Source organism: Neolamprologus brichardi, chromosome 18, assembly GCF_056152115.1.
Source record: "Neolamprologus brichardi isolate AB-2024 chromosome 18, ASM5615211v1, whole genome shotgun sequence".
NCBI lineage: Eukaryota > Metazoa > Chordata > Actinopteri > Cichliformes > Cichlidae > Neolamprologus > Neolamprologus brichardi.
In genome coordinates, this window is record NC_142121.1 from 32,213,115 (window position 1) to 32,320,793 (window position 107,679).

Genomic DNA, 107,679 nt, shown 5'->3' on the forward strand with positions numbered 1-107,679 from the left:
GATGTGGGGAGTTTTGCATGGCTTGGGTTGGGATGACTGAACAAACTCTTTTTAAAAAGTATATATATAATATACAAATAAACTGGTCTGCATTTCATATAGCTGTTTATATGTCTTTAAAAAAAATTGTGTGTGTGTTACAGCATGCACTGTATGTGTGGATCATATTTGTCATGGTCCTGGGTCATTTTGACCCAGCGTTTTGTGTTTCCTGAAGTTTGGTGTGTATTCAGCCCTACCTGTGTCTGTCCTCGGTGCTCTGTTCATGTCCCTGTGTTGTTATGTAAAACAGTCTGTGTGTTTCCCGTTTTACTTTGTAGGGTTGTGTCTCGTTATGTCCATTAGTTCCAGCTGTGTCCCCGCCTGTCTGCCATTACCCGATTACCGTGTGTGTGTGTATATATAGTGGGTGTCGGTCTGTGTTCGTTGTCAGCTCGTCTGTGTTTCATGGTGTCCTGTTCCTCGTCTGCGTCTCTCTGCCTCCCACCCCATTCGTATGATCTCAGGTTTGTTACTTAGCTCACCCAGTTTAGGTTTATGTTCTGTCCTGCCCTCAGTTATGTTATTTGTGCACTGTAAATAAAACCCACTTGCACCTCCGCCACTGCCTGCATTTTGGGTCGTCCTCTTCCTCCACACCACACGGCTCACCCCGCCAGCCGTGACAATATTTGGACGATTTTACCTTTTTTGCCAATGCAGTTATACTTTGTTTAACATTTTTTCACATGGGGAAGGTGCTAATGAGAAGAGCTTATGGTGGTGCATATTTACAAGAAGAAAGCAGTTTTTTATTTCAAATGACAGGGTTTCAACTTCATGTAGAAATCTATCTATTTACTCAACCTTAAAAGCTATAACAAAAATGTATGATTATATCGTTGTCATCCTGGAGCAGATGTTACATTTGTTTAATGTGAGATTCTAAATGAGACTTTAAATGGACTTTGCTCTTCATATGTGCTGAGAGAAAACTGCTGACATCCCTAAAAGGCACTTTTAGTTGACAAAGATTTTAGTAGCAACACCTGTATGGCTAAATGCTCATTGTTGCGGTTATCAATTATCAGTAGAGTGTATTTGAACACTTACATAAACACATTCTGCTCTGTTCCAGCATCTTAAGGTTCAGTCTCTCATAGCCAAAATAATGTCTTTGAGCACCACCTTGATTAACTGATTGGCACCTTTTGCTGGCTTGTGGGCTCAGTCAATAGGCTGATCCCTTAATTAACACTGTGTCTTTCAATCATGCTGCACCAGCACATGTGGTTTACCCTGAATGTGCTTTCATTTAATTATTTCCATAACTTTGTTCAGCATTTTGTGGTTATGCCTCTGCAGAGATCCTTAAACGGAAAGTTTCTAGTCAAGATCAGTGAAGCTTAAGATCTTTTTAATCGGTCAAGTCGCGGTGCAGGGCTGACCAACGGATCAACTCAAGGTGATCACACTAGTCATTATTTGCAAAGGGTCACCAGATAGTCTGTGTACTCGTCTAATGCTGTTAGTTCCAGAGTGGAGTGAGTGCAGTGAAAAATCACTCTTTTCCTAAAACTTAAATCTGTATTATGAGCATATCAGTACTACATAGTAATCCTTTGTGAATTACATGCATTATTTTCCCTAAAACTCCTAGAAATAGCATCATCATTGATTATATCATTACATCATCTTTTCTTTTAAGTCTATTCATTTAAAAATGTAATTAAAGTTTTATATAAAGGCTTTCATATAAATCATTTTGGCTGTCTGTGAGTGTGGTGACACGGTAACTTTTTTTGACCCAATTATGGTTATATAGGTCCAGGTTCTGGACTCTTTCCCTTCCACCAGTGAAACTTACATTAGATATTAAGTAAGGAAAATAATACGTTTGTGTTATCCATCCTTTGGGTAGCATTAATTCTAAGGCAATAGTTGAAATAGTTGTTAAAACCTTTAGCCTTGATTCACATCAGTTGACTGAGACATGCTGGCTCTCATGAGCCAACCTATTAATGTGGCTGGAAATTACTGTACTCTAAACAGTAAGGTTAGCACAGCAAGCGGTCATATTAATTGATATAAGGTCGCCTCTTTTTATGTTTTTCTTGTCTTGTTTTTCTCATGAAGTGATTCCCCTAACTAAAAGCAGTCCCTTTCATTTAAAGTCAAGCTTACATCTCAACAAACCTACAGCATGTCTCTAATGAGCGCTGAAGTTATGCTTTGCTGCACAAAATTCATTTGCTGCTTTAACTCCAACACAAAACCTCCCACTTGGGTTTCTTTAGGTTCATGTAGATATCGCTTCATTTGGCACTAAACTTGCCACACCGTGGACTCACACAGAGTGTGCGTAGTCATGCATACAGTATATGTTTGTGTTTTTGGGGAGGGGGCAAGGAACATATGGCGCCACCGTCACTGAGTGTAGCGGTCCAGATCACCACAGCCCCTACCTCCCCCACAGCGGCACACTGTTGTTTATGCTCACTCACACACACAGGGACACACTCTCATGAAATGATAGCTAGAGGCTCCTTTTTGAGTGTGTGACAGTGAGTTGAGTGTGTGACAGTTAGATGATGAGAGGTATGGGCAGGTAGATGGGATGATGATGATTGGTGGAGATGATAAGAATAAAATGGTGAGCTGGATGAGGGAGAAAAGGGTGGCTCGGGGCAACAACGATCGAAGCTGTAGCTGAGCTGAAGAAAAGACAAGTAAAAACTTGGATTTACTCCTGTGAAGACTTATGATATATGTCTGCAACATGAGCTGCTGTGCACTAGCCCAAAAATGTATTAATTAATTAATAATTAAAAAATAAATCTTTTTGCATTGCTTGGAATAGTGATAAAGATCCTAAAAGGTGGTCAGATTAAAACATATTTTTTTATGTTTTCAAGCTAATATTGATACATATAGATACATAAACAACCTTACCTACAGACATGTATTCTACAGACTTTGTTTCTTTAACTTACTTTTATTCATCCACATAATACATCACCAAACAAAGAGCAAAATATACAAATGAACATGTAAATCCCAAAACACAAAATTCCAAATCTCAGTTACAAACATCCATTAACCCTTTAAGACCTACCATAGAACCAAGTCCGCCAGAGCTTATATTATATTTTTACATGGTGTAGTGCCATTTTTGGGAGCATTTCAAGTTGCTATACATCAATACAACCATTACAGCCTAGATTTTAATAATATGTATGAATTAAGTGCATAGTGATTACATAAATTGCAAAAATGTGCAATAAACTACAAAAAAATTGAAAATCATTTTTGTTTTTTTTAACATATATTTCTAGTTAGAGAAATTTAAGAGGCTTATCCCTCAAAACTGTAAATACAAAAAAGGTGCACAAAATAGTTTCCCACCACAAGAAATTTATTTTGAGTGCCTTCATAGTTTTATTTTTGAAATACACCAATTTTTATACACTGCAGGAAAAACGAAAATAAACATTATAGTGCAAATTTGCAAAAAAGCAGCATGTGCATCAAAATAAACTATTTCCAGCAGTGCAATATGAGTCCTAAGCATCAGAAACGACACAGAAAGTCATAAAGTCAAACATAACTTTTAAAAACACCAGTATAGGCTCATTGAGGCCCGGACAGTAAAAAACTACATTTCTGCGAAAATGACGTCACTTCCGGTTTCGGGCAGGTCATGGCGGACATGCGATAGTTCGCGCTGACGTCTAATCCAATGTAGGAAGTGTTATGAACAGCTGATCGGATCGGCAAAGCCTGTTTCTGGAATATTATGTTTTTGTTTCTGCAAGTACTTTTTATGCAGTTTTTGCAAAGCTATATGTGGAAGGAAACTGTGACCTAGCACAAGCTGATGGCATAAGATGTAAGTACAACTCCTCCGGTTTCATATGCAAAAAAAATTATTGCGCTAGCTCACGTGGTTGCAGAGCTACCGGGATTTAAAAATAGTTAAGCAAAACAGAGCGTGCCCGCTCCGACCGGTTTTAAAGGGTTAAACCTTCTTTTTAAATAAATGTATATATAAATTAATGATTCTCCTCATTTGTGTTGTTAATAACTTTTTTTTATGAATACCAGTGTTGGTCAAGTTACTTGAAACTAGTAATTAGTTACTAATTACTTCTCCAAGTAAGTAATCCCATTACTTTACTGATTACTTATTTTTCAAAGTAACTTTATTACTTAGTTACTTTTTAAAAACATGATACACAACCTGAATACATTATAAAGCAATAGACCTTTCAGCCCAATTCTATTTCTTCTGCATAATCCATCATACAAAATTGAAACAAATGAAAAAGTCTTTTTAAAAATTGTTTTATTAGCTTTAATCTTTTAACTTTATGCACATTGCATCAAGCAAAAATTTAATTATATGCAACAGTCTTTGACTTGAAGAAATTTGCTTAACATTTAAACCTATTTTCTGCATATTCCAGCGTATAAAATAAAATAATGTTTTGTGTTTACACTCACTCCTTCAAATAGATGCAAGTAAAACACAGCAGAAATAAATAAAATCAAAAATTCAGCAGCACTAAGTCCTGTCTCTTAAATCTATTTTCACCTGTTTAGCAGGAGTGGGGCTGGTGGAGGTTTGCCTGTGGCAGCGTGCTTGGTACTTGCTCAGATTTGAAGTTTAGTTTTTTGCTGTAGAAAGAAATTTTCTTCCCACACAGAGTGTACTGTGGTCTCTAATGTTTTTGTCAATTTTTATAGAATCAAACTCAAAGTAATGTCAGTACTTCCAAGCTTTAAACGCTGCATGGTCGTACTCTCTCCCGCACTCCATATTATCTATTGTTGATCTGCACACATCTCTTGCTGCCATGGACGTCGCACGCTCGCACATCTTTGTCAGACACTCTCACAAACAAAATCATGGTTTAGTAATGCAGTAATGCAACATGCTTATGGGAAAGTAACAGTAGTGTAGTTACTTTTTTTGCAGTAGTAATCTCTTACTTTACTCGTTACTTGAAAAAAGTAATCGGAAGTAACGTGTTACCGCCCATCTCTAACGAGTACTAGCACCAGGGGAAAAGGAGAAAGAAAAAAGTAAACAAAAAAAAAAAAAAAAAAGGGAAAAAGGCAAAATAAGAAAAACCCTCTTAGAGCCATTACTGTATATATTGGGTAAATGCCTGGATAATATAATAAATGAGAAACTATTGAGAATTATACTATTGATTGCAAAAAAAAAAAAAAAAAAAAAAAACCAAACCCAATAACAGCTTTGTGGATGAAATCAGAATCACCCAGTATAGTGTTGTGGGAAAAACAGTTTAGGTGCTGCAATTCCAAAAGCGTGATCGGCTAGGAGACCTTGATCAGATGATCTGACAAGTGGTTTGCAGTGTTTTTCAGCAGTGCTGATATATAAACAACATAGTGTAGTAGTGCTTTATATAGATTTTAAAGTGTATCTTACTGGGAGCCATTGAAGGCAACCAAGTATAGGTTTGGTATATTTTTTGTTTTTGTCAGCAGACTTGCTGCTATATTCTGCACCAATGGAGACAGACTATAGAAAATGACTCGCAATGATGGAGGCAGGAGAAAATGAAAGTGTGTACTAAAGGTTGCAGATGTCTAAGGAGCTTGGAAAGAAAAGCGTCTGGACTTCTTTAAGTTGCTTGAAGACGACCCTAAAGACGGGGAAGGCCTTAGTATAGACAGCAGAATGTGCATGCAGGGCAGTAAAAACTGTGGCTTCTATTATAATCATTAATTCACAGCAGGGCTCAATGACAAAGAGACAATGTCTCATGTGAGCTGAAGATATAAACAATGTAAATGTACACACACCAGTTTGTGTGTCCTCTTACGCAAGCAGAAGCAGCTACGCATGTGAAGCATGCACACACACACACACACAAACAATTTCACTGCCTGTCAGATGACATTTGCCAGATGACCAAACAGAGAAAATAAATTTCACACTTCTGATTGGTAAATTAGCCTGTGTTTATATGTGTTCATTTCTCTGTCTTTAGAAACCCATGATGCCTTGTGGCAGACTAGCTTCCTGAGTCCCCAGCTTCATTGTTATGGCTAGATGTAAATTAAAGTGAAATGAGGGCAATCAACTGATTGTACACGCAACGTTGAGTTCATCTGAGTTGATCTGTGAAAACAGCAGGGAGTTTTTCCAAAGTTTTGACAGAGTAACCCTGATGATGCCATCAAGGCAGATTAAACCTAGAGCCTATGTAGAGCATCGTATATTTCCCTGAGAGCTGCTATGAAAAATTCCCTGTTCAAATTTCACAAGGACTATACAGTGGGATGCAAAAGTTTGGGCAACCTTGTTAATAGTCATTATTTTCCTGTATAAATCGTTGGTTGTTACAATAAAAAAAAAAAAAGTCAGTTAAATATATCATATAGGAGACACAAAGTGATATTTGAGAAGTGAAATGAAGTTTAGTGAAGTTAAGTGTGCAATAATTGTTTAAACAAAATCAAGCAGGTGCATAAATTGGGCACTGTTATCATTTTATTGATTCCAAAACCTTTAGAACTTATTATTGGAACTCAAATTGGCTTAGTAAGCTCAGTGACCCCTGACCTACATACACAGGTGAATCCAATAATGAGAAAGAGTATTTAAGGGGGTCAGTTGTAAGTTTCCCTCCTCTTTTAATTTTCTCTGAAGAGTAGCAACATGGGGGTCTCAAAACAACTCAAATGACCTGAAGACAGAGATTGTTCACCATCATGGTTTAGGGGAAGGATACAGAAAGCTGTCTCAGAGATTTAAGCTGTCTGTTTCCACAGTTAGGAACATATTGAGAAAATGATAGACCACAGGCTCAGTTCAAATTAAGGCTCGAAGTGGCAGACCAAGAAAAATCTCGGATAGACAGAAGCGACGAATGGTGAGAACAGTCAGTCAACCCACAGACCAGCACCAAAGACCTACAACATCATCTTGCAGCAGATGGAGTCACTGTGCATCGTTCTACTATTTGGCGCACTTTACACAAGGAGATGCTGTATGCGAGAGTGATGCAGAGGAAGCCTTTTCTCCGCCCACAGCACAAACAGAGCCGCTTGAGGTTTGCTAAAGCACATTTGGACAAGCCAGCTTCATTCTGGAATAAGGTGCTGTGGACTGATGAAACTAAAGTTGAGTTATTTGGTAGGGGTGCAACGATACTCGTATCGATATTGAACCGTTCGATACAGTGCTTTCAGTTCGGTATGCATATGTATCGAACAATACAAATTTTTTAATTTATTTTATCAACTTTCCTTCTGACGATGCTGTCTCTGTTGAGCGCTCAGTGGATCTGCGCTAGACACTGCAGCCTAGGCAGAGTAGTCGAATGCAGATTCACTGAGCGCAGGGCAAGCTAGCGAGACAGAAGTTAAGCTCGTTGCAACATGGCAAATTGAACCTCCCCCACCCTCATTCAGATGTGGCGTTTGGAACTATTTTGGTTTTCATGTGACGTGTGACCCTGAAGGTAAGCGTGTCATGGACAAAAGTAAAACAGTATGTTGGATGTGCCATGCAATGCTCAATTACACTGGTGGGAACTAGTGTGTTAGCAGGTTAGCTCGTTAACGTGTTGGCCGTCCAGCCCCACGCACAGAGCGATCTGCGGTAGCTCGTTAACAGAGATTTGCCGTGTTGTGGCGTTAACGTCATTTCAGATTAACGCTGACAGCACTAGTGGGAACACAACGAATATGACTGCACATTTACTCTGACATCATCCTAGTGCAAAGACAAGTGGAAGCAGACAAAAACAACAAGCACGCATGCTACAAACTTTACCTGAGTCAGTTAGACAGCTGTTAGCACATGATTCTCCTTATGGGGGCCTGATATGTTTAACCACTTAAGCCCCACGCCCCCGGTAACGGGAAAAAAGGAGGAGATCACGTTTAACCGGTCCAGACGTGTGGTATCCACAGAAACCTCTGAATCTCAGCTAAAATGTCATATAAACCATTTCTACAACCACCAAACACACCGAAAACAAGCCGTGATTAAACGAGCAGTTATGTAAATGCGCAGAAGTCCGCTAAACAAACAAAACCAAACCAGAAATTCTTCAGACTTTGTGTAACCGGCTAAAGATGGGCTGGTTAGCTTCCAGAGCTATCACTGACTCCACACACCAAGTTTCACCACGATCAGACCAAAATTCACTGAATGAGCCACAAAAGAAGACCACAAAAAACACACAGCCGCGCAAATGCGCTAAGACAGAAATTGGCTTACTGTCCTGATTTCCTCCGTTATTTAGCCACGTGATTAACAGTAGTTGCCATGCCTACCTAGCGCATCAGAGCAGTTTTCCGTCAACAACCTCCATTTTAGACCCACCTACAGACACGTGACTGAACAGACGCCACATGAAGTAAATTTGGGCCCACGTGGGTTTTGGCATCACAACGTCTGATTGGTTGAAATGACGTGAACGTGGCATTGTCACTGTGAATCTATTGGCTCAAACGATTAAAAAGAGGTGTCAATCACGCAAATTGACCAAAAGAAACCAAAGTTGCAGCCCCTCGGAGTTTAAAGGGCCAGAGGCCAATCAAACGCTCTATGCACGCTGCAGAAAAGGGCCGTTGCCATGTAAATGTGTGGTTAATTCTTCAAAAATATATTTAAAAAAAAAAAAAAAGCATGTTTAGGCCTGTTAATAAAATTTATTAATTTCTGCTCTTTAATACCTAAAAAAAAATCAACTGGCATGGTGTCCAATTGTGTGCCAAAATTGGACATTTTTGTACAACGTCTGGATATTCATGTATTGACAGCGCTGTAATTTTTCCACTGTTTCACTTTAGAAACATAAATGATGATGTTTATATGTTGGTTACTGGATTTCTGGAACCAAATGTGATCTGAGGCTTATTTTTCAAAGGGTTATATGCTAAAAATTAAAAAAAAAAAAAAAAAAAAAAAAAATTAGGCGAGGATAAAATCTACTTTTTCTGTGTTCCAGTCTCAGTAACTTTGACACAGTAATATCTGATTCAATATTTACACCTCTGATGAAATTTCCCAAGTGTTAGCTTTATTTTGATACCAAGACTGTAAGGACAGAGTTTGTAATTGCAGAGAAATAATCAATTACATTTGGGCATTACATTTTCGAGCAGGAAGCTCAGAAACCCCCTTGGGGCTTAAGAGGTTAATATGCTGCTGAGAATATACCCCAGAAGAAGTGTATAGTATAGCTTTTATTTTGGAAAGAGCCATTTCTCTGTAATAAACTCTCTTTTCCAAAGATGAGTGATTCCTCAATTAGATTTTTTTTTTTTTTTTATTACTTTGTTGCTTCAGCAACATTAAATTTAAAAACTGTACTTTTGAGTTAAAATATATAATTTTAATAAATGACAAATTAAAAAGGCATGAACATTTTTCTTGTATCGAAAAAATATTGAACTGTGACACCAAAGTATCGAACCGAACCGTGAATTTTGTGTATCGTTGCACTCCTATTATTTGGGCATAACAAGGGGCGTTATGCATGGAGGAAGAACACAGCACTCCAAGAAAAACAGCTGCTACCTACAATGAAATATGGTGGTGATTCCATCATGCCATGGGGCTATGTGGCCAGTGCAGGGACTGGGAATCTTGTCAAAGTTGAGGGACACATGGATTCCACTATGTATCAGCAGATTCTGGAGACCAATGTCCAGGAATCAGTGACAAAGCTGAAGCTGCGCCGGGGCTGGATCTTTCAACAAGACAAGGACCCAAAACACTGCTCAAAATCCACGAAGGCATTCATGCAGAGGAACAAGTACAACGTTCTGGAATGGCCATCTCAGTCCCCAGATCTGAATATTATTGAAAATCTGTGGTGTGAGTTAAAGAGCTGTCCATGCTCGGAAGCCATCAAACCTGAATGAACTAGAGATGTTTTGTGAAGAGGAATGTCCAAAATACCTTCAACCACAATCCAGACTCTCATTGGAACCTACAGGAAGCGTTTAGAGGCTGTAATTTCTGCAAAAGGTGAATCCACTAAATATTGATTTCATTTCTTTTTTGTGGTGCCCAAATTTATGCACCTGCCTGATTTTGTTTAAACAATTATTGCACAGTTTCTGTAAATCCAATAAACTTCATTTCACTTCTCAAATATTGCTGTGTGTGTCTCCTATATGATATATTTAACTGACACTTTTTTATTGTAACAACCAACGATTTATATAGGAAAATAATGACTATTAAGAAGGTTGCCCAAACTTTCGCATCCCACTCTAGTTCCAGCCAGTAAGTGACAAAAATCACAGTCACACGTGAGGAAGGTATGCACATCACAATTCAAAGCAGTGCAAATGCTGGTAGTAAATCAAAATTATTTTGGAGTCTTTTTCATTGTTAGATGCATAAATGTCTTAAATAGGTATGTTGTAAAAAGTGCATTAGATCTATGTCCACTGTGAGCGACCATCTTTGAACAGAGGCGGTGGTTTACGACACCAACTCTCTGCCATCTATAATCCAGTTTTGAGATCCCTTCCCAGACGCCTTAACGCCCACTCACATCCTGGGCCATCTGACCTCAGGAATTCGCATGATAAGGTGGGGCCAGGTTTCACAATGAACTCACCCGAAACTCTGGCTGATTGGGACCCACACTCAGTGGCTCAGGCGATTAGAGGATCATCAGGGGGTCCTTTTGTCCCTCTGTGGGGGGACACTCCCACCAGGTTTATATCTGGGACTCTCCACCATTTGACCTTAGAACTGAAGAAGCCTCTCGGATGAGAGGTGAAACGTCTTCAAGTAACTTAAAGAAGTCCAGACGCTTTTCTTTGCAAGCTCCTTTGACTGCATTAGATAGTGGCATGACTAAAAAGCCCAAAAATGCAATTTTCTCAGTCGTTCTTGCTCCATCCGGTTTCTTCTGCTTATCTGATTCAGGGTCATGGGAGCCTAGCCCAGCTACCATTGGGCAAAGGGCAGGGTATGCTCTGGAGAGGTCTCCATTCTTTTTGCAGGGCTACTGCGGAGAGACAGACAATCATTCACACTTATTTGAATCACCAATTACTCTAACCCCACTAACTGCATGTCTTTGCACTGTGGGAGGAACCCAGAGTACACGAAGAGAACCCACGCACACAGACACGAGGAGAATATGCAAACAGTGGTAACACTTGTGTTGAAATCAAATATATTGTCTTGTGTAGTCATATCTTAAGAAAAATAATAAGTAATCAAAAATAATTTGTAGTTCTAGTACTGTGATTCTTTATCTATATACAACAAATGTCTTCTAAATATGAAATCTAGTGAAAATGTCCCAGGGAATAATGTTTGGGTGCTGTGGGAAAGCCATGTGGACTGGTGCCGTCTGTGCCTGGCTGGGTGATTGCTTTGCAGGCACAATGTCTCATTAAGCATCTTAGACCTCAAAGATCTGTTCTTGATGTTGAAGTTTCAGCTTTCACATCCATAGGCCTTTCCATCCACCAAGCGATAATAGGCATCACATTTAGGGGTCAGAGCAAGTGAGTGACTCTCCTTATACATAAAAAAGTCACAACTGGCATTTTCCACGGCTCTGCTGGTGACATGCTTCCCATCAGTGTGGCAACAAGACACTGTGAGAAGTTCCCCTTTCTCTAGAAATCCTGTGCAATTTCTCTCCTCTGTTGCTCACAACAGGAGGTAAGCTCCTTCGAGACAGTGCAACTTGGCAGTCAGCACCTTGCAACTCCAACAACCTGAAGCTAAACAATATTACTGGTAACCTTTCTGGCACCAGCTTGCTATGTTCTCTTGTGTTTGACACATTTAAAAACAGTGTGGGTCAGAAGATCAAGTTTGACAGGCAACATCCTAAAATAAAAAGGTGCTTCTAGATCACAGATCTTCAGTTTTGCTTTTTGCTAGTGTGCCTACAACCCGTTCAAGTTAAACTGGTAGTCCAGGATGACACATTACGTGTGTAAAGGATTCTGACCCAATACAACGTGTTTCATTTTTGTTTTGATTTTATTGCACACAGTTTTATTTTCTCCTGGCTCTGCACTTCCCAGCCAGGAGAAAAAGATTCACCTGGCTTTCCAACTTTCGAGTCAACTGCGCCATCTCCTTCCCCCTGGTCTCCAACGTCACTGAAAAAGGGAAATCCTCATCAGCACAATCACATCCACCTGTCCCTCCAGCCTCCCTGGCACTGCCCCTTGAGCTCACTGCACCACCCCTCCCGTGCAGCTGAGCCAGGAATCACACCTCTGCCACAACGCACCATCACAAGATAGTTTGCTGCGGCTCTCATGTGTGTGGAAGAGCTACCAGGAGATGGACCATTACAGGAGGAGAGCTATGCAGGGAAATTTAAGGGTGCCAACCCAAATCTGCTCCTTTGTTCAAGATGGAACAGGAAGAGTACTGACAGAGCCCTACAAAATAATCTCCAGTACGTTATTGATGGGCATGTTTCTGATCAGTCTGTCAAAAATACACCATGAAGGGAGCATGAGGACCACCCTTTGTTTTAGTGGGGCTTGTGCTCATAGCTCAGCACCCTGCAACACAAAAAGTGGCAGGACAGCCACTGGTACCCTGCTCTCTTCACATATAAATGGTTGTTCACACTGAGCACATGTGACGAATGTGAAAGAGAACATCATTCAGCATGAGTTTGGCAGTAGATCATTGATGTTCTGGGGAGGCATATCCTTAGAGGGTCAAACAGACCTCCACATGCTATCCAACAGCACCATGATTACTCATAAGTTCGTGGAAATCCTCAGACCCTATGCTGGTGCAGTGGGTCCCGATTTCCTCCTGCAGGACAATGCTCCTAGAGTTTAATCGACATAAGCAATGATGTCATTGAGCGACCCTTGTGTTTCCCTGACCTGAATCCAACAGAGAACTACTGGATTACTGTGTCAGTGAATCCAAAACCAACAAATACTGCCACAGAATGTTCAGAAGCTCACTGAGAGAGAATACCAGCACATGGGGACATATACACATATACACTGAGCCAGCCTATGATTTAGCTTTTAACTTAGATTTTTGGTGTAATTTTGAATCCAGCCCTCAAAAGCTTGATGGCTTTAGTTTCCACTGATCGTTCTGATCTTGTTTTGATCTCAGTCAGTTACACACTGTCGACCAGTGACGATTTGCAACATGAATATTTCATTCATCCAGATCTTATGTGACGGCTGTGTGCAGGCAGGAAAAGGACCCAAAGTGCAGACAGTCTGAGACAAAAGGTGAACTTAAATACAGCTTTAATGCTAAACTCCAAAAAAGTAACAAAACTGAGACTACAAAATAAGCTTACGCAGACAGAACACACAGCATGGAGGGTAGATCGCGACACGGACACAGAAACACAGGGCTTAAATACACAGAGGGAGCAATCAGGGAATGGGAAACACAGCTGGGGCAACTCAGGCCTAACGAGACAAAGGAAGCAAAACCAGGCACATTAAAATAAGACATGCACCTCCAAAGTAAAACAGGAAACATAACAGACTAAACTTAAAGACACAGACTCACAGGCAGGCACTGCAACAGAGGGAACAGAGACTGACAGGCCCCTCGGACCCTTCAGCGGAGGCAGGTTGCTGAACATGCCCCTCGGACCCTCCAGCAAAGGCAGAGGACTGGACAGATGAGCGAACAGGTGAAAACAAATGGCCAAAAAACACTAACCTTTGCTTGATCCATAAGCTCTGCAAAGCCAAGTCCCAGTTCTTTAACCAACTTAGTTATGGCAGGTGGCACTCTGTTGCAAGTTACATTTGCCCACTGAGGCATGGAAAAAGTCATAGGCTGAGAATCTGCCAGAGAAACAAAAGGAGTCCCAGTCATAACGGCAGCCACAGGGGCTGGCCGCGGTGGCGTGTCTAGAAAATTTTTGTTGGGGGGGACTAACATTTGAATAAAACCTGAAAGCAAGCAAATACTTTCTATGCTGCCTTACAACACTGGCTGATGATGAAATGCAGTCAGCAGGCATGGTGACACTGCCAGTATTAACCTGCAGGGCTGGACTGGGACAGAAAATTGGGCATTTTCACTACAGACCGGCCCACCAGGTATTAAAGCCATAAAGCCTTTGAATGAAAACAAATGCTGTTGTGACAGTGATGTACACTTGTTGTCTTTTTGGTATATGTATGATTTCTATACATTTAACATCAGATAAAAACTTTGTTCACAAGATTCAGATAATTATTTAATAAAAGCTAGATATTTTAAATGAGAATAAGAAAGAAAAGCATTTCTTTCTGGCCCCCTCTCGCTGTTAATGCCCTACCTGGCCCCCTGACAGCAGTTTGTTAGATCCGCCCCTGCACAGCTATCAGCTACATAAAAAAAGGATCCTGGTGTTATTTGTCTCTCAGAAACAGTTCATAACTTCCCTTCAACTCATTCATGTCACCTAAAAGGTAAACCTGTTTCTCCATCACCTGTTCAGCTCTGATGATTCAGTAAAGACATCTCCTGGTTTCATCTTCATGTTTCCCTCTCACCACATATCCAAACCGACATCATGACCAGCAGCTTTACAGCTGTGGCTCCAGCAAACATCAGCTGATACTAGAAATTAATATTAAATAAATTCTAACAACAGCTGATCAAGCTTAAACGTGCTGCTGTTGTTTAGCATGACATCAGCTGGTTTCCTGTTTCTGGCACAAAGTGGGGATAAATAAACGAGAGAAAAGCCGATCAGCTGATCATTGATCAGTTTCATGATTGAAGTAGAAACAGGAGAGGGAGGGGGGTGAGAGAAGAGGCAGCTGTGCAGCGTAAAGACAGAATAACTCCAGCTTTGTGTCTTTTTCCATTCTAGCTAAAGTACGGGACAAACTCAGCTCAATACAAAACACCTAATATTTTCTCTGAATGAGGGACCATTCCATTTTTAAGGAGCCGTTGGCAACTCTAACCTTATAAATAAAATAAAGTTCAACATCAGTAACATCATAGCAACCGAACAGCTGTATAGAAAGTCCGTCATGCTAGCTCGCAGTACAAGTTATTGTAACTGACTGTAAAAAGTCAGCACAATGAAAATAAACTCCACCTAAACTCTGTTTATATCTAACCCAGATGGACTGCAGGTCATAACTTCTTACCTGAAGTTCAGTTCACCTGACACTCAGACCGGCGGCCGCCTCGGGGCTCTCCTCCTGCCTCCCCTTCCCTCATCCACCTGTTGCCTCTGTGGAAGCTCCGCCATAGCCACCACCAAACAACTGAGTTATTTTTACACATCGGCCAGCATCTGGCCAATCCACCACCTCTCATTGTTCATACCGTTACAAAAAATAAAAAAATTTTTAAAAAAGTCATTAGCCCACTGTGCAAATGTCCGATGGCTAGTCCAGCTATGTTAACTTGTTAATCTTTCGCTGAAAAAAATGTTTTCTGCAGTGCCGTCTTTCGTGCTTGGCTCTCCTACCTTTGCTAACATGATGCTCATAGTGCAGAAGCCAGTGCTGCATTCACTTACCCTCGGATATCTGAGCGTCACTGTGAAACCATAATCGTACATTTAATATTTCATTAAATTTTGTTCTAGCTTCGGGGTGGCCAGTGCCCCCCCAGGCCACCCCGCTGGACACGCCATTGGCTGGCCGGAACACTAAACAGTCATTTTCTCCCAAAAATGGGGTGTGCTCAGTCGTTCTGGAGTGGCAGTGGCGTGAACGCTGTTTACTCCAGGAAGGGGGAGGAAACGAGCCGGACCACGAACCCTCCAGCTGACCGGGCTGCAACACCTCCAGCAGAAACGGCGTCCTGCTGTGGCGAACGCAGCTGCTATACAGCGAGCGCCATCTGCTGCTGCTGCGTTGGTGTGGAGAGAGAGATAGCAAGCTCGCTGGTTCTGACTTGCTCCCTCCACGCGGCTATGGTGTGGCCCAGATAAGTGTCCATGGAGAATTGGTGAAGCCGGGGGTTGGTCGTAATTATTGCCTCCACCGCGCTCAGTCCCACAGCCATAGCCTGTAAGTTATCGGCCTGAGTGATGCGTTCCAGCAAATTAACCAACCCCTTCAGCTCAGCCTCAAAGTCCGAGGTGGAACAGTCTGCGGGGTCCATGTTTTGTTCGCGATCTTCTGTTATGTGACGGCTGTGTGCAGGCAGAAAAGGACCCAAAGTGCAGACAGTCTGAGACAAAAGGTGAACTTAAATACAGCTTTAATGCTGAACTCCAAAAAAGTAACAAAACTGAGACTACAAAATAAGCTTATGCAGACAGAACACACAGCAAGAAGAGGGTAGATCACAACACGGACACAGAGAAACACAGGGCCTAAATACACAGAGGGAGCAATCAGGGAATGGGAAACAGGAGGGAAACACAGCTGGGGCAACTCAGGCCTAACGAGACAAAGGAAGCAAAACCAGGCACATTAACATAAGACATGCACCTCCAAAGTAAAACAGGAAACATAACACAGACTAAACTTAAAGACACAGACTCACAGGCAGGCACTGCAACAGAGGGAACAGAGACGTAAACCATAAGACAGAACTCTAACAAAGAAACCAAAGACTAGAAAGGATAAATAATATAATAAACTCAAAACTCCGGGTCAACGACCCAGGCATCCTAACAGATCTAATGTACGATCAACAGGTACATCTGGACCTGTTGTCCCCCAATAATGTGTGCCCATGGTTGTCACCCTGGGCCCCATCTTTAGCCATCCCTCTGCAGGTGTGGCCATATAAAGGTTTTTTAGTTTCGGTGCAGTCAGGAAGCAGACCTAAAGACCCAGTTTGAGAAGACCGTAACCTGACTTTTCTCAACACAGTTCAAATGGCTTTCACACATCAGCTTCATTTATCTGAACAGCTTAAAGTAACAACACCTTAACATGCGTGTGAGAAGAAAAAAGGCTCCCGTCTCAGCCACATCTGATATGCAATGCTATTCTGCCTTATTTGTCTTCTGTCAGTGAATTGTTTATTACTGATTTTCTCAATGCTCATTTTGTTTGATCATGAAATTAACTGAGCAAGGAACCATACATACATGCACACAACTAGAACACAAAAAGGCCACAAACACACCCAACAGAAGGATGCATTTAAGCAAGCACCTCTATCATGAACGTGAGCACCAAACTACACACACACGTGTGCAAACAACATTTTCAACTCAAGCAAGCCATTCAGCTAATGTGGTGGCTGACGAGACAGTATGGCAGCTGGATGTGAAATAATGTCCTAACACACAACACGCACACACACTTCAAATCATGCCCTATCACCATTATATGATATCACATCATAGAAATACACACACACACACACACTTCAATCAGGGCCCAATGAGCCCATACAGCGAAAGAAATGGGCAGAATAGAGAGTTGGGGGTTGGGGGACAGAAAGACGGGATAGTTGACGGAGTGATTTCAGCAGCTTTGAAGTAATGTCCGTAATTTCAAATATAACTGTCTCATTTGGTGGAAGTCCATTTTGTCGGAGTGCAAAAGATCTGAGTGTGAGGCTAAAATCACACACAAAAACACCATGCTTGGTTTTATGTGGCATCAGCTCTAACCCGTGGTTCCACTTTTCCCTTTATCAATCAACTGACTTATCATAATAATGACATTAGTGTTTCCATGACCAGGGTAGTGGCTTTTCCTCTCATCGCAGAGCCTTACTGTGGAACAGACTGATCTATAATGTTATTCACTAAATGATGAGATTGCAGTCACAGAATTGTACCCTAAATGAAAATGAAACTCTGCCCTTTGGCCCTTTGACTGAGTCAGCTAACAGGCATCAACAGCCCAACTGTGACATAAGCAAATGCATAAGTGTTCTTTTTTGCCACATAGTGGTCATTCATTCTCATTTTAATTTGACACATGACTCATCATGTGAGTCATGTGTTGTGCTCATTCTAAGCCATTTTCACCTGTTTGGTTTTTCCCTCTCATTTAAAATCAAAGATGTTGACTTTTCTATTTTAGTTTGTATTATTTTATTTTTGGCCATGTTTGCGTAGCACATCTGTCACTGTATAAAAGTGATGTACAAGGTAATGAATGCGATAGAGAGAGTTCTAAGAATTTCAATTAAAGTCTTTGAAGAATCAATTTTTCATTCTGTTTCATGCAGTTAACAGACCCACTTGAACTTACAATGACTACTACTCACCCTGACAATGCTTTTTTCTCCTTCCTATAAATCAAATTCAAAATCCCCTTTTAGCATATTGACACTTTAAGTTTGAGCTTCTATAGAACACTATGAAAATTCCCAGTTTGTCTTAAAGTAACAAATAAAAGATTAAAACATTCTAGCCACAATGTTACAATCTCTGACAGTCTGACCAGTTAGAAATTAAACAGTGAAAAGGAAAGTCAGAATCCTACTGTGGTTAAAAAAGTGAAACAGCATTCCAGTGCAACACTGTATAATAACAGCAGTCTCTCTTTTAGCAGTATTAATTCATACAGTGTTGGATATGGTGAGCTTTTTTCAAAGACACTAACTACACATTCTGGGGGCAGGGAGGCAGATTAAAGGAGCATTTCCACAAATTTATTGATTCTTAACCAGCAAAGGATTTTTTTTGGCACTCTTTCTCTGCAACCCAAGCCATGGGTTTTATTTTCTGTGTTTTTATCAATGAGTGTCTCGGGAGATGGAGCTGGTTGTCTACTAACTAGAAGGCCGGTGGTTTGACTGTGGGAAAGATGCTGTACCTAAATTGGCCCCTGATGGATTCATTGGTTAGTGGGTGTGTGAGTGGTAAAAAGAATAAATAAAAAATGAATGTGGCTTGTAGTCAGAAATAGTAAAAAAAAAAAAAGTGCTATATAAATACTAGGCATGTTCCTGGTGACTCATTCCTTATAAGAAACACTCATATAAGTTAAATATGATGACCACTTAATGGACAATGGGGCAGCACACGGTGTGAACATAGGTGTGAATGTGAGCGTCTCGCCCGCCTCTCGCCCTGTGGCAGCTGGGATAGGCTCCAGCCCCCTCGCGACCGTGGTGAAGATAAGTGGAAGAGAATGGATGGATTAATGCAGCGGTCCCCAACCCCCGGGCCACGGACCGGTACTGGTCCGTGAGTCATTTGGTACCGGGCCGCGAGAGTTGAGGCTCGGGTGTGAAATGTATGGTTTTCAGGGTTTTTATCGGTTTTTAGCGTTATTTTGTTATCGTTTTTATCGTTAACTCGGTTTTCCTGGGTCTTTTCCCGTGTGTTATGAATAAATCTTTTTTTTTCGGTACCGGTACTAGCTTTATTTTGTTGTATTTATCCGCGACACCTTAAAGGCCAGTCCGTGAAAATATTGTCAGGTATAAACCGGTCTGTGGCGCAAGAAAGGTTGGGGACCGCTGGATTAATGGACAATGTGAAAAACACTCTAAACAAAGACATTTGAAACTGTTCGTCACATTCTTCAGTAATGAATCATATTTTAAATGCTGCTTCAAATGATAGCCCACTATCAGTTATAAACAATGCACATTATACTCCAAACAAGCAATGAAGAAGGAAAAAAAGACTTTAAATAAAGTGATGTTAAATGTGATGTGAAAACAAGTCATCTAAAATGATAGCAAATCAATGATTCATCCATTTATTCTGCCAGGTCATGGTGACAGCAGCCTATGCTGGAAATCCCAGACCTCCCTCTTGCCAGCCAGCTCCTATAGCTTATCCAGGGGAAAACCAAGGCGTTCCCAGGCCAGTCGAGAGAGGTCATCTCCTGAGTGTGATGTGGATTTACACCAGAGCCTCCTCCAGGTAGGTCATGCCCAGTGTTGGGGAGTAACGGAATACATGTATCGCCGTTACGTATTTAAAATACAAAATATGAGTAACTGTATTCCGTTACAGTTACCGTTTAAAAAGGTGGTATTTAGAATACAGTTACTTTGTTGAAATAAATGGATTACACGGCGGTACTTCTCTGTTTCATATTGTGGCGGGTCAGGACTGTTTGGGTTTTGTTTGACAGCTACGTTCTGTTGTTCCAGGCGGCAGTGTTACGGTTGCCATGGTTACAGGGTGACGCTCTCTCTCTGCGTGTTTCCTGGGTGAGAGAGGCCTTTTTGTTGTTGTTGTGCTAAGCTAATAGGCAGAATGCTACAGGCATAGCTCTAAAGAATGTAGCATCATAGGCAGTGTAGTCCGTGCTGCAGGGAGAATGGACTGCCATACACGTTATGTGTCTGTGAGCGAGGGAGGGAGAAAAAGGAAAAGTACGAGCTGTCATCGAGCAAAAACGGGAGCTGGAAGCATGTAAATATAATAATAACCACTGCAGCCAAGAAGAGTGCCTGACGAGCCCAGTTGTAAGTAAGCTATTAAGACTCGACTGTACACCGTGTTCGTGTTTTCCTCTGAAACAATAAGTTCCGTTGGAGCAGCCTTTCAACGCCTCTCTCTGTCTCTCGCTAGCAAAGTTGACCGAGAAAACAAAGTAAAGCTATTTTTCGGCTACGAGCCCGACACAGAACCCGACGTATTAGTCAGAGGTCCCTTTACTACGGTTCGGAGCCGCAGACCTTCAGTAACAGTAATAAATCACAGCAATAGTACATTCATGTAGTTGTAAACAGCATGATAGTATATTAGGTAATCCAAAGTATTAAGAATACGTTATTCTCATTGAGTAACGTAACGGAATACGTTACAGAATACATTTTGGGGCATGTATTCTGTATTCTGTAATGAAATACATTTTAAAAGTAACCTTCCCAACACTGGTCATGCCTGGAAAGCCTCATTCAGGTGGCGAATGCCTCACCTGCCTCCTTTTTATGTGGAGGAATAGCCAGGAGGGGCCAGAGTGCCAGATCCTGTCACTGCTGATGGCAACTAACAAACTAGCAGAGGGGCAGCGGCTCACAAAATGGGCTTCCTGGCAAAATACTTGAATTCCTAGATGGCTAGTTTTTTAATTCTTCTTTTAACACTATTGGAGCAAACTAAGCCAATAAACAAGAGGTTACTGGAAACTAAGCAAGCTTATAAAGAAGGCCAATTATGAAGCAGCAAGAGCGAGAAGCTTTTGAAATGTTCAAAATGTTTTTTAAAATTATATTTCAGATTAAATTGAGCCCTGAAGTCATTCAAAGTTGTATATATTTTTAAGAAAATCCTCATTGCTTAATTTAATTAGCCAGCAATCTACATGGGCATTTGGTCTCCTTTATAGAGACTTTTGCAAGCACCCTTTTTTCTATCCTTTTCTCCTTTTCAGCCCTTTGCTACTTTTCACCTCCCTCCTTTCTCGGCCCCGCAGTTTGTTTTTCAGGCCTTTCTCCCACTGGATGTCCCACTGGGTACTGAGCTTCCACAAAGCGCTGACACCAAGAGTGAAGGAGAAAAGGGCTGCGAAAAGAGAAAAGGGAAAAGTGAACGGCAAAGGGAAAATAGAGGGTGAGAGGTCACAGAGGAGAAAAGAGGAGGAGAGCATGCACAGAGAGAGAGGAGGGCTGTAAAGAGAGCAGAGAATAAGAGACAGAGAGACAGAGCGAGGGGAAGACTTAAGAAGACTGAGGATACTGAAAAAAGAAGGCAAATAAAAGGGGGAGCGAAAGAGATGGTCAGGAGTGAAAGAGATAGAACAAGAGGAGGAGGAAGGAGGTGAGGAAGAGAGAGCATAATTGAAAGAGGACAAAGATGTGAAGAAGAGCAGAGAGAGAGAGGCAGAGGCTGGGAGGGAAACAGGGATTAGATTTGGCACAAAAGAGCATCCAGCAGAGAAAGGTGGAGATGAGAAAGAGGGAAGAGACAGACTTGATGAAAAGAAATCAAGCTTTGAATAAAGAGGGAGGCAGAGGGCTGGTTGGTGAGCCTGTGTGTGAGTGTGTATTATAGGGGGTGGAGGGTCATAAGTAGCTGCTAAAAGGCTTGTGCCACCTCTGCTGGAGGAGGAGTCCTTCAGAAAAAACAGCTCATCAGCTGAATGTGAGTGCGTGTCAGCGTGCAATTTGGAGAGGAAGTGTTTTCAGGCACAAACGGTGCGCTCGCGGTTTCACCACAGGATAGGTGATTGCACACTTCCCCATCCCCCGTGACACAGACCCACAAACACACACACATACACTGTCTGGACAGTCCCCAGCCTGTTAACACCCTGGTCTTAATCATCACCTCAGTGTCGTGGCTGGATAAAAAGAAATGCACCACTCACTGCCTTTCTCAAACTCTGCGTTTTCTTTGCTGCTGCAGGGCTTGTGATGTGTTACCTTTCTCTATAAAAGAATCCCTAAAGTGATCTGTGGGATTCAAGTTGCGCAACAATCTTGTTCAGGCTAGTTTTACCCTTTTTCTTCTTTAGAAACTCTCGTGAGGTTTTCGATTTGCATCCGTGTGGAATATTTCCCTTCTTCCTGGCTTCTGCTGACTGGGAGTCTACTGTATTTTGGAATGTCCACAGTACTTAATGATTGCATCCATGAATATGACCTCCCAACACATTTTCCATTCTAGCAGCCCCATATCATTACCTCCGAGATTAAATTTTGCAACACTTAGGTACGCGTAAACATGATGCTGTCTGGTCTCATCTAACCAAAGAGTGCATGCTTAGTAGTCATCTGAATAATGTTTACATTCTTTAGAACTGTCTACTAAAGCTCATGAAAGCTATCTATGTGATGTCCTCCAAATGGTCTGAGCTGTCACAGAAACTCACATTTCTTTCGATAGTCACGTTGCCACGTCTGAGGCGCTGTCTCAGTTGTGCTAGCGGTGTACTGTCCGTGGCAGCATTTTTACGCCATTCTAAATAGCCACACTGTGGTTCATTCTATACCTCCTGATTACTTGCTTGAAGCGATCCGCTGATTTTTAGTTTGTTCCCACTGTATCCTTTTCCATCATTGTGAAGTCTCACAGTCAGATCTGTCAGTTCCTCTTAGGACTATTTTTTACATATCTGTGGGGTCTGTGGGTTTTCAAGTAGAAACCTGAAAAATTAAGAAATGTCTCTTCAACTTTCACAACCAGGCAATTAGACTGATTAAAAACCACAGGTGTATTTAATTCTCATTTAATGATCACAGTGTTTCTAGTTTTTATGCATATTTCCAATATGAGCTCTCTAAAGTAATGGTTTCTAAGAGGAAATGCTGGATTTGTCAAGTTAAAAGTGTTGCAGTTATTGAGAGGTGATGCATTTTAATCCATTTTACATTTAAGTGATGTTGTGCAGATGTGCACTCCTGCTTTATAGTTCACATGCATATTTCATATTTGCAAATGTGCAAGGTGAGGTTCAGAGTCTGGCTTTGATTAAATAATTCAATTCAATTCAATTTTATTTTATTTATATAGCGCCAAATCACAACAAAAGTCGCCTCAAGGCGCTTCATAGATACAGAGAAAAACCCAACAATCATATGACCCCCTATGAGCAAGCACTTTGGCGACAGTGGGAAGGAAAAACTCCCTTTTAACAGGAAGAAACCTCCGGCAGAACCAGGCTCAGGGAGGGGCGGCCATCTGCTGCGACCGGTTGGGGTGAGAGAAGGAAGACAGGATAAAAGACATGCTGTGGAAATACTAATTAATACATCATTTACTGATTGAAATAAAGCAGACATTAGCACATATTTGAATACCAGCACCAAGATCTAAAGTAATGCACCAATAAAAATGCCTTATTTGTTTTGCTTATGTGGAAATGTGGATTGGAGTAATGCACCATGTGACAGGAGAGCATGAGTGGGCCCTTGTCATCTGCCACCAAGTGTAGGGACAAGCAGGTGTCCATCAGGCACTATCCCAGATAGTGTCAAAGCCGCACATTAAATTAACTGTCTTACAGAACAGAACTATTTCCCCAAACTGAGAATATTTTGCAATTCTACTTATATGTATTTACAGATTTTGGGCATAACTTGGGTCTTTATTAACAAGATGGCATGTGGTGGCAGGAAAAGAGGCCTTCAAGAGAGGGGAGCTGAAAAGAACTGAGCCAAACTGAAACATGGGCAATTATGATTCACTTTTATTTACTTATTCAATAAGCTACTGCTCATAAGTAGTAACAGTCCCAATATTTACGAAGAAGATTAAGACATGGCCTCAATTTGCCATTTTTATTATGCAGTAGCCCAAGGCAATTCAGCGTAATCGTGCCCAGGTGTACTGGGAAGCTGCATCATGTCATTATTTTGAAATCACAATGAACAAAATGACAACAATAACAATCCCATTAAAACTCTCTCAATAGACTGCTCTCATGGAGAGATTATTGTTAATGTTGATTTGTTGGGTGGGATTTGACAAACAATGAGACTGAAAAGCGAGAATTTTTATTGTGTCTGGTCTGGTCACATGGGGGGTAATGTACACTGTATGAGGAGGTAAAGATCATTATTGTTTTACTGTTTCTCTCAAGGTTTTGGCTGATTCCAGAGTCCAGAAGCATCCATTTGTAGTTCATTTCCTGTGAGAGTTCTACTAGAAGATCAAAAATGAGCAGGCTTTGGTAGCACGGTAGCATCCAAACAAGTGGCTATTGTCTGATACAAATTTAACCTATTAACTAGATGGAACAGGAAGTTTTTACCTCTGTTATATTAAAAAGACAAACAAAAAAAAAATATCACTGTAGTTTGCTGGGTCTGAAATCTGAAGACACGACACGAAAACACAAGCAAACCATCTTGTTTTAGCCCTATGCCGATTCTACCGCTAAAAACTTGCTCTCTAACTCACTTTGTTGCTGCAAATAATCTGCATATTCTGCACATTTAGTGCACCCACTAGATCTGGGAAGACTAATCCAAATAGGGATTTCCCAGTCTCCTATCAGTACCAGCATAATGGGATTGATATTCAGTTTTTCTACTCTGTGTTCAGTAGGCTGAACCGAATGTATGAAAAAGAAGATGCTAATTTAAACACTGCTACTCTCAAATCTGGCACAGAGACTTTGTGCCTCCCTTTCCCATGCTCTGCTGTGTTTTAGTTGTTGTGCCATCATGTGATTCAGCAACACTGAGCTTGCACGTGAGTCGAAGCGTTACGGCACAAAAAACGAGGAGCATCCTGTGGAGAAATTTACCTCTGCCAAGGAGGTCATGTTTCTGGTAGCATTTGCATGTATGCAGTGCTGGGAAGGTTACTTTTAAAATGTATTCCATTACAGAATACAGAATACATGCCCCAAAATGTATTCTGTAACGTATTCCGTTACGTTACTCAATGAGAGTAACGTATTCTGAATACTTTGGATTACTTAATATATTATCATGCTGTTTACAACTACGTGAATGTACTATTGCTGTGATTTATTACTGTTACTGAAGGTCCGCGGCTCCGAACCGTAGTAAAGGGACCTCTGGCTAATACGGTGGGTTCTGTGTCGGTTCGTAGCCGAAAACTAGCTTTACTTTGTTGTCTGGGTCAACTTTGCTAGCGAGAGACAGAGAGAGGCGTTGAAAGGCTGCTCCAACGGGACTTATTGTTTTTGGAGGAAAACACGAACACGGCGTACAGTCGAGTCTTAATAGCTTACTTATAGCTGGGCTCGTCAGGCTCTCTTCTTGGCTGCAGTGGTTATTATTATATTTACATGCTTCCAGCTCCCGTTTTTGCTCGATGACAGCTCGTACTTTTCCTTTTTCTCCCTCCCTCGCTCACAGACACATAACGTGTATGGCAGTCCATTCTCCCTGCAGCACGGACTACACTGCCTATGATGCTACATTCTTTAGAGCTATACCTGTAGCATTCTGCCTATTAGCTTAGCACAACAACAACAAAAAGGCCTCTCTCACCCAGGAAACACGCAGAGAGAGAGCGTCACCCTGTAACCATGGCAACCGTAACGCTGCCGCCTGGAACAACAGAACGTAGCTGTCAAACAAAACCCAAACAGTCCTGACCCGCCACAATATGAAACAGGGAAGTACCGCCGTGTAATCCGTTTATTTCAACAAAGTAACTGTATTCTAAATACCACCTTTTTAAGCGGTAACTGTAACGGAATACAGTTACTCATATTTTGTATTTTAAATACGTAACGGCGGTACATGTATTCCGTTACTCCCCAGCACTGCATGTATGTCATAGATCTTTCTTTAAACACCATGGCTCTGAAAGTTTTTAATGAATTCTGATATAATGTTGTAGGGGTGTAGAGCAAGGTCATGCTAATAATCCATTTAAATTTGGCGTACATCTACCAAGATCTTCAAGTTCAACTTAACGATTTATTGGTTGAAAACTGACAAAAAGCCTTAAAACTGCGATTCTTACAAGTGTAATGTGTGTTGTCAGCATATACAATATACAGTGTTGGGGAGTAACGGAATACATGTACCGCCGTTACGTATTTAAAATACAAAATATGAGTAACTGAATTCCGTTACAGTTACCGTTTAAAAATGTGGTATTTAGAATACAGTTACTTTGTTAAAATAAATGGATTACACGACGGTACTTCCCTGTTTCATATTGTGGCGGGTCAGGACTGTTTGGGTTTTGTTTGACGGCTACATTCTGTTGTTCCAGGCGGTAGCGTTACGGTTGCCATGGTTACAGGGTGACGTCTCTCTCTCTGTCTGCGTGTTTCCTGGGTGATAGAGGCCTTTTTGTTGTTGTTGTACTAAGCTAATAGGCAGAATGCTACAGGTATAGCTCTAAAGAATGTAGCATCATAGGCAGTGTAGTCCGTGCTGCAGGGAGAATGGACTGCCATACACGTTATGTGTCTGTGAGCGAGGGAGGGAGAAAAAGGAAAAGTACGAGTTGTCATCGAGCAAAAACGGGAGCTGGAAGCATGTAAATATAATAATAACCACTGCAGCCAAGAAGAGTGCCTGACGAGCCCAGTTGTAAGTAAGCTATTAAGACTCGACTGTACACCGCGTTCGTGTTTTCCTCCGAAACAATGGAGCAGCCTTTCAACGCCTCTCTCTGTCTCTAGCTAGCAAAGTTGACCCAGACAACAAAGTAAAGTTATTTTTCGGCTAAGAGCCCGACACAGAACCCACCGTATTAGCCAGAGGTCCCTTTACTACGGTTCGGAGCCGCGGACCTTCAGTAACAGTAATAAATCACAGCAATAGTACATTCATGTAGTTGTAAACAGCATGATAATATATTAAGTAATCCAAAGTATTCAGAATACATTACTCTCATTGAGTAACGTAACGGAATACGTTACAGAATACATTTTGGGGCATGTATTCTGTATTCTGTAATGAAATACATTTTAAAAGTAACCTTCCCAACACTGACAATATACCATATAAAGATTTTAAATATCATGTCTTATTTGTCACTGCTGACTGTAACACCTTTCATTAGCAGCTAGCATGCCTCATGCAGGTGAACCATGTAAGCTGGTTTAAGATCTTGCTGGGAGGGAGTCATAGACACTTGAGAACATGGATATTGTATCAAAGTGAAAACCAGGGTAGTAAATGTGGATCTGGTGGCTACATCAAAGCTGTCACGGTCCTGGGTCAGTGACCAAGTGTTTTGATTCTTGCATTATTATTGAGCTTTGATTTCATCGTGGTTTATCATTATTAGTCTTTTGATTTATGGTTCTGTATTTCTAGCTCTAGTAGTTCTTTGTTCTGTGATTTCTAGTCCTTAGGTTTTGTTTCTGTGTTCCCTTTGTTCAGCCCAAGCCTCTACCTGTGGCATGTTTCCTGTTTTATTTTTGATAGTCCCTGTCTTGTGTACCATGTGTATGGTTTTGATTCCCTTGTCTCGTTTGGTCTGATTTGTCCCAGTCGTGTTTCCCACCTGTCTCCCATTCCCTGATTGCTCCAGCGTGTATTTAAGGCCTGTGTTTTCCTTGCACTGTGTTGTGTCGTACCCTCATGTCTGCCTGCTTAACCGCCCGCCCGCCCGCCCTGACTTTGTGTTCTGACTTTATTTTGCTGTCTTGAGGCTTCTGAATTTGTTATCCTGTCATGTAGTTTGCCAGTACAATGTCAACAGTCATTCTCTTGTCCTATTCAGCTGTGCCATCTTTGTAGACAACACAATAAAGAAATAAAATTAAAAATAAAAATTTACTGTAAAACCCTTAATATGGGCCTGATTCTAAATGTTGGATTCTAAATGCCGTTTTCATTAAACAATATATGTAAAATGATCATTCTGGAAAAAAGATTTAATGCTGCAAACTGAAAAGTAATTACCTACTCAGCAAACGAATATCAGAATGGCAAAATGCTTCATTAGAGACTGAGTGGGTTGTTATGACTGCTTAGATGAATCCATGTGGTTATTACATTGCAAGGACATTAATTGCACCTGCTTCTGTTGTGCAGAAAAGAAAGCAGAAAACTATAAAAACAACTGCTCATCTGTGGTGTAGCAGGATAAATATGTGTCCACATGTGAGTGCAATCAAAGTACAAGTCAGCTAGAGAAGGAAGTTCAGGCCGATCACTGCTTAGTGTGTGTGTGTGTGTGTGTGTGTGTGTGTGTGTGTGTGTGTGCGCCCCAGACTGCCAGTTTCTGCAAAGCTGAACAAAGCTGAAAGGAATCACCACAGCAAATGAAAATGTGTAGTTCTGTTGGTAGGTTCCGTCATCCAAACAGATCGGTTAGGTTTAGGGAAAGATCAAAGGGGTGCACTATGAGACAGAGATTAAAGGTTTAGTGAGCTGTCGAGTTTAAAGTCAGTTTTCCGTATCACAAAAGTGGTTCTCTTTTTAACTGGCAATATCACCAGGGTAACTTATGCTAAAGTTTTGCTGGTAAAGGGTAGGTAATTTTCCTAATTTTAGTTGGCTGGAATTGCCAATTTTTACTGATTCTTTTATTTGCAGCATGTTTTAAGTGCAGTATAGATTCTCTACTGGGACAAGCCATCTCTTACTGAAACCACTGAATGAACATAATCTGTGCAGGGCAATGAGCATGTCTTAATTTGGTGATAAAAAAAAAAGTTCAAATGTTTTATACTTGATACTAATGTGATGCAAAGCTACTAGAACACAGACCAAACACCAAGAATAACTATTCAATCAATAAAATAAATTTCATTTTGTTCTTTCGATAATCTAAAGTGAGTTCCACATCTCTTTTAAAATGAACCTTAACATTTATTGTATATATATAAGTATGTTTAAGTGTATTACTTCTTATACGTTTCAGAGCTCTAATGTAAACCATCCACATTAGAATTTAACAGCTGCAGCAAGCGTATACTCAGCCATGAAATAATTTGCTTAAATTAAAATTTTGAGTTTACTGCCCCATGCGCTAAATACCAAGTTTGAGGATTTTCTCCAGCATTAATCTGGGATAGATAGATTTGTATCATCATTATATTGTTACATTACATTTGATGAGGTGTCACATCGTTTTGTGCTGAAGCTGAGCCTGAGACAGAAATTCCTGCTCAACTGGGAAAGTTGATGGCCACCGCCGTATACCAGTTATCCCCAACAGGGTTTTAGGTTTCGCTAAGCCAGCTAACACAAAGACAGCCTGACTGCCTTGAACTTTATTCGTAGTTTATCCTTCAGCATTTGACATAGAGATCATTTGTGATTATCATAGTGTAGTGGTTTATCCATTCCCCTCATAGGCAAACGATCCTTAGATCAGTCCTAGGGCAGGATACAAATATCTGGGGGATTCTGCTGTAAATTTTCAGCAAAATCAAATTCGTGGAGTTATCTGTTTGATGACTCCGTGTGAATAAGGGAGCAATCAAAAAATGCTCAGTTTGGAATAATGATAGTTTGAAAAAAGAATGAAAAATGAGCAGCAGTTTCCATCATCCATCTTTTCAGGCCATTTGGTGACCCATCCATTCACCCTTACCTGGACTTTGTGGCTTCATAACTCTGTGACTCATTTCTTCTTCTTCTCCCGTCACAACTACCAGCATTGAAGCTGTGGTGGAAATGAAAGGTAACTATGGGTTTTAACAACCTGCTTGTTCGAGCAACGAATGGGGTTGTCTTAAGAGTCTCAAAGTTTCAGAGCCTGTTTCATGATCAAACAGCCCCCTAAACCCTGTTAAACACACGGCAGTTTCAAACGGTTCCTGATACTTTAGCGGTTGAATGAATTTTGACTTGCAAATGAGTGTTTGGTATCAAAAACTGACTCATTGTTATTTAAACAATGGCATTAGTGTCTTTATTATTTGGAAAGTAGTTTTGACCACACCACAGAAAAACGCTGGATTTGAAATCAACATTTAACATCTTTGGTTTGACCACACTTTCATTAGTGACATTTCATGGGTGGCGTGGTCATGCAGTAACTAGTACTGTCACCTCACAGCTGCTGCTGAAGGTCCTGGGATGGAATTTGCTGGGTTTTCCTGGCTGCCCTTCCTCCCAAAGACATTAGGTGAAGTTAATTAGGGGTTCGATTGTTTTGACGCTCTGTGTCCAGCCTGAACCCAGACATTCACCTAATGTCAACTGGGATAGGCTCCAGCATATCCATAACATTGTTTGCATAAGCGGTTAAGAGGGTCGATGGATAGATGTTTCACATTTAACATTGAAATCAGCCTTAGCTAGAGGTCCTTATCTATCAGTGCAGTAATAGAGAGCCCTGTTCTTTCTATACAGACAGACAAAGGACACAGACATGAAGTGAGAGATAGAAAGGTGGATATTTTTTGCTCTATTGTCCCCCACTGATGAACCACTCAAGTGGAGTGTTTATGGCGGGGAAACATTTCCCGACCTGTCAGCCCCTTGGTAAGCCAGATTCTGGGAGACAAAAGGCATGTGTGCATGTGTCAAGGCCAGCTGCACACACACATATTATCTGCTGAATGTCTTCACACTGGTGAAGCTGTGTTCCCCCCCACCTCCTGCTTTCCCTGGCTACACTGATCTATTTCTATCTATTTTTCCCTCACTCTTCAGAACATGACTATTCTACCTGAGAGAGTGCATATGTTAGTGTGTAGGCCGATTGTAAGCTACACAGCATTGGTGTCAAAGCAGCGTATGCCTGCTGGGATTGTATATGAAATCAAAGGAATATCTAGATGATATATGAGAAAATGTACACATATGTATGTGTGAGCAGTTTAAATTGGAAACATGTATGTATTTATGTATTGTGTTTGGATGTAGTTGAGATGTTGGGCCTTTTTTGTGGAAAACTCTGTGGCAAAGCTGGCATTACTAAAATTCTGTATTTTAATAGCTAAAGAATGGCCAAATGAGGCTTTCTCTGAAAGTGAGACAATCTGCTTCGATTCTGTAGACAGTATGAAATGTGGACATACAAACTTTATTTGTCACATACACAATCATACAGAGTACAACATGTGATGAAATACTTGTGTCCAAGCTGCAGACATAGCTAGGGCTTGGTTTCAGCATGGGGGGGTCTGGTCGGGACCCTTACTGGATACCTTGGGGGAATCGAACTTGCGACTCCTGCTCCAAAAGCCTGTAGTCTTACTACTACACTATGCAGCTGCCTAAACTGAAGCTTGCAGGTCATAAAAAATGAAGACAGTGCAGAAGTGTCTTAACCCTGCATTCTCTGGAAGGCCATCAGACAGCAATAGCTGTGATTGCAAATAGATTTTTGGACCCCAAAAGTAGAATACCTTTTTGCCCTGACCTCTGTAATGTCATTCATTTGCAAGGACATTAATTGCACCTGCTTCTGTTGTGCGGAAAAGAAAGCAGAAAACTATAAAAACAACTGCTCATCTGTGGTGTAGCAGGATAAATATGTGTCCACATGTGAGTGCAATCAAAGTACAAGTCAGCTAGAGAAGGAAGTTCAGGCCAATCACTGCTTAGTGTGTGTGTGTGTGTGTGTGCGCGCGCACACACACACACACACACACACATAGATAGATAGATAGATAGATAGATAGATAGATAGATAGATAGATGGATCTCGTAAATCTTGGCTATACTATGTTTCAAAATGGAGGATTAGCTGTGAAACCACAGACTCACTGGCTAATGAATTTTCAATCACGAGTCATTAGCCAATGAGTGTGTGATTTCACAGTCAGATCCACCCCACCACCCCCACCCTTGATACATAATTTTTTTTGTGGATGGCAACAGCAGAGACACTCGTCTTCAGGCTTCAAACAAATGATAATGCTATGGTGGCTCCTTCTCTCTTTTATGTACAGTCTTAGTGCGCATGGTGAGTCAGAAACACAAAGTTCACTGCCTTGCTCACGGGTAGGTTGAAAGCATGTTTGTTTGGTTTTTTTGTTTTTTTAATCATTTTAAGATGAGAATTGACCTTCCAGTCATAAACCAGCCTCTCAAACCTCGAGCGAGGCTCCTCCACAATAACTGCAAACCTGTCATTACAGACACTCTGCGCCTTTACATTCCCTGGACGCTGCCTGCATCTGTACATGTGATGTCTCAAACCCTTTACAGCACTTTCCCGAACCGAGCGATATTGAGAATGATACACAATGGATCCACTTTTCTCTTTGGAGTCAGGAGGGAGAAATAGTGAGAAGAGCAGACAGACAGAAAACAGAATACTGGGGGGAAAGAAGGGCTAATACAAGGGGAAGAAAGAGAGGAGTGGGAGTGACTGCAAGAGCAAAAAAGAATGATTGCCTATTGACTTGATGAGAGCGGAAGCATCATTATATAATTGTAAATCCCAGAAAGATAGGGTGTAATAGGACTTTCTCTCCTCCCACTGCTGCTTTGGTAATTTATCCTTCTCTCTTTCTCTCTTTCCATCCCTTTCTATCTCTCTGTTTCACCCTGTCACCCATCAATCTTTTTCCAATTACCTGTTCTGTCTATCTACAAATCCATCATCATCATTTCCATGGTAACGGGCCGCATCCTCCATTGGCTTCGGCCTATTGTTCAATATAATTGCACGCCAAAAAGCAGTCTTTAAAAGAGGGAAGGGGATACACAGAGAGGCACAGATCTGGATATTGTCTCCGTGCTCAGTGACTAATGTCTCTCCCACATCTCCAAAGAGTCAACTTCAGAGCAGATCATCTGCTTAATTTTGACCATGGCATCCATTCATCAGGCATTTTAGCAGCCATTATGTGTGGATTGGCTTCATCCCAGGCTGATGAAACATTTTCTCTGCCTGTGCAATTGTCAGTTATTGTGAAAATGAGGAAGTATAACTACCCGTGCAAGGTCAGTGAGGAACAATAGTTATATGTATTTGGTAGAAATAAATGGGAGACACGGCTATCCAAAAATCTATTAAGGTGGTTTTGTTTCATTTAGCGACTTGTAATTATAAGTTAATGGACACGGTTATTCTGAGTGCCTGAGGCTTGTCTTCTTATTTTTCCCCATAATTACAAAATAACCACTTTTTCCACCCAAAGAGCACTAAATTCCTCCCAGCCTCTGAGGTAATACAATCAGTCTACTGACATCAGCACCAAAACTATCCATGTGTGCCGAGTTCTCTTTGCTTTCTAATATAAGGTACTTTGTCAGGAGTGAAAATGAATCTAATTAAAATGACACGAGGTGGTTTTTGTTTTTCAATCTTTCATTTATTGGATCCATGCATATTATGATGCTTGTGAAGAAACAAAATTGATGGCAAGTCTTCATTTGAGGATTGAAATTCTGTTCTTGCTTTAGTTTCTGTGGTGTGAGTAAACGCCACTTTTGAACAGCAGATATTGGTGCGTGTTCAACCGGTTTTCAAGCCATTCATGCCGGACTGCTGGGAACTGGTAGTTTGCATAAGATGTGGATCCAGCCTGAGTACTCTACAGCCTTCCTGTATTGTGAAACTAATCCATCTGCCAATCCATTTTCTACAGCTTATCCAGGTTTGGGTTGTGGGGGGGGCGCATTAAAAACAGAGGTGCCCAGACCTCCCTTTCCCTCAGCTCCGGTTGTTCTGAGATGCTTTGTCTCATCCCTGGCATCTCCTCGTGGTTGAATCTGTCGAAAAACACCTCATCTAGGAGTCATCGAGGATACAGATGCCCACACTACATCACCTCAACTCCTCACTCTCTCCCTAAAGATGAGCCAAGACGGCCTTCAGGGAAACATTTATGACTGCTTATTCTTTCAGTCACTCCAGCTTATGGCCACAGGTGTTGGTGGTAACGGGGATCTACCAGTACACCAACAGCTTTGAATTAACACTCGGCTCTCTTTACCTCAAAGGGCTCCTTAAGCATCGATTTCACTAGAGATGTTGCACTAAACCATCTGCTAATAAGGAAGAGTTCCACTCTTCTCGCCCCTCCACTTGCGGACAAGATCCCAAGTTACCTCCACTTCTCCACCTGGGGAATGAAAAGCTGATGGCATCAATACTTGATGATGTGTCTCCTTTGTAAGGAGCAGCAATACCTGGTAGGTATTTTCTTATACAAGTACATTATGAAACATTTCAGCAACTCAGGAAGTAAACGTCTGTGTCTGATCTTGAACGTTTAAAAAAAAAAGGCAGCCACACCTAACCTGAAAGGGTTTTTCTACACTCCAAGTTCACAGAGCTTGATGAAATTCAGCTTTGTCTGTTTTGTGCAATTATCCAAAACTCAAATCAAAGCATCCCTCAAGCATTGAAACAGAATTGGCTTCAAATCTAAGCATTTATGCACTCATGTACCCCCAATCATGGAAAAAATCAACCTGCATCAGACCCACATTGATCATGAGGACCACTGCAGAATCTGAAAGGGTTATCTAATGTGTCATTTTTTTGTATTTTCATTGTAATTCTGCAGGGCTTGTTATTCACTGGGGAAGCTGATTGAACTACATCTCTGTGTGCATCTTTGTTGAGTAACTCTGGCACGTTCTCTCTTCCGTAAAGCATTCTGCATTTCAGTCACAATAACTCATGAGAGACATGTATGCATTCAATGAGAAACGTCCCAAATCTCATCCTTCTCAAACTATACATGTTGTATAGCTATTGGCATAAAGAGATCGGTCAGAGGAAGAATGACTAAAGACTCAACAACATGAAAGCGAGAATGTTCTTACAGTGATCATAGTAAAAGTGAATAAAAGCATGTGTCTGCCAAAGGTTACGAGAAAATGGCTTCATTTGGTGCTGTTGTGCTGTTGGCTAGACAAGATAAACCAACCTATTGTTGATCTTTGTCACAAGAATATAAATATGTCACATGAAAGGAAAGCTGAAACAAAGAAATAAAAAAAATACAAAGAAAAAAGTCTATTTTAGCCTGTATCTTGTGCCTGTCTTTGCTTTTACTCATTAAAAACTCTATAAGAGCGACTTTCAAAAGTGGTTTTATCAATACAGCTGCTTCCCAGGATGGCCAGCCTGCGTCACTTACCGAGCTGATAATCTCGCAGGACATATGCACATACTTTTAGTGTGATTCACAGACGTGCAAAACACTCTTAAACAAACAAGGGAGATGTCAGAGGTCAAAAACTGACTGCATCCAACTGTTGCTTTTTCTTGTCTCATATCAGACATTCAGAATTCAGAAAAATGTAGCTAATTTTGGCTGATCCTTTATTCACAACAGCAGGTAGCCGAGCATATTTTATTTGGCAGATTTTTTTAAGAAACTCTCAAGGGATTCATGTCTCCCACAGGGGAGTGCTTTGCTTGTGGGGTATAGACCACGAGACTATAAAGCTCAAGTTAAATATAAATAATATTCACAACGGTGTAAGGCAAAGAGTGGTTTTGTCTAAAGTCATACTCATATTTAGCATCAGCCATCTGCTACGATCTCACAAGGAACTCCATACACAAAAACAATAACTGCACGAACAGACCCACAAGTTCTGCTTAAGGCACAGACAGAAAAATGACAAGCATTCATTCCTGTTATTGTTCTCAAAAATGATGCCGCGATGAAGATATAAGCCCCACTGCGTGCCTTTTAAAGTCCTTAACATCCAGGTATAGCCTCAGGTAAATGAGCAGCAGGCTCCATTGTGATGTGAAATGAGCATTAGCCAGAGTATTAGTTTAAACCCTTTGTGTCCTGCTGTGGGAGGCACACTCGCAACTGCATGCTGGACCCATTCAAATGAATGTGTATTTGCTGATCGGCGGTAATTGATATTTATGGGACACATAACACTGTGACTTTAATTAGCAAAACGGCAACTTTGTTATTCATGTGGAGAAGCTGAAATCGCTTTCTCCACTGGTGGAAAATGCTCACATCAAGGAGCGTGCTGTGGTTTGAAAAGAAAGAGGGAAGGAAGAGACTGAACAGTTAATAGTCATGTATTTTCACAGTTATAAGAAATATCAAAGCCAAACTTCAGTGAGTATTGCATGTATGTAAGTCATCCATATGACTTATTACTGTTGTTTTATTCTCTTCCTCCGTGTGTGTATTTGCAGTCATTTGTATAATTACTGTCTGAAAGCAAGACAGCAGGTTTGGGACATGAGTCTAAGCTGTTTTCTTGTCATTGTGCTGATTAATGATGCGCAGCATTCTCTACCTGTAATCAATCCTTCTCTCTCTCTCCAGGCTCTGTTGCCCTCTGTGCCAGCTAAACTGGATCAAGTCACACAAACTTACCAGGAAAATGACAGGAAATCCAGAGTTTTGAGTTTTAAAATAAAAGACCAAAAGACACTGCATTTTCAAATTCAGAGGCAATGTCAGCATTGACTTCTTAACTGAGAATAGGACGAATATTTACCTCTGCAAGCCTTTATACATCCTACGGGAGCTTTATCTGAGAGGAGAGAAATGAAAGGCAGCTAAGCAAAGTTTCTACAACTCTGGAACACATGCAGAGACAAAAGGGAATGAGGCGCAACTACCAACATATCAGTAGGATGGAATAAAATAACACCAGCAGTGGAGAGTTCAAGGACCTTGAAAGAACTACAGCTTAAAAAGTTTAAAAGAGGCCAGAGAAGCTGAGGAACTAGAAGCACCTAAATAAGGTATCATTACTGACTGTCAGACTGCTACCTCCAAAGCAATCTTCTAATTCTTAAGCATGTGGAAAATGTTTCTATGTTATGAATCAGAAAGAAATAACAAAAGCTTTTGAGGAAAGGCCGCTAGCTAAGTTAAATATTAATGATAAAAGGTAAAAAAGCTGTCATTGTTTAGTGGTTATATTACATCAATAAATGTGTTATTTAACTTAGTTTTGATAATATACTATAATAACTGATACTAAGGGTAAATTTATGACACCAGTCTTTGGAACTGATGTGTCAGAATAAGACCTAGATAATTAATACTTGAATGAATGGCGTGTGTGCAACGAACTTTCAGGTCTTGACCTGATGTCACTTTGGGAAATCAGAATGACAAACATGAGTTAAGCTAAACAAAGCTGAATTTGCCAAAATTGCTTTTACAGCCGCTATCCGATGGGTAGACAGATCCAGGCATCCCCTCACCGTTTGTGACGTTTTAATCTAAATATGAGCTCATTGTGGTATTTTTCAGCTGGAAAGTAGGCGTAAGAGACCTTGAGAAATGTCTCATTGATATCAGATCACAAGAGCCTAATTTTGATGGAAATTCACAGCGTCAGGTCCGTGTTATGACTTAAAAGGGCAGCTTCTCTCGTTCGCATACGTGTTTTATTTTGACAGCTGTGACCGGAAGCTCTGCCTGAAATACTTGCTAGTTTGACACGAGCCCCTATTTAGAGTGCTCTGGGAGCACAGAGAGCTTAGTGTGTGTATGTGTGTGTGAGAGTTGTTGGCTTCCTGCTGCTGCTCGGTGTCCGCACACCGTCCGTCTCGTCAGTGTTGATCGGCTCACCATGGCGGAAGGACGCAGAGAACAGTCGCCTCATCCTCTTCTTTCGGTACCACCGGCCAGCAAGCGACCCTGCCTTCGCCCAGCACCCCGAGGTCCCGGGCCGGGGCCCGGCCACGGCAGCGGGTTGCCCAGCTCCCGGTATCGTTCTCCCGAGTCTCTTCTGGACTGCGCTGCTAAAGCAGTAGCGGAAAAGTGGGCCTTCGAGAGAGTAGAGGAGCGCTTCGAACGGATCCCGGAGCCCGTCCAGCGCCGCATCGTCTACTGGTCTTTCCCCCGCAACGAAAAGGAGATATGCATGTACTCTTCGTTTCAGTGCCGAGTCGCCGGGGAGGAAGGTCCGTCGGCGACTCCCGGTGGGGCTGGGGGTGCTGGTTCCGGAGCTACAACCGCCGGTGGCGGTGGAGGATCTGCCGCCGGTACAACAGCTACCGTTGGGGCAGCCGGGGCAGTGGGGACGGGAGACGGACTGCCTTTCCGTCGGGGTATCAGACTGCTAGAAACCGGTTGTGTGGAAAACGTTTTACAAGTCGGTAAGTGGAATATTTCTGTCTAACCGAAGCAAAAGCTGCCTGGCATAAACACACTGGACTGTTTTGTTTTTTTTTCGAGTCTCCGCTGCGGCTGCTCTTGGACCTTTTACGGCGGATGATTGATGGAAGTTTTTGCTGCTGTCGCGGAAAGTATGCAAAGCGCCTCTTTTCAGCGCACATAAAACTACACACGGTTCTCTTCGTGTTTTTTACTTCGTTTCAATCGTACTGAGGCATTTGTTGTCGAATTTAACGCTTTTTTGGTTTGTGGGACCCAAATGAAAAAGGGAAGCGTAGGAAAAGGGGCGCTTGCTAGGTTAGCCGACCAGCTGCTGTTTAAAAATTAAAGGGCTTCCTATTGCGTTACTCTGTAGCTGTACCGCTGGCTACTGCCACTTTACCCAGCGTTGTTTAGCTTAAAGCTTCAACTTGCCTCTTTTCTTTTCAAAAGAAAAAAAGCGGAAGCCATGTCTTGCCAACTATGAGCACTTTTCTGCCTCTGCGAGGGTCAGCGTCGACGGCCGGAGGTGGCTGGAGTCGTGAGACAGGCGGAGGAGGAGGGCTTGACAGACGCGGATACAAAAGGACCCAACGTTATAGCGTCTGGGCTTTATCATTTTCCCCCCTCATTCCCCATTGCAGAAGTTTTTTTTTCTTTTGTTTTTCCTACTCAACGCAACACTGGTTGAGGGTGGCTTAAATAAGGAACAAAGACGGTTATTGGGTCTCTTACTATGATTAATCCAGCGTTAATCCGGGGAAAAATCCCCCTACTGCTTTTTGTTTATTTGCGGCTGCTGCTCGGACCGGACAAAGAGCTCCGACGCCACCAGCGTGGAATAATAAAAATCCACGTTGGGAGTATTTTTGTAGTTTCTCTAATTAAAGAGAACCTTAATAGCAGACGCAGTACGGCATTAATTTTCGTTATTACCGATGCCGTTTGCCCGCAGCCTCGCAGTCGCGCGCAACACAAAAGGTTTCCAGTTGATATGATCGATAAGCGTCTCGCATTGCCAGCGCTGCAGAGAAGGCTGTTTCCAAACAAAGGGCCATTCCGCAAAGCATCCATCTCCACTCAGATTTTTCATAGGTTCTCGTGCACGGCCACGAATTTGAGCTTGAACATTGGGGAAATTGATCCGATGAAGCCGATGGATAATGTTGAAAAAAGTCGTTTATGGTAACTGCAAGGATTTTTCTTAGGCCATATGGTGTGAGAGCCACTGAAGCTTGTCTGGGTTTCATGTTGCTCCAAGGTATGGGGGTAGGGGGGGTGAAAGCTACAAACTGTTTGGCTGCTTCTTTTCTTGCTGACTGCTGTATCTAATTGCATTTCATAAATGCTCATTGAACTAAATGAAATCTGAAGCTGGATGCAGTCTGCTTTGATAAGTTTCTTTTTTTTCTTCCAAAGAGAGTTGAGGACCCAGAGGCTGGTCTCACCTCAGGGATTCGAAGTGTGCGCTTTTGCAAAGATTGTCAGCAAACCGCAGTCTTGAGTTAAAGGTGTAAGTTCTGAGTGATGACCTATTTTATCACTTCCTGCCATTATAAACACAACCACTGAGGTGAAAGTCTGGGTAGAAGGGAGTGAAGGGGATCCTGTCAGGTCTACCGTCTGCAACTACAGAGTACAATTACAGTAACTGTGAATTTTGTTGGTATAAACTTGAGTTTTGAAAGTTCAACAGTCAAAACAAAGAGTACATTCCCATAACACAACACCTTACTAAGTCTTACCTGGCTCCATGGCGAATCGTTTCCATCCTCCTCCTCCTCTTACCCAGCCTCCCCCTCCCAAGGTCAGTCAAGGCAGGCAGGCACATGGTTTTGTCTTTCTGTCAACAAAACACAAGACTGGGGCCAAATAGCTGCGTGACATCAAGATAAGACTCGGCTTGCTCGTCACTGTGTGGAGCATGGGAACCGGTAACTGTGGAAGTTTTTTTTTTGTTTTTTTGTTGGGTTTTTTTGCTGACTGACTTAACAGGAGTACAATTGTCTTCGGGTTGTTTTTCACAGCTAGGTTTGGATAGGTTGGGCTGGCTCACACACAATAGTTAAGGATCACGTTGCACAGCCGCAAAAAATGTGCAAGTTTCAAGAGCTTGCTTTGGCCCGATGCGTGGCGTGTTTCTAAATGCCACTTATAGTGGTCGTACTTGTTTTTGTGTTTTATAGGAAAGGGAGATGGACGTGGCTCATGTATTCTGTAATAGCAACTTGCTGGTGAGTGATTAGGAGCTGCGTGCTGACACATGCATGTTGATGTTGCATGGCTTGGAGGGGAAAAGGGGGGGGAGGAAAGGTGTATCGGGGAATTGCAGTCTGGAACTGCTATTCAGTTTCTGAACCGCGTGGTTTGCATATTAATGGTTCAGAACATACCCTGAGCTACTATTTGTACACCAAAACAAAGTAATTCAGTTGGGTGTTTTTTATGTGAAGGGTGAGGCTGTGCTGCAGCCGTGCAGCCTCGTGTCTGCGTTTGACTTTTCTAGAGCTGAGTCAGCTGTTTGCCTGGGTCACCAGATTTGGGCTCTTTTATGGAAATTAAGTGCATTTAAAGTGTAATCTATTTTATTTTCTTTTGTTTTTGTTTTTTGAAGCACAGATGTGATGAGCCCACAAGCTAAACCATCACGAGATATGCAGTTTTATTTGTATTTATTATATTTGTTGTTCCTCACAGCTATTACAAGCACAGCAGGAGCTCCTATTCCTTTAATCTCCTGCTCATCTTTTGACTTTTTTGCCCCATGTTTCTCAGAATTGGTGCGCCTAGAGCGATCTCTCAAGTGGTTCTTGTGTTCTCAGGTAATAATTATTGGGACACGGCAATATTCAGCGGACATGGTGTTTTGCTGCTCCCTTGCCTCTAGCTGCTGGGCTTTTATTGCTTTATCAGCTTGCGTAATGTAACGGCCCCTCGACTGATGAGCGCAATAATGAAATGAGGAGAGAAGGGGAGGGAAAAAAGGATCTCTTCAGTTGAAAGTGATAACCTTTATTGCCAAAGACACCCATTGATTGATGCATTGACCATTTAGAAATGAAATGGCTGGTATTGTTCCCTAGTAGCCCCCCCCCCCCCCAAAAGTACACTACGAGTAAAGGGCTTTTGTGGAAGAGCCTCATTTAATAGTAATAGTGATGGATTGAAGGGACGTGAGCTCATCAACATCTCATTGGCCCATGTGTTTATAATAATGTATTCCTTGCTCCAAGTCATAATTTCAATAATCAAAGCAAAGCATGCTTGTTTTTGTAACCCCCCCTTTCGTACACTGCACAGTCGCCCTGAAGCCCCCATGCCACAGCCTTTATAAAGTCCTCAGAGAGCGGGAGGAAGGGATATAAGTGGAGGGAGGGGAACGCGTGTGTGTGTGTGTGTGTTTGGGAGGGAGGGGGCTTCTTTAGCTTTGAGTCAAGCTTTGGGATTATTGGGTCATGCTTTGTTACCCAGCTGTAGAAAAACTCCTTGTTCACAGAAAGGGGGTGTTTGTGTGGTGTGTATGTGGAAGGGGGGGTGCTTAGTAGTATGTGTGTGCACATCGCTGTCTCCGTGACGTTACATAAAGCTGTAATGGGTCTCCGACGCCTTTTCAAGCACCGGTGACTCTGACAAAGCTCGGCAGCAAAGTTGAACAGGATTAAAGTGTAGGGACTGACAGCCAGTGGACTGAAAACCGTTATTGAAGAACCAAAAGTCGATACTTGACGGAAAAGTTGGCTCTGTTTTGTGTTCCTTTACTTGTTCTGTGGTCAGGAAGATGATATTTGTCCGTCACTGTTTAGGCAGCATTTAACCCTTAATATGTCTGCACTCGACATGTCTGCAGTGGCCAAAAATTTTCACTTGCTTTTTGTTCATGTAGGTCCCAAATGTTTGGTTCTAGTATTTCTATAGAAATGAAAATGTTAAAAAAAATTCTATATTTATGTTGTACTTGTCATTGTACAGTTCGTGCTCTTCATTTTGGAGAGCGTGTGTGTCCTGCCAGTATTTCCACAGATGTCATTTCCTGGCAGAATGGCTGTGGGGTTCGTTGTTGTAGAAGAGCTTGCGAACCTCTGGTGTAAACCTGCTCTTGGATTTCTCAAGAACACGTTGCGATAAAAGACTGGGGTTGGTGAGCTCATCCTTCGCTTGCCTCATCTCCCATCTTTCTTCCAGATTCGAGTCTCAGGCCCCGAGTCCGCTCACACCTCTCGCTTTTCATCTCTCCTTCCAGATCTCCATGAGCACTCTGTCTTTACTGTTCTTTTGTTTTTCATAAAACTCCATGTGTTTTCCATTTATCAGGCTCTTTAATCTCTTTTGCAACCCCCCCCCCTCCCCCCCAATACACACACACACACAGTTTTCTGCAACTTTTGGGACAAGCTGGAAAGAGTCAGTTATGACTGAGTAAGAAAGAGGTCATACATTTGATGATGATGATGATGATGATCTGGGGTTGCGACTCAGCGGTGTTTCTTTCTGCTGTGTCGGGATGTTGACTCATGTTTTGGCTAATCATGAGTAAACCATAGACCCCAGTACATGGAATGGTGTGGGATCTGCTAATAGTCTGTCCCAGTGATGATGACTCTATGTATATTTTCAGTGATTGTGTCCAAATCTAAAACTTCAAATGCTTGCTATAATGTCCTTCACATACTGCTTCCCAGCACTTTTGAGTCTTGTTCTAAGGACATTTCACATTTGTTTTATGCACACTACTGGTTTGACGATTTTAAACTGTTATAAACTTGAAGTTGTTGCTGAAATTCTTTGTATTATTGTAGCTTGAAAGGATGACTCATTCATCAGCCGTACAGGCTTGTGGCATTCTTCCTGCTATGGAAGTTTAAATAAAGTTTTCTCTGCAGACTTTCCCACGGTTGTTTCACTTTTCTTTTCCTTTTCATTCCCACTTTCTGTCCTGTTCTGACCCCAGTTTGATGGGATTTATGTCTGGCTATGGTGCTGGTCAGCCAGCATTTAAAGCCTTTAGTTAAACTGTTTTGGGTCATTATCTTGCTGTAACATGAAACCCTGACCAACCAGTCTGTCCTCATTTCTTCTTTTTTGCCCTTTTCTCACCCCTCTCATATCACAGAACATCACCAAAGAAGAAAAAGGGTAGTACTGGTCAGTTGATTGCGGAAAGAATGAATGCGAAATTCCTGCTCTTACTGTCATTGTCTGCCATTTGGAATGAGCAAGACTTGCGATAAACATTGTCTAGGGCTCTAGTTTAACAAAAAACACAAGCTTTTCCTTAACATTAGTAATGAGGGTTTCAATGGGAAGGGCACTTAAAAAGTGGAAAAAAAGTTGTCTAAATCCGATGTCGGTACTTCCACCATGGTGACCCCATTTAATTAACCAAAGGAAGGTTCAATGAAACTGCTAATGAAAACAAAACTGCATGAAAAAGGGAACTCATCAAATGATTAAAAAAAAATAAAAATACTGGACCCACAGGGGCTCAAACCCTCATCTCCCAGGCGAAAGTCTTTTTTGTTTTTTAAATATCCCAAAGTTCTTATTTAAATGCTCATCATCCCTCTCATGTGAAGTGCTTTGGCCTGCACTGCAGTGGTGACTGTAGAAAAAGAAGGATTTTCTTTCCCGTCATATGCGTTTTGTTGTAGATTTATTTGACTGAGCCCAAACTTTAGCCAGTTGGCTATTTGCTACTCAATGCATTGGGGAAGAGCTAAAAATCAGACGGACAATATTTAATCAGTGTAATTAATTCCACGCCTGCCACACTTGAAAAGGGAAAATCGGTAAGACAAATCGTCCCCGCACTCTTATTAGCTCTTGGAGAGACTCGTGAAAGATGAGGCCATTAGGAGGACTCTCTGTTGTTGTACTCATCAAAGGGCCAGCCACCTGTACGTGTGTGTGTGTGTGTGTGTCTGTGTGAGACAGAGAGAGCATGTCCTGATTACATAAAATCATTAATCAAAGCTTGTTGTTCTTTGAGAGCTTCCTCCACTATTTGTACATTACATTTAAGGCACGAAAGGAATGATGGAAGCAGAATAGAGGGAAGTATTAACCCACCCCTTCTTTTGTCTCACTGTTGTTGCCAAGTGCTCTACACTTTTCACTTAAACAGCTGATCCAGTGCTACTTTCTTTTCTTGATTTAGCACATGGTTTTGAAATGTTAGTGTCGAGCCGTTCATGCTGTTCACATGCAATGTGTTGTCAAGGCACCACATGAAAACCAGCAAGAATGAGGAGAAAATGACTGGAAGTTAGAGCAGTTCTTTACGTGAGGGATTGTCTAACAATAGCAATTATAGCACATGCAGCAATTAAAAAGATGTTGCAACTATTATACCTGCGTAAGGGTTCAACATGATCTCCATGGCTTTGTGTTCATTGTCAGCAACTGTTAATGTGTACATGCATTCGTGCTCAGCCCTTACTAAAGATGTAGTGGACACCCGGTTTACATCTGACACACAGGAAGGGTGCTCTTGCAGTCAGAGAAGACATTGAAAGCTCCTTGACATCTCAGTGTCCTTGCACTTGTACTTGTTATTTTTGTTTTTGTTTATTTTATTTTTTTCTTCCTGTGGGGCGGGGCATGTTTCATGTGTTATACACAATTACTTAGTTAATTTTTTTTTTTGTGCAATATCATGAATTCTTTTGAGAAAACAGAGGGGTTGGCTGTGTTCTTGTGGTGGTGCTGGTTCCCAGGTTTGCTTTTATACATAAATTAAAAGCGTATTGCACAAACTAGTGTGTTTCAGACATGCGTGAGTCAAAAGTTTGCCCAGGAGACATGTTTCTCTGTAAGGATCAGAGCAATGAACAGTTAATGGAAACACTTTAATGAGAGAATGGCTACAACCAGCTTTGTTACACTGTAACCAGAATAAATGGGCCTCACTTTAAACACAAAGAACCACTAAAAATGCCACTTGAACTTTTTTTGTTTTTTTTAACTGTGATTTCTTACTTTGCTGTTTCCACTCAGGACATGTTTGCAGTAGGTAGCAAAAAAGATTGGCATTCTTTGCCGTTGGTATTGTTTGCTCTGCTCTGTCCCTCAACAACGGCTCCTTTCTTACCTTTTTGTCACAGTACCAACATGTGTGTGTGTGTGTGTGTGTGTGTGTGTGTGTGTGTGTGTGTTTGTGTAAAATAAAATGCAGTGCAAACACATTTTTACTGCTTCTGTCCTGTTCTCATGCTTCCCTATCCTGTGTGTTTTTCTCCTACCTAGCTTTTAGTGCTTTTACCTTAGATGGGTGTGCAATTATCAGCAGAGATCAATGGTGGCCTTGTCCTGTTTTTGTTTTGTTTTTTTAGCTCTTGAAGCTGGCGGCTTGCTGTATTCAGTTATTGCACTGTTCCACACCTGTCCTTTATTGGCTTTTTGTATGTGCACAAGCGTATGTTTACTATGGTTGTTTGTGCACATTTGGCCTCTGTCCCTGTCTCTGAGAGAGGCTGAACTTGAAAAGGAAGATTAATGCTTGCAGGCCGGACTTATGTCTTAGTTTGGTTGTAATTGCCTAACAAATTTTGGGGAGAAAGGAGAGAAATGGGCTGACAGCGAGTAAAGGGTCATTTGAAATGCAAAGGAGACCCGAAATGAATGCACTCCTACAAACAGGTTGTTACACCCATGCAACAGAAATTCTCTCTCTCTCTCTCTCTCTCTCTCTCTCTCTCTCTCTCTCCCCCCCCCCCCCCCCCCCCCCCCCCCCAAATAAGCTCATAACCTTCCCACATAAGATTAAGTTACACATTTCCATTAAAAATACAAGTAATGCCCGTGGAGTGGAAATCCTGGATGTCTGTGTGGAACCAATGCTTTGACAGGTAGCATTGTTTAAAGGGGGAATGAGATAAATCTCCTGAGTTTAGACCCGTCTGAAGAGGATGGGATTCCTTTTTGAGTTTTCTTTTTGGGATGCACACCAACCCAAGTTTAGGCATTGCGAACAGAGTAATGTTACCCCAGATTAAAAGATGTTCTCATCATATTGACCTCAAACCCATTATCCTTCCTCCTGTCTTTAACTTTGTGGGAAACGGGCAGAATTCCTCTCTTCATCTCTGCCCTCCTATTGATTACTTGATGGTTGGATAGAAGTCAACCAAGCAGAACTCTCATTTAAGGTGCCCCCCCCCCCCCCCTTTTTTTTTTTTTTTTTTTTTTTAAACGAATGTTGTTGCCTTCAAAGCTTAAAGGGATAGTTCAAACTATTTCACATGAGTCAAAATGACTTTAGGTCGTGTCAGTGTGAGTTGTAGCGTAACAATATGAGTCATCGTTCTTCCAGTTTGCTTTAAAAACTGTTTTAATTGCCCACTTTAGCCACTTTTTGTTTCTCTTCGATACTGTTTTGGCTTTTTTTTTTTTTTTTGTCTTCTTTCTCTACGTAGTGAACCACATGTTCAGCCATTGAGGGTTCGACCTATGCACACAGTTTTCTCCATTGGCTCTTTGGAAGTCTAAAGCAACTGCCTCTCCTTAGCTTCTCCATCAACGGAAGACCTACACTATGTGGAATTATGACTCCCATATTAGTCATGGCTTTGAGAATGCTGTGGTGATGACTAAGGAGGTTTATAATCATAAGAAAACAATGTGTTTGTATTAGCAAATTGGCCATAAATTGGTCTTTTTCCCTCTTGAGTTGTTTTTTCCTTCATCCTTTTTTCCTTTTACCCCCATACAGTTGGTTTGGTTGTTGATAGAAAGACTGATGTGGTATAGTTTTCTACCATCATACTCCATATCATACATATGTGTATTCTGTTTGCAAGATCTGGGATCCTTTGAGCCAATTAAATTAGGGTTTGTTTGTTATTTTTGTGTGTTTTGTTTTTAACACTGACAGGTTTCTGTAGCTGTGGCCACTTCTGGGTTTGCACAGTCCACAATGCAAACTTGCACTGCACGTATATAAAATGCAACAGCTGGAAAGGAATCCCCTTTAAAGTAATATGATTTATGTTTTTGAGCTCCACATCTGTAGCGATCTGAGCACAGCGCTCTGCTGGCTTTGAGTGTGAAAGAAAATTCCTTCTTTCTGCTCCCATTACGCCTCACTTTGTGTTAGCCAGGACTGACTGTTTCTTGATCTCTATGCTAATGCTCCAATCTTTCTTTTCAACGCAGTGTATTTGGCCCTTTGTTGTGCTGCCCGTCTCCACTTGGAATGGCCATTCGTAGATCATAGATTTCAGGCACAGATAATAATCGCCCTCTTTTTCGTTTTTTTTACCCACCCTCCTTTTGAATACACACAGCTGTGTATTGCAGCGAGTGCCTCTATCCTATGTGCATTTCCAGTCTCAGAGGCACTGAAAGCCCTTCACAACAGCGCTATAACTGCCAGCAAGACAGAAAGGGGCCCATAGGAGGCTGTTGTGAGACACAGCCATTAGAGCTGGATTCTAAACTATTTCCATACATTTTCAGACTTTGATCTCGGGAAATGGAAGTCAACAAGCATGCCGGATCTCTTTCTTCTTGCACCGCTTGGCGTTCTTGTGGCCTGCAGATGTCCTCCTCCTCACCATAGTTCTTTTCTGTTCCCTTCACATGAAAACATTTTCTGGCCTTCTGTTAACCGTTGATATGTAATTCATCAGTGCTGACCTCTTAACATGATTTGAGGCTTTGAAGACTGGTCATGGTTTTTCTTTTTCTTATTTCATCCTGCCATATGTGTCAACAAGGTTTTAAAAGGAAGCACTTAGTTCTAAAACTACAAATAATTGTATCACTCAGGGACCAAGCTGCCTATTATGGTGATTCAGACTGTCAGAGTGCATTAGTAAATGGGCCTGGCTGACTCCCCCCCCCCTGCGCTCGGTGTGACCAGAACACCAAACTACTGCCAAGACTTATCCCCCCCAAAAAATTGTCTTGCCCAATTGCAAGCTTTCCTTTGTAAAACTTTCTGCGTTGTCAAACGCAGCAAACTGAAACAAACTAACAGCAAACTGAGTACACAAAAGTAACAAAATGGCCAGTTGTGACACTGTCATAAATTAAAAATAAAAAATGAATGTGTTTGTTTTAACGAGAAATCACAGGTAAATCTCAGTTAATAAAGAAATTATTATCTGAAGCAGAACAGTGGTGCTTGGAATAGCACTGCTACATCACAGATGATCATGGGTTTTAATTTATTTTTTTCATTTATTTATGTAGAGTCTACATGTTCTGGCCCTGTGTGGGTCTACATGTGCTCTGGCTTCCTCCTACAGTCCAAAGCCATGCATGTTAAGTAGTGACTGTAAATTGTCTATCGGTACAAATGTGTGTTGTTGCTATTTGTCTCTGTGTAGCCCATAGTTTATCCTCTCAAAATAAAATGCTTTTATGGAAACGTGCATAGCCCAATGTCGTTAATGCAGATGTTTTTTCAAATTTAATTCTGTGTGTTAATGCTGCACTGAAACCGTTGCTGTGGCTGTGTACCTGGGGCAGAAGCAGAGGCTTTGAACGCTCACTGCATGTCTGTCAGTGTGCCGCGTAAATGCTGTTGGGTCATATTGCTCCACTATTTGGCCTCTGCTCCTCTAAACAAGCCAGTCAGTTAACTGCCAGAGCGCACAGACACAGTCAAATGAGGCCAGAGAGCAGAAGATGCCTCCTCAGCACTTGTTAATTGAACAGCACATTAAAATGAATCACCCCAGTTACCCCACCACCACCTTTTTTTTCTTCCTCTCCTGTTCACAGTTCTGCTGTGTTTCCCCCTCCCCTCTTTTCTACGCCTGTCCATTTGCCTCCCTCCTCTTTCTCTCTCTATCTGCTAATAACAGCACTCTGTGTGGGTTTCTTTTGTGGAAGGCCTGCTATGGCCCATTAGGCCGCAGTCTCACCGACAAATGAATGGTAAGACGACTGCAGAGAGTGGAGGAGGAGAAGGGGGAGGAGGACGGGGGTCTGGGCAGAGATGGGATGGATGAGATGAATGTGGAGGGGATGGGGAGGGTAGAAGGGGATGTAATGAAGGGAGAAATGGAAGGAAAGGGGGTGAGGGGAGGTGTGAAGCAAGGAAGAAGCGACAGGAGGGAGGAAGAGGAGAGCTGAAAGGCAAATGTACAAAGTACATAACCAACCTGTCACCTCTGGCTCCCTGCCCCCCCCCCCCCCCCCCCCTTCACACACACTCCTGTCACAAAAAAGCCAAAGGGGAGGGAGGGACCTCATTAGACTCTCAGCAGTCCATCACACACAGAGAGGGAGACTACAGGCTTCACAGACTGGTGGTGGTGGGGTGGGGGCTGCTTGGAGAGGCAGGGAGGGAGGGGAGAAATGAAATTGAATTGATAGGAGCAGTCAAGTGCAGCAACACACAGGGACAGGAGGGACAATCGCACGCACACATCCTCTATATGCAACATGATTAATGTGGTCAATAGCTGTGAGGATCAGTGTAGCTGAGACCTCTCACCCTCTTTCTCTCTCTCACTCACACACACACCTCCTATTCACACACCCTGCTCACCCCAACCAGCCGTCTCAATCCCCTTCTCACCCAAACAAAGATGGAGGAGACGAGCCAGACACAGTGTGTGTTTTTGTTTTGTCCCTCTAACTTAAATGCATTTGATTCATTAGCTTTTGTTCAGTGTAACTGGATGCTATGAAGGCACTGCAGTTGTCTACACTGTAAACCCAAAGACGTTCTGCTGTTGGTTGCCTTAATTTTTTTTTAAGTTTATGAACTTAAAAGTTTATGCTTATCAGAACTCCAATATTTTGATTATATTTGACGTGTACCTTTTGACTAAAATAAAAGCAAAATGTGTAATAAATTCAAAAAGTAACTACAAACTTTTCATTTGTCTCCCATACTCCCGTACATAGACCGATGTCCTGGTTCTGTTATTTATTTTTTTTCAATACCTGCTTGGTTAACATTCATATTCAAAACAATGACTATCAGAAATCTCTTGTAGTCCAAAAACAACAACAAACAAGACTTCACAGACTGGTGGTGAACTGGGTCGTTGTCATGGATTATTTTAACCAGGGCCACTGCATCATCTCAGATCTGGCTCATCAGACATGAATGAATAAAAGCATAAACACACATTAATCCACTAATTCACAAGATCATTTTATAGCAAATCACCTCTCCCAATTCATTATCGTAATCATACAATACAGCCAAACTACTTAGGTAAATTAATTTTAAACTGACTATGATGAAATGGTAGTTATTGGCTCTTCTCCATACAGTGATATTTGTTCAAGTGTAGGAGTTACTCCAAGTTTTGACCTGCTGCTTTTTCATCAGTTCTGAAATCTTCATTAACTTCATCCCCTTAAATTTGAAAGACTTCATCATAATGTCTGTATATTACAGAGAGCATTGCATCAAAAAAGGGGAGAAAAAAAACCTCAGAATAACATATTGTCCGTAATTTAAAAACTTCTGTCTTGGCTACCTCTGCTGAGCTGTGAACTCGCTCAGCTAATTTAGTAAAGTGGCTGTGTTAGCTTATTAACTTTTAGCTAACAGTGCCACTGAATGAGCATGCTTTAATGTAACACATTTTCACAGTCAGCAGTGATGAAGACAGCCGCATTAAGACTGATGTCTCTAGCTTTTCAGTGAATCTTCAATCCCGCCTGCTCACATTTCAAAAACGAACAACTGCAACCGAGTGGACGGACCTCCATATTTGACAGGAAATAACCTCACTAGTGAAGTGTTAGAAAAAAATAAAAATAAAAAAATCTAAATGAAAAGCTCACTTGACTGTTTTTAAAGTTTGCTATTAGTGCTTTTTTAATGCCCAATGGATAAATTACAGCAAATTCATAACTTTGAAATCACATTTATAAATGTTTATGTAATGTTTCAGTAAGAAATAAAACAACTAAAAAAAACAAGCTGTTAAACTTTGTGCATAATGTTAAGACAAAGACATTTGACTTTTACTCCATTGTCCTCTTCAGAATTGAAATCATTCCAGTTGTTATATCAGACTGAAGACTAATATCTTTTATGTTTGGTGTCAAATTCACCTCAGGAATCAAAACATTCCAAACATGTCTGTCATGTAATTTAAATAAATTAGTAAAATGAAATTATGTTATTATAAGTAGCAGGTACTTGATATCCAAATAGTAGAAGTTGATCAAAAATAATAAGTCAAGCTAACTCAATTGGAAGAGAACCTTTAAAACTTTACGTTACTTAATTTCTTTAGGTACTTTCAGGGTACTTTTACAGTGTGTCATTTGTAGATTTGTAAGAAGAAAATCTGAAGGTTTTAGGGTATACTTGATTATTATAAAACTGAAATAAATTTGAATTGCTGCATGGTTGAAGAGGTTCACTTGTCTGTTTTAACAGATGAACTTGTATTTGTGTGTGTGTGTGTGTGTGTGTGTGTTTTAATGTAGCTAACGAACCTTACTAATGCTAGTTCATATCTTAACACTACACTCTTCATCTATATAAGGTAACCTGTTGTTCGAAAATCTGCCATGGCCACAGCAAAATGCTAATATTGTGGTTTTTAGCATGTAAAGTCCAGAAGCTAATGAGTTACTGTGGCAGTTTCCATCTTTTATGTACAGTCTATACACAAAATCTTCATTATTCCTCAGTAAATAAACAGAAATACTGGTGTTTTGCCTGTGGCTGCAATCTTTTTGGGAATCACCAAAAAAAAAAATTTTCTAAGCAAAAACAAGAAATGCTGAAATTGTAACGGTCAGTCGTTTACAGAAAAGAACTGGGTGACAACATGGGCAGCACTAGACTACTGTGAGTTACCTCTTGGCCTTACACTTCTACACACAGGCCTGAGTGCTAGTAAATGGGCAGCATCAGAGTCTTTAGCAGCTGTAAACAAATTTCTACAGCTAACGTAATGAGGAAATGGATTCTGGGTTTTTACCCAGAATCCATTTGCTGTTTGAAGCATTACCTTTGTATGATCGCCTCAAGATGTTTGAACCCAGGCCACTTAAACTGTCAGCTCACATCAGCACAGTAAACTGTCCAGCACAGGGGCATACAAAGGATACTAAATGTCCACTCTCTCTGCGCGTGTGTGTGTGTGTGTGTGTGTGTGTGTGTGTGTGTGTGTGTGTGTGTGCGTGCGTGTGTGCACACACACACAAATGTGGGCATTTGTCAGTAAATGCAGGGTTTCTAGTAGTTGTCATGGTGTAATAGGATTGGGTGCCTTCTCCGCTGCCTTACCCCACAGTGGTGATGTGGTGTAACTGTGTGCACACAGGGTCCACTGGTAGTGTGTTGTCTGTGGGTAGTCTTGGAGTCCTGTAAACTCAGGTCGTGTGTTTGGTTTTGTTTTTTGTTGTTGTTGTTTTTTTGTTGTTGTTTAGCGTGTGCCTTTTTTAGTTTTTGCTTACTTCCTGTTGTTTATTTGGTTTTACTTTGTCTTGACCTTGATGGGAATAGTGTTGAATCCAAGAAAAGATCCACCGTATCTGAAACCCTCCATTCGTTTTACTCTCTGTTCCTCTCGACACACACAAAGCCTGATCTGTATACTTTTTTTTATTATTATTTTAAAGTCTAATTTTCACCTAGTTAAAGTTTGCCCCCCACAAAAAAGAGAGTGTGTGGCATGCTAAGCACTTTTTCTGCTACAGCAGCAGAAAGGACATCTTTGTGTGTGTATATATGCATATATATATTGTGTGTGTGTGTGTGTGTGTGTGTGTGTGTGTGTGTGTGTGTGTGTGTGTGTGTGTGTGTGTGTGTGTGTGTGTGTGTGTGTGTGTGTGTGTGTGTGTGTGTGTGTGTGTGTGTGTGTGTGTGTGTGTAAATGAGTGTCTTAAAGTGTTGTGTGTTATCAGAAGGATGAAACACCAGCACGGTAACAATGGGATTAAAGCTGAGCTTATGAAAGAAGCAATTAAATGGTATCTTATCTCATCTGCTTCTAACACCAAAAAGCTAGTTCATATTTTTCAAGTTTTCTCCTCTTCCTTGTGTCTGTTAGTGTATGGAGCTTCCAGGAAGACACTGCTGCTGATTGGTTGACAACATAACTGCCCTTTGGTCTGATTTTTCCAGCTGCACACACTTTGCAAACATGTAATTTTTATTTATTCTGTTGATCAGTTATTCTACAAAGTTGTGTCCCCAAAAACAGTTTTGTTTAAACTGGAACTTGTCAACATTGAGCGTGCTGATGTAATCCAGAGTCTAACACCTAGAACTACCATTACCATAGTCTGGCATTAATTTTGTTTCTAATTATTTTTTCTGACTCTCATGTAGCCGTTTGACTGACACTTGCAGCTCCTGTGTCAGTTATTGCTACTAGAGAGACCTGCTGGCTTCTGGATCTGTAAAATTAGAAGATACAGTAATGCAAATATTAAGTGTCTGCATGCGGACTGCTTTAGTTTTTGCTTGTTTTACATGGTTCCAATCAGCCTAACAAAGGCTGTGATGGTAAAATTCACCAGTGTTGGAGTAATTATAAAGAGAACTTTTCTACAGCTCCAGCTTTATTGAGCCAGTGGTGACGAACTATCACCCCTTTACCCATAAACATTGGGTTTGGGCTTACAGTAATGTGAATATCTGTTGTTGCTGACATATCTTTCACTTCACCAGAACAATGGTTGTGTTTTTACTAAAGGAAATCTAAAATGGATGTAGATTTGCCAAAACGGAGGCTGCACTGAAAATGCCCATACATACATTTTTTTGGTACATTTTTAAAATGCTATATTTAGTTTTTTGAAGAAAATTGATTGATTAGATGTTTTCTGATGCTCTCCTTTTTTTCTTTTTTTTTTCTTTTTTTTTTTGGTGGTGGAGGGGGGGGTCGGGGGTGTAACAGGGTGTACTCACAGCTATTACCTTTAATCATCTTTCACCTCTTCATTCTGAGTAGTAGGATGGATGAGAGGAAAGCAAAGAGGGGTAGCAGTGGGGGTAGTTGGATGGCTGATTGAAGAGGGTTTGTCAGGGTAATTCTCTCTGATGGCGGATTGGCCGCAGTGAGCGTCTGAGCTGCTACTTAGATTGAAGTTGGTCTTTTTGTCCTCTGTGTTGGTCTTCGTTCTTTCTCTTCTACTCCTCTGTCCTTGAAGCCTGAGTCAAACATAAAAGTGGCTTTCAGGGAAGGTATGTCCTCCATATATTTATGTAATTGATTTATTTTTATTCTTCGTAGTTGGTTTTAAGTTCAAATAGATCAACAGATAAGCTTGGGTAAGACAACAAGTCATTTTTTTATCTGAATTTTCAGTCAAACTGAAAGTGAGAACTAAGATCACTGGAGGCAGTGTGGTTGCCTGCAAACAGCAGGTTAGTGCAGTGGAACCCAGGAACCCTGGAGATCGAACTGCGGGGACGTCTGCGCTCTAAATCGCTCCCTTTCTGATCTCCAGCCGACGGTGAAAGAAGTTATTCAGTCAAGTCTGAGTTCAGCTGTTTTGCCTTTCGGATCAGGAGTTGGTTTGTTTTTGTTTTGTTTTTTTGCTCGCAAATTTGGCAATTATCATGAACAAGTGTAATTCGGGTTACTGACAGTTCTGTTCATTGCTTCCTGTGTGCATGTCTGAGCTGGTTAAGGACAGGAACGTTAAGGATTTTCAACACTCTGCTTTCCAACTGAAGTAGTGGCTCACCTCTTTAAATACATTTTTGTTATCTTTGTTGTTCATCTATTTATCTATTTATCTATTTATCCATGTATTGCATATTTTTAGTGAATGACGTTTACAAAAAGGTCAGAAGTTGGAACCCTCTGAACTTTGTCACAAATCTAAAATTCTGGGCAAAACCAGAACGATAAGTAAAGTTCCAGAACTACACAATTGGGTCTGAATTGGTGCACAAAGTCAACAGATGTTAATGTGAGTTTGTAGATTGCTGTTTCTATTGACATACACACATAAAGCCAACACCATTCATGTGTGTCCACAAAAAACAAAAGGCAAAATCATTCAGTGCTGTATGTGAACAGTGACATTGTCAGAATCAGAATAGTTTGTTAATCTTTAAGGGAGTTATGTTGTTACATTTGCTCCAATAAGAACAGTAACAGACTGAACTAAATAAGAAATAGCTCTAATATATACAATAACTCCGTTATAAATATTCGGGATATATATGATTGACATTGTACTCTAAACTGTATAACTTTGCTGTTTATGTTCACTGTAGAGGATGTGCAAAACGGTGTAACTATTGTGTCCTGTGTAATGGATGTAATAGATCGTCTCTCTGTCATTCGTCTTTCCTCTTCTGTGCAGAGCTGCACGTATGCAGCTCCACCGGTCAGTCTATGACACTGCAAGATTGGCATTTTAGTGGGTTGACAGCTCAACGTTTACTAAATCAATGTGATAATTCTCTGTGGATTTAATATTTTCTGGCCCTTGGACAGTACACTTAGCCAGCTGATCTTTTTGCAAATACATAAAAATAAGTAGTGCAGAAGTACTAGAAAGTGATGGATGCTGAAGGAAAAACTACAAATGTAACCAAACTGTGAAACTGGAGACTTTAAGGCATCTTTCCTAACCATGCCATATGCAGTAGCTGTAGAGGGTGCAGCAGGCAGGCGTTCCCTTGGTTTTCAGGGCCATGAGACAGATAACAGCAAAGGCCCCACAGTAACAGATGCCTGTTCACATTCATGACTATTAGCTGCTTCCCCTGTGGCTGCCACGCAATCCATATATCATACAACACACACACACACAATAACTACATTGGTAGTTTGATACAGACTCCGTTTTGTTCCTATTGCACGCTAAACTGATGGTACTTAAAAACACACACTGTCACACATTGTGCATACACTAAGTGACCCTGGCCTACACCCCTAGGGGGGGTTCCCATGCTATTTAACCGCTGCTTTTGTTGGACCGATCTATAGCCTAGCTTGGCACACCTTTTACTTACAAAGACCATTTCATTGGAAGGCAGTGGTTACTGAGGCCTGGGGGCGCACTGTGTGTGTGTGTGTGTGTGTGTGTGTGTGTGTGTGTGTGTGTGTGTGTGTGTGTGTGTGTGTGTGTGTGTGTGTGTGTGTGTGCCATGGTGGGAAAGCCAAAGCACTGTGATCAGAACCTTGTCAATTTTCCAGTTCTTGCTCTTTTTATTGTTTGTTTTTTTTCTCTCCAACCTCCGACTATATTGTGTTCAAACTAAAGCTGAAGATGTACTGTTCCCTAAAGAACTTTGCATTTTTATTTGTTCACTCACAAACAGCCCACTGTGGCTTTAGTTTTATTGATGGGTTTGCTGTGCATGCTAGTTAGGAGAAGCTTTGGTAGTCTGACTTAAATTAAGAGCTGAGGGGAGACCGGGCACTAGTTTTTACTGTGTTGCCAGGTGACTGATTCACCAAGCCCAACAGCAGTAGCTGACTGGTGAGCAGAAGACTGAAGAATGCTTTTGATATCAAATACCACGAAGAAGGGGGAAAGTCTTCTTTTTTCCTTCTTCTTCTTCTTTTTTTTTCTCCCTTATCATTTCTTTTCCCAAATGCAGAGAAAAGCCACTCAGGGTTTGCTTGGAACCAGCTCTAACTGCTGCACTCAGTGAGTACCAGTTACTTTGTAGTAGAGAGCTACATTCCCCATGACAACAAGATGCAGAGACGAATCCCAGAAATGATGTGCAACCTTATAAACCCCAGAGGTGTGGCCCTGCTGGCCATGTCGGCTAGAGACCAAAGGCTGACAGAGTCTGAGTGCAGAGCAGACAAACTCTGATCTAATTTATTCTGAGACAAACTGCTCATTTTGTTTAAAAAATGAGTACATTTAACAAGGATGTCAGAAATTACACCACAATCAGATTAAGGCAACACTGGCTGTTGTGCAGAGGTGTTTGTTGGATTAGTTTAACTGCATTAAGCTCATGATCTTCTTTAACATAACCCAATTAACACAGCTAGATTCTTTTTCCTCCCTCTGTAGCACTCACATATTCTTCTGATTGATTGTGAATTGTGCCTAAATAAGTTGATCGGTCTGTCTTCTGATGTAAAGTGAAATGACAACAAATTTGCTAATAAACATTTTTATCCTTGAGCTTAGTAAAATCCAATTTATTGGGTTTTTTTTCTTAAACAGCAATATTGAATGAAATAACAAGGCCATGTGATTGTAACAGAGGTTTCTTAAAGTTAAAAACCAGGATCACCCCGTCAGCTCTACATAGCTCTCATTTTTCTGTTAGTCAGTTTGGTTGCAGAATTGCAATGTTCCTGTTTTAGTTTAGCCAAGTGCTCCTGCCAGCCTAGTTTCCTGGTGCAGCAGGAAGCTGTATTCACTGACAAAGCTCTGATAAAGCATTTATAACTACAGACAGACAACTGGCTGAACAGCTTCCAGCTAATGAGTGTGTGGGGGAGGGGATTTGTTTATTTTTTCTTTCCAGCAGTTGGCGGTGACCAAAATGGAGTTTTTAAAAAAAAAGGTGGCTATCGATATCACAGACTTGGCTCAAGTGGCGTCTCTGGTAGGAATGAAGATTAGTGAGTAAAAACTTAGTGTAACCTGTGAAATGCATCTTTCAGATGTGCAAAAAAATGACAACATAGTTACAGTAAAGATGATTAAGGGTGACTATTACCTTGATGTGGTGAGTTAATGTTGACATAATGTTAAAGTGCATACGTGCAAGTTTCCTCCAGTATGATAAATGTGGTGTAATAGATCCGTTATGCTCTCTCTGTCTGTCGGCCCCTCTGTGTCATCATAGTTGAATCTCTCTCTGCTCCTTACAGCAGTGTATCATTGGTGTCTGCTAACTTCAGGGGGAGTTTCCCCATTGGTCTGTTTCTTCTCCCTCAGGTCCACTTTGAAAGGATCTCTTCCATTGTCGTGTAAGTGTGTGTGTGTGTGTGTGTGTGTGTGTGTCTGCAGTGACACTTTTCTGCTGGTTCAAAGCAGAGAGAGGAGGTGTTTGACTGAAGAATGCAACTATAAGATCTCAGTGTGTTAATATGTCACTCTATACACAAACACACACACACACGCACATGCTAACACTTTGGAACCTGCCTCTCCCTGAAGCTTGAAATCTTAGAGCTTGTCTTGTGCCACTGCATTGTATGATATTTCATGCCTAGCTAATGATCCTCACATTGACTTTTCATTGTAGAAATGCAGTATGCAATACAATGGAAGATATTCGAGCTGCGAACGGGGCTACATTTACTTACACACAGACACACACAAAATATGTATTCACAGCACTGATCGTACGTTTTTTCCCCCTGTGGCTTTAAAGTGAGACCGGGCTGGTTTTGTGTCATAAGAAAGGCATTTTCATTCATACTCTGGCAGGTTTGGAACGTTATGTGCACAGCAGCTGTGCATGAACACACACTGAAGTCTAGTCTGTCACTATGTGTGTTTGCAAGCATGTGTGCGCTTCCCCTTTTGATGATGGCACCAAAAAGAGAAAATCCACACCATCATCAAATCCTTCTTTTAATGTCTGTACTGCCAGCCAAGGGCTTCCATTCACTACCCTTATCTTTTTGCTTGCTTTGATTCTTCTTAACAATTAATATGCTTAAAAGTCCTGTAGGGCAGTTACTCAGGTCAGTCCATCTGTAGTGTATGTGACAAACTGACTCTCAGTCTAAATCTCTCTCTCTTACTCTGTTAAAACTGTAAATAAGTAAAGGTATACACTTGAAGGTGTCTGAATCTGAATGTTGGATTGTGTTGCGTGCAAAAATCACAAGATCTTGTCTGTCCCTTCTCAGGCACTGATTGAAAACTTAATCTTCCCTTTTATAATAGACACAGCACACATTAGACCTTCATGTGAAAACAAAATAGGCTTCCGTGGTCAAAGGATGGAATATACAGCAGTGAGTTGAGGATTTGCACACTTGGTTTTCTTTTTAAGACTGTAGGAGAATCTGTTGTCGTGTCAATGCCATCTGCATTTTAAAGCACAGTACTAAAGTTGGCCAACACACAGCCAGATTGAAGTAAAAGACTGGTTACATAAGTCTTGATCTGACTAAATTCTCGAGAAATGAGCAAAGCGTTCCTGTGTTCCTAGAACCGGCCTGCAACCACATCTGAACATGAAACTAAACCGGAATCCTGAACTGAATACCCAAATTATACAAAGAACTGTGAGCTTTAAAAGTCTAGTTCTCAGCAAAGTTTGCGTTTGTACAAGCTCCCCATAATCTCCAGTGGGAGTGCGATAAGATGAAACTTTAATAGCCCCTGTGGGGAAAGTGGATATGATCACAAATTTACCCGACGCATCATTCTACATTATATTAAATTTAGCATTTACCAGAGGCTTTCATCCAGGGAGACCTGTACCAGCGTTACTAGGTTTTCATAAGCATATAAAGTACTTTTTTTTTCTTCCCCCCCTCTAAGAAACTATGTTGCCTTCACATCTGTTTGAACTGATCAGGGGAGAAAATGTTTAAGTATGCTTGGAGAATCCTCCCAGTGCTTTTTGCTAATTTAAGCATGTGCATGCAGAGACCTGTGAGCTCACTGGCCTCCATGCAGGGCCATCACCAAGCTCTCTGCACTGTCTTTCCAAGCTCTATTCATTAATTCATTTCTTATTGGGACGGAGATAACAGGATTAGTGCTCCAAGCATCCAGGAGTCAGCAGGGAGGGAGGGGGACCCTTTAACCCTCTTCCCTGCTGCAGACAATGGCTGTGTGTGTGTGTGTCCTTGCCAGATGGGACCAGTGCCTCTTTCAACTAAGAAAATCAGAAACACACACACTGCATTCTCTAGCCCTCATCTTTCTCTTGGTTGGTGTCCAATCATCCACTCTTCTCTATTGTCTGCTGGCTTCCAGCTGGGCTCTGTTGACACAACCAAGCATCAGTCATTTTGGCCAAGTATTGCTTTTATACTAGAGATGATTGATTTGGATGCAGAAAATTAGTAACATCTTGATGATATGACATATTTAATAGAATTACAGCAGGTTCACTTACAAGAAAACCTGTTATTTAGTTGTTATGTAGTTTTCAGAGGTGGAACTTTTAGCTTTGAGTCATATATCAGTGTTATATGCGTTACTTGGGTAGGCCTCCCAGATATATTAATAGTATTTTTTTAAACTTCAGTGTTGCGGCGTTTTGCAGTATCATTCTGCTGGTCTGCTCTCTTCTCCTGCCATACTGCAGACCTCAGTGAGGCAGTCATAGGTTACAATTTTCAGCTGTCCACGGTAGTCCTTATTCTGTTCTCGAGATGTGTTGCAAGCTGGAAGGGTTCTCAAAGCAGGGGCTGAAGCAGATTCACGACTGCTTCGTGCACCTCTGCACTGAGCTTGCAAGCGCTCCTAGGCCTGTCCACGGGATCTCTTGGATGCTGGGGATTATTGTAATGTGCCATTATTTATTTGTCCCATTGATGTCGGTCATTTAAAAACAAAAAACAAAACAAAAAACAAGTCATAATTGGCATTGTTTAGTGTTTGTGTGGCTTCCAAGTGTGTTCGAAACATAGATTGGAATTAGTATTGAAATTATTATTCAATAGTTCCTTAGAGTCACTTCGTTACATAAATTACACAATTTAATGAAGGTCGCGACTCACTGTGCAGACTCTCCATGTAGCATAAACAGAACTCTTTGGACATCAGTGGCTGGTTTGGGGTTTATGTGGCTCTCAACAGTTTTTAATGTATCTTGAAAACAGCTGTTCTCTCTCTACCTGACAAGCTGACATAACAATGGTATGTAATGTGTATGTAATGGTGTGATGCCCAGTGTGGTACCTCTTACAATTCTGCAAAAACTATGAGTTAAAGATTGTTTGCTGGTTTGCGCTTTTGTTTTTTCTTTCTTTTCTCTCTCTGCAACAGCGCTTTACCCTTTCTTACACATTCCCAGTCCCTTCCCACCCCTTCTTTCCTGCTGCTGAGACAGACTCCTCTCCCTGTTACTGTGGAGAATCTAGCAGCATGCATCCCAGGAATGCAAGCATACACCACATTCCTACGCACACACACTCACAACCACCCGGTGCCCTGCCAGCTTTGCGGGGTCATTGTATTTGGCACGTGGGCGCGCTCTCACTCGCTCTCTGTCTCTCTCATATGTACACAATTTTACACACTTACACACACACACGCACACACACACACACACACAGTCGCCCCCTGCCTGACTCCTGCCTTGGCAGACAGCTCCTGCTGAGTAAGGAGGCCCTTGCACTCTCTCTCTCTTTCTCTCTCTCTCTCTCTCTCTCTCTCTCCCTCTCTCTCGCTCTCGCTCTCTTTCTCTCTCTCTTTCTCGATGCTTCCCTTTAGGTCCGTACAGTTCCCTCATCTCTTCCTACAAATTTAACATGTCCTCAACCACACGCAGATTGAATGAATGAGTAAACCCAGGGCACTCCCGTCCTCACCCGTTATTTCCTGATGCCGGCTTCTAGCTTATCAAACCCTTGAAAGGGTTTTACCGTCAGCCATTTTCCAGCACCGCTAAGCCCCGCCGCATCCTTTTGAATTTACACATCGTAACTGGATGTGAAGACTAAACTCTGGCCATTAGTCACGTCTTTATTCTCCTGCTGGCAGTAATGTCTCAACAAACAAGAATTAGAGGTGGGGCGTCTGGGATTCAGGCAGCTACATTTAACCTTAAGCTACAGGCAGTGTTTCACAATGGTAGCTACTGTATAGCCGGGCTTGCCCGGTCCCCTCATTGTGACTCATATGAGTTATCAATGGAAGCTGTTGCTGCAAAAAAGAGAGTTAGCTTAAAATGGACAACGTCTATATGTTGGTACAGTTGTGTTAGCATCGCTAGGGGGAACACACTGAGCATGCACGCTGACTCTTGATTACAGGATTTGTGCTCTGAATGGCATCTGAGTCACTGGAAGAACTGTTAAGCTGCTTTCCATACAATCACTACTGTCCTGTAAGCCATATAGATAATAACAGTATTTAGGGCTAGTGAAAAGAGGGCACAGTGTGTTTTCTTTAAACCGTGGCACTGTCTCCTATGCACTAACTACACTAACACTATATGAAAGCATAGCTGTGGTGTGAGAGGAATGGGCAGAACTCCTCTCAGTTCATTCTATGGTAAGTTTTGCAGGGATCGAGGAGAAGGCGCGTGAAGGCATGAAGTGTTATTCCCCCACATAGCAAACAGGTTGATTTGTCGGTTTCTATCACTACTTTAATGTTTTTGGCTTTTCATTTTGATTTCTACTCCAGCGCTGATTTTGAGGTTTTGTCTGAGAGACGACACCTATGATTCAGGAGAGTACTGCAGCAAGTACTTGCACCATTAGCGCTAGTATGAACGGTACAGAGCTTTGACGTCACCCTTTGCACATAACACGACCAATGTGAAGAGTATAATGGGCCCCTAAGAGGTAGCCATTCACTGAGTCATCACCAACTGAGTCATTCTTTCAGCTCTAACATGTCTTTTTTTTTTCTTGTAGTCTATACATTTACGCTCAGTTTCCAGGCAATTGCATTTTCACCTAAAGCACGCCCTTACATGCCTCCCCATTTCTCACAGTGAGAAAAGCACATTTCAAGTTGGAGGAAAAGAACAAAAACAACAAACCTATAAAGAGGGGGGAAGTGGCCAAACATATCGAGAACGTCACCCCTCTAATAACCAATAACTGGAACCTGTTTGTTCTCCTCTGTATTGCTGTGATTTGCTTTGATAATCAAGGCTGTTTTCAGTGTTGGCTCCACCAGTCATTCCATTTCTTCTTGGAACAACTGTGCGATTGACCAGCTGTACAGACCTTTACAAACTGGCTACTTTTATATCAGGTATGAATTCAGAGTTGGATCCAAGCCTTACTGAACATGGTGGTCAAACACAGCTGTACAATGTTCTACACTTGATTATGGTTTGGGTCTTGATATTGATTAGTTTGATACTAGCACTGTTTAATGCTGCATAATTGGAGCTGGTGCCGCTTCAGAGGCATTGTAATCTGCAGTAAAACTGAGCTTCTAATCTATGACTCAGCTGCTGGTCATGTTCCAAATGTTGCTTTCCTCTTCTCAAAGGTATCAGTTTGTTTTTCCGTTATGAACTCATGTTAAAATGTATGCCACTAAAGTGACTAAAACTGATGCATCAGTAATTGGTTGACTTCCGTTGCTAAGGATGGAAGACAAAGGTTTGTCGGATAATTGAAATTGTTTTGATTGAGGTGTGTTTGCCCTTCGTGAGGTTAGAACTTGCCAGGCCTTGACTCAAAAACTTGAAATGTGTTTTGAACCCATCCACTTACTTCCCAGCACTGCAAGTGAGGTTTAAAAACAAAACACACAAAAATAAGCCTATCCCAAATATCAGTCTAGCTCTCTCCACAGCAGCCAGCTGAGTCTTGTTCAAGTTCCTCTGTGTTTCTTATCCCACTCTTATTTCTGAGATGAAAAGCGGATTCTGTTGCTTCTGTTTTGTAGCCCGGCACTGGCTCTCTTCACTGGAATCTGACGATCACAACTCTTTAAGTGTCAGGCGTCTTTGTAGCACCACTTTTCTTTATACCTGAGAAGAGAGGGAGAAATTGTGTGTGTCTTTTTATGTGTGTGTGTGTGTTTGTGCATTTCATTGTCATGCCAAGGACAAGCGGGCTTGTCCCGTGCCAAGTGGTGCCAAGCCAGCTGGCTGTCGCTCATGCTTTTGTTTTGTGCTATGCTCAGTATTCAGCCCACAACACGCATTGTTGTGAGGAGTCTTTCACTCACTCTCCCTCCCTCGTCGTCCTCTTTCGCGTGTGCGTTTCTGCATGTGTGTCCTTTATGGCCGTGACCTTGATGTGGCGTGAACTAGAAACACAAGTGAGCCCAAAAGAATTAGAAATCAAACACTGCTGCATGTAATTGCCAGCTTAGTTTCCACTGGTGTTTAACTTCGGACATACAGTACCTCTGATTTCTGCTCGTGCTACACCAAAGAGGTGAAAGGTCATGCGTGACTTAAATTGTGTAAAGAGTATTAACACGAGAAGCTCTGAAATGACACATGCTTCTTCAGTGGCAGTGCTGGAGCACTACAGTAAACTTCTCTCAGTTCTTGACTGTAAGCAAAGTAAAAGAGTGAATCCACACTTCATGTCACCGTATTTAAAGTTAATAAAAGAAAAGAGATTTGTAACCTGAAATGTATACATGTGTTAGCTCTTCTACAAAGAGTCAAATGTGGTCAAAAACATCCAGTTTAAACACATCAGAGTCTAAACTCCAACCATGCGACACAGTGAGGGTCTCCTATTCACACTAGGAGAAAACGTTGATTGGAGATTGCAGCACGACCAAAGTTACTGTGACCGTGTGCAAAGTACATACGATCTGGTTGCCTTCGAAGACCAGGACCAGGTCTGGGACCATTCTTATTAACTCATCAGCTTCGAGCTCAAGTTTAGAGTTCTGCGGGAAATCTACGTTCTAACTTGTGGAGCAACCGGAAACTCTTTGTATCCCTACACTGCAGAGATAAAAGGCAGTGTAGTTCCGTAGGTTGTTACAACGTAGGGTTAAAATGAGGTTCCAGTTATTGCGCATGTATCGACTAAGATCTGATGCAGAAGTATAATTCAGGGGTCAGTTGTCAGGGGATTGTTTGATTGCTGGGATTTTCTCTCTATTATTGCCCCTTTCCACTAATACCTACTCTGCTTTTCTCAAAGTTATTTTTTAGTACCTGGCCAGCTTGGGTTCCAAGCGAGCTCGTTCATTCTAAATATGTGATGTATATAGACTGCATGCAAGTCGATGAGTCATGGAAGCGGCTCCTTCACAAAAGCCAAACCTGCCATTTTTGAGTAGAGGGAGATGGCTACACAAAAAATGCAGTGGTCCCCGAGTCTGACAAAAAGCCACAGACTGAGCAGCAAGTATACCATCACATCACCGTCCTCCATTGTTGTGTTGTTTGTGTTGCATACAAATGACGTCACAGGACTTTCAGCCATGTTGCTATAACAACCCCGAGCATGTTTGGTGGTACTCAATTATTATGGGTAAAATGTATGGAGCCGAGCCAAGCAGGTAACAGTAGAAAAGAGACTTTATCTCAGGGTCTTTACCTTACACTAAAGAGCTCCTGCAACTGTTGTGATTTGGTGCTATATAGATAAAACTGAACTGAATTGAACTACTTACATTCATAAGAATCACAACCGGTTTTCCCACTCACGAGAAGGTTCTGTTTTTTCTCTAGTGCCATTACAGAGTATGTGGTTTTAGAATGGGAGCTACATTGGGACTACTGTTAACACTATTTCCTTTCTCATCAGCAGCCTTTATTTGTACTAGAGTGTTTATTTCCCTGTCATGTTTTGGGTTTTACAAAGCATTATTCATACAAAAAAAAAAATTAGGGGAAGAAACACTCTCCAAGCCAGCTAACTGGGAGCCTGATTGTAAACAGGAGATGTGTGCATGTTATTGAAAAGATGCATTTATATTGTTGACTGAAGCCTTTCAAAATAAGTTGCATATCACGTTCTTTTGTGCATGGCAGTTTTAGTTATGAAAACACATCGGTCTCAGGCTTTTGTTTGATAGACAAGAAGATTTTTTTTCTTTTTAAATGTTATGCAACAGTCCTATTTTAAGTCCTTTTTATTGAACAGCATTTAAATGCTCTGGCACTGCCGTTTCCACATTGATGCCAAAAAAAACAACAAAAAAAAAATACAGACTGGCTTGACAGATTTAAACTGGGGTGGTAGAAAGAGAATGTCTCAAAAGAAGTTGATTGGCTGGTTCTCCCCATGTGGTGAACCATGAGAGGATATGTTTAAAGTGTCTGTTCATTAATATTCATGAGTGAGAGTGCAATCCTGCAACCCCCTTCGCCCTCCCACCTCCTGCCGCCTCATGTGTCCAAAGCTGTTTTTAAATCTACATAATTTGGGTTGAAGTGCCTTTCAGATGGCCTTCCCTGTTCCAACACTTTGAAAACAAGGGAGAGACACACTTATTAATCAGCCTCTTATTGTATACGTCTGTGTGTGTCTGTGTCAGCAGGGAGCAAGGATAGGTGGCTGCAGAGAAGGAGTTAGTAAGAAAGGAAAAGCAAGTTGCACAGAAGTAGAGTGAGACAGAGTTACATGTCAAATGAGATGAAGAAGACTCGTGCTGAAGTTACATTATGGCTTAAAAAGGCAAAACCCGCTGACATGGTGAGATGTTGGTCAACCACAAGAGCAAACTGCCACAGTGGTTTTAGAAAACAAGATGTTGAACCTTTCCATGCACATCCATGCAATTAGTTATTCTCTGGTGTGTCTGATCGATTTAAGAGAGAGCACATGGGTAATGTATCTCAACTTTAAGAGTTTTTGATTGGTTGAGCTTTTTATTTGAATGGAAAAAAAACCCTGTTGTACCAGTAGCCCACATGCTCACGCCTACTCTGTCTATGCAGTATCCTGTAGCCCCAAACTCTGAGAGTGGACAGACCTTCTCCATGGTCTTTTTGGCCATGTCAAGTTTCCATCTGTGATTGGTTACCATTAACCACACAAATGCAACTCCAGATATTGATTGGCTAGAATGAAGAACCATGGTCAGTCCCTCTTCTCTCCTTTCCTTGACCATCACCAATAAGGCTACTTTACAAGTCAGCTTGTAAGCCTTAACTAAACCAAATCTGCATTCACACCTGAATTCTTTTTATTCTCATTTCTATTTATTTATCTATCTTTGGCCTCACAATCAGTTGCAAGACGTTGCATGACATCTCCAATCTAATGTCTACTATGCTTTGCCCAAGTGGAAACCCAACATCATTCCTGTTACTGAAGTCCTTTTGAAGTGTGCGGCTTGGATCACATGCATAGAGCAGCTCGGTGACACCAAGAAATGCCACAGCAGCAACCTGTGAACAAATGTGATACAGGAATGGCAGTTGCTAGGTGATTAGCAGCTGATGAACTTGAGGGTAAGGGAGGGATCTAATGGGAGGGGATGTGAAATGTTTGGATGGCTTCACTCAAAAACAGTTTGTTAGAAACACTGAGTTATTCTTTTCTTTTTGAGATTTGCTCACCATGATGCAGTCCATCTACTCTGTGCACTCTATTTAAAAAGATAAACATGTCAATTACACTCAAACAGGCAGCATGTACATTACATTTTAAACAGCACAGGATCCAGAATGGAGCCCTGGGGGGTTCCATATTATAAAAATATGTACAAGTGATTAAAGGTCTATGCCTTCATCAAGTACTAAAGGGAACATACAGCCATTTGTACATTCCCTTTTTGCAGAGTACAGTCACAGGTTAAATTAAGCTAGGCCTGCAGTTTTTCAACAGTTTTTCTGAAAGCATTTCTTTCAGAAAACTCGCTGAAGCGTAAAAGAATGTAGGTCCAGGTTGTTTAAGACATTTCACAATAGCAGTTTTCATTGCCAGAGGGAAATAGCAGAGGGTAGAGGACGGCTGACAAATACCTGCTCTTGATTTTTTTGACAACTGAACACTCTTAAAAAGCTTGCTGCAGGTCTGGGCCCAGAGAAGAAGGATTTGAGCTGAGATTTATTTTTTAGCCACTGGGAAACGTAGATCTGTCCTTTCACGTTGCAGGGAGTTTTTTTTTCTCCCAATATTACATTTATAATTATATGTAATTTATATAAGCTTTGTTTGAATGAAAACCTTGTATACTAGCAGCCCACATGCTCACATGCATTCTGTCAATACGTTGTTATTCTCAGCCCCGTGTTGTCTGTATGGAGCCAATTGGAAGGTTTGCATCACTGTTGGTTCAGTCTTAACCCATCCGTGCACTGTGTGAATCCGAGTGATGGGTTGGTGTATATGTGTGTGTGTGGTGCCATACTGAGTGTGGCCAGCAGGCGTGCTCCCGATCTCTCCTATCTGCCCTATATTACCAGCTTGGAGGAAAATGAATGAGACCCTCATAGTGAAGAAAGCAGAGCAAAGAGAAGTGTAATCTGGGAAACAGTTTATTTCAGAGCACGCTGATGGGGAAAGGGGGGACAAGACGAAAAAGAGCAATTGAATGACTGAATGGAGGAAGTGAGAGAATGGTCTGCCCGGCATTGTGTGTCCCTCAGTGTGTATCATAAAGGTCTGTGTCCCTTTCTCGCACCCCAGTTCTGTGTGTCTGTGTGTGTGAGTGTGAATGAATGTCTAGTGATTGGAAACCTTTTTCTTTTGTAAACTCAAGTCCCTGCCAGAGAGCATTGTGGCGCATTGTTTACCAGCCTCCACTTCTTTGTTCTGCCTCTCTTTCTGCATGTGTGTCTGCGCGCGTGTGCACGCACTTTGTGTATTCTTGTGACAGTTGACATTATCAGATGATTGCTCCCACGGCTCAGCTGTGTGTGTTCACGCACAAGCATGCCTGTGGTTGTGTATATGACGGCAGACATTATTGGATTGCTGTGTGTGTGTGTGTGTGTGTGTGTGTGTGTGTGTGTGTGTGTGTGTGTGTGTGTGTGTCCATGAACAGCTGCATGCTTTTATGTGTCATGGTCGACATTACTGCACGACTGCCGGTGTAAATGTGTGCTTGTTTTCCATTCGATGGTGGCTTGTGGTTCAACACTGAAATGAAGAGTAAGAGTTACCTGGTGTGTCACACATGGTACTGCTGGAGCTGAAACTCTAGTGTGTTGTCGTGCTGCAGGTCAAATGGTTCTAGTTTGTGTTGCAAACTCGGTGGTGGCTGTTGTCTGGTGCCCACTGGCTTTTTTTGCTCTTTTAATCCATGTAAATCTCTAATGCTTTTTTCATTCAAAGCTTGTGCTCTGCAGCCAAACCTGAGTCAAAGCAATAGACCTGTTTTTAGATTGTAGGGTAGAGCCTAAAGATGTGTCGCAGCTGAAAGGACTTGAACACAAGGATAAGGAAAGAACTGCATTTCAAGACATTTGTAACAATTGTACATTGTGTTTGTAGAGCTGTCTCTCTGACATGAGCATATCCATGGAATCCCCTCTCTGTTACATCATATGCTGATCCTGTCTTCCTCCTCTCACCCCCAGCTGGTTGTGGCAGATGGCTGCCCCTCCCAGAGGCTGGTTCTGCTGGTGATTTCTTCCTGTTGAGCGTTTTTCCTTCCTACTGTCACCAAAGCACTTGCTCATTGGGGGTTGTCTGTATCTTTGTTGTGTCTTTAATACAAAGCACCTTCAGGTGACTGTTGTTATGACTTGCCTCTGTATAAGTATAACTGAACTGAATGCATAGCACAGAGCAGAAGGAAAAAACAGCTGCATGAAGCAGAATGTTTAAAGCAGTCTGAAGCTTGAAAATGTCTTGTACTTGAGCAAAGCTCATTATTTCAAACCTTGGTTTCACCACTGTAACAGTATGTAGCTCCATAACTATTTGGACAGTTTTTGTCATTTTTGGCTCAGACTTTCAGCTTTTATATAAGGAGTTTAATAAAAGTACTGCATTAACTGTTTCACAGCGATCTTTTAATGTATAATCCACCATGTCTAGAAGTTCAAAATAATTGTACAAACCCATGGACATAATAACACTGAACAACATAATAAGAAGTACTTTATAACTATAAATGGTCTGTAAAGTTTTGCGGCTCTTGAAAGTTTGGTTGATCTCGGCCCTGCCACATGAAACTTCAGCAAAGGTTGCTGTGTTGCTGAAATAGCAGACAGTATTTTTATTTTTTAAATTTTCTTAAACAGTGCTGCTGTCTGTGTGAACACTGTAAACCTCAGAGACGCAGCCCGGCTGCACTGACAGATGCTCCTATTTGAAATAAATAAATGAACCTCCACTGGAGGATAAAGCTCACTTTGTTAAGCTTGATCCCAGCTTTAGATGGCGGATTCAATAGAGTACACAGCCTGTGTCCAGTATGATGCTATAGTGGCTTTGTGAACAGAGCTTGCATCATTCACACATCCTTTTTGAGGTGGTTAAGCTGCTCCCCCTCTTCTGTTAGATATTGTTTTTCTGATATGATGTTTATGGTACTTAGTTTCCACTTTTCATTTTCTTTTCATCTCTCGCTCATCTGAGAAATTGGGTTTAAATTGCAAAGTAAGAAGCCCATCTTTCGCCATCCTCCTCCCTTTTAGTAACTGCTTGCCTCACACTCTCCCCAGCTTCCTCCACAAGGCCTCCTGGCTGTTGCCTGCCTGCCAGCCGCCTCTCACCTATTGTGGGCTAACAATGGCAGGCGAGGCCCCAGCCTCGAGGCCTGCAATGTGGACCTTTTTTTAGAGGGGGTTGTCGAGGTAGACGGTGCTTGGGGAGAAGGGGTGTGCGCTTGCCTGTGAAAGGCTGACTCTTTGGGGGCAGCCAGTAGGGGAGGGAAGCCAAGAAAAAGCAGGTCACGCCCAGATTAAGATTCAATGTATGTGAATGTCTGCCTACGTCAGCAAGCAGGCCCCGGGTACGTGGTGGTGGGTGTGGGCAGGAGAAGACAGATAAGGGGCGCTGGGAGCTGGGATTCTCAGGATGTTCGGGGTGCCATGCTGGCTTGCTGGATACAAGGAGAGAGAAAACAGGGAGGGACATGAGACTAAAACTTAAAGGAGCAGAAATGGAGACATAACAGTGGAATTAGGAGAAGTGCATGTGTATGCTTTTGTGGAAATGGAAATATGGAAAGGGGAGGAGGAGGTAGCAATCAGTGTGTCTGGACCTCCTTGTTTGTCTTGTTTCAGCTGTTGTAGCTCAACACACCTTCAGGGTGTCCGTGTGTTTGTGTCCGCGCTAGGGGGAGTCTTAATGGGGCAGCAGTAGCGTCATAATTCATGCAAGACAAACCTGATTTGGTGATGCATGCTTCCTTTGTGTTGTATTTGGGGATGAGTGCAGGGGTGGGTGGCTGGGGGGTCTCTGCAATACACACGCACACACACACAATCAAATTCCCCTCTGTTTTGGGCCCCATCCCCATATGGTGGCTTGGCTTGATGAGAGCTTGATGAAGTCAACCAGAAGTCCCCCCCACCCGTGTGTGTGTGTGTGTGTGTGTGTGTGTGTGTGTGTGTGTGAGAGAGAGAGAGAGATGAAGAGAAGAAGGACGTGTGTGAGTCCTCAGCTTGTATACTGGCTTGCAAGCTGTTTTTCTTTTCTTTTTTTTTTGTTTTTTAATTATTATATTTCATTATTCATGTTTCATGCATGGCTGTGCATGGCGAGCAGTGATCAGCTCCACGGGGGTGGAGGCTAATCAGGGGGGTGGAAAGGTTTCTAAACTCAGATGTGGAGATGGTCCAACAAAACCACAAATGTCATGACCTTTTGTGTGAGACAAAATCGTTCGTTTTTTCCAACACAACCGAAGAAAATCTTCTCGCAGAAGTTGAAGCCAAACATAACTGCAGAGACTATATATTTTCAGATTTGCGAAAACCTACAGCGCCAGCAGGGATTGAACCGAGTCCATGTCTGAATTTCTTTTGTTAGGATAGGAGCCTCAGTGGGACTAGCTTGTTACTATGGTAAATGGGCAACCGAATTAACCAGTAAACCAGCAGCACTCACTTTTATTTCCCCTTGGCTTGCTCAGATCCAAATTCAGATTTTTTGAATCTTAACATCTAAAATTATCTGACACGACTGGCTTCAAAGTCGGAGCGATTTTGCACCGTTTTTGTCAGAATTAAAGCTGAAACACAGCAGCGTTTGCCCTGAATGCTGTTGACGTGCTGTACTGTACTATGCAAAGCATCAAAAACGTATTTAATTATTCATACTGTGTGTGTTTAGTTTTTGCTTTTGGGGGTTTTTTTTGCTAATTTTGTGCACTTGTGTATCCAGCACACTTTGCTTCAGAAGCACCATGAGAGCGTGACATGTGTTTGACAAGCCTGGGTCAACACTCACCACTTCTAAAAGTTACTTTTGCTCAGCCTTCAGACGCCGATCTGGCAGCTCCCGTCACACTTTTGGCTTTTTAACTGTACAGTAAACAAAACGCACAGATTAATAAAGCTGGATTTGTATTTGAAATGTTCCGCTTTGTGCTCAATTGTGTTTGTGCGCTAGCTACAAATGCTCGGCTTTGTGCCTCTGTTCCTTCTGTGTGTGCATACACAAATGGCATCACAGCAAGCTTTTTCTTTCCCTTTCTGTTTTTTTTTTTCTTTTGCCACCCCACCGTTCCTTGTGTTGTGTTCGCCAACTCAGAATGGAGCCATTTTGTCTCCTTCAGTTCCTGAAATGAAATATAAGCCTCTTAAATGCATACTTATCTTGCCCTGCAGACTGTGCATGAAGAACAAATACACACACACACACAACCACACACACAAGCTAAAGAGGCATTGTGATGCCAGCCCTTGTTGTTCCTAAGACAGCCGCTGCATGCATATGGCAGATGGTTGTTCCTTTGCTTTGCATGCCGCCATAATAAACAAAAACCGTGGCTAAGGCCACAGCAGGTTTAGGAAAAGGGCAAAGTGCGCAGGGAGACTGAGAAAGAAGAGACAAAAGGGCAACAGAGGGAGAGACGCAGAGAACGGCCTCTGCATACGTAAACACGAGCAGGAAACCCGTGCTTGTTTAAATGTGCACGCGTGTGCATTAATACTACGTGCGTAGCTTACGTAGATGCACACATTTTTATGAATTTACCTAAAAGTATGACACGGGTATTCACAAATTTTGCTACAGGCGAAGGTTGACTATACGCCTGTAGCCCGTATATGTCATCCAAATCATAAGTCCAACATACCTGTGCTGCATGTGTACACGAGTATACAGAATGTGTATACGTCAATGGTAACTAAAGGGTGAATCCAGTGCAGTAACAGTTAACGTGTGTGTGTGTGTGTGTGTGTGTGTGTGTGTGTGTGTGTGTGTGTCCCATTGTGCATGGCTTTGTTTTGAAAAGCAAGTAGAAAAGGGAGCAGACCGTTGTAGTTATGTCTGTGAAGGTTCTCAGTCATCCAGGTCATCGTAGTCAAAGGAGCTTGCAAAGAAAAGCGTCTGGACTTCTTTAAGTTGCTTGAAGACGTTTCACCTCTCATCCGAGAAGCTTCTTCAGTTCTAAGGTCAAATGGTGGAGAGTCCCAGATTTAAATCTATAGGTTTAAATCTATAGGTTTAAATCTCGGTTTAAAGGGGAAAATCGTTCAATTTCAATTCAGACACATGGTAAAGTGTGTGTGTGTGTGTGTGTGTGTTAGAAGTAGGTGGAATTAATTGAATTTCTGTACAATGGGTTTCACAGGAAGTGGCTACTAGCAGAACAGATATGAAGGAGGCTGTTTGACTGATTTTTTTTTGTAGCCTTTAGGCACGTCTCCACTTTAGATTGCACTGAGCAGCTCATTTACATATTCAGTTCTGAGTGGCTGATGTGACACTTGGGTGCTTTAGTTTCTGTGGGAATCAACGCAAGTCTTAGACATGAGATGACGCCCAGTGCGCTGTGGGACGCTTGTGTAAGGGGAAAATTTGCTTTGCATCCTTGCAACGCCGATGCTTCGTGTTGCAGGTTAGTCCCTCTACGGAGTCTGTAGCTCTTCTCGGTGCATGCACATCGATCAGTCATAGTATTAAGACCACTTCATTATGGCACCTGTTAGTGGGTGGGATGTATTAGGGAGCAAGTGAACATTTTGTTATCAAAGTTGATGTTAGAAGCAGGAAAATGCAAGGCAAGTGTAAGGATTTGAGCGAGTTTGACAAGAAGACATATTGTAAGGGTAAGACGACTGGGTCAGAGCATCTCCACTTGTGGGGTGCTCCCGGTCTGCAGTGGTCAGTGTCTATCAAAAGTGGTCCAAAGAAGGAACAGATATACCAGCTACCTAAGCATTGTTCCAGACCATGTACACCCTTTCATGGAAACGGTACTCCCTGATGGCTGTGGCCTCTTTCAGCAGGCTAATGCGCCTGCCACAAAGCAGAAATGGTTCGACAATGGTTTGAGAAGCACAACAATGAGTTTGAGGTGCTGACTTGACCTCCGAATTCCCCAAGTCTCAATCCAATCAGGCATCTGTGGGATATGCTGAACAAACGAGTCCGATCCTGAGTTGGGAGGTGCAGGCCCCACCCCCCAACTTACAGGACTTGAAGGATCTGTTGCTTCTTCTAACCCAGATTTGTAGGCTTCACCACATGCAAGCAAGTGACTTGACTCTCTAAGTGTTTGCAGCGTGATAAATTGCTTTTGCTCAGCCCTTTGTAAGACAAGGCCACGGCACAGTAATGCCTCTATGCTGAAACAGTGCAAACAACAGGCCACAACAAAAAAATGTGCCCTCCTTATTGTTAATGTAGCCTTGAGTGAACTGGGAATGCTGCAGCGTATGACACTGTACTAAAGCCCTTTAACTCTGCTTCACCTCCACACAGCTTCAGCTTTGTCTTCCCCACAATGGTTGTGTGTGCGTGTGTGTACATGTGTGCATTTCTGCTCTCAGGTTTCTGGTCCTGTATCCTCCTGAAAAGCTGAAAGCACCATTTATAGCGTTTCTCCTCGCCAAGTAACCTTCGTTCTAGTGTCGCTCACAATGCTATGAATCAACCAAATGACTCTCCATTAAAAAGCGGAATGTGTTAGAGTCTTGAAATGGACCGCTTCAGCTTGCTTTCAAAGTAGACAAATCGAGTCCTTGATTGAATTTCACGCACGTCAAGCAAAGGATGTCAGCCATCCATCCACACAAGCTTTTATCTCAGTCAAGATGGCTCTAAAATAGCACGTGCAAGCTCTGCCTTATGTGTTCTTGCTCATTCTGATGGTTGTGACCGGTCTTTGTCTGCCCTTATCTCTTTTCGGCAAGTATTTTGCAGAACACGCTCGTCCCTTCAGAGCAATCCAAGTGCTACCTCTCCTTCCCCTGAATTTCTTCTCTTCACTTCCTCAATTTTTTTTCCTCCGTCTGTCTTTGTTGCCCTATGCTCAGTCGGGTTGAGGACTCGTCAGCTGATTTCCACCCTCATCTGTTCTGTCAGATCTGCAGGTTTTTTTTCTGTTTTTTTTTTCTGTTTGTTTTCACAGTGACACATCAGCTGAAAAGGACTTGATTAAACCTTTCTCTCCCACTTCTTTTTCTTTCTTCCTCTTTCTCTCTTCCCCCCACAAGTTGCAACAGAATGGAGCAAATCAGGGAATCAATTCAATGTAATCATGACAAATGAGTCCCGGCGGTTCGTGCGTGTTTGTGCGTGTGCACGCTTGTATCTGTGTGTGCGTGTGTGTGTTTGGGACAGAGCTGCTGGGAAATCACAAATGAATCAATCAGCTGTTATCACATCAGCAAACACTGCAGGAGGGAGGGATGGAAGGATGCATGCGTGAATGATGGATGGATGGTTTGATAGGCAGAGGGGAAGATCGTGTACTCACTGTGTGTGTGTGTGTGTTGCGCAAAGATAGATGGCAGGTTGAAAAGATCTTCGTGTGTGTGTGTGTGTGTGCACGAGCAGGAGGGGGGAGCTGTGTTAACCTTGGAGCTGTCAGAACAGATGGGAAATGGGGAGGGCCACAGGCTGAGAGGGATGTGTTGTCTGGTGGAGGAGGACGAATCCTGGCTACTTTAGGAAAAGGGGAAGTAAGATGGCACAGGGGGTGAAAGGTGGCACCAACATGCATTTTTTTTTTCTTCTTCTTCTCCGGAGCACACTTCTGCTGACATGCAGTTTCCTGATAAAAGTTGCAAATAGCAGCCGTGACTGGAAAGCAGAGTGAGAAATGACAGCAGAGGACAGCTGGCATGAAGAGACGAGGAGTTTGTGGGTGGCAGAGAAAAAAGGAAAAAAAACAATAGTTAAGATGGTTACTTAACTAAACCAAGCTGATGCTCATCAGCAGGAATCGGTACAAGAACAGACTAGAAATGCAAGCTCAAGCTCTAAAAATGATCTGTTTTTAAATTCTGACACTACTGGATGTTTTATCTAACTTTTAATCCATGCTTCTTCATGCTCGTATGAAATGGCATGTTGTCGCAAGGCAGTTATGTTAAAAGCGCTTTAGTGATAAATGGTGGTCAAATGTGGCAGGGTGCCGTCCATATCTGAGCTTTTGAACATTTACTTTCCAGTTTTCCTGTAAATGTTTTTTTTTCTGTAAGTACCGCAAAAGCGAGTCTCTCATCCTGTGGAAGCTCCGCTCTTTTGCATCGCTGTTGCCAGTGGTAGTCTGTGTTTTTGCTCTGCAGCAGCCTCCGACAGCTCGGAGTAAGCGTGAATGACTGAAACATTTCTCCACCTTCTGCAAGCTCCTGTACGAGGACCACCGTTGCTTGTTCCTGTCTGAGACGAGTCTGTTCACTAAGTCACACAGAGACATGCTGTTTGATATGGTGGTGGTGGTTAGTATATGGAGTGGAGGGCATCTAATGGTTGTTGGTTTTTTTGTTTGTTTTTGTGGGGGGGGGGGGGGGGGGGGGGGGGAATTTCCCTTTAGTTAGCCACCCATCAATATCACTCTGCCAAATGCTGCGCCTTCATTTTGACGCCCACACAGGATTACTGCACCCCATCCCCCCCGCCCCCCTAAATTTGTTAAAGTGTTTGTAGTGTCGGCACAGTGCTTTGGGGGAAAGAAGATGAATGGAATCAAGGATGGTCTCCTCCACAGCTTTAAAGTGCGGTGGGAGGGGTGGGAGGGGTTTTTTCTCCGTCTATCTAAATCAAGGCTTTTGGTTGAATACGGCTAGAGTGTGCTTGTGTGTGAGCGTACATGTACGCGTTGGCTCGGCTCACAGCTCCATAAACCCAGCTGATTAAGGGTTAATGGCCTAGCATAGGGAGCTCTTGGCCTCCTGATTGGCTGATTTGTTTCTGTGGGTGGGGTTGTCATCAAGTGACAGATGGTGTATAACAGGGAGGCAAGGCGCAGTGGTGTGTGTGTGTGTGTGTGTGTGTGTGTGTAAAATATATACATATAATATATAAATAGCTACAGGGTGTCTCCAAGTATAATGGAAGGATGTACAATGGAGGTCCCTCCAGTCTCTTCACGCTTTATTTTTCTTACGCAGCAATCATTTTAAAACTCTGCCTACACACTATAAACAAACCAACACTATGAATTCTGAAGTCTTACACACACGCTGTACATGGTGATGGAATTGTGTGTAATCCAAATTAAGTTCATATTAAGTTCATCATATTTCATCTTTCCCTTCTAGACGAGCACAGCCCGCAATCAAAGTGTTAATAACCACAAATGACAAGACACACTTTTTTTTTCTTTTTCTTCTTTTTTTTTTCCCAAGCATGAAAGATGTCAGTAGTAGAGTGTGTGTCTGTGGGGTTTTGGGGCAAGTGCGCCTACCTACATTAGAACAGGCACGCACACATATATACATCCACAGAGGTGTTTTTTTTTCTCTTCTTCTTCCCCCTGAGGATTCAGCCAGATCGTTGTAGTTGGCAACATTCCCAGTTTACACACATCACACTCCTGATTCACCTTGTTAGAAATTCATCTGTTTTGCTGATCCAGGCTCACAACTAGCATGCATGAAGTGTGTGTGTGTGTGCGCGCACGCGAGTGTGAGAGAGCGCGCGAGTGTGAGAGAGATTAGCAATATCTTCTGTGAATATCACTGAGTAGTTTGCACCGTTTCATCTTTCTGCTCAGTGTGGCATTAAGAACAAAAGCAGACAGGCTCTGAAAAGGTTGCTTTGTTCACCGTGTTTACGTGTGTTTGTGTGTTCTTGCAGACGGTCTGATGGAGCGTTTTTGTACCAAGTATCGTTGCATGCCCATCTGCTGAAGACACCCTCAGTGTCACACACAAAGGATTCTATATGTGAAAGCAACTGGGGTAAAAATGGGTACGCCAAGCAATGCTTCACCCTCCGAGGTCTGAGTCGTCATCATCAGCGATGACCCCAACTCTGCAGCCTGATTTAGATTTCTGCAGGGAATCTTTGTAGATCTGACGACATAACCTACTGAAGTGGCCGACATCGTTGCCCACATTTATGCACGAGCGGGTGTCTTATCTGTTAATTAAAGTGTGGTTTTGTCCCAGTGTTTTATATGCAGTACCAGCCAGCTGGGACTTTTGCCCTCCAGGATCTCCGCTCTGCGCTGTGGTCACTTTTTCAGGGCTAAAAATATATTATCGTTCATTTCGATAATTTCAGCGATCTCCTTGACACATGAGTCCTCATATTGTTTAATATTTTTCCTTATGCTGAGATGATGATTGTTATTCTCTCACTGATGTACTGAAAAACTGCATTGAAAAAAAGTATCCCGACATGCACTGGACAGTGCTGAACAGGCCAGCCACAAAGTAGCTGCAGGCTGCGTCAACCTGACGTGTAGTTAGGGCGAAAGATTTCTGAGGTATTTACAGCTGAGATGTAGCTTTGGTGTTTCCAACTGAAGAAGAAATACATGGAAATTCAGAACATGTAACTTTTGCTTTCATTAAATTGTAAGCAAAAATATCAGGTTAATGTAAGGTTTGAGTCACTCACTGTTTTCATTTCAATCCTGTTGCCAAGACTGGGAGAAATCAGGAATCACATATTTTAATAGCTTAGGGTTAGGGGTACTTAAACCTCATGGTGATGACATTGTTTGGAAAATGATTTCCCAGTTTACTGCTGTGGTCTTTTTGCCCAGATCACATTTATACTTTAAATAAAAGGCTTGGAAACTGAGAAAAACTGAGTTAAAATTTGCCTGGCTATTATACACTATCATGTTTAATTTTTCGACTCTTGACTAGAAGCAATTACTTCTTAAGGAGCTCTAATTTGCTGAAGGACTGCTAGGGATTTATTCTTTTCCTTTATTCAATCCACCAATCACAAGAGTGTTAAAATCTCTCGTGAGTTTTACCTACTTTGTTGCGATGGCCGTAGCAAGGTGCGACGGCCCCAGAAGTATCTAACTTAGCCAGGTAATTAAACCTAACAATGACGAGAGAAACTGTCAAAAGATAAAGAGGCAGATAGACAGACTGTGACCTGTTTGTTAGCCATTTCAGACTTGATTGAAAGTGAAAAGAGCAGCAGTGTCACCATCACAATCATCCCAGAGGGCTGAGTAACAATAGGCTTTAACCTGACAGACGTAGAAAGAATAAGGCGGGGGAGTGAGCGGCACTCCCGGATTTGGAAAGACCAAATCTCACATGCCATCAAAACTTCTCTCCTCATCTGAAAGAGTAGAGTTTTTAGAGACAAGCGCAATAGTCAGTGATGACTGACAAGGCATTGTTTAGACAGCTCAGAGGGGAAGATGGCTCCCCAAATGTCTCCCCCCCCCCCCCCCCCCCCCCCCCGATGCTTTTAAGAAATGCGCTCCCCTGATTTTTGCCTGGTCTTTGGCGCTCCGCTGCGATGATTTCAGCACTGGAAGATCAAATTTGGATTCCCTGACACTAAGCTATGATTAGTGCAAATTGATTTTACAGGTATGTCCATTATAGAGACGAAGGGGAGGAATAGCAAGCCGTTTCTGACATTTACAATATTACTGCGCTGCAAGACACCAAGATTGGTTGGACAGACGGACTCAGCGGGAGGGAGAAATTTCAACAGTTTGGAGGACTCTCCATGTCTATCACTGACAGATGCATCAGCCTCGCTCTTCCCTCTGTTCTCAGTGTCTCACTTGTCCTTCCTATCATCGTCAGATGGCCCGTTTGGCTCAGCGGACAGTTTGGTCAGTCATGTAGAGTTTTTAGATCGGTCGGTGTGTCGGTTAGTGGACAATATTAAGACTGGTCAGTAGGCAGTAAGCAGGCTGAATGGTTTGTAGCCATCCAGGGCACTGTGTCAGATTAATCAGCGTGGCTTCGGTGGTTGCTGGGTGTGTTGGTATATGCATGTGGGTAGTTCAAGTGGTTTGGCCACATGTAGATTGAAAGTAGATCTGCACTGCACATACCGCAGGGGGCTACTTTGGCACGAGTGTGTTGCTACCATGGACTGTATATCAAAGATGGATGTAGGTTCTGCGTCTGAAAGGTGAAGCCAATGCAGAAATGCTTCAAACCTGCATTATTCCTAATGGCTGTCAGTAATGACATTTCAAAGTCTCATTGAGTGCAGCAGGCTGTTAATTTAGTAACTTACAGGCCCTATTGGAGTCAAATAGAGCGGAGTGCGACTGCCTGCTCAGCATCTTGTAGTTTTTCTTCAGTTTCTCAGTCAGATCCACCCCGCATTTGGCACATCTGCTTATAAAACTGCAAGATGGCAAAGGCAAAAATGTGAAGTTTGAACCTATTCCGACATGACCGTGACCATCTGTCATAGAGAAACCTCTGATGTAAGTACTAGCAGTTAGTGTCATCAGTGAGTATGGGGTCTGTGCATACGCCTGCACTTTTGTTTTGTTTCCCACACCATGTGGATTTGTCCAGAGAATTTATCACAGTTTCAAATAAATATAACAGGAATGACTATGTCGTGTTATATAGAGTCTGATCAAGTCTTGAAAGGAGAAAATACAGTCCAGTAACAGTAGACACCAGGAAATAGGCCGCTCAAGAAAATTATTAAGACAGCAAACGCACTTAGGACAAGTAAAGATGGACAGAAACATCAGCCTTTTTTCTTTCTGACAGTTTTGAGTGTAACTGGTACGCTTATACACTTTTCATACTCTGAGGTAATCTACCTGGAATGTACATTTATATAGAACCTGCAGGGCAGCACAGGATTACATCGGTTTTTTGTTTCAAGGCCTCTGAACATGGGAGGTTTGCAGTATTAAGTGTTGTGCCTTTGTGTCTGCGTTTAACATGTGTAGTCCTTTGTCAGCAGCTTGGCTGTGGATTGAGATTTCGGCGTAAAGAGAAGGCTGTTAGCTTGTACATTTGGAGGATGTGGTGAGTTGACCAGTTTCATTTTGGTTCAGACGGTTTTGTGAGTTGGTTGGCGAGACGATACGCGCCGTCAGTGTCGTCGTCACTCTCTTCACTCGCTCTCTCGTAGCTCCTCATCTTCCTTTGTCTGGTGAAAGCAGTTTACAGTTGATTGGATCTGGCTGTGTTTGCGTGCGTGTCTGTGAGCTACCTTGTGTTTGTGCTCACAGCATTTGGTTTGGAAAAGCCTATTGTGGGATTTTTGCCAGGGGATGGCTTAAAACAAGCTTATTAGGCCACTCCGCCATGCTGGCCCACACCCCAGAATTTAAGTGTGTGTGTGTTTCCTTGTGTTTGCACCGATGTTTGTTGGTGTGTCAGAGTTTTAGTTATGTACCTTCCACATAAACCACCATGACTAAAATAGCCATACTACTGTTTTGCACTTAGCTTGCTTGGCATCCCCTTTATGTTTTGTTTTTTGTCTCTGCCTTTTGAACTTCTAGGTGTAAAAGAAGCGGTAGGCTATGGTTTGTGACATGCACTAATCCAAAGTGCATGCACACACACACACACACACTTACACATACTCTTTACCTCAGACAGACCAGATACTTTCCCCTCCTCCATTCTCTTTTCTTCTCTCAAATTTCTCCACCTTTATCTCCATCTAACACTTGACATTAGTCTGGTTGTAGTTCCTGACTTTGGAAATGTTTGCAACAGCTATGTTGTATTTAAAAGACTTTGTTTAAGCATTGAAATATTAAACAGAAGAGGACCAAAGATGGAGCCTGGAGTTGTTTTTAGCCTCATGCTACTCAATTAAGTGCAGGTTTGAAACTTGTTTGTGAAATTGGTTATATCGAGTCCTGAAATGCCTTTTAAAAAGTACAGGAAATGCTCATCTGCAGACAGCCGACAACAGAGGCCAGCACTAAATGGTCGGCCTGGTGTGTCAGGGCTAAAGATTAACCATGCAAAGTGGACATTCATTTTGCCAACTGCCTTGTTATCCTGTGGGTGTAGGTCTGGGTGTGTATGTGGGGCCAGGAAACGATCCCACCCTAGCAACCTTCCTACTACACACGCACACACAGATGCACTGAGCCTTGGACAGAGAGACCCTGAGTATCAGATGGCTCAGTGTCCTGTTGAAGCCTGATGAAGATGCGTGTTTTGTACTCAGTCTTCACTCTGTGTGTTTGTAGAGGCTCAGGTTACCACAGTTTCTCCTGCCTTTTTTTCCCTTCTTCTACATCTTTATGTTTTAACATAAAACATAAATTAAAAATTAAACTGTGTAAAAGTTGCAATGAAGTTGAATTACTCAAAAAAAAGTCTGATTGCATTTTATCATACTTTTGTAAGACCATTTAAAGCTCACCCATCTCTATCGTCCCTCTTTGTGTCCCTGCAGGATTTCACCTCAGCGGCACAGTAACCGAACCCGCCACATCGTCTGAGCCGGAGGTCACCCACAAGGTAGCCATCAGCTTCGACCGGTGCAAGATCACCTCTGTCACCTGTGGCTGTGGGAACCGAGACATATTCTACTGCGCGCATGTCGTGGCGCTCTCACTATATCGGATTCGCAAGCCCGAACAGGTAATAACCACAGCTTTGTGATGCTTCCTTTCCATTGGGTTAACATTCCCTAACTTAATATGCACACACATTCCATTAGTGCTACGATCAGTGATGGTTTCTCTTATGTTTATCAATGCTGGTTACATCACCCAAAACACAGTAGAGGCTGTAGTGCCATGAATCAAAGTGGCTCTATGCACATTTCCAGCTCTGTGCTCTTAAATTTGGACTCTACTTGGGTAGCTTTGCATCATTCACCAGTCAAAATGTATCGATTATACTTTTAGGCTAGCTTTGTTCCGATTGGCTCCCCTACAAAAGCAGAAGGTTTGAGCCGCAGCTGGGTAGAGTTGCATTGCTCACAGCCTGAGCTTATGTGCCTGTGATGACCATATTAGGGATTCCACTCTCTCTCTGACATCATACAGAGCCAAGAGTTGGAAAAATAAACTGTCTGATAAGCTTTTGATTCACCGGGATTATTTGTACACATTAATTGAAACTTTTTTCCAAGCTTAACACGAGCACCCATCACTGTGATATTATGCAAATAACTGTGCAAATAACTGAGAAATCCAATAAGACATCCACCACAGTTAATACAACGTGGCTCTACATACCTTTGTGTCCAGATCATAGACGGAGCAAAAGATGGACAGAGTTTCCAGGTCTGAAAAGTGAAGCCAGTGCCAAAGTATCTTAAACCTGTATTCTTTTTTTTAATGGGTGCAAACACCTCAGAAACATGATCTCTTTAAACACTTTCCTAGTAAGTTTATGGCTTCAATCACTGAATTTGATTATATATTGAATAAAACATTTAGTCCAACAAAGTGTCATAGTCGGACCTGCTCCTCTTTTGTCACATGTGGTTTTAAAACATCCCGAGGCTTCAGAACACTTCATCCATCTTTTTTAATATGTTCTACGGACCAAATTAAATTCAGTTTATTAAAAACTGCCCTGAACATTCATAGTACAACTGGATAACCGTATTTTAAGGTGCATAAATCATGTCTCATGAGCTCAAAGACCAAATTATGTTTCCACCTGGGACTTTACAGTAATAACATGCAGTTAACACACTGGACACCCACTTGTGTTTGTTGCAGGTGAAGCTACGGCTGCCTATCTCAGAGACTTTGTTCCAGATGAACAGAGATCAACTACAGAAGCTGGTGCAGTATCTGATCACAGCCCACCACACCGAGGTGCTGCCCACTGCTCAGAAACTGGCCGATGAGATTCTCTCTTCCAACTCTGAGATCAACCAGGTCCATGGTGAGAGCACAAACCGCAAACCACATTCCACGCCAGGTTTTCAATGCCGTAAATTCCTGACAGTCATTCGGAAAGTTACAGCTCTTTCCTTAATTCGTAAAAAGTTCTTGCTCTGTGGAGGTGCTGCCCATCCCTCTGCAGCGATATCTTCACAGCAACAGGCCACACTTAAAAGCCTTGCAACTTGAAACATGCTGCATGCCAGCCTACAGGCTGTCATACGTCAGAGCCCCTGATTACTCCGGCGAAGCAGCAAGGCAGGCTTCAAATGGCTCGTTTGATTTCTCTGTTCCCACTCTCCAGTCGCTACCTCCTCCCACTGGCAGGGGTAGGTTGAAGGAAGCCCAGAAAAAGGGACTCGAATGATGAAATGGATGCAGGAGAAAGCGTAGGGAGAGATGTGTGAAGAGGAAAGGGACATTGAGAGGAGGAGACAGAAGCGATGGCACTCTGGGAAATGGAAGAGAGGAGACGGAAAGGAGAAGGAAACATGAAAGGGCCGGAGAAAGTAGAGGGAGATTAAAAACGAGGAGAGCCAGAACAGCTCCGCGTCGGGGAAACGACAAACTCTACACATCCTTTCGCCACACAAACCTCTTTATCTCCTTCTCTATTTCATCCTGCCCGCTAAATGTTGACACACTCCAGCTCCGTCGTCCAGGAAGCCCCGCGCTGTGCTTCCTGTGTTTGACAAGGGGGATCATGGGGGTTGAAGTTCAGTTGATCCCAGGCGTGAGTCTGGCTTTGATGGAGGAATGTTGCTGTTTGCCGCGGTGTTCTTCCAGCCAGTTGGAAATGCATCTCTGGGCTTTCCACAGCTCACTTCCTGCTAGATCAAAGCTCCCCCCCCCCCCCCCCCCCCCCCTCCAAAATTCCCTGTGGTATCAGTCAGACACACACAGAGGAAAAATAAAGTTTGGTTAATCATGCACTCGGGAAAAGCAAACACAAGAAGCATTTCTTAGGTGTCGTGTAGGGGTGCTGCAAGTTAAATGTTAAACAAAGAGGCTTGAGAGCAGAGAGGATCAGTGCCAAGATTCAGGGAATTCAACTTTATTTCAGGATAATAATTTCCAACTATCCTTCAGCACTGAGGGATTACATTTGAGATGTAGTGTGTTTTTACTGAGCTAAGAAAATGGTGTTGTTGCAGCTGAGGCTGTCTTTAAGTAAACTCCCTTTCCCATGGTCACTGTCTGTTTATCTTTTTCTTACCGGGGTGTGGATTGAAGACAGGAAGGAATGAAGTTTTCATATGAATTCAGGGCTTTTGTTAGAATCCATGTGCTCTCTTTTTGTATTGTTGCTGTGTGCATGTATTGCAGCCACTGTAGGATTCACTGGCCCTGTCATTTATTTGTGTGTGTTGTGTGTCTGTGCGCTCTCAGGTGCCCCGGACCCAACTGCAGGCGCCAGCATTGATGATGATAACTGCTGGCATCTGGATGAAGATCAAGTCAGGGAGCAAGTCAAGCAGTTTCTGTCGCAGGGAGGTTACTACGGCTCTGGGAAACAGCTCAACTCCATGTTCGCTAAGGTTCGTGTCACTGCTCCCTTCCTCTGCATCGTTCTGAACATTTATTTGTTTCCTCTGTTTTGGCAAATCTAAGCAGGAAAATAACTACATGAATAATACGTTTCTCTGCAAACATAGTGGAAATCTGCCCACTGCTACCATAACAGCTGGCTAGAAGATGGTGAACATAGCAGAGAATTTGACAGCAATTTATCCACACCTACATAAATGTGGGCAATCGCTAAAAATAAAAAAGTGTGCGGCAGTTAATTCAGTTTTGAAATGTGTCACCAGAGAAAACCCCAACAACTCCTATGAGAATGCATTTAGCGACAGTGGGAAGGAAAAACTCCATTCAGGGAGGGGCAGCCATCTGCCTTGACCAGTTAGGGGTTGAGGGGATGGAGTCAGGACAAAGGACACACTGTGGAAGAGACCACAGATATAAGAACAAATGATTGAATGTGTGTGTAAACACAGAGTGAAGAAGAAACACTCTGGGAAGCCTATTGCAGCATAACTAAGGAAGGGTTCAAGGTCACCTGGTCCAGGCATCACTAAGTTTGATCAAAAAGGAACGTTTTAAGCCTGAACTTAAAATTTAAGACTGTGTCTGTCTCCAGAATCCAAACTGAGGGCTGGATTCACTGAAGGTGTAGGCTCTGCCTCCAATTTTACTTTTAAATATCCTAGGAACCATAACTAAGCCTGCACTCGAAGAATAAATTTGGTTGTGGATTTAACAGGAAACCAATGAAGATAAGCCAATATGGGAGAAAAACGTTCTCTCTTTCTAGTCCCTGTCAGCCATCTCACTGGGATCATGTGAAGGCTTGTCGGCTTGTAAAACAACTTGACGATAGTAATGAATTACAATCCCTAAAAGTAACAAAGACATGAACTAATTTTCATCATCACCCTGAAATCTGATATCTGGCATTTAGTTTCTAGTGGTTTGTAAGTATGTAAAAATGTTCTATTCAAGGAGTTGAATAGAGTTGCCTGCAACTCCTGAGAATAACCTTTTAATATCTGCTTGACAGTATCTTAATTTTCTCAATTAGGCCTGAACAGCTTTCCAATTGTGGTTAAATATGAGTCGGTGCAGATGTTTTCTATGCTTTCTCTTTCCTGACTGAAACAAGCCCACTTAACACATCCTGATAAGGCCAAGTTCTCAATTTCAGGGCCAAACTGTTTCTTTTATTTGGTTTTAATTGGTATTCAGAATGTTTTGTAGAATACACGCATCATGAATCGCCAAAAGCCATGTTCTGTCTTTTGTATTAGTTCGAATTTCAAATTCGAGGTGGGGGGGGGGGGGGGGGGGGGGGGGATATGATGTCATCTGAAATGGTAAATGGACTGATTCTTATATAGTGCTTTTCTACTCTAATGAGCACTCAAAGCACTTTATGCAACTTGCCTCATTCACACATACACACCTATTCACACAAGCACTTTTTTCTGTGCTTCTAATATGCAAGTGCTTTCTATCCGACATTCGCACACATTCACACTCCGATGGATGCATCAGAGAGCAACTTGGGGTTAGTATCTTGCCCAAGGATATTTGGCATGCAGACTGGAGCAGACGGGGATCGAACCACCAACCTTCTGATTAGTAGGTGACCTGCTCTACCGCCTCCACAGCCACCCCGACACAATGTAAAAACAATGTTATGTTTAATGTTCTAAACTGAAAGTAGTAAGTGGTTTACATACCCAACTTCCAGTAAGAATGCAAATGTGCACAAAATGTCCCAACTTCTTCTCTATTGCCAAGTATGTGCACTTGAGATGTGTTCTGTCTTTTTCTTTGCCTCCACCTTCTGCGTCAGCCTGTGTGATTATTCTAAGGTGCAGGAGGTCCATGCTGCTCAGTCAGACTGTTGTGTTACTCACAGTTACCAAGCCTGTGCTCTTTCCAGGTGCGAGAGATGCTGCGAATGCGGGACTCCAACGGTGCCCGAATGCTAACGCTCATAACGGAACAATTCATGGCAGACCCCCGACTGTCACTATGGAGACAACAAGGCACAGGCATGACGGACAAGTGCAGGCAGCTCTGGGATGAGCTGGGTAAGAACAGTTACACACACACAGAGAGAGTGCGATGTCTGACAGTTTTAGTTCAGAAAATCAGAAGGGATCGGCTGTGTAGTTGGTGCAGTCACAGCCCTAAAGAAGTCTTCCTTTTGTTGTTCTGACAAATTTCTAGTCACTGTGTCAGGTAAACATCCATCTACTCAGTAAGCTATTAGGTTATCCAGTCAGCTGCTCCTCCTCATGCCCGGGCCTCTCTCTCCACCTGCACTGAGTGAATGATAAAGGCTGCCGATCAATATGGCTGCTCAGCTTCTCCACAATCAATCGCAGTATTTAGGAGGTCAATAAGAACACTTCCTGGGTGAGCTGGGGAGATCATGACACAGACGCAGACATGAATAACAGCCAGACAGTCAGAGTGTGCTGCCTGATTTTTCTCTGATATGTGAAAGCCTGCCAGTTAAAACACACAGATTTACTTAATTTTTTTCTTTCTTTTTCTTTCTTTTTTTTTTTGAGAATTGTTGCAGAAGAAGAACTGCTGGGTTTTTAAAAAGCTGGTAAAGTTTTTCAGGACAGCAACCACCCAGATAGTTTTGAATCATTAATGCAGTGTTCATTTTCTTGCTTAGCTTATCAAGTAATTTACACTAGGTCTTAGTGCAGATCACCTTAAGCCTACTTTCTTCTGATTGGCTGCACCTGGTAAACAAAATATTTGAGTATTTGGTTAGTATAGTTTCAAAGACATAACCATATTAGGGATACACCCCCCTCTTAAAAGCTTCTGTTATTAAGAGTCTGACATCTGATCCCCTTACTGTTCACAGGTGCATTGTGGGTGTGTGTGGTGCTAAATCCTCACTGTAAAAGCGAGGAGAAGAGTGGTTGGTTGAAGCAGCTGAAGAAGTGGGGGGACATGGACATCTGCCCACTGGAGGACGGCAACTATGGCAGCGAACTTCCCAACATTACCAACGCTCTGCCGCAGAGCAACCTCGCCCAGGGTCAGCACCAAAACCACAAATGTGCACACATTAAATTCTGAGCTTACTGCAATTGCAAGCAAGAACTGATCTGAATTAGCAGAAAGATTCTACAACCTAAACAATATAGACTGCACGCGCCTCGTTTCTACCAGTAACCATGCTTTTTGTGTGTGTCGCATTAGACTCTCTGTCCAGGCCGCGGAGGACTGTGTTCAGTCGGGCTGTCGAGGCCTGCGACCTCCACTGGCAGGACAGCCACCTGCAGAGGATCATTAGTAGCGACTACTACATGTCTCCGTCCTACCAAAGAGAAGGGGAGAGCCTGCTGTTCAGCCCGCAGGGCCTGCCACTCTGGCTAGGTAGGGTTTCATTACTCAGGTCCAGGAAAAGCAACCGTATTTACCTTTTGCATCATTTACAGTCTGTGATGTGTAAAAGTGCACATTCATGATTTAGTCAAATAATATAGGCTACAAACATGCACTGGGGAGCAGACAGTTTCTTCATTACAAGGCATCATTTTCAGGACGAACGACAGTGTTTGTGTGTCAGCTTGTGCACACAATCTCAGATTCAGCTAAAAGCCAACCCAAAACACACACACACACACACACACACACACACACACACACACACACACACACACACACACACACACACAGAGTAATTCTGCTGATATTGAGGCCAGTATCTGCAGTAAGCAGCTTCCAGCTAAGATCTGTCAGATTCTGCAACTTAAGCCAGCTATCAGACACACAGGCTTTCTGCTGAGACTGCACTGTGAGTTTGGATGTGAGTTTGAGTCTGCACATGCCATTACTAACTGCATCATACATCCTGTAGTGTGTGTGTGTGTGCGTGTGTGATTAAAGTGCAATGTGTGTATAGGAAGGAGTTTGTGTGCTTGTGAAGGTATCCTGACCTCATCTTATTTCTGTGTTCACCACACAGACCACGTCCCAACGGCATGTGCTCGCGTCGACGCCTTGCGCTCACACGGTTATTCCAGAGAAGCCCTGCGATTGGCCGTCGCCATCATCAACACCCTCCGCCTACAACAGCAGAGGCAGATGGACATCTACAAACACCAAAAGAAAGGTAACGGCATTGTTGGCTTTCTGGAGAAAGTGCAGCGTCTCAACTGGTGATTCTAATGTCGGTCTCTCCCCCTCCTGTACCTTTCTCAGAACTTCTCCAGAGGGGTGTTACCTCCACCACTAACCTGGAAGGCTGGGTGGGCCATCCGTTAGACCCGATTGGCTGCCTGTTTATCACGCTCACAGAAACGTGCCGTGTTGATGACGACAACACCATGGACACTGGAGGTACGAAAACAAAGGCACCGTTCTTACCCTTCTTATTGTATTCAAGAGGTCATCACAGCTGGGTGTCTAGTTTGATGGCAGTTTGCAGTTCGTTGATCACAAAGATCTGCAAAGATATACAAGTATATCTTTGAGTATATGAGGAACATGTCAAATTAAGCTTTTACTGGTTTGTGTGCTTTACTTATTGGATTTAAATAGGACAATATTTCTAAATAAGTAAGAGCAAAAAATAGCTAATAATTATGATAAAATGGCTAATAAACAAGTAATGGCTAAATATTTTTCACTACAAGGACGTCTAAAAACCTGTTCGTACAGAGAAAGGTGCTGAGTCATTATTGTTGAAAGTATACTAGACTGTGGTATACAGAGTTTAACTGCTGAGGCAGCATGATTGCATAGAATATCTTTACAGTCAAGGGCTATAAAAGTGAACTCCTTTATGGTTAGAAGACAGACATTGCTAATACTGAATGAAAAGCCAAGTGTGACTTTTTTTTCCCCCCTAATTTTCTGAACCATCCCAACTTAAATATCTTTTCTGTAAGCCAAATTCCTAGTTATTTGTAGGGCTCAGAAAGAGTTATGTGGGTGCCATTTACAGTTTTAATTGCAAGGTAGTTGAAGAGTCAGAGGTAGAAGTAGATCATCTAATCATTATCTGTGGATCTAAAACAAGTCTGTGATTAAAGAGTGATGACATGAAACTGAAGATTGCAGACTGAAGGTTAAAGCCTTGGGCATATAAAACACATCACTAAAACTAAAAAGAATGAAGGCATACACTGAAACATAGCTTAGAAGTAACAATATAAACTGCAGTGGACCTAGGATAGAACCCTGAGGCATCCCATTTTTGATTGTAAGATAGCTTCAGCAACAGCTGCATGTTCTCCTTAAAACCAGTTATAGTTTGTGGTGTAAAATATGATGGACAGTCATATCAAATTAGAGAGTCATATCAAATTCAGAGATTACGCTGCACACAGTGATTTCTTAATTTTTTTTGGCTGAGAAGTTTAGAAAACCTCTGCTTTCATGTTGAAACATGCATTTGAAAAAAAAGAAAGATTTAGTCTCTTTGCGTCTGCTGTTTAGTCTGCATCACTGTTGAGCCAAGCTTCTATCCAATACATCTACACAGCAAACCAACGTCTTAACATGCACCTTAGCAAAATACATACATACCCATGAGTCAGAGCCCAGGTTTCTTACACAACTATACAAAGAGCCCATTTACGAAACGCAAGGTATAATTTCAGGCCCACATCACCAGCTGATGCAGTATATAATCCTAACCAGAGGTGATCGGGTTCACCAGCAGTGACTCATCACACAACAGACGCCATGGTCTTATATGAGGACTAGGCACTATTGTGCTGCAGGCAGCCATAAACTAGGAGAGCATGAATGGATTGGGCTGGAACACCCTGCTCATTTAGTCCAGACCACACTCCTGTGCGTTCATGTATTTGTGTGTGGGGGGTATGTATAGAATGTATCACCATTTGCATTTTCTCACTGCCCAGGGATTTCTTTTTTTTCCCTTTTTGCACCAGTGGCTATTGCAACTGAACAGAATAGGGGTTGGGTTTTCTCATTGTTACCAGGCTACAGGGAACTATTGTCAGTTCAGACAATGCTGACCACTGGCACACTCATCTCTGTGTGTGTGTGTGTGTGTGTGTGTGTGTGTGTGTGTGTGTGTGTGCGTGTGCGTGTGTGTGTGCGTGTGTGTGAGATAGAACAACAGAAAGAATGATTGTTTTGTGTTGTTTTGGGAATTTGAGGAGAGTGGTATGATAATTTTGCGTGCTTGGGAGTATAGCCTGGTCACCATGTTTTCATTCCCCATGTGAGACAGCTGGGAACATCTGTTGTAAAGTGGGTGGATCTAGACCATGTCTAACCCAATCGAAATACGATTCCTTCTCTGGCCTTTTCACATCAACCAATCAATCTAGAGGGAGAGGAAACAACAGCAAGTTGGCTAAGGGGTTAAGTCTGTAAGCCCAGTTTCCACTTTTCTCTAGATTACTACACATATATACACACATCCCTAGAATAAACAGGATTTGGGGGCGGGGGGGGGGATCTCTTGCTCAGGCGGGATTTAAGCAGAACGATGGGAGGGGGAGCAAGAGAGAACAAATGGGCACCAATCAACAGCTGAGGCTCTTGTGGCATCTGTTCTCAGTTATAATTGTCAAGCATTAGTTTAGGGCAAGCAGCCATCTTACATATATGAACAACCTACTGTCTAAGCCACACTGATATAAATGCTATATCACTGTGGCTTATATAGCACACACATGTGTATTTTTCTTGTATTTTTTTCTGCTATTGTTTTATTTTCCTCTTCAAATGCTAGTCCTACAACAGATTATAATTTTTTTTGATATGGCAGTGCCATTATATATGCACCATGTAGCCATTCCTATAACCCATTAACTTTATGGTTTAGCAATGTGCTAAGCTTGCAGGCTCTGACTATCTTTAACAGTAATCTTTTATATACTACTAGGCAGATAAAAGTGGTTTTGGTTCATATTGTGATAATTTTCTATTTTCTACACATTTTAAATAAATGTTAAAATCATCCCAGAACAATCTTTTATGTTTTATGAAAATCCTTCTGCTGGAGTTGTTGTATTGATAAAACCAGAGCAATATTATGTACTTTACTTTTGCTTATGCTAATACGCTAATGGGGTCTAGTGGAGTTTCTCTGAATTAGCCAAATTAAATAGCTTGTCGACTTCTAAAGTGAGTTTGTTGAGGCAATTTGGGATGTTTTTGTGCTGTGAAGGTAGTGTACCATAGCAAAAACCTAATCTTCTCTTTGAAGTAATAAAGCTAAAATAAAGAAGAAACTATATTTAAAGCTTTTTTCCATTTAGATTATAAACAAGGTGATTGGAAGCTGCTAGGGCAGCATGTCAGTATTGGATAAGGTGGACTTCTGAAACTTTGCTGTTATGAAAGGAATCTTTGCTGAGTTGGTGTCTTTGTTTTTCTGTCTCCTTGGATTTCTTATCATTCTGAAACCAGTATAGATGACGTGAAGTTAATGACTTACATTTTTGGGGGAATCTTTCCTTTTAGACTGTGACCCCAGACCTCCAGTTTACCATCATGTGCCAGTGTGGGGCAGCCCAGATGCAGGGGAGTCCTACTTGACTCTGGCCTTAGAGGTGGCTCTGATGGGTATGGGTCAGCAGAGGATCATGCCTGAGGGACTGTATGCCCAGGATAAGGTAATAATTTAATATCACCTTAAAATCATAGAGAATATAGTAGAGTGAGGATCCTTGAATTGCTAGTGAACACCAAAATACACCTATGGCACACTTTTATTATATAAAGAGGTTTGTGTAAATTTGTAGATGTCACCATCGCCATCAGTAAATCACTGTAATTTATGATTTTGTTTAAAGTAAATGTCATGGAAGGAGAGGGAAAAGGTCGCAGCATTTGTTTCCTGAAAAACAAGCAGAAAGCCACAGTACTTAAGTTCACTGTGATTTAAAATAAATCCATGGAACATTTCTTTGTGTAAATGCTAATCTGCTTTAGAGGGCTTAACACTGCTGCCACAGACCTTTCCTAATGTCACTGGAATTAGCTGCAGCCTCAATGTTTCAACCAAGAATTGCATTTAAAACCAGTCACATGCATACACAGACCTTTTACTAGATTTTTTTTCCCAGTGAAATAAATTTCTATCATCTGTGCTGTAACAACAGATGTGAATAGATGCCAGTTTGTAAGAACGTACTTGTCATTTAATGTCTTAAGGTCAAAACCCTTTCTTAGAAAGGTATTAAAACTCTTTTGATCTTTTCTGTCGTATTATTTTTCATGCTGGTGGGTTGATACACATTTTTTTTCTTGAAATTCTTGAAAGTAGTTGAATTCCACTGAAAACACTTAATAGCTAAATGGCTACTTCAGAACTGAAAATGTTCTTATAGTTGGAGTGAATGCTATTTGTGTCTTCAACATGTTCTAGGTGTGTCGTAATGAGGAGCAGATTGTTGCAAAGCTTCAGGAACTGGAGCTGGACGATCTATTGGTTCAGACCCTCCGGAAGCAGGCCATACAGCTACTAGAAGGTACGGTGTCTGCAGTAAATTTTATAAATTTCATTTGTTTATTTTGTCCAATATTAAGAACATTCATCAGATATTGAAACCTGCTCGGTTTTGAGTCCAGAACATGAAAGGTTTTTGTTGTGACGGTTGTAAAGTGTAGCTTGAAAGCTTTGACTTCAATATTTGTTTAGTGCAGTGGAGCCCATAGCACAGTGGTCTCTTGTGGCACGTTCTTGAGACAGAAGGTAAAGAATATTTTGTTTTTCTCTTTGCTCCAGCTGGCCCATTCAGCGGTCTGGGTGAGGTCATCCACAGGGAAAGTGTTCCAATGCACACCTTCGCCAAGTACCTGTTCTCTGCCCTGCTGCCGCATGACGCAGACCTGGCTTATAAAGTGGCTCTCCGCGCCATGAGGTCAGACTCCCCTTTCACTGCAGCTTCAAACAGTTATTGATGTATTTTATGTTGCGTGTGTAAATGATGGTAATTTTGCCTTTACGCAAACAGGGCCACAGTAAAACGAATAAGGGCCTCTATTTCATGACATGGCTTTTTAAATCTGAATAGTATTCCAAATTAATTCAGAAGATATGACTTAACGGTTACTTTGTGACAGCCAAAGATTTAGTGCCACATATAAAATAGCCAACTAGCTATTTAAGTGTAGCCTGCTCACGGCTGCTATGCATCTGCAATATGCTTTGTAACCCACCTCGACACCTTCTTTTATGCTTTATCTGACGTACTCTGTGTCGTATCTGTTGTCACTGACGCCAGCTGTGTTCTGTGTAGCTATAACTTCTTTAGAGGTATTGGTGAACATTTGGGTTGAAAGTTGAAGTTTTTTATAGGGCTGTTGTATTGGCTGAGTGCACAGAAGTAATTGTTTTTGTGATGCTTTGGTAATGTGTCGTGTTAAATTGCCATATGTCCCAGCATAAAGTTTGACATAAAAATAATACGGTTGCACATACTGCAGCTGTAACTGAACGCATACTCAGAGCCATATTTTAGTGTTACTCTTGGAATAAATAAAACATCAGGACAAAGTGCCATCTGTCTAAAACAGATCTTTTACTACATGTGCCAGGTTGCCAGTTCTGGAGTCATCGGCGGGCTCCGGGGATGTCGGCCACCCTCATCACGGTATCTCCATAGTTCCGAGCAGATACCCACGCTGGTTCACACTGGGCCACCTGGAGTCACAGCAGTGTGAGCTGGCTTCAACCATGCTCACTGCTGCTAAAGGTAACGTCAGCTTATTGAATGTCCGCTCAGATGTTACTCAAACAGGCAAATCTGGCAATTGAGGTATTTCTCCATCATGATCTTAGTTTGCGTTGTGTTTTTTGCTTGCAGGCGACATGTTGAGATTGCGGACGGTGCTGGAAGCCATCCAGAAAAACATCCACTCCTCTTCCTTAATCTTCAAACTGGCCCAAGACGCCTTTAAGATAGCGACACCCGCAGAGAGCCCACCCGATATAACCCTGCTCAACGTGGCGCTGGAGCTAGGACTGCAGGTACTGTATGTGCGTGTGCATGGAGAGAGTGCAGTCGAAGTATGAGGGCAAGTCAGTAATTTTCACAGATCATTTCACCACAGCAAAGAAAATCAAATCAGAGCACCGATCGCCAGTCAAAACATGCAACGGTTTCCTTCACCTTGTCATTTTTTCCAGCCCTCTGCTGCCCCACTACAAATTAACAGCAAAAACATCACACAGAGTCTTACCGTTGTTGATGAGAAGAAACCACATAATTAAACCTTTTGGGTCCCACAGTAAACACAGAAAAGTCCTCAGATCATCAGGCTGCAGTGACGCTGTGGCTTCCCCCGTCTCTTTCTGCTGGTATTTAGAGTATCGGCTGAATTCCTGTCAGCAAAACTGCTAATAAAGTGCTCAAAATGGAAGGGTCGCAAATCATCATCTGTGCAATTATGAGCATATTCTGGTTACATCTGTCATCAGAGGAGCCATGTGGTGCCATTCAAACAGATAAATTATGAAAATCACACACTACGAAAAAATGCTTTGATTTCCAAATGCACGTATTCATGAAAACTGCCAAGAGAGTATAGAAATGTGTAATGGTTCAATGGCGCTAACAGAGCGCATCATGTTCTCCACGCGTGTTTTGCAGGTGATGAGGATGACTCTGTCCACTCTGAACTGGAGGAGGAGAGAGATGGTTCGCTGGCTGGTAACCTGCGCCACTGAAGTCGGTATGTGCATCTGTTTTTAAAGCGGATTCATGCTCTAATTACAGCCTCCGTGCTGCGTTGTGATCTTCAGTAAGTTCAGCTTTACAGTTTCTTTTGAGCTGAAGTGTCTTGTTAGTCTAAATGAGGAGGGATGAACGATGTTTTCCCAAAAGAGATTCCCTCATTTGATCTTTGAAGACAAGAGGGGCTGCATGACATGTTGCACCATCAGTTAAGAAGTCAAATTTATGCCTCCGTAATCTTTTTAAGAATAGAGACTAAAATTATACCAAGTGTAATGAAATGATTTAATGATTTTAGTAACTTTAGCAATTTGGGACGATTATAGGTCGAGGTACACATGGCTTCATTTTCCCTCCTAACTGAAAAGCTGAGTGTGAAGTGCTGCTCTGTTTTCTCTTTCCTTAATCCTTCAGCTCAGTGCACGGTGCTATACAGTCGTTTGGTAGTGACCACCGGGCTGCTGTTCATGAGGCATTTGAGTGTACTATATAAGCTATAGTAGTGCTCGCTCTACATCTGGACAGCACTTCAAAGTGCCGAGCTTGCTGATGTGAATAGTGTGAAACTCTGGTCACAAGCACTGAATGGTAAATCTCTTTTTTCCTCTCATCAGGTCTGCGGGCGCTGGTGAGCATCTTACAAAGCTGGTATACTCTGTTCACGCCCACCGAAGCCACCAGCATCGTGGCGGCCACCGTCATGTCCCATAACACCATCCTGCGCCTCAGCCTCGACTACCCCCAGCGGGAGGAGCTTGCAAGCTGCGCAAGGACCTTGGCCCTGCAGTGTGCCATGAAGGACCCCCAGAACTGCGCCCTGTCAGCTCTGACGCTCTGCGAGAAGGACCACATCGCCTTCGAGACGGCTTACCAGATCGTGATTGACGCAGCGTCGACGGGCATGACCTACTCGCAGCTGTTTACCATTGCGAGGTACATGGAGCACAGAGGATACCCCCTGCGGTCGTTCAAGCTGGCCTCGCTGGCCATGACGCATCTCAACCTGGCCTACAACCAAGACACTCACCCAGCTATTAACGACGTGCTGTGGGCCTGTGCGCTCAGCCACTCGCTGGGGAAGAATGAGCTTGCGGCTATTATTCCGCTGGTGGTGAAGAGCGTGCACTGCGCCACGGTGTTGTCTGACATTCTACGGCGGTGCACTATGACTGCGCCGGGTCTCGCTGGAATTCCTGGGAGAAGGAACTCTGGGAAGCTGATGTCTACGGATAAGGCACCGCTGCGCCAGCTCCTGGACGCCACGATCTCGGCGTATATCAACACCACGCACTCTCGGCTGACGCACATCAGTCCACGGCACTATGGAGAGTTCATAGAGTTCCTGAGCAAAGCGCGGGAGACTTTTCTGCTGGCACAGGACGGACACATTCAGTTCGCCCAGTTCATAGACAACCTGAAACAGATCTACAAGGGCAAGAAGAAACTGATGATGTTGGTCAGGGAGCGCTTCGGCTGACCTTACTGACCTTCTCTCACAGAGACGCTCTTCTTGGGGGAAGCAGTTACACTTCTGTGTTTCTAATTTAAGTTTTATTTCTTTTTATTTTCACGTATTTTGAGCCATTTGCTGACTGAGGTTTTATCCTGTTGTTCTCTTTCTTGAATGTGAACCAGGAAGTGTTCGCAGTACATTGCTCTACTTCATTAAGACTGCAAAAGGGGGGGAAAGGTTTGAAATGTCAACTAAGCAACTAGAAAAACAAAGCATTTTGCCCTCCTACTAATGTTAAATTTAGTGTTTAAAAAAAGGAAAAAAAGTCAAAAGAATGTGACTGCAAAAGCAAAACAAACTTTAGTTTTGTGGGGGTACATGATGATATGAAAACCAAATGATTTAGCTGTATGTACTGTTGAGCCAGAAGATGCTTTCAGCTGGGGTTAAGAAGAAGGAGAGGTTTTCAGAGTGGAAGAAGCATGTTATTCCCAAAAAAATCCACTGAGGTCAAAAACGCACATAGTGTTATTGTCATACCTCGACTGTACTGTCAGCTTTAACTTCTTGATCAGAAATGGCCTCTTTGTTTCATTCAGGGCATTTTTGAGTAGAGAGGGCAGAATACAGAACTCCCCATGTGGTCTCTCTGTGGGGGAAATCAGTACCTGCAGATTTAAAAACCTTCACCTGCTGGTTTCTGACAAATATCTAAAATAGGAAGTCCAACGATGCTTCACAGGGTGTGTGTTTTTAAATCCAGATGTCTGACAGTGACGTTCAGGCTGCTGCTTTAGCTAAGGTAGGGTAGTCGAGTCTCTATATATAAATACAGTATATCTGTTATGCCCTCCTATAAGCTTATTTACAGTGACAAAATACAACTGTGAGAACCGGTGGAGTCTCATCCACTGCACTGCTCTTCAGCTATTTGTGGCCAAAACCTTTTAAACGTGCAAGACTCCAGCACCCACTTTACCATCACTACATTGAGATTTAGTCAGCAAGCAATATAAATCAAGCCTCTGCTTCGTTTTTATCACTAAAACAAGTTCACTTTCTGGTGTTGTGCAAAGAAGCGTTGGAACCTGTTGGGGCCTTGTTGATTTCACTGACTGTTAGTTCTGCATGTCGCCGAAGTCCCTTTTCCATCACAAGAACTGGAAATCAGATGCATTACCTCAAAGGAATGCATCCTCAGCTGGTTCATGATGCTGGCTCAGTAATCATTAAAACCGCAGAATGAAGTTTGAGTTCTGTGGTCATGTGTCTTAACCAACATAAAGTGCATTTCTTGTAGATGTCACCATGCTAGTTTTGCTAAGTTGGGCTTAGAAACATCTGCAAATGTTTCCTTTGGCATCATGTCTCATTGTGAAATTTGGCTTAGCAATTGGTTTTTAACTGCGATCGTTTCAGCTCAATATTTGAATGGGTTTAGTCACCAGAACCACCTGTTTAGGTTTAGATGGTCTGGGTTCAGATACCTCCACTAACAACACATTCCACTTTGAAACAAAGTACAAAGGCAGAGGTTCGATACAGAGCATACTGGGAGTAAGACAGCGTGTAGTGACATGTTGTAGTAAGAAAACATCTCACATTATTCATTAATTAACATACAGTTTAATTTATGCATACAGTAAATGTGACATGCCTGCAATGACTATGTCTACAAGAGCCGCCACAGTGTCACTTTATCAGAAACTAGCAGAGTTATTTATGACAAATTTGAAAGGGACTTTAAATGGGGTTTGAAAAAATAATGAAAATTTAATACAATTTAACCAAGTGGGTGGGAGGATCCATCTATCCATCTATCCATGCAGTTTCATAACAACTTGTCCACTTCAGGTTTGCCGGGTTGCTTGAGCATATCCCTGGTGTCATGAGTGATAGATGGGGCACACCCTGGACAGGTCGCACTCAAATTTACACTAACTGCTATTTCAGGATGACCAATTAATGTCTTTGGACTGTGGGAGAAAGCCACACCACCCAGAGAGAACCCAGGCAACAGAGATATAATGTGCTAATGTCAGTGTGCTGTTAGCTTATTATTGCTGCTTGATGATAAAGAGATTTCAATAATTGTATAAAATTTTATGATTTTATATATAATATTTTAACCAGATGTGACCCTCTTTGGATGAGAGCAGGAAGTTGCCTATGCTAGCGCTGGCTAGCTAGCTTGGTTTAGCGGCATGCATTCATTAAAAATGAAAACAAAATCTACTCCCCAGAATCTTTTAGTCCAAGCAAAATTTAAAAAAAGAAAGACTAGAGCTGCAACAGACTAATTTTAAATGTAATATTTGGCTTGTTGGGTATTTTATTGTGGAACTGCAGTTTGTTGCCCCACTGCGTTGGCGTCATTAGTTAGCTTTGTTTTTAGCTTACTCTGCTGGTCCCACATTCAATTCAATTCAATTTTATTTATATAGCGCCAAATCACAACAAAAGTCGCCTCAAGGCGCTTCATGGACAAAAATATTAAAGGTATTCAAGTAGTGTGTTCAGAACCACTGAAAACCTAAATAAACAAAATTAAAAAGACATAAATGTAAAATGTTAAATATCAGGTGAGCAGCAGTAAATAGACTAGCCCCGTCATCTTTCCTTCAGTTTCTCGGTCTTGTGATGGAAAAGACGCAAAGTCACCTGTGAAAGCTGCTGGTCATGATCATCATCGACAGTGAAGATGAGTCCTCCTTGACTTTCTCACAGGGCTGCAGTGCAAACTCAAAGACTAGAGTTTACTTGATGACTTCATTGTATGTATTTGAGACCACATATCTTGGCACAGGAAGCAGTTTTCTCTTTATGGGGGATCTCCACACCCCCTTTTTCTTACCCAGTGGCAAAGTGTTGTTGTTAACGGCAGTAATGCAGTACAGAAAGAGCTTGAATCTTTTACTGGTCAGACTTAATGTCATCGTTTAAAGCACTTCACACGAATACCTCTTCAGTGCGTTCCTGCCTGCTTCAGCATTTATTTATTGGTAGAACACTTTTTGAATGGAGGAACATTTTCCTGTCTGCTTTTACATTCCACAAGAGCTACCTTCACCCAAAACCTGGGTAGTCAGTCACAACTCTGGGCCTTTACTTTCTTTCTCTCTGTCTTTTTTGTTTTGTTTTTGTTTTTTTGGATCTGAAGAAATGCAGATAGAAGAATGGGAATGAAAAAAGGAAAACTGAGCAAAAAGAAGAGAGGCTAAACTCAGTTCTCAGGGACACCACTTAAAGAAACAAAACAAAAAGTAGTAGCATTTAGCATTTAAGATATTGTAAATACTAAAGTGTCAATTCAAAAAATTGTAAAGTTATAATTATTTATGATGTATGTTATGGTTTTGTTCTTTGTTTTTATGATTTTGACGGGGTGTACTTGAATTGTTTTGGACAGGGGTGTTTGACAGCTTTTTTTTCCCTTTTTTTTTTTTGTAAGAGCAAAGACTTCAAGGCATTTCTCAGGTGCTCCTGTGTACATTTCTTTCAGTTTTTGTTTTTTGGCTTTTTTTTTTTTTTTTTTTGCTTTGCAATAATAGCTATTATTATTTGTATTTTATAGAAGATGGGGGGATGGGGGTGTTTTCCAAAAGTGAGCATGTTATTTGAAGTTGAGTAAAATGAGGAACGCATTCATTTGTAAACGGATTCTTACTAAACCTGACTATGCAGAACCACTTCGATGGTGTTGTCCCCTCTTTAATATACCCCCTTAAAACTGAGTGCAGAGACCCAGTGGGTTGAACCACTATTAATGAGAACGGGGGTGTTGCGGACGAAAAGGAGACCCATCACGCTTGTATTTGGACAGTGCACAGTGGCCGGCCTGTTTCCGCTGCAACGTTTAGAGGAGACGAAAAAGCGAAAGACGGTGGAAAATGCCTTTCTGGTCGATCAATGTACAAACGTTGTTAATTTTTTTATTTGTTTTGTTTGTTTGTTGGTTTTCTTTAATCAGGACTAAAGCCTTCAGTGTCTTCTCAGAGGTGTCGTATTGTGCGGCAACACTGTGGTGAGACGAAACGCAAATGTCTAGAAACGGCAACTGTATGAACAAAAAAAGAGACGGCCTGTGGATGACCTCGTGCTCATTCCTTCTAACTTTTTTTTTTTTTAAAAATTGCTTTCTCAGCTCCTTGTCACCACATTAAACTGGCTGAGTTCAGGTCTTCTATAGTTTTGTTTTCCCCTAATGTTCTTGAACACCTCGATCCCTCTCGCACAAGGAGGACGTTGGATTTAAAGCCAGTTGCGTTTAAGTGCGACTATCCTGAAACACGTTGACATCAGTGCGCTACAGTAGCTTGCAGAGAACGAAATAAAGCTGCGAGGTTTCTACATAATGAGGATAATGAAATGATACATTGATTTTTTTTTTTTTTGATAATATATTAGGAAAATAATTTTGCCGGGGAGCTCCAGTCGGCTGCCTTTATGTGATGCATTCACTGACAGCATTGCAACAAAGTTTTCCTTCCTTTTCTTTTCCTTCTTTATTAACTAACTCAGCCAGTTCCTGGGCGTTTTTCTTTGTTGTCCCCGTCTGTCTTTGGTTTGTAGGAGAAGTACTGTTTGCTGGTAGAGATCTAGTTCACCTACTGTTTTCCCAGTTTTTGTTTTTGAATTCTTTCCAACTTAAGGGATATTTGAAAGTGTTTGTTGCCTCTTTGTGCTACTGATTATGAAAAGGTATCTCCAGTATTTGTTGCCACAGAAGTATCATAGCTTATCATCAACACCTTTTCTTTTTTTGTAATTTTTTTTTTTTGTGCGACTTCTTGAGCTACTGTCTATAAAGCGAGAATTTATTACTATTTATGTAACGCTACTACCATTTTATATTGATTTGTGTTGGAATCTCAGTGCTTTTCTATGAATAAAGTGTGAAACACATTACCAGGATGTTGTTTGTTGAGCCAACATACATTAGTTAAAATTATTTAATACATCACAAAAGATTGAAAAGCTCGGCATAGCGCTGCCATCTTTAAAGGTTGCCCTGTTAGTGGAAAATCCCCTTCACTGACCTCAGGACATCGTCAACACAATCATGGGAACCTTTATGGCGGCGTCTCAGTGAAAGTTAACCAGGTTGATAATGTACTCGTCTAGCAACAAATCAATTACTGCCTACTACACCTATGATGAAGCTAGATCGATGTGTTTAGTTGTACAAAGTGTATTATTTGATCCTAAATTATTACTTGGTGATATTTAAAAACCCTCCAACCATCTTAAATTGTTTATACCTGGAACTGTTACCAATACATGCCCAGTTTAATTAATATTTTCAATTCAGTACTAATATCGTCTTACTAGTTGGAAATTGCACAAAACTGTTTTTGGAGGTTATTCCTAAGAGAAATCCCATTATGTTCATGTATTTCCCCCCCAAATACCAGGTTTTAATGAATGAGCCATTCAAACTGGTCTGAACTGAACTCAAAAAGGTTGATCAACATGGGACAGAATATGTCGTAATCATCAAAAACAGCAGAATAAAAAAATAATAAGGCAAAAAGAAAAAAGTAAGTCATACAAACAGGCTACATTTGATTATTTATCTTTGTTCTGTGCTGATTCTTTCCAGTTTTGCTTCATCATGTTTTTTCATTTCAGTTCCAAAGCAAAGCTCTCGTGGGTGGATATTATGGACCGGAAGTGAAACAAGTGGTAAGACTTCAGTATTTCCCCCACCAACTTCTCCTTCTATTTTTTTTTACCTCTCATGCAATGTGATTTAACTACTCTTTTAAGCATCTCTCCTTTCTTTCCAGTTAGACTTTTGTGTTTCCTTAACTCATTTCAAACTTGAAATACACAGATAATGAGCAAAACTGTGAATATATAATGCCCAACTTGTAAGAAACTCGAATTACATTTAACAAATCTCAAACTTTGTGACAGCAAGTGATCCAAAGTGGCTAAAAGCCTGTTTTCTTCCCAGCTGCTGTGGTGCAGTCCTTACAATTTCACCCATCCAACCAATCTGCCTGAGTGGTAAATGAAGCACACGGAGGCTGATAGAGTTCCATCAATATTTCACTCATTTTTCTCTAATCAGAATATTTTTCTTCTATCCCGCCTTCGCCGCTTCATTCTCTCTCATTACAGATTTCTGCAGAGCCATATAAGCAGACAATCAGGGCATCAAGAAGCATTTAAGTGTGCTCGTAACTCCATGTATGTGTGTGCACGTCCCTGTGTGTGTGCATGTGCAAGTGTAAATCTAGATTGATTGGCTGAAGATAAATGAGCAGATTTATATTAATTATCCAGACAGATAGATGGAGGAGTGATTGCTATAAGCCCAATCTTTTTTTTCGCCTCACTTCCCACTGCCCCCCACCCTACCCCACCCCAGCCTGTCTCGCTCTGCCCCTCCCGCTCATACTTATATTTACTCAGACAAAGAAACACTAAACACATGAGCAAACGAGCTGCGTTTTAACCAATCACACGTTTTCTCTGGTGTACTTTTCCCTTTCCATACACTTATCCTGTTGGATATCTAAACTAAGTGCGCGTCCTGTCCCGAGCACAACAACAAGACCTGTCTGTGCAAGCTTCTACATTCACTGCTTGGATGTGACTCCTTTACCGTGAACTATTACATCAGTGTGATGTGGTTTCATGCAGGATATCAGTTGTGGCACTGCTGAGCTGTTACTGAAGCCCAGATTGCTTTAATAGCAACCTTAAGCTCACTTTTCTCTTGTTGTATATTCTCTGTGGGGTTCAGGCCAGTCGAGTTGTCTGATCAGTCAGGAAACTGTTTGATAGCAGTTTTGGCACTGTGGGCTGGTGCTAAGTAAGGCAATCGGCATCTCCATAAAGCTTGTCAGCAGATGGAGGCATGAGGTAGACTGCTGCATTCACTTTGGACTTGATAAAACAGAACGGACCAACCTGCATCCCCAGCAGATGACGTGGCACCCGACAGACTGCAGAAATCTTGCACTGGACTTCACTGTGGATTGTGTGTTTCTCCAGTCTTCCTCCAGGCTCTGGGAAATTAGTTCCCAAAAGGAATGCAAAACTCGCTTTCATCTGCAACAGTTTGGACCACTGAGCAACAGTTGTTCTTTTTAGCTCAGACTGAAACCAGCCTAAACTGACTCCTTGTGAACTTTCCATTAATACACACATACAGCAAGAACAGCCAAGATTTTCAGCAACCACCTTCTGTGAGATATGAAGTTAGCTTTTTAGACCACAAACTTACTGTAATAATTGTTTTTCTTCAATTTTATTTTATTTTAAAATTGTTGTTGTTTTTTCTGTAATATTGTTTATTCTACAATACAAAATGTCCTGAGGCAACTGTTGTTGTGCTTTGGTAATATATAAGAAAAATGTATTTTAATTAGACTTCAGAGTCAGAAATGATGTCCATCTTTTATATACAGTATATGGCAGTGCCATATATACACTGGTGGTCCTCTAACCTGTCCAAACATAACTTGAATAGTGACAAAGCAAGAGCACATGACAGCTTTTGAGTGTAAACAGAAAAACATGTTAGCACTATAGTGAGCACACTGAGGACGTGAACATTGAAAGTTTTTCCTTTTGGCTCATTTTTTTCTTTCTTTCTTTTTTACCTTCAGCTTATTTATTTTTCTCCATTCTGGGGGGATTTTATTCAGTCCTAATGACACAATTTAAAGTCATACCATCAGAGCGGTTTCTTTAATCGTCACATAGCTTTGGAAAGCCCCTCCTCCCACACCCGCCGTTCTTCAATTCCATCAATGGTGCGAGGTCCTTGGGGACCCATCCACTCTTATTCAAATGAGTGTGACGCTATGACACAGGATCATTTGCGAGTAACTTAGTGACAACAGAGGTTAATATCAACATGGCGTACATGCTGGAATACTAAGGTATCACCGGCAAAGAGAGACTGTCACAGCTGTCAGCATCTGCATTAGCGTCTCAAGGTCCTCGGACTAAAGCCAGAGTTTCACTTCCTGCCTCCACCTCCCTCCATCCCTCCACACAACCACTATGGTAATAACGCCCATCAGTCTCTGTCACAGTGGGCTGTGTGTGTTCTTTCATGCATGTGCTTATTGAAAAATTGTGTGTGTGTGCGTGCGTGTGTGTGTGTGTGTGTATTTGTAAGGGGGTGGTCACTGATAAAGCGCTGATAGTGTCCATCCATGGCAGATGATGTACAGCCTGCTGTCTCTCCAGGCAGATTGGATTTTCTGGCCTGCTGATTTGCTGAGAGATGGAGCCTGGACCTCCTTCAAAGGCACCCTCTCTCTCTCACTCACTCTCTCTCTCACACACACTCACACACTCACACACACACACACACACACACCTGTTCAATCTCTGTGCACAAAATAAGCACATAAAACACACACAAGTACACAATGAAATGATTCACGGACACACAAACATGAACACAGAAGCGCACACACTTATATATTATTCTCCTGCCAAAGCCTTTAAAGCGACCATGTGGAAATTGATCTCCATTTCTAAAGAGCACTGATTCATTGTTACCTTTTCTCTTTGTCTATTTCCCTCTTTCTCCCTCTCTCTCTCTCTCACACACACACACACACACACTCTCTCTCTCTCTCTCTCGCTCTCTCGCTCTCTCTCTCTCTCTCTCAGCCTGTCACTTTATTCCCAGATGGCCCACTGACACACAGCCCAAGCCTCTTTAGTCTTACCTGTCGACAATCAGCGGTGATTTTTGTTCATTTGTCTTCACTGTTTACGCAATACGGGGGCCACAACAAAAGCCTCCATGTGTGTGTGTGTGTGTGTGTGTGTGTGTGTGTGTGTGTGAGAGAGAGAGAGAGACAGAGAGACAGAGAGGGAGAGAGAGTGTGTTACTACCGCACCCACACAAAGGAGTGAGATGAATGAAAGCCTGCTGCTGTTCCCCCTCTCATCAGCTGCTTTGAGCTCTGTGTATTTTTGTACATATTAATAACACTCACTGCTGAACAGTCTTAATTATCTGGAAGCTGGATTTCTACTTTTCATTCAGCTTCCATTTTAACAACAAAGGCGCTGCTTCGCTGCTGCACGTCCACACTGGCGCTCTGTACTGGATGACATGTTTCTGCATGTTTTCAGCCAGCCTCTCGCGCACCATTGTACTGCTGTAAATGCTCCCAGGCTCAACAAATTTGTATTATTCGACAGTTAAAATTCTTTAGCTGCTGCTGAAGTAACATTTGTAATTTTTAACAAACTGTGACTGTTTTTCATTAAAATGATCTCAAACATAGGATATAAGTGTTTGATGGCTAAATAATTCTTCATCTTTTTGATTTGACCCAATGGGAATCTTTTAACTAATAAATAATATAAATGTCAGCATAACTTTCCAGACCTTTCTGTTAGTTTGGAAGTTCATCTGAAATATTAACGGTCAATTTGTCATCAATTTCTGTTATTATGGTTAGGTCACTTTGGGTTATGTAAGGGAGCAAACTTACATTTAACAATTGCATGACTGGATGTTTTAAAATGTGTTTTCTGGGGAAATTAAAATCTATTTAAAGTGCAGCCCAAATGTAAAATTGATTAATGGACAAATTAACAGATTTTGTCTTAAATGCTTTAAATGTACAGTTAAAGGGTGTTTTAAGCACTAACAATCATTTATTTGATCAAATTCCCCAAAATGCATGGAATCTGTCCCTCTGAATGATCAAATCCCTTGCATCCTTGGCTCTTAGAATAAAGCATGCATACACCTAAACATTTTTGATATATTACTAATAAAAAAACAGGCAAATTGCAATATTTTTTATTGACAAACAAAGGAAATTTGTTGAAAAGGTCAGAGTTGCTTTTAAATGGTGGTTTTCAAATACATCATTAAAGTGCCAGAAATCTTTTCATAATAAAATTTGAATTTTATCAAAAAATACCATCTAAAATGGTTGTTACTGGGATTGTGGACAATCCCAGTAACAACAACCTGGTGTCCCGTCTGTGAACCAGACACGGGATTGAAGGAAACCCCAGAAGTCAGCACCCTTAAACCGCTCAGTCAGGTCACGTGATGTTTGCTGGAATCCTTCACAACAACAACATCAGCATCAGCAACAACAAATGGATTTACTAGAATCTGCTTATCGGACGTTCTTAGCTGCCTCCTGGACAAAAACACAATTTTGGATTAACTGATCTCTCCTTTGAGCTCCTGTTATGATTAAATAATGATTCCTGTGATTTCTCTGTAAT

The 107,679-nt window shown here is 42.0% G+C and overlaps 1 protein-coding gene across 1 annotated transcript; it reads left to right on the forward strand.

Moving 5' to 3' along the window:
• Positions 1-37,598: 37,598 nt before the first annotated feature.
• On the forward strand, positions 37,599-100,974 carry zswim5 (zinc finger, SWIM-type containing 5). The gene is made up of 16 exons (XM_006802748.2): positions 37,599-38,201; positions 82,338-82,525; positions 83,620-83,788; positions 85,177-85,325; positions 87,236-87,386; positions 88,184-88,360; positions 88,525-88,701; positions 89,294-89,440; positions 89,530-89,667; positions 92,776-92,927; positions 93,683-93,785; positions 94,043-94,178; positions 94,855-95,012; positions 95,124-95,287; positions 95,910-95,991; positions 96,608-100,974. The coding sequence occupies exons 1-16, from the start codon at positions 37,673-37,675 to the stop codon at positions 97,468-97,470; spliced, it is 3,483 nt and encodes a 1,160-aa protein (XP_006802811.1). The 5' UTR covers positions 37,599-37,672; the 3' UTR covers positions 97,471-100,974.
• Positions 100,975-107,679: the final 6,705 nt, after the last annotated feature.

Coding starts and splice junctions, on each gene's coding strand:
- zswim5 (XM_006802748.2), top strand. CDS start 37,673: ATGGCGGAAGGACGCAGAGAACAGTCGCCTCATCCTCTTCTTTCGGTA. Junction 83,789..85,176: donor TGAGATCAACCAGGTCCATG/GTGAGAGCACAA, acceptor GTGCGCTCTCAG/GTGCCCCGGACCCAACTGCA. Junction 95,992..96,607: donor AACCTGCGCCACTGAAGTCG/GTATGTGCATCT, acceptor TCCTCTCATCAG/GTCTGCGGGCGCTGGTGAGC.